At 35.1% G+C, this 122,361-nt stretch overlaps 9 protein-coding genes and 1 long non-coding RNA gene across 18 annotated transcripts; 4 read left to right on the forward strand and 6 right to left on the reverse strand.

Annotated features, from left to right (window-relative positions):
- The first annotated feature begins 3,054 nt into the window (after window positions 1-3,054).
- LOC123530040 (uncharacterized) lies at window positions 3,055-17,841 on the forward strand. The gene is made up of 6 exons (XM_045310727.2): window positions 3,055-3,304; window positions 5,084-5,206; window positions 6,562-6,646; window positions 7,318-7,479; window positions 9,306-9,397; window positions 17,705-17,841. Exons 1-6 carry the CDS (start codon window positions 3,152-3,154, stop codon window positions 17,726-17,728), a joined length of 639 nt encoding a protein of 212 aa, XP_045166662.2. The 5' UTR covers window positions 3,055-3,151; the 3' UTR covers window positions 17,729-17,841.
- A 3,762-nt stretch (window positions 17,842-21,603) lies between these two features.
- On the reverse strand, window positions 21,604-30,040 carry LOC123529735 (uncharacterized). Of its 4 annotated transcripts, none has more exons than XM_053521228.1 (4): window positions 29,938-30,040; window positions 25,216-25,312; window positions 24,217-24,530; window positions 21,604-23,924 (listed from the first exon to the last, which is right to left on the reverse strand). In XM_053521228.1, exons 3-4 carry the CDS (start codon window positions 24,476-24,478, stop codon window positions 22,105-22,107), a joined length of 2,082 nt encoding a protein of 693 aa, XP_053377203.1. In that variant the 5' UTR covers window positions 24,479-24,530; window positions 25,216-25,312; window positions 29,938-30,040; the 3' UTR covers window positions 21,604-22,104. The 4 variants fall into 4 exon arrangements, with proteins under 4 accessions (XP_053377203.1, XP_053377202.1, XP_045166179.2 ...); XM_053521227.1 differs by having other exon boundaries at window positions 25,202-25,312; XM_045310244.2 differs by lacking the exon at window positions 29,938-30,040 and having other exon boundaries at window positions 25,216-25,549.
- Window positions 30,041-31,752: 1,712 nt separating this feature from the next.
- On the reverse strand, window positions 31,753-47,756 carry LOC123529730 (uncharacterized). 3 transcript variants are annotated; one of them, XM_045310235.2, is made up of 7 exons: window positions 46,614-47,756; window positions 45,474-45,596; window positions 44,108-44,192; window positions 43,578-43,739; window positions 42,786-42,880; window positions 40,826-40,889; window positions 36,407-36,660 (listed from the first exon to the last, which is right to left on the reverse strand). In XM_045310235.2, the coding sequence occupies exons 1-6, from the start codon at window positions 46,770-46,772 to the stop codon at window positions 40,863-40,865; spliced, it is 651 nt and encodes a 216-aa protein (XP_045166170.2). In that variant the 5' UTR covers window positions 46,773-47,756; the 3' UTR covers window positions 36,407-36,660; window positions 40,826-40,862. The 3 variants fall into 3 exon arrangements, with proteins under 3 accessions (XP_045166166.2, XP_045166168.2, XP_045166170.2); XM_045310231.2 differs by lacking the exons at window positions 40,826-40,889; window positions 42,786-42,880; window positions 43,578-43,739; ... (1 more) ...; window positions 45,474-45,596; window positions 46,614-47,756 and adding exons at window positions 31,753-34,818; window positions 36,938-37,095; XM_045310233.2 differs by lacking the exons at window positions 40,826-40,889; window positions 42,786-42,880; window positions 43,578-43,739; ... (1 more) ...; window positions 45,474-45,596; window positions 46,614-47,756 and adding exons at window positions 31,753-34,818; window positions 36,790-36,926.
- A 683-nt stretch (window positions 47,757-48,439) lies between these two features.
- LOC123529734 (uncharacterized) lies at window positions 48,440-51,598 on the forward strand. Its single transcript, XM_045310238.2, has 6 exons — window positions 48,440-48,616; window positions 48,789-48,905; window positions 49,543-49,633; window positions 49,937-50,098; window positions 50,826-50,920; window positions 51,483-51,598. The coding sequence occupies exons 1-6, from the start codon at window positions 48,467-48,469 to the stop codon at window positions 51,504-51,506; spliced, it is 639 nt and encodes a 212-aa protein (XP_045166173.2). The 5' UTR covers window positions 48,440-48,466; the 3' UTR covers window positions 51,507-51,598.
- A 1,353-nt stretch (window positions 51,599-52,951) lies between these two features.
- LOC123529733 (retinaldehyde-binding protein 1-like) lies at window positions 52,952-65,081 on the reverse strand. 2 transcript variants are annotated; one of them, XM_045310237.2, is made up of 8 exons: window positions 64,900-65,081; window positions 63,489-63,638; window positions 61,546-61,705; window positions 57,539-57,600; window positions 56,740-56,945; window positions 54,942-55,052; window positions 54,559-54,682; window positions 52,952-53,888 (listed from the first exon to the last, which is right to left on the reverse strand). In XM_045310237.2, exons 1-8 carry the CDS (start codon window positions 64,913-64,915, stop codon window positions 53,743-53,745), a joined length of 975 nt encoding a protein of 324 aa, XP_045166172.2. In that variant the 5' UTR covers window positions 64,916-65,081; the 3' UTR covers window positions 52,952-53,742. The 2 variants fall into 2 exon arrangements, with proteins under 2 accessions (XP_045166172.2, XP_053377206.1); XM_053521231.1 differs by lacking the exon at window positions 64,900-65,081 and adding an exon at window positions 64,289-64,618.
- A 661-nt stretch (window positions 65,082-65,742) lies between these two features.
- LOC123529731 (actin, cytoplasmic-like) lies at window positions 65,743-67,413 on the forward strand. Its single transcript, XM_053521230.1, has 2 exons — window positions 65,743-65,949; window positions 66,182-67,413. The coding sequence occupies exon 2, from the start codon at window positions 66,186-66,188 to the stop codon at window positions 67,323-67,325; it is 1,140 nt and encodes a 379-aa protein (XP_053377205.1). The 5' UTR covers window positions 65,743-65,949; window positions 66,182-66,185; the 3' UTR covers window positions 67,326-67,413.
- Window positions 67,414-67,521: 108 nt separating this feature from the next.
- LOC123529732 (retinaldehyde-binding protein 1-like) lies at window positions 67,522-72,295 on the reverse strand. The gene is made up of 8 exons (XM_045310236.2): window positions 72,130-72,295; window positions 71,194-71,343; window positions 70,489-70,648; window positions 70,124-70,185; window positions 69,556-69,761; window positions 69,134-69,244; window positions 68,805-68,928; window positions 67,522-68,286 (listed from the first exon to the last, which is right to left on the reverse strand). The coding sequence occupies exons 1-8, from the start codon at window positions 72,143-72,145 to the stop codon at window positions 68,141-68,143; spliced, it is 975 nt and encodes a 324-aa protein (XP_045166171.2). The 5' UTR covers window positions 72,146-72,295; the 3' UTR covers window positions 67,522-68,140.
- Window positions 72,296-84,314: 12,019 nt separating this feature from the next.
- On the forward strand, window positions 84,315-86,730 carry LOC128547636 (uncharacterized). Of its 2 annotated transcripts, none has more exons than XR_008366606.1 (3): window positions 84,315-84,615; window positions 84,877-84,986; window positions 86,634-86,730. It is a non-coding gene; the product is annotated as an uncharacterized LOC128547636 (long non-coding RNA). The 2 variants fall into 2 exon arrangements; XR_008366607.1 differs by having other exon boundaries at window positions 84,397-84,415.
- A 12,392-nt stretch (window positions 86,731-99,122) lies between these two features.
- On the reverse strand, window positions 99,123-115,492 carry LOC123529726 (retinaldehyde-binding protein 1-like). Of its 2 annotated transcripts, none has more exons than XM_045310227.2 (8): window positions 115,288-115,492; window positions 108,227-108,376; window positions 106,263-106,422; window positions 104,199-104,260; window positions 102,635-102,840; window positions 102,297-102,407; window positions 101,579-101,702; window positions 99,123-101,435 (listed from the first exon to the last, which is right to left on the reverse strand). In XM_045310227.2, exons 1-8 carry the CDS (start codon window positions 115,301-115,303, stop codon window positions 101,290-101,292), a joined length of 975 nt encoding a protein of 324 aa, XP_045166162.2. In that variant the 5' UTR covers window positions 115,304-115,492; the 3' UTR covers window positions 99,123-101,289. The 2 variants fall into 2 exon arrangements, with proteins under 2 accessions (XP_045166162.2, XP_045166163.2); XM_045310228.2 differs by lacking the exon at window positions 115,288-115,492 and adding an exon at window positions 112,621-112,769.
- Window positions 115,493-119,006: 3,514 nt separating this feature from the next.
- LOC123529725 (actin, non-muscle 6.2-like) lies at window positions 119,007-122,039 on the reverse strand. Its single transcript, XM_053521232.1, has 2 exons — window positions 121,883-122,039; window positions 119,007-120,705 (listed from the first exon to the last, which is right to left on the reverse strand). Exon 2 carries the CDS (start codon window positions 120,659-120,661, stop codon window positions 119,504-119,506), a length of 1,158 nt encoding a protein of 385 aa, XP_053377207.1. The 5' UTR covers window positions 120,662-120,705; window positions 121,883-122,039; the 3' UTR covers window positions 119,007-119,503.
- Between the last annotated feature and the right edge of the window lie 322 nt (window positions 122,040-122,361).

Here is a 122,361-nt window from a genome sequence, read left to right on the forward strand (position 1 = left end):
GAAACCTGAAATATACAATGTAAGAAACTAGCCGAATAGAAATTTTATTATTGCTGAATCACTGAATACCGCGTTAAAAGCCACATCAAAATCATGGTGACTCTATGTAAGTTTGGTATAGACATATTTCTCTCAAATAACTGTGAAAACTGGACAATTGATTCAGAGTAGGACACTTTAGTGCTGATGCTTCTGACACGGAGACCTCAAATTTTACTCTATACTTATATGAGGAAGCCTACTCTGCCCCTGACGACAATGTTTGGTAACGTAGCAAACAACCTGAAGGTCACCAAAGAAACGTTGCTGTGAGATTATCTCAAAATCAGTCAAGCAGCTTCTGGAAAAGAAGATTCTAAAAATTCCTTATTTTAGATATAGACTATAAGTAAAACATATTTCGCTCCACCCCCTCCCTAACCTACCCCGCCACTCCTTGCGGTCACGTTTAACGTAGCGAAATGATCAGGATGATGTCTGTGTGATAGCCATACAAGAAGATTTTGGGAGATTCGATGATAGATATACAAGTCATTTTGGTGTCAGGATTTTCAATTTTACTGAAGGTTACCTAAGAAACAGGGTCAGTGAGGAGAAGAATTTTTAAGTTTTTCCTTTTGATTGCAATTGCAACCGGAACTCTGCATAGATGAACAAAATATCATGGATCGAAAAGAACACCTACCAAGATATTATTCTGTGAAATTTGGTCGAAATTGACGCTGTGATTAAAGAGAAGATGCTCATTTAAATAGTGAAGGGGACTGACGTACGGACAAATGGACATCCAGTAATTCTAAAAGCTCACCGTGAGCACGTCATGCTTAGGTGAGCTAAAATAGGCACGGGATTATCTATAAAAGAAACTAGAAAAATAACTATCAGACGTCTTATTGATATGCAAAAGCTTTCATTGAATATATTCAAATAAACCATTCTGAAAACTACGTCTACGACGTGGAAAATCCATAAAAATTTCGTTTTGCATCTCAAAGAGACGAAGGTAGTAGAAAAATAGGCAGCCACAAGTTCAAGCTCCAGAAGCCACTTACTATTTTGGTAACGTACAGCATGATGCCAGAAATAAAACGGTTGATGTACATTGTCTTCCCTTTGTGATTCTACAGCAGCATCAATATCAGACAGAGATTCCTCGGACAATAGGCCAGAGCGTTCGAAATGAACTCTAACCAGACAGAGATTCCTTGGACAATAGACCAGAGCGTTTGATATGGACTCTAACCAGACAGAGATTCCTCGGACAATAGGCCAAAGCGTTCGATACGGACTCTAACCAGACAGAGATTCCTCGGACAATAGGCCAGAGCGTTCGAAATGAACTCTAACCAGACAGAGATTCCTTGGACAATAGACCAGAGCGTTTGATATGGACTCTAACCAGACAGAGATTCCTCGGACAATAGGCCAGAGCGTTCGATACGGACTCTAACCAGACAGAGATTCCTCGGACAATAGACCAGAGCGTTCGATATGGACTCTAACCAGACAGAGATTCCTCGGACAATAGACCAGAGCGTTCGATATGGACACTAACCAGACAGAGATTCCTCGGACAATAGGCCAGAGCGTTCGATATGAACTCTAACCAGACAGAGATTCCTCGGACAATAGGCCAGAGCGTTCGATATGGACTCTAACCAGACAGAGATTCCTCGGACAATAGACCAGAGCGTTCGATATGGACTCTAACCAGACAGAGATTCCTCGGACAATAGGCCAGAGCGTTCGATATGGACTCGAACCAGACAGAGATTCCTCGGACAATAGGCCAAAGCCTTTGATATGGACTCTAACCAGCAGAGTAATATTAACTGAATTTCATCTTATAAAACGGTAATGACAAAATGTTTAGACTGAATTAGAAGAAACGAGTGATTAATCCTTACCCTGTTGAATTTCAATGATGAACTTGACCATCTTTCAATTTAGACAGTACCATTAACTTAAAGGGGTGCTTAACAAAAAGATACTGACTGAATGGCGAACAGTGTAGACCATGATCAGACTGCATGGATGTGCAGGCTGATCTTGGTCTGCACTGGTCGCAAGGGCAGCTTAAGCTACGCTTATGAAAAAAGACGTTTTTCTGCATTAACATTTCTTATAAAGAATAACTTGAAACAGTAAACCCATTATTTATGAAAGGTGATAACCCTAATTTAACAAGCAGTTTAATATAATTTGACAAAATGTTAAGTAGAACAACAGTGATCTTATCTGACATATTGTAAGCAAAATTATCCAAATATGTCGAGTGAGGTGAAATTAAATGGGGCTCTAAGAGCCTTGTTAGGAGTTCACAGAGGGGAATTTTCCAAAACGTTTTCAGACGATATCGGAAAAGTCGAGTTATGCAATCTGGTGGTACAGTTAAACAACTTATGCAAATAAGAGCCAGTATCATTTTCTGTTGATCAATCCACAGTATGATGGAGGTTCGGTTAGAAAATTCTACCTTAATTGAACCACTATATCACATAATACAATTCGGTTTACTGTTATATGAAAACATAAATCTGGAGGAAGGCATACCAAGCTTTTACCATACAGCTTCTAGTAAAACAAATGTTATCTGTATTTGAGCCGCGCCATGAGAAAACCAACGTAGTGCGTTTGCGACCAGCATGGATCCAGACCAGCCTGCGCATCCGCGCAGTCTGGTCAGGATCCATGCTGTTCGCTTTCAAAGCCTATTGCAATTAGAGAAACCGTTAGCGAACAGCATGGATCCTGACCAGACTGCGCGGATGCGTAGACTGGTCTGGATCCATGCTGGTTGCAAAGCCACTATGTTGGTTTTCTCATGGCACGGCTCATTTTTATTTCTACTTCTATGTCAGGCATCATCGCTATCTTTTTAGGCGTTGGTGCGGAGGTAGAAGACTGTTAAAAGTACAAAGTCGAGTGAGACGCAAGAAATAGATATCTGAAAGATAGGTGTGTCTTTATTAAGACACAGCCGTACTAGGTTTTGACCTAGTGTGTGGCACATAGAGCATTTACCTTTTGTTTACGAGATGTCAGCCGATAAAAGCACATTTTGAAATGACGATTCCGTGACGACCGATGACCCTATAAATACTGGAATAAGTTACAAGTACCATTATCTCGGAGGAACATTACACACAAAATGTCGCGTTTATATAAGCTCTTTGTTGTGAGTTTACTTGCCGGCTTGGTTGGAGCCATAAAGCCATGCTGTGTTAGCAAGAAATGGACAGGCAAGCTGAGAATTACGACAGCGTCAGTTGCGAGCGGAAGTACTATACCCGTTATTTCAGAGGTCAGTGCGACATATGAGCCGTGTCATGAGAAAACCAACATAGTGGGTGTGCGACCAGCATGGATCCAGACCAGCCTGCGCATCCGCGCAGTCTGGTCAGGATCCATGCTGTTCGCTAACAGTTTCTCCAATTCCAATAGGCTTTAAAAGCGAACAGCATGGAGCGGATGCGCAGTCTGGTCAGGCTCCATGCTGTTCGCAAACCCACTATGTTGATTTTTCTCATGGCACGGCTCATATGTTCTAACTATATTTATGTGCATTCGAATGTATAATTATGTTTGATTTTGTTTACATTTTCTTTCATTAATTTCTCTTTAAATATTGACGAAATGCATCTTTCTAAAGATTCAGAGGGTGGTTATAAGCTTCATAGATTTAACTTAACTTAATTACTTTTAATATCAAAACAGCTTATATTTTCTCAGTGAGATATAACTTCTGAATTTTACAATATCTCTCTGTTGCAAAAGATTTTAAGCATATAAATGTGGACATGTCTTTAAAAAGAAAGGTAATAATACTTAAAAAAAAAACAGTCACGAGTAATTATTTTTGTACACACCAGGGACTACTGATCAAAACATTTTCCATGCTCGAAATTGTAAAGAAAGTCTGAAGATAATATATTGATGATTTGTTTATAAAGACTAAACAAGGACAGAAGTCTAGCTGGAAAAGCTGCACTCATAGAACGCATCTGTCCTCCCAAAATAAGCTTTATATCAGCTGATGCTACTTACCAAATTTCTAAGTCACAGCTATTGTGGATGTATCATCTCTTTATATTGCCATAGCGTTGAACCAGAGTTCTGCATGTATTGCATTAACTGCAATTGAGGGTCATCTAAGTAACATATTCAGTATATCTGTAGTGCAAAAAGTGCAAGCTTCTTCTTGCTTTCGGTCCAGTATAGAGCTGATCACCACCTAAACGCACATCCTGGTTAATAAGTCGATAGTGACATGTATATCTTTCAACGAATTTGAATGATATTCTATAACTTTACTTATTTTATGACCTTAAAAAATCACTTTAGCACAAATTTTTATTAAGTATTTAAAGGTTCATTACTAAGGGAAAGTGAGTTGGCAATTTTTTTCATAGCCAGTGCATAGACTTCTGCAAGACACTAAATAATGAAGATTGGCAGGTCAAAATTTACAGAAGGTCTTTGGAACTCAAAGAAATGTATGTGTATTATGTTGAAATTTCAATGAATCGACAGAATGACCCCCCAGGTCTTTTTAACTTTCTTCATACTTCACAGAAAAATAATTGTACATATACTGCGATTTATTTCGAATTTCTACATACCAACTTCCATTTTCCAATAAAATGAAATAGTTTCTGTGCTTTTTAAAAGAAATTAAAATGTTCACTTTCCTTAGTATTGGACCTTTAAAGAGCGAATTGGATTCCATTCTAATGATACTATTTAGATTTTGTACGAGCACATTAACTTGTGGAAACTAAAATCTCGCTCGATGAAAATAGTGCAACACATTGGTGTGTACTCTTTTGTCGAATGAATAAAAGTGCAAGTTTGGTTAATTTTTTCTCGTTCAAATTTCGATATGTAAGAACAGCCATTCATTCAAAAAGTATGCCAAAATTTAAAGGTACTGGCAAAACGAATACCAAGTATTTCATAAGAACACTGCTAAAGTGGATTCATATACATGTATGTATTTTGGGAAACTAAAATTTCTGTAAACATTTGCACTAGATGGTACTCGCTTGCACATTCTTAAAACATTACATTTCGTCTGTTACAGAACGTTCTCATGTTCGATTACGATCATGACATGAAGATGGAGAAAGCCGTTGGAAGAATTGTTACTTATAACGGTTCCATGGAAACAACACAAGAATATACAGTTTATAACGACTACAGACATGTATGTTAATTATTTAACTTGAATTTCTGAAACAAGTAATACAATATTTACGTGCGCGAATTCTATGCGTGTTTTGATAGGCTGAGTAGCCCTTTTTGAACCAATAAATATGAAAATGGTGAAAAGTTTAATATATGCGGGGTAATCTAAAGTTAATGAGACTTTAACCATAATCAAAAACGAACATAGAAATTTTTATGTTTTTAGTAAACAAAGTGCGATATCACGATGGGGAAGCGCTAGATCACGATGGCGAAGCGCGAACTTAGTTCGCAGTCTCGCTATTGTGATTTTTCGCTTTGCCAGTGATCTCGCGTTTCACGAACGGCCAGTGTCAGAGAGTAGGCACTGGTCCTAACGGAGTACCGTTAAAATGTATTAGATGACGCACAGTACTTCAAACGTATTATGGCGTCTAAATTTCTGAATCCTTGATACTAGTACGTAGTGTTTGTAATTTCTAAGTACACAAACGTATGATATTCCATATGTGTTATCTGTATCTTCTGAAATATCCCATTTGTGTATTAACTTGTCAACATAAGAACAAAACTTATGCATTGGAATTCTCCAGAAAGTGAATATATATTGACCTGCTCTGCGTCAGCCTTTATTCGTGACTGTGGTAAAATATCCCTGTGATCAGCTGAAATATAATATGTAAAAGCAGTCTGCACAATATTCAATGCGCTTTTTATAACTAAATGAACTTACTTTGAAGAAAAATCTCATTAACTCTAGATTACGCCTCGTGTACATGTAACCGGCAGTATCCAGTTAGTTTACAATTCCTGAACATCTTCATTTACAGAAATGAATATAAAATGTATTCATTACATTTCTGACATCAAAGAAATAGTTTACAGTTCTTGAACACCTTTTCTGACATATTTTTATATAAAATGCACTTTTGATATTTCTGACATCGAGAAATAGTTTATAGTATACGTACACCTTCATTTAAGACTTTGATATAAAATATATTTCTGATATTGAAATAAAGCAAATGAAAACTGGTGTCAAATATTTGCAAAGTCCATTGTGTTTACCATTCTTCAAGCCTCTTGGACAGTTTAACTTCTTAAGAAACTCTTTCCATGTACGAATGTGTCTCTTTCCATGTACGAATGTGTACCTGAATGCTTTACAGAAAGTTGTATATAATTAATATATATTATCATATTCCATAGGTCATTTAACGAAACTATATTTTAACAATTTGTGTGAGGAGACTTCATATTTATTGAATGAGTCATTTTACAGTCATTATCTGATTATTTACAATCGTTTCACCATAGTTAATTATGCGCAAAGGTGATTCTGACCGGTATGATATGTATTTTGTATATACATAGATGAGAAAGTATGCTATGACACCCGATTCTAACGCATGTCATATTCAGCCGCTGTTGGGAGAACAAACAGAGCCGTGCGTACCAAGTAAGTTATTGCCATTTAGCCTGTTATAACTAAATACCTTACTAAAGTTTCAGTTTTGGGCATTATTTTTATTCATCGATTCATGCTCAATTGTTCTATATTTCTGTAGCGGCTACGTTTGACGTCATACGATTTTCACCGATTTATATTTCTCTGTGAAAGTTTTAGAAAGTTTTGAAATTATATTACATCGAACGGTATCAATCGATATCGTTGTTGATTGGCCCAAACATAATATGAAAGTAACCAGGATTTGCATGAATTGTATGCGAAATATTGCACTGGTTTGATACATCATTCATAGAATTTGCATCACATAATAATTGGTATACAAAAAAAAAAACAGGGATCTCCGTGATCGAGTTGTTATGGTCGCCGGCTTCGAAACATTTGCCTCTCGCCTACATAAGTTCGAAACCCCGCTTAGGGCATGGAATTCTTTATTATTATGTTTTGAGGAAATCAGCATGCTTACGGAAAGTCGATACTTCTAGCCAGATGCCTTCAAGCTGAAAAGTCGCCACATGACTGACAACTCTTAACAACGAAAAAATCCACATTATTTTAGGTCATATATTTTTGATTATTTTTTTATCATAACTTCCACTACTACAGACACCACTAAGTACTATATTTGTATTACGTTTACATTACTATACGATTATTACTAGGCACATTGAAGTGGGCTGGCAATTACACTCTCGGGTCAACAAGTGAAGGGGTACATGTAAATGCATGGTCCGGGGATTATGAAAATTCCCACTATGAGATGCTAACTACTGTTAATGACTGCACACCGGTAGAGATGACTGTGTTTGGCACAATGCCTGATGGTAAAGTATCTAATGTTGCCAGCTGATTTATACATTTTGTACATACAAGCATCTTAGTTTAATTATGTTTACATGTGTTTAGCTCATCTGATTTTTTGGGAAAAATTGATGAGTTATTGTCATCACTTGATCGGCGTCTGCGTCGGCGTCGGCGTCGGTGTCGGCGTCGGCATTGCCTGGTTAAGTTTTTTTTTAGGTCAGCTTTTCTCCTAAACTATCAAAGCTATTGCTTTAAAACTTGCAACACTTGTTCACCATCATTAGCTGACTCTGTACAGCAGGAAACTTAACTCCATCCTGCTCTTTGCAAGAATTATGACCCCTTTTGGACTTAGAAAATATCAGATTTCTTGGTTAAGTTTTATGTTTAGGTCAACTTTTCTCCTACACCATCAAACACTAACTCTGTACAGCAAGAAACATAACTCAATCTTGCTTTTTGCAAGAATTATATTTAGACTTAGAAAATTTCAGATTTCTTTGTTAAGTTTTGTGTTTAGGTAAATTTTTCTCCTTAATGGTCAAAGCTATAGCTTCAAAATTTGGAGCAGTTAATCGCCATTAAAAGCTGACTTTGCACAGCAAGTACTGTGACTCTACATTGCTTTTTGCAAGAATCATGGCCCCTTTTGGACATAGAAAATCATGGGTATGACAATATTTCTATTATACAGAGACAAAAAAATTAGATGAGCGTCTGCACCCGCAAGGTGCAAGGTGCTCTTGTTATATTCTTTGAAGCCAACAGGTAAAATATCTAACAGTGTAATTATTTATTATCAACATCATTATAAACATTTGTCTAAAGTTCTGCTGAAGTCACTTTTGTTGGTTAGTTTTGCTTGGACGGCACGGGCGGGAAATGCGATGCGGTCGGTGGCGTGTTGCGGGATATTCATCAACTGAAGAATTGTGTTTGATATTTCATCGAATTTCAATCCTTTTGTCTTCTTGTCTTTTTTTCTCTTTTATTACAATCAGAACATATGCTTTACACACAATCTTTTCATTTTGTGCCGTAATGTGGAGAGGACCATTTACTCTTCTTCTTCTTCTTCTTCTTCTTGGCGTTCGCAACCATTTACTGATGTTGTAGCTAACTCGAGCTCAAATTCATTTGCAAATGTTTTGTATTGCATCATTATATGTTGATTGTGTATGAATTTATATATAAAATAATATTAAACTTAAAACTGAACTAAATCTGTAAACAAACATAACCATGTCATCAAAGCATGTCAGTTTTGCAGAACGGTTGTGATTTAAATATGTCAGCCGTTCATTTCTGAGGTCGCGGGTTCAAAATTCCCGTGGTCATAACCTTCGTTAAAGACTGAGAGTTTTGTTTTCTCGATGAGGATGAGAAGTTCGCTTGCTTTTGAAGAGCTGTCGGAGGATGACTATTCAAAAGCCTTGTCAAATGAATGAATATACAAGTCGGAAAAGGGACATACTTTGGTATAAAGGCAAAAACAGAGTTATGGAACTTGTACAATGCATGTCAGTGCTTCATTCCAGTGATTCCTATTAGTGGGAACTGAGATACCAGCTTACATACAGAAACTTTATCACACATTTGCTACATAGAAAAAGGGCATAATTTCGTAAAAATTCAAAGTAGACTTATAAAACATGTGCACTGCTTGTCAGACCAGTGTGTAAAGTTTCAATCAGTTTCCATTAGTTGGTACTGAAAAACCAGCTTACACACACAAAATCTTTCTGTTGTGTAGATGTGTCTGTCGGTAGAATTGAAAGATATTTGTGTTCTTCATAAAATCGTTTTAAACTTGCTGTATATCATCGAGATTTTGCACTTGTTTTAGGAACACGAGTCTCGACACAAACCGTCTTCGTGGACGTTACTCAATATATGACCAGTCCTGGTGCCTTGAATATCCCAGACATGTGCAAAACCGTGAGTACAACATGAATATATTCATTTAATCGTACTAACATCCTTAAAAGATAAATGTTACTCTGTCTGCGTAAATTAGCCATTGATCACGACTTTCAAATGAAATTCCCCACCTTATTAGAGCGTTAAATTATGATTTTGTTCTGCAGTAAATTTTTGGTATATTTTGTGAAATTCTTTATTAATTTTGATTTTAATAAGTAAGGGGATGTAAATTGTTGTTATATTATATGATATTCTTTTAATGTATGTAGTTGGGAGTCTAAGCAATTCAACATGTACAGACATACAACATGTTAAGGTAGATCTAAACAAATAAAAGATAGATATACAATTGAATAACGGTATTTGCAAGGTGGAAATCTATTGCCTGAAGATGTCTAACGCTATATCCCTTTAATAATACATTACCTGCGATTACGCATAAGGACCTTTGAACAGAATATCTAACTGAGATGTCAAACACATTTTTCAATTAGGATACTAGTTACATGACTTTGATCAAACACATTTTTTACAATTAGCACACTAGTTACATGACTTTTTATCAGTAAATAGGGATTAGATTGTGTCATCAAAGATTTACTTAGACACCATTTTTTTGTATTACGGGCAGTTTTATGGCAGTTAATTTGCTTACTTGCCAAATCCTGTTTTAGGGTCCGAGACGAACCAGTTTTTATGTACGTATTTTTCATTGGTCAGTTGAATTTGTAATAAGATTTTTAATTGGATAATTGCGAAGAAATCAACCGTTTCCAAATCCTTTATAAGCACATCAGCTACCCCGAGAAAGCCAAAACTCTGGCTTCGTAGAAAAATAAATGTTATTGGGAGCTGACAAGATTTTTATTCTTTTTATAGGTAAGTCAAATTTTGTACTCTGTATTTTTTTCAACTTTGTAAAATCTGGATTGGTAACTTTTAAATTTTAACAGAGATCTTATCTTAATGCTAGGCACATGTGTATTGGAATTGTTTGTTTTATATCTATCCAGCTATTCAGATAGCTACTTAGTATTTTTGTCGTTCATGTGTAAGATTTGTACTTCTATAGTTTAGTTTTATACATATATTATGCATCTCAGAAAACTTCAAAGTATTTTTGTTTATGAGTAAGATTTAGTAGATTCTTTTTACTGTTGATTTATTACAGAAATTATGCTTTATAATGTAATCTGAACTAGTTATTATTCACATAGAGAAAAGAAACTTATTGAGGAGTACTCTAAATTCTTAATCACTTAGTGTACTTTCATTAAGAACTTGTCGCATAATTTGCGTCTTTCGGTCTATTTTAATAATATTCTAGGTCGTGAGTACTCTTTATAGGAAAACAAATTTAGACGTATTTAGGAAATCAAATAACTGAATAAAACCGAAAAATAACTTTTAGGCATTTCAATGTGTTTAAGAAACAAATCTAGAGTAGGCAGTATGTTGGTTGAGTGTCGATTTAATGTCAGAAACCAGAATGGTAGGATTTTTGTTTGTGTATATTAAAACTGTTTGTTGATAAACTTAGAGTATGATTTTCTGGTTCATTAAAGAGTTAGTCTCTAGGCTTGGTGAATTATTTATCATTTTCTTAAGTTTATTGATCATTGATTGAATGTATGCTTGATGTTATGTATGTGATTTATATGGATGTTTGTACAAAAAAAGAACAAAAAAACTCTGGCTTCGTAGAAAATAAATGTTATTGGGAGCTGACAAGATTTTTATTCTTTTTATAGATCTTAGTATCCCCGCAGCCTTAGCCATGAGGCGGAGAAAGAAAAGGAAGAAACGCTTGTAGCAAGGAGCCTATATCTAACGGCCATGATCACTATACAGTACAGGCCGAACGAAAGAATAACCATCCATTCAGACACACCAACAAAATAATTTAAGGCGTAACACAGAGAGAAACAACAACATAAATTTTATGCGTAACACAGTGTTCTGCAGTAAATTTTTGGTATATTTTGTGAAATTCTTTATTAATTTTGATTTTAATAAGTAAGGGGATGTAAATTGTTGTTATATTATATGATATTCTTTTAATGTATGTAGTTGGGAGTCTAAGCAATTCAACATGTACAGACATACAACATGTTAAGGTAGATCTAAACAAATAAAAGATAGATATACAATTGAATAACGGTATTTGCAAGGTGGAAATCTATTGCCTGAAGATGTCTAACGCTATATCCCTTTAATAATACATTACCTGCGATTACGCATAAGGACCTTTGAACAGAATATCTAACTGAGATGTCAAACACATTTTTCAATTAGGATACTAGTTACATGACTTTGATCAAACACATTTTTTACAATTAGCACACTAGTTACATGACTTTTTATCAGTAAATAGGGATTAGATTGTGTCATCAAAGATTTACTTAGACACCATTTTTTTGTATTACGGGCAGTTTTATGGCAGTTAATTTGCTTACTTGCCAAATCCTGTTTTAGGGTCCGAGACGAACAGTTTTTATGTACGTATTTTTCATTGGTCAGTTGAATTTGTAATAAGATTTTTAATTGGATAATTGCGAAGAAATCAACCGTTTCCAAATCCTTTATAAGCACATCAGCTACCCCGAGAAAGCCAAAACTCTGGCTTCGTAGAAAATAAATGTTATTGGGAGCTGACAAGATTTTTATTCTTTTTATAGGTAAGTCAAATTTTGTACTCTGTATTTTTTTCAACTTTGTAAAATCTGGATTGGTAACTTTTAAATTTTAACAGAGATCTTATCTTAATGCTAGGCACATGTGTATTGGAATTGTTTGTTTTATATCTATCCAGCTATTCAGATAGCTACTTAGTATTTTTGTCGTTCATGTGTAAGATTTGTACTTCTATAGTTTAGTTTTATACATATATTATGCATCTCAGAAAACTTCAAAGTATTTTTGTTTATGAGTAAGATTTAGTAGATTCTTTTTACTGTTGATTTATTACAGAAATTATGCTTTATAATGTAATCTGAACTAGTTATTATTCACATAGAGAAAAGAAACTTATTGAGGAGTACTCTAAATTCTTAATCACTTAGTGTACTTTCATTAAGAACTTGTCGCATAATTTGCGTCTTTCGGTCTATTTTAATAATATTCTAGGTCGTGAGTACTCTTTATAGGAAAACAAATTTAGACGTATTTAGGAAATCAAATAACTGAATAAAACCGAAAAAATAACTTTTAGGCATTTCAATGTGTTTAAGAAACAAATCTAGAGTAGGCAGTATGTTGGTTGAGTGTCGATTTAATGTCAGAAACCAGAATGGTAGGATTTTTGTTTGTGTATATTAAAACTGTTTGTTGATAAACTTAGAGTATGATTTTCTGGTTCATTAAAGAGTTAGTCTCTAGGCTTGGTGAATTATTTATCATTTTCTTAAGTTTATTGATCATTGATTGAATGTATGCTTGATGTTATGTATGTGATTTATATGGATGTTTGTACAAAAAAAGAACAAAAAAACTCTGGCTTCGTAGAAAATAAATGTTATTGGGAGCTGACAAGATTTTTATTCTTTTTATAGATCTTAGTATCCCCGCAGCCTTAGCCATGAGGCGGAGAAAGAAAAGGAAGAAACGCTTGTAGCAAGGAGCCTATATCTAACGGCCATGATCACTATACAGTACAGGCCGAACGAAAGAATAACCATCCATTCAGACACACCAACAAAATAATTTAAGGCGTAACACAGAGAGAAACAACAACATAAATTTTATGCGTAACACATGGTGCAGATCCGAATCGACCTGATCACCTTCACTGCCAAGCGAGAAATAAAGGAAGGATCAAACCCGGTATGAATGAGTTATCTTACTGAAATATGCTCTACCAGCTAAATTTCCCATAAAAGAATGATAAATAAGACCTGTGAAAATGTAACAGAAATCAAGTTATAGAACAATATGTGTTTATCAACAATAAAGAAGATGTATAAATCTTCAGTGAAATAGTATCAAGATTCCGAAGAATATGATTAACCTGATAGCCCGCTGAAGAAACATGCCGAGGTACAAGAAAGAATACGACATGATAGCCACTGGAGGAAATGTGCGGATGTGACGTCACGACAAAAAGATGCTACAAAAATTAAACTGACTTTCACAGATGGAATTCCTGGTTATAATGGTTCATGAAGGACTGCTTATGTGTTATTAAAACACTGACAATATTTTGAGTTAATACTTGTGTATGATATGCGTATTTATTGATTTTGCAATTTGTTGATGTTTTGTTTTACTTTTTGAGATAATTTTTTGTGTTGAATCAATAGTTAAGAATTTAAAATTCTGAGTTTAAGTGCTAGAATTATGGTGTAGGCCAACACCATTTTTCAAAATTCTTCGACGAAACACTATTTTCTCAAACATTAAAATATTATATCTTCAGTTTTGCATTGAGATGATACAATTTGCTCAAAATAGTTGTTAGGCTTTCTTCATGATTGCTAGGTTTATCCATTTAAGTTAGTTTTGATTCCAGATTCTAAAACCCAAGAGAGGTAAACCCAGGAGAGGTTTGTCTGGATGGTTAGTAATTAATGGTAGAAACAGGACAACAATAATATAAGGTACCGCAAACAAAAAAATGTAAGAGGTAAGGTCTTAAGAACCTTAACCGGATCCAGATGGGATAGTAGTAATTTAGAAAATGTTACCAAGAGCCCAGTTATATTAATTCTGAGGCAAATTTGGTTTATAATTCAAATATGTTAAGTATAAATTGCTTTAGTACTTAAGGCTGAATGTCATATAAATCAGGTACTGCAATGTACTTTACAAATTGAATAGGAACCAATGGAAATAGGGCATCATGATCAGAATACGAAGTGTAAGGGCAAAGAATAAATCAGACTGACATATAATTATATTAAATATCAAGCTTAACTGGTAAGGCAGGTAAATTACAAAATACAGTTAAAGAAATAAGTATGTAAAATTAATAACCAGTAAGAAAGGGTGTGCACATAGAATTATTACGAAAAGTTGACAAAAAATATCAAAGTGCAAATGTAAGTTCATAAAAATATACAGTATCAAAGAAGAGTTCAAATAAAGGAAATTATATACAGAAACTTTGCTTTCAAATGAGAATTTAAGATAAGATATGAATCTTTATAGATTAAGTTGTTGAGTATTTACCATATTTTGGCATACAAAATAAAATGTTAAAATACAATGACGGATGTCTGAATAAGGATGGTTGTAAATAGTTGTAAATAGTTTGTTCTGTTTAAATGCCAATTAAGGTATCTCATTCATTAAAGTTAAGATTGTAAGTTAGCTACAGTAACCTAACATGGCGTTAGTAACAAATGTGTAGTTAACTTAAAAAAAAATAATGTAATCAATATTCATAATATTGTATATTGAGTAGACTTTATAAGCAATTGTTATAGTAGTTACATTTTGATAGATGTTTATATTTTAGTAGCATAACTTAAGTTTCTTGTCCTAAGTTTATATTCTAAAGGTTTCTTTAAGGGTTGCATAACAGCAGAATGCTAGATTAGAGAATTTTACTTACTGGAAATAATGTCATGGTATTATTCCCACACTAACATCTAGGTAGGGTGTTGAACTGAATATTACTTGTAACAAAGTGGCTATACATGTATGGATAGTCATGGTAATATTTGAGTTAGGTGGCTTAAAGCACACAGGTTGGTGATATGGTATCATTGAATACTCAGAATGAAAACTCTGATGTAACTTTGTAAAACTTTTTACATATAAACTCTGACAAAAGTTAAACGATTCAAATATAAAATAAATTTGGCATATTACAGCTGATTTCAACATAGTGTTCATAATGTTTTACAAAATACAGCTGCTTTCAACATAGTGTTCTAAATTAAATGGTATGGTTGCTTTCAATTAAGTGTTGTAATTGTGCATTGTACAGTTGATTTTAACATAGTGTTCTATACAGCTGATGTCAACAAAATGTACTGCATTAAGTATTACAGCAGAGTTCAATAGACTGTTAAGATTATTACAACTTTATAGGAATAAAGTTATTTTAGGGGGAGAGGTAGTGTTCTGCAGTAAATTTTTGGTATATTTTGTGAAATTCTTTATTAATTTTGATTTTAATAAGTAAGGGGATGTAAATTGTTGTTATATTATATGATATTCTTTTAATGTATGTAGTTGGGAGTCTAAGCAATTCAACATGTACAGACATACAACATGTTAAGGTAGATCTAAACAAATAAAAGATAGATATACAATTGAATAACGGTATTTGCAAGGTGGAAATCTATTGCCTGAAGATGTCTAACGCTATATCCCTTTAATAATACATTACCTGCGATTACGCATAAGGACCTTTGAACAGAATATCTAACTGAGATGTCAAACACATTTTTCAATTAGGATACTAGTTACATGACTTTGATCAAACACATTTTTTACAATTAGCACACTAGTTACATGACTTTTTATCAGTAAATAGGGATTAGATTGTGTCATCAAAGATTTACTTAGACACCATTTTTTTGTATTACGGGCAGTTTTATGGCAGTTAATTTGCTTACTTGCCAAATCTGTTTTAGGGTCCGAGACGAACCAGTTTTTATGTACGTATTTTTCATTGGTCAGTTGAATTTGTAATAAGATTTTTAATTGGATAATTGCGAAGAAATCAACCGTTTCCAAATCCTTTATAAGCACATCAGCTACCCCGAGAAAGCCAAAACTCTGGCTTCGTAGAAAATAAATGTTATTGGGAGCTGACAAGATTTTTATTCTTTTTATAGGTAAGTCAAATTTTGTACTCTGTATTTTTTTCAACTTTGTAAATCTGGATTGGTAACTTTTAAATTTTAACAGAGATCTTATCTTAATGCTAGGCACATGTGTATTGGAATTGTTTGTTTTATATCTATCCAGCTATTCAGATAGCTACTTAGTATTTTTGTCGTTCATGTGTAAGATTTGTACTTCTATAGTTTAGTTTTATACATATATTATGCATCTCAGAAAACTTCAAAGTATTTTTGTTTATGAGTAAGATTTAGTAGATTCTTTTTACTGTTGATTTATTACAGAAATTATGCTTTATAATGTAATCTGAACTAGTTATTATTCACATAGAGAAAAGAAACTTATTGAGGAGTACTCTAAATTCTTAATCACTTAGTGTACTTTCATTAAGAACTTGTCGCATAATTTGCGTCTTTCGGTCTATTTTAATAATATTCTAGGTCGTGAGTACTCTTTATAGGAAAACAAATTTAGACGTATTTAGGAAATCAAATAACTGAATAAAACCGAAAAAATAACTTTTAGGCATTTCAATGTGTTTAAGAAACAAATCTAGAGTAGGCAGTATGTTGGTTGAGTGTCGATTTAATGTCAGAAACCAGAATGGTAGGATTTTTGTTTGTGTATATTAAAACTGTTTGTTGATAAACTTAGAGTATGATTTTCTGGTTCATTAAAGAGTTAGTCTCTAGGCTTGGTGAATTATTTATCATTTTCTTAAGTTTATTGATCATTGATTGAATGTATGCTTGATGTTATGTATGTGATTTATATGGATGTTTGTACAAAAAAAGAACAAAAAACTCTGGCTTCGTAGAAAATAAATGTTATTGGGAGCTGACAAGATTTTTATTCTTTTTATAGATCTTAGTATCCCCGCAGCCTTAGCCATGAGGCGGAGAAAGAAAAGGAAGAAACGCTTGTAGCAAGGAGCCTATATCTAACGGCCATGATCACTATACAGTACAGGCCGAACGAAAGAATAACCATCCATTCAGACACACCAACAAAATAATTTAAGGCGTAACACAGAGAGAAACAACAACATAAATTTTATGCGTAACAATTTCTTATGTAGGTAATGTTAAAATAATTTAGTATGAAGTTGGAAATACACACGTTTCAAAAACTTACTATACTGGAACGTTAATTTTTTTAGTAAATCTAGTCACATTGCATAGCTTTCAGGAAAACATAACGGCAAAGGGCATTTTCATGTCTATATTGTTCTTCTGTCGTTTTATTTCTGAAAGATATATGTGCCGCACCATGAGAAAACCAACATAGTGCGTTTGCGACCAGCATGGATCCAGACCAGACTGCGCATCCACACAGTCTGGTCAGTATCCATGCTGTTCGCTTTCAAAGCCTATTGCAATTATTGAAACCGTTAGCGATCAGCATGGATCCTGACCAGACTGCGCAGATGCGCAGGCTGGTCTGGATTCATGCTGGTCGCAAATGCACTATGTTTGTTTTCTCATGGCGCGGCTCATATATATTTTGTTATGATTTCATTGTGCTTTCCAGGGAGGAGCTCCAATTGGGAAATAAAGAAAAATACTGATGAGGGATTTATCACGCCCTGCGCGATTACGTCCTGTCTTGATATTATTCTAATATGACATTTTATTTGCTTATGTAATAAAAGATCAGAAATGTTCAAAAGAGTTGTGATCTGTGGTGCATACATGTCAAGATATCGTACGTAGTGGGTGGAATAATTTGATGTAATACAGCATTGTTGATAAAAATGCAGAATATACCTATAAAATAATTGCCGATGGAAAACGAGCGCAGTGTAGTGACGACGTGTCAGAGGGCAATTCGTGGAATTAACCCTTACCCCTGCTATATTTCTATAATGAACTAATGAACTTGTCCATCTTTCAATTTGGACGGTACCATTAACTGTTAAAAGGGGTTCTTACCAAAAATATACTGATTGAATGGCGAACAGTGCATATCATGATCAGACTGCACGGATGTTTTTTTTTTTTTTTTTTGTTTTTTTATTTAATGTCGCACCGACACACATATGTCATATAGCGACCATATCTATACTGGTCGCAAAGGCAGAACCAATCGTGTCCAGCATGATAAGGGTTACTATTGCTGAAGTAGCGTTAGATATACACTATTTTACACAAAATTTCAATATTTTCATATCCTTTCTAGGTGCAAAATATTTCATTTACAATCATTTAACATGTCCATTAACCAATTTTGAGTTAGCAGAAAAATACGTTTACAGATGTTGTTGCACAAGTTAATAAGCGAATTTAGGGAGAAAACGGCATCAAATCGTTTTTAAAAAATACGACTTTGACACCTGTGCAGATAGAAATAGACCCTAATGTAAAAAAAATGCGGCAACAAAAGAAAGGAAAGAAAATTTTAATCTAAAACCAATTCATTTCACTATTTTTACTAGTTTATAAGGGATTATAAAATATCTCAAATAATAAACCAAAACTTGAAGAAATTGATATCCAAATCGTCAACTCAACGCAAAAAGTGGATAACTGCACTGACTTAAAGAAGGGCATATTACTTTTTTGCGCTAAGGTGACGAAATTTATATGGCTCATTTCTTCTGTTCAATGTCACATTTTTATTACGTGACTACGAGTATTTCTGACTTGTACAGTGCTTTATAAATATTTTTTTTGTGGAAAATTAAAAAGAGTTCGAGTCCGTTTAACCTAAGATGAAAATATTTTGGCTCGAACCAATCGTTCCGGTGCAGAATACAGCCTTTTTTGGGCGTATGTCGCCAGTATCTAAAATCTAAAATGTACTATTTTTAACAATAATATACCTGCAATATACTGATTAACTTAGTGCATCCGTAAGCTTTCATGAACGTTATAATTTACACAGAAACAAGGGTTAGAGCAATTTTTCTCGATGTCCATCGATTCGGTGTAGAAATTATACTAGTATGTGCATCAATCACATAGCACTTTTGTGATGAGACTTTCGGCGCCATAAAAATCCTTCGGCAATATTATATGTACTATTTTTAACAATTACAAATATATCGACATGGTTCAATACCTTAAGCCTACCGTAACATTGCGAATTACAGCAGTAACAAGGCTTCGAGCCAGTTGTCTGACACAACACAGTTTAGACCGTTCTTCGTCGGCACATACTGCTTTAATTGATGAGACCGATGTTTCATACTTTCTCCGATGAAGACCTTAGGTGACCAAATATATACATTGATTATTAAAAGAACGCAACCAAACAAATGGGATAATTAGCATAGCAAGGAGCAATAGACTGTCAAGATGTGTGCAATAGAGTTGATAAAAACATTTTCCTACAGTAAAGGTAGAGCAATTTTAACTCATATTTTGAGTGCCCAGATATCATTTATTTGGAGGCAGGAAAAGACCAAGACATATAACAACAACCTGGTTGACCTTATTTTGGAGAATCCTAAATGCTCTTATACCTCTGAAGATGTAGGGTATGGGAGGGGTTATCTTCCTTCCTTCTACGGTGGTCAGGGAGTCCGCCTCTGGAAATTGTAGAACTAAAGGTATGAATAGTGGCCTTTAGTGCATTTTTGAGTATCCAAATTTCATTAAGCTAGACGCAGGAAGAGACTGAAACATGTGACAACCTCACTGCCGGTGTAATGAAGTATTTCGACCCCCATAGAATAATGACCCCCCGGTCATTATTCTATAGAAAAAGTGACCCCCCGGTCATAGTATTATGACCTCCAGATCATAGTACTATGACTCCCCCACGTGAAGTAAACTGAACTTCACGAAGAATATTGACTCCCATGAAAAAACAACCCCCGGTCATTTGGTCAAATTTAGTGATAACTCATGTATCTAAGGCCTAATTGCTGCATTTTATGCCCCCACTCGGGGGAGGGGGCATATAGATTTGCCCTTGTTCGTCCGTCCGTCCTTCCGTTTGACCATTAGCCCCAGATACCATAACTTGCCACAGAATTCAGAGCATTCCGCAACGGGAAAAGGGGTTCTATTTCTACACGCTGTATCTTGGTGTATACATTTCAGGAAAATCACAATTCACAATACGTTCACAAAACACACCAGTGTCAATAATCCCTGCAAACTTCGGTATGAAGTAATTCTTTAGAAGAAAACTTAGTATTAAAAGAAGTTGCAATACTTAGCAGTGGCAGTAAAGTGCGGTAGCGGCAACAATAGAAAGAAGAAGTAGTAGTAGTAGTAGTAGTAGTAGTAGTGGCAGTGGTAGTGGCAGTTGCAGTAGCAGCAGCAGCAGCAGAGCAGCAGCAGAGGAATAAGTGACAGCAACAACAGCAGCAGGAGAAGAAGAGGTAGATGTACAAGACGTATAAGTGGAAGCAGGTATAGTAGTATCAGTAACAGCAGTTGTAGTAGTAGTAGTCATGGTTGTAGAAGTAGTAGTAGTAGTAGTAGAAGAAGAAATACATGTAGTAATAGCAATAGAAGTAGCGGCACCAGTAGTAGTAGTACAATCAAAATGTTAACTATTGGCAATGGAGGGTATTAGAGTTGTTGATCTAGTAACATTGTCCGTTAGGTTTGGTGGGGATCACTTTTTAATAGATATTATCGTCGAAAGTCTTTTTAGGTGCCGGTGTTTTACACGGAAAGAGTAACCTTTTTAAATAGAATAATGTCCGGGAATCGATATTGTATGAGAGCTCGAATGTAGTAATTTCGGCAGTGAGTATTTTACATGGAAGGAGTCACTTTTTCTATAGAATAATAACCGGGGTCGTTATTCTATGAGATTCGAAGGGAGTCATCTTTAGGGAGTCAGTATTGTATTTGGAGGGGTCAGTTTTTCTATAGAATAATGACCGGGGGGTCTTTATTCTATAGAGTTTTCAAAGGAAGTCAGTTTTTTATAAGGGGAGTCAATATTTTACAGGAAAGGAGTCACATTTTCTATAGAATAATGACCGGGGGGTCGTTATTCTATGGGGGTCGAAATATTTCATTACACCTGCACCGTTTTAGTAAAACTCCAACAATTGTGTGTTATTAGGGAGAGGTTATCCCATCCTATAAGGGGGGTCATGGGGTTGCCGCCTAAAATTACAAATACATTATGAAATATGGACGCAAGAAGAACCCGAGGCATATTACAACCGCACTGCAGACATCATTATTGTAGAACCTCAAATGCTGTTCAACTTCTAGTGATAGATACAAGTGGGGGTTCGCCCTCGGTAAATGTTTAAAATTTAGGTACGAAATGATGGTCTTTGGTGTACTTTTGGGTCTAAACTTAGGTGAGTGTAGATTACTTTTATGCCCCCAATCTCCAATTGATCCGGGTCTATATAGATAATACATGTGGTGTTGTAACAATATCAGTCAAAGTGAGAGCTAATTTATGAAACTGCTTTCATTAAAAGGAGTCAGGTTTAACCCTTGATCTGCAAGTGAACTGGAGTATTCTTATTTATTTTGTGTTTTTTTGTACAAATATAAATAGCCTTTTCCACTGAACATGCAACAGATAAATGTATAAAGATATAGCTGTGATTTTCATAAGTGAGACAACTGCATTACAGGAACTCAAAAGAATTCATAAATACTACATGAAATATGACAAAACAAACATATCGTGAATACAATCAGAATGTTCAAAATTAGTCTTTCTGTCTCACGTCCGTTCGCATGGTTTGGGAGAAGAAGTCCGTTTCCTGTTCCTGTAACAGTGTCTTGATTTATGACTGATTCATTATCCATTGATTCTTTGTCGGTGGAACATGTTGCCACATCGCTTTGCATCGAGGAACAGGGTGAGAATCCACTATCATGGTCGTTTTCATACTCTGGAATCCCTATCTTTAAAAGAGCCATTTTTGGGCTATGTCGGTCTTTTTTTTCTTCTCGCAATCCTGTCTTGAATAGTTCAGACTGAGGTTGACTACTTTCACATTATGTTCTCGCAATAGGGAAGTCCATTGATGAGTTATTACTAACTCTATACATATCGTCGCTGAAACTATTCTGTTGTGGTGGCATCAAACAACCATGATCATTTTCCAACTCATTTTCAGCTTGCTCATGTAGATCAAATTTCAACAACTCCATTTGTACCGCAGATGGTTCAAAAATGGGAAAATCATCGTTGGACGTTGGCAGTACCTCTTTACGATCACTTTCACCTAGGCATTTGTCCCCTTTCGTTTCGTTATATAATTTCTTCGCCGATACCATTTCTTCAACGTTATCGTTATTCATAATTTCATCACGATTTCCAGTCCTTTGAGACACTGCTTTGGCATTATGATAATTGTTACATGTGTTTACTAGCTTGTCTTTTCGCTTGTAATTACTGCGATGATGTTCGGTATCTGAAGATGCCCTTTGATTTCTGGCATATCTAACAAGTTCTTGATTTATGACTGATTCATTATCCAATGGTTCTTTGTCGGTGGAATATGTTGCCACATCGCTTTGCATCGAGGAACAGGGTGAGAATCCACTATCATGGACGTTTTCATAATCCGGAATCCCTATCTTTAAAAGAGCCATTTCTGGGCTATTTCGGTCTTTTTCTTCTTCTGGCAATCCTGTCTTGAATGATTCAGACTGAGGTTGACTACTTTCACAATATGTTCTCGCAATAGGGAAGTCCATTGATGAGTTATTACTAACTCCATACATATCGTCGCTGAAACTATTCTGTTGTGGTGGCATCAAACAACCATGATCATTTTCCATCTCTTTTCCAGCTTGCTCATGTAGACCAACTTTCAACAACTCTGTTTCTATCGCAGATGTTTCAGAAATGGGAAAATCATCGTTGGACATTGGCAGTACCTCTTTACGATCACTTTCACCTTGGCATTCGTCCCCTTTCGATTCGTTATATAATTTCTTCGCCGATACCATTTCTTCAACGTTATCCTTATTCATAATTTCATCACGATTTCCAGTCTTTTGAGACACTGCCTTGGCATTATGATAATTGTTACATGTGTTCACTAGCTTGTCTTTTCGCTTGTAATTACTGCGATGCTGTTCGGTATAAGAAGATGCCCTTTGACTTCTGGCATATCTATTTTGTGGTGCTTGTAATGTCCGAGAATCTTCACCGATATCTCTAGAATTTTCGAAACAAAGTATTTCACCGCATCTACACATAAAACTATTTCTTTTCGTATGCCCGTCTTCTTGTAGCATAATAACAATGTCCGAATGAAACCCAGATGCTTTCAAGGCTTTCAGAACGATCCCAGATATGTTTTTATACGACTCGCCTGGTCTGACACGGCTTGAAAGTTCCCGCCAAAACTCTTTGTATGGTCCTATATGTTCCGTCTGACTTACTTTGTTATAAAAAGGCAACCATTCTTCATCATAAGAGAGTAGTTCGTCAATAATAAGGGACATGTCAACCCGACTTTCAAGATGGCACAATGTGCATTTTTGAGGTTTCCTGTAGTTATTTCGAACACAGTTGTCAAATTCTTTCAAAATCTTTACAACAACATGCGTATTTTGAATGAGCAAACTGTTTACGAAAGTCAGAAGTGTGTTGTAGTCACGAAACAGCATTAACGACAGGAGCCTTCTTGTTCGCTGCATGGTACCTATACTTTTGGCTTCTATGAAAGTTTTATCATCTCCGGAGATACAATTTTCGGATATCAGTAAATCTATTTCATAGCTGTCTATCACAGTGTTTTCTGTGATTTCCTTACATAAAACTGTCAGGGCCTTGGTCAAGCACTCTCTGTATTGTATTTCATCTGAAAATAAGTAAATTTCAAATATTAATAAATGCAAGTAGATAATATTTTAATTTGTATATCTTTATTCAAATGATATTTTAAGGTTTTAGTTATATCGGTAATTGTTCAGTAGGGACAGTTTGTGCCTTTCTATGCATCCAGGCACTCGCGGGTCCGTGTGTAAAACCGCAAAAAGTAAGCTCCTTACTTGAAAGAATTCTGTAATCTAAGAGAGGTGATTGAAAGTCAACGAACAGAGGCATTCGGTCACAGAAGCCCAATATAGTAAATAAAAAAGGTACTTTCTCACCTGAAAGGGACTTCGATTGTTTCTTCAAAACTTGTATCCATTTCTCACACTCTGTCTTGGATCCGAAACGCGATACTGTCCCAGTGCTATTTGTAGCGTATGGCTCATTTGAATTATTGTCTAGAAATCGTATGCCTGTACATGCAGTGTTGGAAACACCGACTGACTTTTCTTCGAATATACTGGTATTGATTCCGCCAGATTTTATATTGTCTGCAAATACTAGACCCTCAGATGTGCTGCCGTTAGGTTTATTCTCCATAGTTATTGTTCATTTATAGTTAAATGGAAACTCCAATTTCATGGCCAGGAATCTGTAATAATAATGAAAATAACAATGATACTCATAATAACAGTAATAATAACAACAACAACAATTCTAATATATATGATATTCAAATACAAAACTAAATCGAAAGTCTTTAAACACAATTACTAACCTAGTAATTAGGGGCAAATCTGATAAATACTATAATTTTGGTATAGCTGCCATATAGAATGAGTGTATATCGTGATCCCAAATTATCATTTTTAATGTAGAAAACACCATGTCGCACATCTTTTGTTAAACCGAAAGTTATTTATTTATCCGGAAATATGGAACAAATAAATCATGTCACGAACAGTTAACTTCTTGTGTAAAAAATTATTACGCTAGCACCGTTTCTGTCTTATAAAAGATTAAAATTTAATATGGGAGTCAAAAATGTTGACACGGCTACAAGTTTCAAATTGACGTCATGGTTCATAAACTAAATACAATGTATCTCTAAAATAAGGTCACGGATCAACATACTAATGTAGTGTATATTGTACTATATATGTATTGAAATGTATAGCATCAATAACATACCTCGTTGTAAATATTGGAGGAAAACGGACTTCGATAGAAAGTTGGTTAAAATTGTCAAAACAACAACAACAAAACGAGAAAAAACCTACCTATTACAATGACTTCTTGATATAAAATAAACAGCATACTCACCTTTACAAACATACCTACGAAACTGAACTCGAAAGTCGCTAACAGAAACCAATATCCAATGTTCCACCATCTAACACGGCACTTTCGAAATACAACAGCTCGTTCTGTTTTCTGAAAATTTTATTAGTTTACAGAAACAGAATGGTAATATTTAATACAATACTATTTAACAAGATATATAATTCTTATAGTATGTGGTAATATGTTGGGATCCCAAGTAGAAAACTATATTTGAATAAAAATTTCCTTGTAATTTATGTATATCATTGTAATTCATGTATATTATGAAGTCTGAAGGTAAACGATTTTCTCTAAGCATAATTGGCACCTTGTAAATATTAAACATTACATAAAAGTAAGACAAATTATAGATATAGCCCATTAATAAGCTTACTACATACGTAATACTGGTTTCCCAAAAATAAAGGTCAAGGTTTTCTTATGTTTCTTTATACCGTCTAGTCCACAGGCACTTGGTTGCACTGATAGTATTTTTCTTATATTGGCCTGTACCTACTGTTTGTTGGTTTTAATACGTGCACCAGTGCTCCCTGTATTCAAAAACATTATTTACTGTAAGTGAATCCCTTTTATTAAAAAAGTTAAAATTTTAGGTTTTGGTATATTATTACATATAAGGTATATATCTGACGAGGCAACGGAAGTGTTTGACCGGTGTATGACGGGTAATGAAAAGGTTTTGAACCACTAAATTATTTCCGGCTTTTGAGAGTTGATCAAGACTGTTGTCTTTTTTTTTTAAACTATGTAATAAAAATGTTACACAAGGTCAAAAACAAGCTCACAACATTAAATTATAGAAAAAGAACTTATTCACAATGCACATGTCAGATATTTAATTTATAAAAATTGAAAATGTATTTCTGTATGAAAGGTAGGTATATACTTCATAAGTGGCTGCAGGCAGGTATTAAAAATCTGTCTCTTCCCCCCCCCCCCCCTCTCTCTCTCTCTCTCTCATAATGTCAAGTCATCTTTCGACTGATAGAGACATGGGATACACGTCGACTTGCCAGTTATGTTGAAAAAGAGTTCTAAAAGACTGATGGGTCCGACATCAGCTAAAATGAAAAGGCTAAAGGAATGTTAGCATGGTAAATGTGATTCAAAAAGAACAAGCATTAAAAGATAAAAAAAAAACCCATAACACTCTGGTCTAGTACATGTACTTTATGGTTGCTACAACCACTTTGAAAGCTTCAAGGTCAGGGTGGTCAAGATTATTCCACAGTACATCTGAAACTTTGTGGTCAGGTTATTCTACAAGGTCAAGGTTATTCCATAGTATTACTTGGGTGCAAGATGGTATATGCATTTTCTAGCTGTGGACGGACAAGTATTTGTATGCTTATGTTTTGACGTTTTCGTTTGTTGTTGCGATGATTATGAAATTAAGGGTTTAATAGCATTTAAAGATATTTAAGTGATATTTTACATCTGTCACACTATTTTGCACTGACCATTAACTATAAAATATAGCCATGGAGTAAATATTTGGTTTTGATGACAGCTTTGATTTTTGTGGCATGTAGTGCCTAATTTAGAAGGATTAAACTCCATGTCCCACTTATTTTCCCATTGTTCTAGCTTGTTAAGATTTTCCTGGAGGATTTTGTTTCCATCCACAGAATTGATATCATAATAAGGTATATGTATACTACATTATCGTCGGCAAAGTGTCGGATTTGAGACTTGATTGAAAATGGGAGATCGCTAATATAAAATAGAAAATACTGAGGTCTAAGGATGGAACCTTGTGGAAACCCAGATGCCATTGGTACTTCTTTGGAATTTCGCCCTCAAAAACTACAAATTGACTTTCTATCAAGTAGAAATGCATAATACCACTTGATGACTTGTGGACAGACACCATGATCTTAACAAAAGTCTTACTGAAGTCGAGTACAATTAAGTCAGTTTGTTTACGACTGGAAATGCTGTTAATCAGCTCACCTATTAACTCAATTGGTTGAGTTTTACAATATCTCCTTCAGAAACGCCATGTTGCAGGTCATAAAGAATGTTACGTTTAGAAAGATGGACAGAGACATCGGATGCATAGATGTGTTCTAGTGTTTTACACAGTGAATGATATAACAGATAATTTGCCAAGTCATGCGGGTCCCCCTTCTTGAATAGAGGGCAAACAAAATCTTATCTCTATTTTGGGAACAGTGCCTGAGAAGAAAGACTATGGAAGATTACCAGTAGAACATCAACAATTTCATCATTAAGTTCCTGGAGGACAACTGGACAAAAATGGTCTGGTCCTGCAGCTTTGTCTGGTTTTAGGTTAGCTAGCAATTTGAGAATATCCATTTTATCGATGGAAATTTCAGATATTATGGAGGCAATGTTCAGAAGGCTATAGAATTTTAAGTTTTTGAAGTCAGTTTTGTCTAAGATAAAGTGGTGATTTGTTTAAATACGGATTGATAATTTTAAATTTGAAAATGAAATAGATTATTTTAGTGTTTGTGGTCTTAAACCAGTGAAATGTCAAAAAGGTTATTCCATAACCCTACATATTGCTGGTAAGTAAATATTTACACAGACTATCATCATAACTGAGGAGTTTCATTTACATGCTCTTCACCAGTGTGGATTATAAGTCCTGCTTTGGTGTAGAAATCTTTCGCTTGAAGAATTTATCCTGGTACATGGAAGGTTGGTGGTTCTACCCAGGTGTCTAATGAAGTTATACCTGCAGGTACACCTTATGTATGCCTCCAACAACATCAGATGTTTGAAAAATACCATGTCAAGAGACAAGAAAAAATAACTGTACAGCAATAGACCAAATCAGTTATTACCATTCATAATTTTATCATGTCCAAAACATTGCGCAATGATACTTATTTCCACTTTGGTGATTATTACATTTCACTCGGACTTTATCGTAGACCCCTTTGTAAAATCTCAAACTTTAAACTAAAATAAAGGTATTAAATCCATATAATATTTGAACAAAATTTCAAAGTTTTGTTGTTTGTAGCATCATCTGAAGCATGTGCAGTGAAAAATCTTAATTTGATATCTAAAATAGTGTGATATTTATTTCTAGTCACTTTATTTTCATTGTAAATATACTTCGTTATACCCAAGTGGAAACTGGCAGGTACTCGAAAATGCAGCTCTCTGATTGGTCAGTTAGAACCCCTAACGTACGGTGATGTCATGTTAAAATTATAAATTTCTGGAGGTCCATCATGAATTCTGTGAAAAATTGTAATGATAATTCTTGTACAATCTTTGTCGACGTGTCTGTGTTATGGTTCTGGCTCTGTAGGCAAAAAGCGACATGTACTCCAGTTCGTTTTACAGTCTGTTCCATTGATCTGTTTTAGTAATACAGACTTAATATGTAATATTAACGCATGAAATAAGTTAGGTAGTTCTAGTTACCACGCCACGATAAATTAGTGGCTTACTACCGTTCGCAAAACCAGTCGACCGTAGTTCCGTTGCCGATAATGGCCGATAATGGCGGAGTGCAATACCTTATCTTTATATCTATCCTGAGACCAAATTTTTAAGATTCTTTAAAAAGCGAATTTTCAACATACCATCAGTGCAACCAAGTGCCTGTGGTCTAGTCTCATAATGTCTCTTACATTATATTAAGAAGCGAGATCTTCAAGATAATCTAATAAGGATTTTTGTCCAAAGGTTGAATTTCTAGGAATTTGTATAATATGAATAAATAAACATAGACAGGTAATTGAAAATAAATGTCAGATATAAAAATAACTTTATATGGACAATGAATGCATCAAGCAGCGAATAGCCCTTGCTATTTTAGTTGATGACATTTATCTGCTCCGATATAGTTCAAAACTTAACTGGATAATGAACATGCTTTTTTTTTGCATTTGAATAAATTTTTCGTTATAATTCTTAAACTTCGCGATATGTCTTCCACTCAAGATCGTAAGTGTTTATGATACTTTTTCTAAAAATAGCATATTTTCCATAATAGCTAAAAATAAACTTTACCAATGGGCTAATGTTGTATCGTAAACAAATCTAGATAGCAGGGATACTTCTTCCTTAAATGACATGAGTCCGCTACTGGAATGTGCTTTGTACTAATGATGTCTGGGTGGGGTGTGTAGTGGGGAGGGAACAGTCGACATGTAGAGTAAAAACTTGTGCTTAGTATGCACATGTTGGAATTATATACACATGTTTGACGTTTACGCTGAAGACGGAGGGGGGCTGACATCGTGACGTTTAGTCGAACTAATCCGACGTATACCACGGGCACCAGTATCGGACCTGGGACAAAATATGTTTGTTTTCATCCTAAATGAATTCAAAATGGAAAATATGTAGTGAAGTATGAGCCCCCTTTAAAAGATACATATGTCTACTGAAGGCCAGAATCTCGAGAATCGAGCCTGCGAGCAATGGGTTCACTTCCCGGGCCGTTGTGAAATAAATTCTCTAGACAATTGAACAAACTACCTATCACTATTTCATGTGTACATTTAGCTACAAAATGAGACCAACCCCAAGTCTCTAGCCCTCCCCGTTCATGAAATATCTGTCAGAAAACGAGTGCCTTTCTGTTGCAAGTTCCAGGTAGACAGAAATGCGGCACAACGAAACGGTACGAAATCACGGACTAAAAGATGTTTGTCAGCCTAGCAAGGGTCAAATTCATTTGCCATTAATAACAAGTATTACTAAATATGTAAATTATGGCCACTCACCACCGTCAGTAGCATCTGCTGCACGTGATATTTACTTTTTTATTTTTCCGTCAGTCTTTCAAGTGTAATCTCCGCCATTGAAACCGATACGATAATATCCGAGTAATTTTGTTCGAAACGTTGCGATTCTGTCGGAGGTGTGTCGCTATTGGCCAATCAGAAATTGCGTTTAAAAATACCTAATGAATTCTGTTCAATGGCGTAGCATTCTATTGAAAGACCGTGGAAAAATTTGAAACGCCAATATCGCGTGTTTGAGATGCTACTGACGATTTTGAGTGTCCCTTGTTTATGTATTTATTTATACTATTTAGTATTTTTTATTGAATTTGAGCCGTACTCGTCGGACAACCATACTTTAGTCTATGTTTACGTACCGATTCTTTGTGCCGCATTTTTATCTACCTGGGACTTTCAGCAGGAAAGCACTCGTTTCCTGATAGATATTTCATGGATGGGAAGGGCTAGAGACTTGGGGTCGGTCTCATTTTGTAGCTAAATGTATACGGGAAAAAGTGATAGGTAGTTTGTTTAATTGTCTAGAGAAATTATTTCACAACGGTCCGGGAGTGAACCCATTGCTCGCAGGCTCGATTCTCGAGATTCTGGCCTTCAGTAGACATATGTATCTTTTGAAGGGGGCTCATATTTCATTACATATTTTTCATTTAGGATGAAAACAAGGCCATATTTTTTGTCCCAGGTCCGATACTGGTGCCTGTGACGTATACCGTTTGTTTTATATTGTGGCGGTCAAACTGTTACTGCAAAAGTCAGAAAGTAAAAAGCAGCCACTCAGCGACAGTGAGCTTGTCTACGTGACGTTGAGTGCAGTTTTCGTCAGATATTTCTGTGGTGTTGGCAAGTATAGCTTGTGTCAGTCTTGTGTTGTTCTCGAGAAGAAACACCTGTCAGTCCTGTGTTTTCCTCGAGAAGAAAGTCGTATCAGTCTTGTGTTGTCCTTTAAAAGAAAGGCTATTGCTGTGATGCATCCCAGAGTCCTGTATTTGCAGTAGTAACAGAAGAAGCAAGCCTGAAAAGCGGCCATCAATACCAAGTCCTTCGGTCACTTGTATTGACAATGAAGATTGCCGGCAGACACTTGCTGATCTTGAAGAGCAAGGTTAGGTGTAGCCAGGCGCCGGTCTTGATGTTGTTCTCAGCCGAGACTGCTTTCCAGCAGTCTCTCAGGGTGCACTGCCATAGGAAACCAAGTGACCAGGATGATGTAACTTGTGTAGCTTTGGTCGCTTAAATTTTCCGCTAAAGGACCTCGCTAAGGATAACACAGAAGTATACGGCGTCGACCACTTTAAGCTGCCACTTTTAACTCGTTGAAGTCGGGCCTCCATGTGGCCGAGTGGTTAATGTTGCTGACTTCAAATTACTCTCCCCTCATCGATGTGGGTTCGAACCTCACTCGGGGAGTAGAATTCTTCTTGCGACCTTCCGTAAGCCAGATGGATGGCTTCCTCACAAGAAGAATACCGATCGCAATAATACACGGATGGGCATCTAGGGTCTTCCTCCGTCATCAAAGCCATATCACCTATAATTGTGTCGAAGCGACGTTAAACCGAACAAAAATTAACTCAAAGTAAAAGATTGTCTCCCGCCGTACCCCTCTCAGTACGGAACAGACGTCTCCTGGTGGAAGCTCAAACACCAAGCCAAAGTCAAGACTGACAGGACAAAAAAGTTATTTTGTCTTGTTATGATCGTTTTGCCTTACAACTTTTAAATTATGCACATTTATGTATATTGTTAAAGCCTTTTGAAATGAGATCGTAAAAAAAAATGACACAGTAGCATTACTCGGTTTTGTTTAAATTTTAATATGTAATTAACAACATATTTTCCAAATGTGTCAGCACTTAAAAATGGACTATTAGTAATATGAAAATATGCACAATATACCATATATATACAGTTTTGTTGCCATAGTAACTGTTTCAGTCGAAACAATAAACTAAACTGACATGTGTATTCTGCTCTGCATCTCTGTCGTACCATGTCATGTACTTTAAAACTTACTGTAGGGTAAAACTGTATCACATTTTAATGTCTTGTTTCCATAGAAATAACATTTTTTTTTATTTAAACTCGATGAAAGGATTCTCAACTTTGCCAACTACCTAAAGAATAAAAACATATCTGGTGCTTTTAACATTACCTCAAGATCAACCTGTTGTATAAGAAGTGCATAATCTTCACTATGTTCTAGACTATATGACAAAATACCTTGTACGTTGAAAATATGGCAGGATCCATTTATGTGACTGACAGACGAATAGACGGACGGATAATAGAACAAAATAGAATAACACGCGTATTGTAAGTATTGTATTTTTATTCACAAACAAATTACAGGTAAATATTTCTTGTACTGTAACAGTTATCGTTTGATCAACTTTCTTTTAAAATATTTGTTGCCTTTCCAATATTTGAAGTGGCAACCGTATTTCCATAACACCATCTATCTGCAAAAGTATGTTAAGCACTTCGTTGAAATCACATGACTATTTTTGCGACGAACGAATATAGGCAAGCCAGAAGACCCTCTAGTAGGGGGGTGGGGGGGGGGGGGGGTTAAGAAGAAAATAGTATAAAAACGGTTTCTCGAAAAATAACTTCAACCTTAAAATTGTTTTAGGCTTCACAGATTGATTAAAATTACTGTGTAATGATTTGGCATAACTGTTCTCTATCTAGAATAAGTGTTTTATTCCTGAAGATATCGAGTTTTAGCCAAGCCCAGATAAATGTGACGAGCACCTTTCAATATGATTTTTTGATAATTCATGGAATGTCAAAAATGAAGTGATGAAATGCCTTTAAAGCATGATCAAGATATATCGCACATCGCAGCATAAACGAATCATGATCGTGACATTTTAAATAACTACATTTTTTTAACACATCCATTGTTTGATTATATCACTAACTTGCCTAAATATACATTTGCTATTACATACTGCTGCGTATGAGGGCGTGTTGTCCCTTAAAAGTCAACTAATTTTGGATTTATCGTCATAAATCGTCTTTAAAATATGCACTGTAGAGTTATTGTAGAAACAGTTTCCATTTTTAAGCGATATTAAAATGAAAAAGTGAAATATTCAATCAGTTTCTTTGTCAGTGATTATTCTTAATTTGTTTACTTAACATCTGTACTTAGAATGGATACTTAAAATAAGTTATAGAAGCTCTGTACAATATAATTAAAGAAACAAAGCACAAAAGTGAAAACAATCAAGAAATTCAAAATGTGTCCGTCTGTCTCTAGCTCTTTGTCATGGCTATGCTGACAAATGGTTGGTTTTTCTTTTACGGTTTCCTGATTCGCGGCTGATGCATTATCAAAGGATCTCTTTATTGAGTTACATGTTTCTTCAATACTTTTTAATGATTGACACGGAGAAAACCTGTTGTCCCCGTTTTCATATTCATGTATTCCAATCTTCAAAAGAGTCATTTGATGTTCACAACTCTCTCTGTCCTTTTCAACTTCCGGTAATCTCGTCTTGAACAGATCAAGCTGGTGTTGACACCAATCACAACTTGGCCTTTTATTAGGGTAACTTACTTGTGAGTTTTTGTTAGCTTCAGAAACGTCGCTGCTTTCACTAATCTGTAGTGCAGTCAACGAACAATCATGTTCTGATTCTGTCTGTTGTTCATCTATTTGAAAAATGTCAACTTTCAACAGATCCATTTGTATCGAAGATATCCCAGATACTGGCGGAGTGCAGGTGGTCCTTGTCCGAACTTCTAAATGAGCACTTTCTTCTGAAAAGCCGTCCCCTTTCAATTTCTCCATCTTGTGTTCTTGTCCATGTGCGTACAACTTTAACAATTCAGTTTGATGATCAGGACCATTAAAATGTGATGATGTAAACTCTGCTGTTTTTTCTTCCTCATCGATACCCTTCATTCTCCTTCGTACTAATTTGTCTTTGTCCGATGAATCTTGATTTCCTTTTAGCAATATACACAATTCTCTGCCTTTCGTTTCATAAAATAATTTCTTCTCCGATGTCCGTTTTTCTACGTTATCTTTATTTATATTCTCATCCTGATGTCCAGTCTTTCGAGACACTGTTTTGGCATTATAATCTTGGTTGTATGTCTGTCGTAACTTGTCCATTCTTTTCAACTGTTCGGCATGAAACGTTTGTCTTGAGGTAGTCCGAATTTGTGGTGATGATGAAGTCCGAGAATCTTTTCTTAAATTCCCAAAACGAAGTATTTCACTGCATCTGCAGACAAAACTATTTCTTTTCATCTGTCTGTCTTCTTGCAGCATAATAACAATGTCCGAATGAAATCCACACGCTTGTAAAGCTTTCAACACAATATTCGATACTAGTATCTGTCTAAATGTCTCATCTGCACCGACTCTACCAGTAAGTTCCCGCCAAATTTCTTTGCTTGGTCCTACATATTCTGTCTGGCAAACTTTATTGTAAAAAGGCAACCATTCTTCATCGTAGGACAGAAGCTCATCTACAATAAGGGACAAGTCAACCCGACTTTCAAGATGGCACAATGTGCACTTTTGAGGTTTTCTGTAATTATTTCGCAAACAAGTGTCTAATTCTTGTAAAACCTTTTCAACAACATGTTTATTTTGAATCAGCAAACTGGTTAAGTATGTCAGAAGTGTTCTGTAGTCACGTAATAACATCAAAGAAAGAAGCCTCCGAGATCGCTGCATTGTACCTATACTTTTGGTGTCTACGTACGTTTTGTCATCTCCGGCGATGCAATTTTCGGATATAAGAAAATCTAGTTCGTAACAATCAATTACAGTATTTTCTGTGATTTCCTTGCAAAATAATGTAAGAGCTTTCGTCAAGCAGTCTCTGTATTGCATTTTGTCTGAAAAATAAATAAGATAACAGTATGACGGAGTACATGAATGGCGTGTGTTACTTAGTAAATCAATCGTTTTTAGCATAAAATCTAATGATAGCACGTTTGACTATAAGAAAATATTCTACATAATTCTAGCATACATATGAAAAACTTCCACAAAAAGGGATTAATTTTCTAAAATGTATGAGAAGACTACGGACCTGGCACATCATGATAAAATTTGTCAAGGCCTTGAAAGCATTCGGGCTTCTTGCGAAAACATCTTGCTGCAAAACGTTTGCCAAAGTGTCTAAGGATAATTTAGATAAAATACTAGTTATGAAACCTGCCGTGCGAGATCATTCTATGATGACAAAACTTATGATGTGAGTGTTATGTATTCAGGGAATTTGTTTCTGAGAAACTTGCTTACAAGCAACCTTTCATAGAAAAGAGAGGTCTGACTGGCCAAAAGAAGGTCCTGCATTACTCGAAAAATGAGAATCTAAATATAAGCTAAAACTTGTAACAGAAAGCTAGAAGAAAGAAAGAAGTGAATTTTCATTTCTGTGTACTTTCTTATAATCGCCCCGAAAAGCATTATATAGATACCTTTTGTGTGACATGTTCGGGCAAAGCAAATGCTGAAAATAGGCCACATAATCTACGACAATGAAGTTTAATTTTCGATCCCTCTCCCAAAAGATTTTTTTCAACCTTATGAAATAAAGTAAAGTAAATTACCTTAAAAATTCAATTGAATGAGAGTCAAATCTTTATAAATGTTTGAAGCGTTCAATTTCAAATTATTCATATCAAATTTTCGCATAGTAGGCCCGCAACAAACAAGCTGCAACGGAAAATCTATTGCAGACAACCTGACAACAAGTACATTTTAATCATATACAAAATAAAAAAGGGGTTAAGGGGTAGAAAAAAGTGAGGGTGTTGGAAAAAGTGGAAAAAACAAGAATGAATATTCAACAGGAAAAACACTCGTTCCAAAAATGCAGTCTCCCTACACCAAAAACCACAGCACCCCAAATATGCACGCACACACATGCACCTCCCCCCCCCCCCACACACACACACAAACACACTCAAAGCAAACAAAGAGACAAACAGGAAAAGAAAACCAAGACAGTGAGGCTTTCATTTACAGTTAAAGATGTAGTCTAATGCTTTGCTCACATGTTTTGCTCTCTGGCGGATTTTCATTTCTTGTATTTGATTTATTTGATTTGGATTAGTTTTACCCAAAGTCACGCATCTGAATATACGCAAAACCTAATTATAAAAAAACCCTATAAGGTCATATCACGATCGATTTTAAAGACGTGTGAATAGCTTAAGCATTGTGTCAAGTAGTTTGTGAAGGATCTGATTACGTTTAACTCTTTCGCCAAAATGATCTCATCATTCCTGACCCTATAGTGTGGGGCTTGAAAAACATTCTGTCTGGTATCTGATGAAATATACTTTTACCAAAATATCCGAAACAAAAGAGACAGTTTGTTAGTTTGTTGCCATCACATGTAAAAATAGAAAAAGTGGAAAACCACAAGTGACATCTGCGGTTTCTCCGAGATGCAAGAGTGTCGCCGGTTCTCACCTGAAAGAGATTTTGGTTGCTGCATCAAATATTTGATCCAGTCGTCGCAGTTTTGCCCCATGAAACGTTTAAAAGACGGTTTATTCAGGTTATTGTCACTGGTATTTACCAAATCATCCGCGGAAATAGCTAATGTATTCATTCTTCTAGTCAAAACAGATGATCTGACAAAGTCTGAACAGACCAAATCTTCTTCTGCCCCGCAGTTCAATTCTTTCTCCATGTTCATTTCCTGGTACGAATGCTAGGTATGTCTATAAAAAAAGAGATTAGATCATGAAGACTATTACAGTCAAGGATAGAAAATATGTAAATGTTGGGATCCCAGGTAATTACAATAATCCAAGATTGATAAATATATGAAAAGTAAATAAACATCATACCCTTTACATTTTACAAAACATCAGCATTTCATATAAATGCAACAGAATTAATACTGAAAATGAAAATATGTGATATGTAAAAGAACTTAAAACAGAAAGAAAACATATGGCGACGACAAAAAATCCACTCCACCGAGAAATCTTTTACCTCCCTTCTTGTGTATTATAATGACGTGTCCAAATATGTGTATTTATCTTCAATAAAGAAAGGATACAGTAACAATCACTTCGTTTTAAATCGAAGGCAGACCCCGATGTAGAAAATACCAAGGGAAATTCCCCGTAATACTTCCTAGCTTGACCAAGGCCATGCCTACTGGACTGATACGGTCTATTTACTGATTTAACAAGCTTATGGTAAAGAGATTCATACAAGTATCTATAAATTATGGTTGTATGATATACAGTTTTGTGTGTCTATATTTAAATTTTGTCGTTCTACGAAAGGAAAAGGTATATATTTACCCTCTAATTGAAAATGTTTTTGAATGTCTTAAAAACAGGTTGACCTGGTTAAAATAACCTTAAATGAAGTATGCTTAACGTTAACTTAACGGCTTACAAAAATAATCTTTGTTAAAAACGAGTTTGCTATGTAAATATAGACATTATAAGGATATGAATTAGTAACAAAAACGTGGTAATAATAACTAAATACCGGTACCAAGCATACGAAGAAAATAATAATTCGCAGATAAAATATTTTTCCTATTGCTAAACAGTCTGTCTTAATAAGTGCAAATTCATTTTCATATGTAAAGAAAAATATTTATAAGTAAGTTACACATACAAAATATTATCAATATAAGATTTTAACAAATAAAACCACTTTGTAAAAGAGATCAAACATTACAAACATGATAAGAAATAATTACATCATATCAAAAATACATAACAATTATCGAATGTACAAATCAAATAAACACTATAAACATTTCCTGCGAGAAAAAAATACCGTGAGCATTTCAAACTGATTAGTATCAAATTTATAAATTGTATGTAATAAAACAGGACCCATTTGTTGCCTTAATGGCCCTTTGACACAAATGGAAGCGAATGTCCCTGATCATGCACTGTTTTCTCAAAGTTTCTCTTCTAGCTGAATTATGCTACTAAATGAACCATCATATTTTTACTTCTATTTCTTGCATTGGGCAGTCAGCGTTAAGATATTTTCTGCATTGTTTGATTCAACGCTGATATCTTACTCATGAAACGCATCGGAATTCTCGTTAAACCTGTCCTCAATACGGCAATGATTCGAAACTGTTTCCTGCCGATGCATTTCCTGAAGTACCACCATTTTTTATTCGTTATCATCTTCTAGTGCTCGCGTTTCGGTGTCTTGGTCCTTACTAATATGGAGTGCAAATGTGTTGACACCAATCGAACGGTTTCATCATCATATTCACGTTCGTGACACATTGTTGATTGTTCGTAATTTCCACTGTCACCGTAACTAGATGTACTTGGCAAAGATACTCCAACGGCAAATGGATTTTCTTGTCTAGCTTTTTTTTTTGGTTGGATTTAACGTCACACCGACACATGATAGGTCATATGGCGACTTTCCAGCTTTAATGGTGGAGGAAGACCCCAGGTGCCCCTCCGTGCATTATTTCAGCACGAGCGCGCACCTGGGTAGAACCACCGACCTTCCGTAAGCCAGCTGGATGGCTTCCACATAGCTATCTTCAACATCTCCATTTTTAAGTCGAGGTTTGCAAAGCTAGAAGGATCACTGTTTTCTTCGTCAGCGTTCGCTTCCTTTTCTCCTTAGTTTTATTTTCAATTTTCGTTTCATTCGTTTATTATTATAATATTATTTTCGTGTCGTTAGGGGTTTAGGGGTTTTCCTTTCCAGCATTTCATCCCCATTGCTTCCGTTCTGACCTTGTTTTCTGTTACTATTAGGATGTGGCATATAATGTTTTCTTTTATTTACATTCACTTTTGACGGCTTTATGCCTGTCGAACATCCTTTTGACGGCTTTATGCCCTTCGAATACCCAAAGGCGCCACTGTTTTGTGGATACACAACCACGTCATTACTAGCACCATCATATTTAACAACTGGTTGATTGGTTGGCAGGGAGTGCTAATTATAACGGTCCCATCTTTTCATATTATTCTCTGCTTTGAATCCACAATATCAGATTCACCAGGAGCCGAAAAGTGTAGTACAAGTATGTAGTGTCATAGTATAAAGTTCTTTGCATTACTTTTTACCTTCAATAGATCCAGTATAAGCTCCTTTAATCGTTTCTTTGAACCATAACTTGAAATCCCTGTTGTTCTCATACAACTCTTTAGGACAGCGTGATAACTTTTCTACTGGTCGCTTTTCTTAGAGGGACAGTAACGATAAAATACCAGATAACAAAATAAGCCATCCCGATAAGCCGAATGAGTTAGGCTATTCGTTCCTTTTATTGCCAACTTGGTTTGTAAAAATGCTCCTTTGCATTAAACTGGCTTCGATTGTTGCTTAAGGCCAAATAATAGGACATATAGTTTTGTTGATTTTATTTACTATTCTGAGTTTCAAGTATGGCGGTATTAACGGATAGGTTAAATTACCGTCATTACTTAACTGTAAACTAGCAATCTTAAGATGCTATAGAAAAATTAAGATAGCCCTAAACCACTACTTGAACAATCTTTAAAAAGGGTCAACAAGAAATGTTTGTGAGATATTACTTTAAAATTGGGTGATCATTTTCTGACAAAAGGATGTTCCCAACTATATATGTGTTTTGAAAGGTGACCACACTTAGAGGTAGCCCTGCTGTGTTTACACATTAGAATAATTTTAATAATCTTGACAGATGATTAAACAAGGGACATTTGTTATTTCAGTGGCAGATAAGCAGTTCAGGGAAAGGATGTTTTTTGAAGATGTTTCTATTTTAGCTCTGATAGCTATATTTTTGACGAATCGAAATATCTAAACAATCGAAATATTTTACAATCGGGCCAGTAGTTTTTTTTTCAAGACGGTTCTTGAAACTTCAACAATATACATGGAGAGAAAAGTGACAATGTGTAAACGACTGTAAAATGTCTCCGAAATCCCAATAACCCCATCCTTTCTCCATCAAGATAACTAGTTTCATGACTTCATGGCTATTTGTGAGATCGAAGTCAGAATGACAAAGTAATTGCCCCCTATACCTTAACAGTAGGAGGTTCTTCGGAGCCATAGCTGGTAATTTCATTAGTCGTGTTTCGTATTATTTGGGTTGACTGACAACACAAGAAGTCAACCTGTTTACAGTCATATTAAGCTGACGTAATTTCAATCAAACGTTTAATCAATAGAGGGATTGTCATCTGACGAACAAATGCTTTTACATTTTCTTTATTCCAAACTTTTTCAGATTAAGCTAGCAACATAATAAGTTTTCGTTAATATTAACAGGTCTAGCTTAGATTACCTGCTACATGTCGATCTTAGAAGAGAAGATGACTTATTAACAAGGATTACTTGTTTTCATAATCATCCTGACAGGCCCGTTTGTTGAGTTGCTTTATTGTAATTGTAATAAGCTCAAAAGTAACATAATATGCTTGAATATGTTAGTCAAACAAGTATGTTTTCTCAACATACAGTGCCATACTCTGCATAATGTCTTGCGATGGAATGTATATTGCCTTACTAGTATTTTATGACTATGAACTTTCTCGATAATATATGAGTCACGCCATGAGAAAACCAACATAGTGGCTTTGCGACCAGCATCGATCCAGACCAGCTTGCGCATCCGCGTAGTCTGATCAGGATCCATGCTGTTCGCTTTCAAAGCCTATTGCAATTACAGAAACTGTTAGCGAACAACATGGATCCTGACCAGACTGCGCGGATGAGCAGGCTGGTCTGGATCTATGCTGGCCGCAAAGCCACTATGTTGGTTTTCTCATGACATGGCTCATATATATTACATATCATTATTTTTAATACTAGTCAATACAGAAACGTAAAACATAAACAAATGAATAATGTATGGTAGTGATAAAGTATAATTTTATTAATTACATAGAAGTTCGAATACACGTTGCTGCATTGTTTGTTATCATTTCCCTACATTTGCAACGTCAGCCTGAAAATAAAACAAACAGTGTTAGTAGGAATTAATTTATGTTATGTTTTTTTTTGACCACGTTATAATTTTTATTGGGTTCTACATGCCGTCGGCGGTCTGTCATACTTTTCTTTTATATAGTCAATATAAATTCTAAAGAGTAAATACTAGTATAAGCGTCTAGCATTTACATTGGTGAGCTGTCACATATGAAAGTATCATCTCCATGAATGTTAAGGAGGTAGGTTACCTTCATATTTGTATGTGCGCATGTCCAACCGGAAGCTAACGTGACGATTTACGACGACGTTTACGACAAACTAAATGTGTTTGTATATTCATTCTTCTGAAAACAAATCATGAACTTGTCTTCGATCTGATGCTTTATGGTTTAATAATGCAGAAACAATGAATAAATTGCCGCAGAAACGCTTCAAAACAATGTTGCCTTAAAATGACATCATTGACGTCATGACGTTAGGTGTCAGTTACCGCGCAAAATTAATAGCTTTTATCTTGAAAGTACGTAATTCTGTACATTTTCTTTATTTTAACTATTTTCAAATAACCATTATTTGCTGAAATACTTTTTATGAGTCTTTTGCTCTGAATAATAATCAATATTTTGCTTCTTTTATGCAGTTATATTGAAATGTTATGCGGAATGTAAGAAAATGGATGATGGCAACCAATGTTATTTGGAATATAGTTGAGTGAAAGGTTACTTGTTACGGCCATTTTCAAATAAAAAGTCTAGCAGTTTGATTTGTAATACCTGTTTTTCAGGTTCCATTGATAATTTGTTACTTACATACTAAAACTAAGATCTAAAATTGTTCAAATTTCAGTAGAAAATTGTGGTTTCTTGAATTGAATTGATGTTACCATGGAAACTAAGCCCGTGACCTATGTATCTAAATGTAAAATTCAAAAGCGTTGACACTGGTCTATTTAAGAAACACAGCTTCGGCTTTTTATTTTCATTTCAAAAATATCCATGAGAATGATAGCAGCACGCTGAACGATTTTTCCATGAATAATGGCAGACGAGGGGTACTGCTGTAGGTATTCTAAGCTGTGAAATTTGTTTGAATAAATTCAAATAACACGAAAATGTAACCTACGTTAGAAATGATATGTTTTAAAGCTACATCAACTAGAAAGATAATCTTATTCAATATTTTTTTAAAGAAATTATGACAAACAGCAAGATATAAGCTATTTTAAACATCTCTGTTGTCATGGTTACTTTAAAATTTAAGAAAAATAGGGAACCATGTAAAGTGCTTGGTATTTTGCTAATAATATAACCCAAATATTTCATGTTGGTCATTAACAGAATGGCACTGAAGCCGTCAAAAACCCCTATTTTTATACATAGTTGTTTAAAAGTGAGAGAAAATGCGTTACCATGGAAACACGAGCCCCGTGACATATACATTTTAAGCTTATATTAGAAAGATAACGTGCATACCAGTAAAATTATCAATTATGCAGACTTCTACGGATATCGATGAAACTAAAATACACTGAAAAGTGTTAAATATCCGTATTTTCCTTCTTCTTTCAATATGAAATACCTTTGGAGGGTCATGTTCTTCAAACCTGGATAAAAATTGAACTTGAAGGGACAGAGATGAACGAAATTGAGATTGTAGCAGTTAAAACTTCATATTACACGAAATACAAAAACATGCTGCGGTTCAACTAATTTGAATTTACCCTTGTAACAAGGTATCCTACCTCCTTAAGAAAATCTTTCGATGATCTTGTAGTGATGTGGGACCCTTCAGATGTACAATACGAGCAGGAGTAACAGTGAGCAGCTAGAATTTATCATACTACTTCTGAGTTAAAACTGTAGGTAAAACTGATGTGTATCTAAGAATTCTATATGAAATCTATAATCATCACCGTCAAACATGCTTGTGGAATATCAAGCGCATCATCACTGCTCACTTTGTATTGAGTGACGTCGCTAAACAGTGTATTCTCCATTAAACGTGTTCCTGAAATTGCATGAGATAGTTCTAATTCACCTCTTCGCATAACATGAGTGTTGATGGCACCGAGTACGTCATCTGACCATGCCCTTTTAATCTTAAACAAAAGTCACGATACACTGTTTCATGGAAGGTAACAAGTACGTTAAATATGAAAACACTTCAACATGGCCGAGATAGGGAAAAATGACACACAAATTGACCTTTACATTTAAGATATGTCCTTAACAATCATGCATCCCTTCAGTAACACGAAAAGATTTAATTAGCACACTGACATAAATTAGATATTATTTAGTGATAAAGTAAATTCACATAATTGTATTTTGATTTTGTTAATTGATCAATTATTGTGTTTGTCCAAAAGCCATATAAAACTAAGATTATATCCTTGTTTCTGTACTTTTCGTGATAATCGCGAATTCATTATTTCGTGCATTGCTATTATGTGGTCCGATTGACGTGGCTACGTTCTTGGAGTATAATTTTTCCTGTTGGATATATATCTTTGATGTTGTTAGGTTGCTCATTGGCTTTAGAACGCTCACAAAGTCAACTTTAAAGGTCTGGACCAGGTAAAGTAAATGGACATGATCATGGTCCAGGACAATTGTGATTCTTATACAATAGAGCAACTATACCTCTTATTCCCGTTTTACTTGGCATGTGTATATACATGTATATCAAAAACGTATACACTCACCATCAGCAGTCTCCCCGTAACGAATGAAAGAAATGGGCGTGCAATTATCCACAGATGTTACATACGTGTACTGAAAATTGTCAGACGTTCCTTCCCAAGAGTTTACACGTACAGCGCCATTTTCAGATCCGATAATGTAGGTAGCTACTAGCCTCAGGGTATCTAAATTTATAATGGTTCTTTCTTTAAAGATCTCACCTACTGACAATTCGTTTATTTATATTCTGTTTGTTTTTCGCTCTTTTTGAAGCTAATGTCAATGGGTTTTATTGCTTTATTGTAATTAACGAAGAATGTGCATTAGTATTTAGCCATTTTAAGGAAATACTATGAAAGTTATATATTTTGATGAATAGTATGATAACCACGTTAGATTATTTTGTAAATAACACAGAGGCTCTGTACTCTGTCTTTATAAATTGATTTGCTTTTCCTTTTACTCATAGTTGTATATTTGTATTATTATATGTGACTTCACTGATTTGGAGGAAATAAAGTTGTATATATAACATTATTCTATTGTTCCTCACCTGGTACACAATGATCAAATTGGTCACGGTCCAGTGGACTTACACTACATGTCGGTGCATTGTTTGTATACCCGTATCTTTTGCCCTAAAACATACAGGATATACTCATAATAGACCTTTCTAACGTAAACGTAAATCGGAAACGGATTACTGAATCCGTAAATGTTATTTGCAAATAATGGTCTAAGGGAGATACTATTGCATTACTATTGGATGAAATTGTCTCCCCTAGACCACAAATTAGCCTAAAATTTTACGAATTCAGTATTCCGTTTCGTAATTACGTTTACGTTAGAAAGGTCTAATACTGTATTAGCAAACAACTCAGCTGTGAAATAAAAAGTTTTTAATATGTGATAATAAGTAATGTTCAGTATTATATTTGCTTGAAAATCAGTATGATAGATCAAGTGTTGTTTGTTTTTTTATAATGAATTCACATTTTGTGAAAAAGTAGGCATTTAATATTTTTAGCATATCAAGGTCTGAACTTCGCCATATTACCGACCACAGGGCTATGTTGCATAAACTGTATTCATATGTCCAAACTATGTACTAATTAAACAGATAAAACTTATTTCAGCTGAAATCACCTAATCCTCATATAAGGTCGCGAAAATATGCAATAAAACGTTCAATTAAACTTTTGACCAGTAAAAATAATTTTACCTTCCTGAGACAATGGGAAAATAAGCAAAAATAAAAAAGACACAATTTTCTATAGTAATTTGCATTTAATATACCTATTTGCGTACGTAGGACGTGATTCTACGTAAATTAGTCGTGATCATTTTGAAGCAAGCAATATAACGTCGCCTTATTTCCACAATGCCGTAACAAGCTTTTTTGATAGTTTTTGGAAACGATGTTTAAAGATTTGAGTGTCAATGACTTTACACTACTTACAGCCTAGTTGAAGTAAAATTTAGCCTGTTTATGTTAGTTCTACAAGGCCACAAATTCAACATCATACAGAGGACATAGAGACATACCTAATGATACTAAAATCTCAACTTTACCAAACATGGACTTATAGCAATGTGGAAATAAGGCGACGATAATGTCTGACTTGGTAAATCGGCACATAAGCAACAATTAAATGAGCAGCATCAATCAAGCCTCCTAGTTTAAAGACTGAATGGACTTCAAGGGAAACAACTGGAAGCAATTCATCTGAATGAACGCTATGACCATAAAAATATTACCAACACTAATTCCATGAATATTGCAAACATATGTCGTCTAAAAAAGCAAAAGTACGTTTATCTTAATTCTACATGTCCAATTAACGGTGAGAAAATAACATTGAAATAATAATGATTATAATATAAATACAATATAAACCAATATTTCTGCATTATCTTACACTCGTGTAGTCATTCCACACATTATACTTGATTTTTGTTTGATTCAATCCGGCACCTTCAATGATATAACCGTAAGTTCTTTCCCGCCTTCTATCTTTGTCGTAGTCTACATGAAGTCTGTTCTATAAATGTAAAAAAAAACATGCTCGTAACTATAGAAACATATATAAATCAAGTTCTCAAATGGTGTGATATGTATATGCATAAAATGATTCGAAATTGTTATATGACTCTGAAATGATAATTCTTTTAAACTTATTTGCTTATTATTAATATCTGAATAAGTAGGAATAGTTCATAAGATAAATAAAGGGCATTAGAATAAAAGTACAGCGGTCCAGAATATGTCCTGACAAAGCGCGTTTTCTCTGCGAAGACATTGCAGACTACAGAAAGGAACAGCGCGCCCGTTTACAAAAAGTCACAGTGTCTAAAAGTCGAATTTTTAAGAATTTCGTGACAAGTGCTATAGAAATGAGCTATCAGGCGTCAATCAGAAATATGGCAATTTTGACTTATTTTAGGGTCATAACACAATTGTTCTTTAAGCACACTTCCTCATTATCAAACTCATTCGATTCACGTGCTAGATATAGGTTCCACTAAAGGTAATGAAAAAAATATAGCCTCCAGTCTGTTAACAATTTGTGAACTGTGCAAAATTCTTAATAATTCAGTAGCTATAACTCTTGCAATACTGGAGTAAATTTCTTAAAGATTGGTTTGTTTATACGTATTTGTTTTAGCTCGATTGTGATGAAAGCTTCACGCTTATTGAAACCACTATCGAGTCCGTTTCTTGGAAAAACCAGTACTGGTGTCATATGAGAAGCCATGGTCGTGTTTGGTTGATACATGGTCTAATGAGCTAAAACGCAAAGTATGTGAATGTTGACTAATTGTCCATATACTTGAACATGAACGGGAGCTTACGGATATAAACGTCTTTCAGTTCAAATAAAGATTGCTCAAGAAATGTACTGTGTAATCTGACAGCAGTATAAGGATGGATGGTGGATCTACGACGACGACTACGGACAAAGGACGGTCACAAAAAGTTCATCATTGAGCCCTTCGTGCATATTTGAGCTGAACAGATGAAAGAAAACACAAACATTAAAAGAACAAACTATTAGTACCTCGGTAAATGTTGGATCACTGCTGCTTGTTCTTATTGTAGCCGTCACAATGGTCATATTAGCGATGAACCGTTTACTGAAACAGCAAGGTTTATCAACCGCATATACAAGACATATACTGGCTGTCAAGATAGCTAAGTACTCAAAAATCAATCCCATTTCACCTCAAGCAATGTATAAAGATTGTTTCATCAAACAAATAAACATGAAACAGTGATATTTAACTTTAAATTTGAAGAGTTTTATTTCACATAAGACAGATAAGAATTTTTCGCCTTCTATCAGACGTACTACATTTAAGACAGGAACGTTAACTTGTTATCAGACTTTTTCACAAGGGTTGGTCAAGACGTTTGTGGTCCCTGTTTTATACTTTTGCAAAACAAAGGAGTAATCAAATTGTTTAGTTAAAACAAGGCAGAAGAACTAAGTAGATTTAACAATCAAATACATAGTTTCTGATGCGTTTTATTTTATAAGTAGCAAAAGGTAACAAAAACACCGTTTAAACGGTATGTTTATTTTTTTTAACTTTTTCTAAAGACATTGTTGCGACAAAGAGTATCACATGGGTACGTATTTGCAAACCTCATAATATTTTGGCACATGGAAGTTTTCTTGTTGCATTAGGTAAAGTTATAAAAGATTCAGTTTAAAGATGTGTTCACCTGAAACAAACTTTATGCTTGGCCGCCATTATCACTTGATACAGCTGAAAACTATACCCGTGAGGCGACAGGAATGTATATTTCATTACATACAGTTGTAAGCTACCAAGGACTAAATTGCTATTATCGTTTCTTCAACCCTATTATAGATCTATATCATATGCCCTAACGGTTGATAGGGGCTATTTATCTAACAGAAATAACTTTTAGTTACACCGTCCTGTACCTTTGGGACATAGTGTTGATGTTTTCACCATTATTCGGTTTTAACTCCACACGATATGTTTTTGTACTGACCATTCCAATACGGTGCTCTACTGTATTGCTTTACTTGCTGTTTCGTCCTTTAAAAATGTTTTAATTTATCTCACACCTGGGTCAATACACATGCGAACAGGTCATACAGTTTGGCATACAGTAGTTCATTTACAAAATGCAAAAATACTTGTTAATGAATAATGTGAACTTGTGCACCATTAAACACGATATGTTTTTGTACTGACCATTCCAATGCGGTGCTCTGCTACATTGATTTACTTGCAGTTTCGTCCTTGTAAACATGTTTTAAAAATGTTTTACTTTATCTCGCACCTGGGTCAATGCACTTGCGAGCAGGCAGTTCGGAATGACCATCACCAGTATAACATACAGTAGTTCAATAACAAAATTTTCCTGTAAGTATAACAACCATACTTTAAGGGTAAGTACCTATTTGGAAATAACTTTGTTTCTTTTAAATTAATTGCTTATAATTTACATATATAAGTATTTTCTTTATAAATTATGATCTTCTACCTACAGGAAATAAATCTGAATTGGACTGACTGAATTGTGTGTTTGTGTGTGCGTATCCGTTGCGTACACACCAATCAATACACTCGGTTTCATCTTAAGCAGCTGTATTCATATATCTGTACCATTCCTTTGATCGTGTCTGTTCAAGACAGGTAATGCAATGAGTTACATCATCATGAGCCAAGCATCTTTTTAACTACAGCAACATCGAAAGAACCTCAAATAAAACAAAACCTGGAGAGCTTGTACAAAACAACATATGGCTGTTGATAGCTGACGTCCTCAATTTTGAAATAACCTATTTTTGTTGATCTTTCTGTAGATAAAAGTTTGCTATATATAATCTCATAAAATAGGCGTAGATACGGTGTGTGACAAGAATCTAGAACAATGATTCTACATGACACTCTTATTTTCATCACTGTCTTTTACAGCGTGACTACAGCCTCTGAAAAACCGTGCTGTACTAGCAAGAAATTCTTTGGACAAATAAAAGTTACAACTGGCTTGGTTAAAAATGGCATCCCAAGGTCGATGGAGGTACGGCACATTTCTAAATTGTCTTATTTCTAAACATCACGAGAAAACATTTGTTCCTGGTGTGCTTCTAATTTCACATGTTAATTATGTCTTGTTAATTTCGATCATAAAATTCGCATGAGATTAGAAAGATATAAATAAAGAAACGTACAAAAATATTTTTTTTTTACAGAACACGTTCCAGTTTGATTACAATGCAGACATGCACATGGAGAGGGCTATAGGCCATATCTACGATAGCTCTGACAGGTCATCTCAGCATTACAAAATCTTCAATGACTATAGACATGTGAGCAAAGTTTGATACTATTTTGACACAATAGTTGAACTTTTTGTTTCTCCTTTTTTTTGCATTTTATCCCGCTTTACGACCATATCGAGGGTTCAACGCAATAAGGGCGTATCTACATATAATAAGTATATGTTGATACGCCCTTATTGCGTTGAACCCTCGAATTATCTAATGAAAGAAAGCTTTGTCGCCCAAAAAAAACTCAAAAGCTGTATAAATTGTCTATGCCCACGAACAGACACAGTCAAGCTGAGTCTGCTATTATTTTGCTTGGTTGAGTTTTATGCTCCTAAAGGATCTTCTAATAGAGTTTACTGTTGATAAACTGGCATGTTATTAATTTCGCACTGTATGTTCTTTTTTAAATCTGACTAGAATTGCTTTGTTTGTTGCTCAACCCAAGTTTCATTTAATACGTCTTTATGGTTCTTTCCAATAGCACAACCACATTACTGATTTAGGTAACACAAAACATTTCAATTTGCTATTCCAAAAATATTGGCATATTTTGCTTGTGTAGTTTTCAAGCGAAACACTGTGTGCAAATGACTATTAACAAGTTAGGTAGTATGCAACAGCAAAAAACACACTTAAGCGCCATTGAAAAGAAATTTTCATTTCTATATCTAAACAGGGTAAACGATATGGATTCTACGGGAGTGACTCGACTACTTGTGTTGTCACACCTATCGATCCGGACGCACAACCCGTTAACTGTGTACCAGGTAAGAATTACCAAGATTTCAGTGTAAGATATTTATGTATATTTGCCTCTAATAAAAGCTCGTAACGTAGTAACGCAGCCTCAAGATTTACAGATAAATCTCTTCATGAATTAGATGAAATGAGTTTGTCAGCAGAGTATTGGGCCATGCTTTGTGTCATTCTAACATTTTACACATTATTTGCAAATTACTTTTAAAAGCAAATACAGTCATTAAGCTTGTTTTAAGGAAGACCTCACGTATATTTAAAATTTTTGTTAACGACTAGCTGTAACTGGTTCAGCACATAAATCTTTGCTACAGATGAGCTGAAACATGAAGGGACGCTGGCTGTCGGCTCCGGCAACATGACGATACAGGCGAACGCGTGGTCAGGATATGCTTCCAACATGCACTGGAGAATGCAAACTTCCGTCAGGGACTGTACTCCAATATCTCTCACCCGTTATGGGATTGATACAGACGGTACATCATATTTATAATAGTTAAAGAATGTTTGATCAACAGTTATTGTTAAGAAATGTAAAAACAATATTAACGGTTTATGTTCCTTCCTGTTGTAATAAGTAAGACGTGCATATACAAATGAATTAATAATTTGTTACAGGATATACGTACGCCACTGGTACATATGTTTTACCCAGTGCTAGTTCAAGAATATTTGTCCCCGTGCTTCATCAAACCTTAAGGACTTTGAGATTAGTATGGTTGTACATGTTGGATATGATATATATGTGAAAGAAAATTTCTAAATGTGTCCATGTATGCTATTTGTGGTGCTGAGGAGTAGGACCGTATCATCTGACACAACATTTAACGATTATATACTTAACCGTTTTAATTAAACTTTCATTTACATGATGTATCACTCAGCATCTAAAACATCAATAACTAAGTCATATAAATAGTTTATATAACAGTTTCCTGACAGTCATAGCAAGACCGCGGAATCCATATATCGAGTTGTTTTTTTAATTATATCACGTGATACGTTGGTTGAATGTGGTCCGATTCCGTGGATGGAGTCCGCGCTTACAGCGGACTTTCAGCGCGGTATCTATTTTCCATAAATGTGTTTACTTATACACTAGATATTTATAATATACTAGATAGCAGTCATAGTGAATAGTTAAAATGTGTAACCTTGAATGCAAGTTATATCTGACTGTAATACAATCGTGTGTTTTTGAAGGTATATATGCAATAGAGATAACGACGTATTCGAATATCACACAATATCGACTAAGCAGTGCAGATGCTTTAGTTATCCCTGACGAATGTAAACATGTAAGAATTACTAGTTTACTATATACGCATTTAATGATACTTGTTACATAGCAATCAATTTTAGAGAAAATATCATTTCGGTATTTTAAACTGATCAAGAGTAACATTTATACAAAGCAGGAGAAGGACACAACAATTGAAGGAATCGAAAATTAGCTTATTTGCAAGTTACATCGAATAGTTATGTCTACACTAAGCTTTTCAGAAAAAGCAGAGGAAGTATCAAATTGTATTATACAAAATATATTAGAAAAAACATGCATGAACCTCATCACAGTGTTGGATTTGCCTTTAGGGTAAATGATAAATATATATTATACGTCGTTGTTTTACTGTGGGGACTTATTATTTGTATAAGGAAAATGTTTTTGGAGTATAAAATTTACTTTTCAATCTCTGAACTATAATTATAACAGTTTTACTTGTGAAGATAGTTATTAGAACATGTTTTTTGAAACAGAACTGTTCTTCCAATCTTCCGTAGAACTGAAATTCTAAGCTAAATAGAAACTTTGACATGAAATAAAGTATAATTTTCATTGAAATATCTGTTTTGTTTCAGAGTGCAGTGGCAACTGGAAAGTGATGAACCTCTCCTGTGTATATATGCATATTTTTCGTCTGAATATATTAGATAAATATCTGTAAATCCATACTTATTACATCTTTGAAAGTGTTGATAGTATTAGGTTTGAATAAGCATACAAACTGTCCCATATTCAAAATAGTTAAGGTTTTGTTTTTAACGAAATAGATGTCTCTTATAATTAATTGTAAAATTGTTTTCTTATAAGAAAGTGGCATTGACCTTTATGTTCTCATGTGCAAGCCTAGTCTAGTTGTCACTATAAGCTACTGTAACTTCAGTATAAATTAATCATAGCCTACTCTGAATTATGTGGAAAGATTGATTGTCTTCACTCTAATTCATCTTCAAACCAAGTTTCATTGCAATGAATTTTAACTTATATTATTAAACGGACGCCGTTTTCGTCTACTCTTAGTAACAGTAACAATGGCCTTGATCCCTCTGGTAATATTTATAGCATCCTTGTTGGTATTAAAATCAGCATCGTTTCTATTCACTTTATCCTAACTTGCGTTATAGAAAGTGCACAGCTTATCTTTGTTTAGTAACAGTGACCCTAACCTTGATCCCATTAGAATATATGAATTTCCACCCGCAATATTATCTATCTACAGGCCAAGTTTATCTAAATATATCATAATTGACCGACAAGATTACATTTACCAGCATATCCGTCTATTCATCCACGACACGCCATTCGCCAACTTGCTAACCATGTTTTCGAGTTAGCACATGTTGAAACGACGAAGGAAATTCTTAAGACATCATGCTAACACTTGAAAGAAGTGAAACATCTTAAAACATTGACTTCATGCAATACAGTATTAAGATAGGGCGGTGGAAAAAAAACATCAAACAAAGGTGTACTTCTTTTTGTATTGTATACTAAATATGTGTAATATATAAGACAGAGAGCAGAATGAACGTACGTTGTTGTATTTGCACGATGATCATCGCACATGCTTTATATAGTAAAACAGATAGAAAAATACTTCACTACTTTACTAACATTTTGGGGACTAAAACCATAATATTAGAAATATTATCTACCTGGCATAATATTAGAAATATAATTTACCTGGCAAAGGTATGAAAAGGCATACAGTAACTAAGTACGTTAATTTGTTCACACCCGTTCACAGGTCAGTCTTTGATATAGATATGACACCATAAAATCAATGTAGAAAAAAAGGAAGCGTGTGTTGTCTTTAAGTTTGTAGTTCAATTTTGAATAGAAAATAAGTATGAATATGTCTGAAACTGCTAGTCATGATAAGGTCCAAATTAATTGCTACCGAAAATGACCAAATTCACTCTTTAGACCCCATCAAAATGTATTGAAAACATTTCTTTTTAATTTATTTTTACTCCATGTATATTAATGTTACCACCTGGTAAGATATAAAATATATCTACATCATGAACATGTAAGTAAAAAACAATACAATTCAAAATTTGTTTAAAGTCGGACACAGGTACAAAACATTAGTTGTATGTATATTACCCGACTTAAATGCGGAAGATGTCTGACTAAATGACATAAAAACATTCAAACTGTATGTAAATATTAACTTCTAAAACATTAAATGTATAAAAAAGGTTATACCATCAAGGACTTAATGAATTCAAAAAATCATATGGGATGAAAACATGCTTATATATTCTACGTAAAGTTTCACTAATACGCTTTGAAAGTTTCTGTCCTGCGTTTGCTGAAATGTTCGTGAAATGTTATTGAACTATTCCATGACAATGACGTCACAGCGTTCTAACATATGTTGCATGCACTCTCAAGGTTGAAATTCACATTGGACTAGACATATTATCAAAACAGTAAGTTTGTATAAAATGCGTTCATAAGTAAACAGGCCAATCTTCCTAAAATGAAACAAATGTTATGTTAAATGTGACAGTCTTAATTTGAATCATACAGACAGGATCTAAAGTTGTTAAGTTATTTTAAAATGACACCATAGGTCTAGATCTAGCTATGAACGGTAATTCCGGAAAGAATTCTTAAGTAAATTTTTAAAACTGAAATACTGGCAGTACTGACCTACCTTGTTGTTCAGTAAATCCGACACAGGAACAATTGAGAAGACACGCGTTTCTAACGCCATATTTAAGTACTATTAGTTAGATCTATACCTAAATAATCACATGCACAAAATGAACACTGACAAGTTTCAGTACAACATAAGCATAATAAAACAATCAAGCTTTGATTCTACTCTCAGTCGACGTTAAGTTTTCTAAAAGAAGCCTCTGGTGGCTTATCTGCCGTTTTCCTTTTCTCCAAATCTACTCCGTACTTCCCACTAGAACTGTCTATGATGAAGTTTCTGAACTCTGGTTTCATCATATCCTCAATCATTTCCTCTGCAATTAACGATGGTGTTTTATTATATGCTTTATCATATAAATCGTTGGTCAAACCTTTGTTTGACTGACCTGTCTATAGTTCGACATTAAACTTTTAAAACGCGAAGAAAACAAAGAAAATTTCTTTCTTTTGATAGGACATTATTTGCATGGCTCCCCGGTCAGTAGTGAAAACTGTTACCAACGGTCCTTCAGACCTCGTGCAATAGTTTAAACTAATGACTGGTACGCTATTCATTAAGCATTTTGTATGTCAATGTTACGGTTCTTACTGATACAAGTTTGAACATTGAAACTTTCTAGTTAGTGCAGGACTCCAAATAAGAATAATTCATTCATTACATGTATTCTAAAATTAGACTGACTTTTTAATATTTGAATGCCACAATAATGACAGTAAAATTTTCTTTACAATGGAGGCATAATCAATGTCATTGAAATTGTACAAATTTAGGTAATATTTTAATTCATAAAAATAATCAATAATCCTCTGCAAGATAGTAATGTAACAAGGCGTGGGACTGTCAACCCAAAGCGGATAAACAACATTCGTTAAATACAGATTAGTTTCATTTACCATCTTTGAATAATTATGTTAATACCTCGGAATAAGCTTTGGTAATTCATGCTAAAAAACAAGACAATGTAGCATCCGTATGTTACCAACCTGTGATTTGCTTCACAGACCCGGCAGACGGTCCATCGTAGTCATCTGGTAAATATTCGTCTGGTAAAGCCGCCATCCCGACCTCTTCATATATCTTTACTAGGCTTTTACCATGCAAATGCATCTAGAACATATATTATTATAGTATTGTAGAAGTTGCTCTTATGTCATACCATGTACATAGCATAGATATATATATAATGCATAATTTCTAAATAACCTACTATTTATAAAAGTTAGAAATTTCAAATTAGATGATAGGTTACTTTCAAACCTTTACAACCAAAGAAATATACTATTTGTAAGATTTTGCGACTTTAAACGTTTTAAATAAATAAGACACACGTTTAAATCACACCAAAAATGCGTTAAGATATGAATACCCTATCTTTAAATTTCTGACGCATGAACGGTGCAATAACAGCATACATGGCGTCGAAAAACACAGGTTGGTTGTACAGATAAAACCCTTTAAACCTCATGGGGAGAGATTTCTGAAAATAAAATATAGTTAAAACTTTTGTTATAGTATTTCAACTGAAATGTTTTAAACATAATTTCTGGCGAAATTAATCTTTTATGTGAACAAAATGCGATTGTGTTTAGTGTACTTGATTGAGTGTTCAATTCCTGGCACCAGTTAAACACTGTTCCCACAAGCAGTGTATATGCTTTATAGCGGCCAAGAAAATTATTCCGGAGCTGACTGCCATTATAATCTTCCTTTGCTATAATTCAATTAAAATATGTGTTCATTTTATCGGGTAAGGTTAGTGAAGTGATCAAAATAATCATAGGCATACGTTGTTCCTCCAACTCTTAAATAATTGAGTAAAGGAGATGCTGACAGGCAGCCAAAATATGAAAGATTTAAGGTTTCTTTACCAAATGGCAACAACACACCTGACATATAACCTTGCAGTATTCGTAGCATTTCTAACCGGCACTAACCATGCTCAGAGAAGGAATGCTTGTCTACAATGACAAAAACTGCATTAGCCAGTTTTGCTCAAAATATATTTATAACAAGAGCACCGCCTTGCGGGTGCTGACGCTCATCTGATTTTTTTTTGTATAATAGAAATATTGTTCTACCCATTATTTTCTTAGTCTAAAATGGGCCATCATTCTTGCAAAAAGCAGGATAGAGTTATGTTTCTTGACGTACAGTGTCCGCTTATGATGGTGAAAAACTCTTACAAGTTTTAAAGCAATAGCTTTGATAGTTTATGAGAAAAGCTGACATAAACATAATACTCAACCAAGACAACTGATTTTCTAAGTCCAAAAGGGGCAATAATTATTGCAAAAAGCAGGATGGAGTTATGTTTCTTGATGTACAGGGTCAGCTTATGATGGTGAACAAGTGTTGCAAGTTTCAAAGCTAAAGCTTTGATAGTTTAAGAGAAAAAGTTGACCTAAACTTAAACTTAACCAAGAAATCTGATATTTTTAAGTCCAAAAGGGGCCATAAATCTTGCAAAAAGCAGGACGGAGTTATGTTTCTTGCTGTACAGGGTCAGCTTATGATGGTGAACAACTGTTGCAGGTTTTAAAGCAATAGCTTTGATAGTTTAGGAGAAAAGCTGACCTAAACATAAAACTTAACCAAGAAAACTGATTTTCTAAGTCCAAAAGGGGCAATCATTCTTGCAAAAAGCAGGATGGAGTTATGTTTCTGGGTCAGCTTATGATGGTGAACAAGTGTTGCAAGTTTCAAAGCAATAGCTTTGACAGTTTAGGAGAAATTTGACCTAAACATAAAACTTAACCAAGAAATCTGATATTTTCTAAGTCCAAAAGGGGCCATAAATCTTGCAAAAAGCAGGATGGAGTAATGTTTCTTGCTGTACAGGGTCAGCTTATGGTGGTGAACAAGTGTTGCAAGTTTCAAAGCAATAGCTTTGATAGTTTAGGAGAAAAGCTGACCTAAACATAAAACTTAACCAGGCAACGCCGACGCCGACGCTGACGCCGACGCTGACGCCGACGCCGACGCTGACGCCGACGCCGACACCGACACCGACGACGCCGCCGACGCAGACGCCGATCATGTGATGGCAATAACTCATTATTTTTTTTCTCAAAATATCAGATGAGCTAAAAACGTTTCCGTGCCAGAATTGTTTTAGATGAAGTCAAAGACGACTCATTGTATTAAGCAAACGTTTGTCAACAAACCTGAAAATATCCCATGAGCTTCTTTTTGTTCTCTGGATTCCAGACCTTTAAGAAATCCATGGATATGCCGGTGTAGTCTGATATAGCTACCAATCCATGTACCTGTACATTCTCGTCACATGACAGATAATCATACATCATTATACTTGCTCTATATAAAGTGTCTATTCCTTCTTTTGATAGTAACATCTTAATGTCAAGGCCACCTATAATAATTTCAATACAGAATGTCATGGAATACATAAATGATTTGCCTATTCTAAAATGTCATTCTCCCAAAATTTCTGTCTTTCTATAAGCGCTTTGACATGAGACTGTGATATCGAATCCATACTCAGTTTCCATCCCGTCATTAGACCAGTTACGGCTGGGCATATACATTTTACTTTATTATGATGAGAAAATCACAAAAAAGCATTGTCTGTACTGTATTAACAAGGGCTAAACGATCATAATAGAACAAAACGTAATTATTAGGATAATGACCATATAAAAACCTGCGTAACTATCTACTATCTCCAGACTTTTTTCCAATGTTACTGTATGAAATCTGTATGCATTTGGTTCATACTCTAGTTTAGTTATAAGGATTGAGTTAGTGCGTCTTTAACCCAAGCATATATAACAAAGTTAAAAATTATATCCAAACTGACCCCTATTTATAATTATTTAGTTGTGCAGTTGTGACTGAATACGGTCATACAGAACTGTACGCCCAAAATTCATGTATATATTAAAAATGAAAAATGCCCTTTTATAGAATGCCTTTGTTCACAGTAAATACAGGGGTAATACTCACTAAGTCTACCGATGATAACTCTGCGCCCATGTTTGTCATATACTCTCGGACAGAGCATCAAACTGTAACAAAGAAACATGGCTCAGTAGCACACTTCTTTACCAGTTATGGCTATCGGCAATTTCCGTGCAATTACGTATGCGATTTCGGCATACTCCGGTCAGTTGCTCGTACCAACTACATTGACAGCCAGATAATGCCGAACTCATACACGTTGAAAACGTAACCGCCGGTTAACCTTATCTAAAATTAATCATGATTTATTGACTATTAAGTTTAACTTTTGAAAAGTTTGTGTTTTATGAGAATGAACATTTATGATTAAAAAATATGCATGTTAAGAAATGACCATAATAACGTAAAGTAAAATGTCTGTCTGAATTCGATAAATGTGAAAATTTTGAATTTGTCATCATATTGGAAACATTCAATTATGTTTTATAATTTCAAGTTTTATCAGTTATCACATTTTATTGTAGACCGGAAAAGACATTAAACCTTAGCCTGCTAAATTTCTAAAATGGACTGGGCCATCATTCAATATGGGCAATACTATTTATTATTCGAAGGGGTTTTCACTACAAATTTACTGACTGAATAGCGAACAGTGCAGACCATGATCAGACTGCACGGATGTGCAGGCTGATCTTGGTCCGCACTGGTCGCATAGGCAGAATCAGTTGCCGCCAGCAGGCTAAAGGTTAAGGAAGAAATTTATCGACTAACTAAACATAATTTTTATCGCAGCTATATATGTCTGTTGAAGTGGTTTGAAACAACCATAATCAAATTTTATCAATACGATAACAACTCGTATATTAAATTAGTCACGACGACTGGTTAGAAAGTAGTTGTATAAATGTTTTAGAACAGTATCTATTTAAATGTAATCGCGGATGCCATTCTTAATATGAAGGTGATTTAATAAATTCTGTGATTGGTCTTAGTTTGCCTAAATTATCAATCAGATCATGGCAATTTTCATGTCAACTGAAATTGTTTTCCATGCACAGAAAAAAACAACACTTCCATGTCTTAAATGCTGCAAAGTAGACTGGTAAGACACTGAAAAATAGCAGAACCATTGGCATTTATAGTGACTTAGCGTTTTTCAAGCACTTTCCTTTGGCAAGAGAAATATGAGAGTCACAGGGACTTAAGGCAGGAGAAATAGGTGGATGTTCAACGAAAAAAGCATTTTCTTGTTCAAAGAAAGACTATTCAATCTGCTTTTTGTGGGCGGACGCATTGTCATCAATAAGCTGTATGCCTTTCGTACCTATACTTGGGCGTTTATTTCTATAGGATACTTTGATACGCTCTAAGTTCTTTATTTTTGTAAACCTTGTCTGTGATGGTTTTACCCTCTTTGCAAAAAGTTTATGCATACATCGAGTATGGCTTCGTGTGGGGATTGCAAACGGATGGAAGAGAGTAGCCGCTGGTATCTCTACGAGGCCATGAATGATGCGATACATCATGACAGTCTTGGTGCCAGTTCTACTCTAAGAGGCCTGTACTGGTTCTTCCCAGGAAAGACACCATCATAAGCGGACGGATATCAGTGCTATACACCTGGCACGTTAAAGAACCAGACTGTCTATTCGCAAAGAGCTAGGCTAAGTTAGCCGGACAGGCCTGCATCTAAAATGATTTCTCTCTATCTGTTATAGCATTATCTCACTCGGTCCCTTTGTGGCTGCGTTTGCTGTATGTAAAGCGCATTTGAACGTGTTTATCATGAAAAGGGCGCTATAGAAATCTGGTATAATAATAAATATTATTAATAATAATGATAACAATAATAATACTCCGTTGTAGAGGTTCCCAGTCCAAGTCAGCCATCATTCTACTGGCAGTCTTGTAATCCTCCATGACAAGCTGTACTGCCCTACACTGTATCGCTTTCAGCTTTTGTATGAGGGTCCCATGTGGTTGATCTGTATGCAAGGACCGGTCTTACAAGGCTTGTGTAGCACTGGGCTTTCGTTGGGTTTGGACATCTGGCAAAGTTACGCTGGAAGAAGCCTGGACTATTATTGGCTTTTTGCAGGTTGTGTCAATGTAATGGGTCCAACTCAGGTTGTCTGCAATGTTGACACCATGGTATCTTCCATGTTTTACAAAAACTAGGCGGTGCTCATGGATGGTGTATGATGGTAGGATTGGATTCTGCTTACGAGTTATTCTAATTACTTCGCATGTTGATAGATTAGATAACATTTGTCCAATTCATTCTGTATTATGGCGGAATCATCGTGTTCCGTATTTTCCGGTATATTAGGCTGTCGTCTGCAAACAGGCCTGTTGCAGAGGAAATCTTCTCTGGGAAGTCGTTGATGTAGAGAAGGAATAACAGAGGTTTTAAACAGAGACTTGGGGAACAAATGAGGTCACTGGAGAGGAATAAGAAGAATGATTTCTGGCTTCGGTTGAACAAAAAATTCTCGATCCATTTTAAGGTGCTGCCATGAATGCCGTAGTGTGGAGCTTCAGTAAGTAGCGTCTATTTGTTCACCTTCATCAAGTCCACCCGAGAGATTCTAAAGTGTGATATATATATATATATATCAACTGCGAGTTGCATGAGCGCTTCTTGCGGGGGCCGTGTTGCTTATCGGATAGAATGTTGAAAGAGTCTACGTGCCTCATAATCTGGCTCTGAACAATATGCTCAGGTGTCTTGGAACATACTTAGATAAAAGATATTGGCCTGTAGTTTGCATGAGAGCTTCTGTCACTTGTTTTGAGCAAGAGGTGATAAGCGCTTGCTTCCAGTCATCTGGGAAAAACAAGCGTGAGAGCTGGGGAGATCTCTTCGGCAAACAACCGGACTGTTTCCCAGCCATTGTTATTCATGCGTCGTTAGGGCTCAAAATAATAAACCCCAGTTTAATTCCCAGTGTGCAAGTCAGCAATGTTCTTGGGATTACAGTTTTATATATATTTTAGCAGTAGTTTTTCTGACGTAGTCTAAACACTTGAACTCTTGGTCTGGTGTCAACAAATGGGATACCCATCTAGCACGAACTTTTTGAACTATATGGGAAATCGGCCATCTTCTACTATACCCTTAACGGCACTCAATGCTTTTCTTTGTTTCTGCCTGGAAGGTTACTGTCTTGAATACATTTTAGACCCCTGATTTTTTAACCCATCAAAATACTGTTAATGTCGCTACCATAATATGACACAATTCAGAAAATATCTCTTAGATATACCGGCAAAGAAACACGGGCTCTAATGTAAGCCCTGATTTCTATTTTGTCTTCTCGTAGCCGCCTCAGCAGCCTAGTGGTAAAGCGCCCGCTTCCAGTTCGGGAGTTGGTAGGTTCGCTCCCTTGCCGCGTCATACCAAATACGTGAAAATGGTACTAGTAGCTTCTCACTTGACGCCCAGTATTAAGGGACAGAAATGAGACTGGTCAGACCGATGCTAGTATAATGTGACTGGGTAGGGTATCATGCCACGTGTCTGCGTAACGGCGTAATATTCGAGTGAGGCAGAACTATAAAGCTCGGCTACAAGTAGACACCGTCGTTCATATGACTGAAACATTGTTGAAAAGAAGCTAAAATTGTCTTCACGTTTCGCTATAGCGTTGAATATGAGTGTATATAATTCAGCACTGGATAATTTTGTCAATTGATATCGATATTTTACAGGTTTGTTGAATAAACATCTGTTACTTCCGTGTTGTTATTCACAATGATTTCTATGGAAGACTATTAGTGATATAATTTAATGATTTTCCCTTGTACAAACCATACTCTAGAAACGGGAACTTCAATCCATTTTAAAAGGCTTCGATTCTCACAATATGTTACCGAAGCAGGACTAGAACCGATCAGAAGCGAATTAATATTAAAATATGACACAGGTACCAGTTGCATAGTAACACAATAACCAGAAATCAACATAACTGCTTATTACTGGTCTTTTGTAATATTAATTTTGTTAAAATATGTTCCTGTGTAAAAGAAAACTTGTTTAAAAGAAAACTTACCCGCTTTTTATAACTTCCTGTATTTTTTTGTCTGCAGGATCAATGTGTTTGAACCACTCGGGAAATTTTGATTTGTTTGTCCAATAGTTTTCCAGCGTCTCTCTTGCCCCTAATTGACTATACTTTCTTACTCTGATAAACCGTAAAAGGAAATCAAAATCTGTTGAAGAGATAAAAAATAAGATAAAACTACATAGACACGAAAGGAGATGTGCACGCACCTGCATCAAAAACGGAAATGTTTAGCTCGAGCTTCATGTTTTTCGCTACGTACTTTGTAACAAACAGTTGATGTTTCGGATGCATTGGACGGAAAATTACGGCATTAAACTATGTTTGATTATTAAAACATGTCTGGTCATATTTTGATGGGTTGAACAAGGCTTTATTTCAAACTGTAGTTTAGTTTTATCATCAATGTATTTACAAAGTAGAACAAAGTGACTTGGCTGGCAAAGCACATAAAGTAGGGAAAAAATACGAATTAGAATTAACACTTTTATTGCTTAACTATAGCGTTTTTAAATGCTGGTGCCAGTTTGCACAATGATATGGAACAAAAATTCCTAGTCTGTGTTCAGACTCCGTGTTTTATTCACAGGAGATAATTCCTGAGGTTATTCAAATTTTGTATAATTGTGAACCTTTTCTTCTCAAAACTCTAGATAATCAGACCCAAGAAAGATCGGCCAGAATATATAAGAAAAATTTAAAAATTATTTTAAAAAGATTATCTAGTCGGTAGCCAGACTGAAAATTTCGAAATGTAAGGGCCAATCAAGTGAGAAGTGTTATCAAAACAAACGCACTGTTTGGACTCGTATTCTTCTTCTTTTTTTTAACTCAGAGGGTAAATACGCATAGCCGTTCTAAACAGGCTGTGCGTTGTTCCGACAAAAAAAAGAGAAAAAAATATGCTCAGAGTCTTTGCATAATGCTCCGCAAAGACATTAAATTTCACTTAAATGACTAAATAACAAGATAAAGAAAGATAAATGGTTGGATAGTTTCCCATATTACATAATGAAGATGAAATCTGAGATTTACATTTAGAAATACCTCCTAATAATTGTTATTTTAAATTCCAAGTTCAATATTGTTCAAAAAGGAAATGGAAGATGATGGAATGAATGCATATGAGTGCTGCTAATGTGACACAAGCATCGTTATTTCTAAGACTGCATCCTACATTGTGTGTGATAATGTTAATATACAACTTTATTTGTTAATCCGTTCATATTGCACCGTGTCCTGAAGTAAAAAGATTGTGTTTGATTAAAGTGATATCAATATTTTTTCAAAACCATCTTATAATGGAGATTTATAATACTTTAACCTTTAGCATGCTAGATAAATTGTCGTCTGCTGGAAATGTCGTCTGCTAAAATTGTAAAGTTCATTCAATTTGCTCCAAAATTGGAAGAAATATTGTCAGAGTAGCAAACAGCTTGGAAGCTGATCAGACACCGATTTAATCGGCGTCTGATCTGGTTCCAAGCTGTTTGCAAAGGCCGTTAAATTCTCCTGCAGCAGGCTAAGGGTTAATAATCTATTCAACCATCCAAAACGACAGTGGCGTATCCAAATTATATCTCATAAACAGATAAATTCTTTGAGTCATTCAAATACAGTTTTAATTTTATAAAGGAATCAAATTTAAAGAATACGATAACACAATCATTTGGATTAAACTGGACAAACCTTTGTTCTCCGAGTTACAGCCACAGTGTTACTTGGCGAAGCTATAAGTTAATCAGTGTTAATGGAAGACATTTTGGAACTTTTTGACATAAAATTTCTTAGATTTTGTGCAATATTATAATTTGCATAGATTAAAAAAGTAAGGGACGTAGCATCGATCTTTATTTCTATGTAATTTGCTACATATACCATAGTACGATATCATATTTCAATGGAAGTCTGGAAATGACTCCCTAAATTACCTGTTGGGGTTTTTAGCCAGTCCTGCTCTATCGCCCATTTTCGAAGTGTTTGTACAGCGATTTCTCTGTCTTTCTCATTCAGTTCATTCAATTCTTCTTTCGCTTTTTTCTTCCCATCTTCATTCAACTTACTGACAAATTTGGCGTCTCCTGAAGTAACAAGTGCTCTTATATACCCATCAAGATAACAAAATAAAATAAATATCAGGGAGAAACTGATTGAGGTTAAGATGTGAGAGGAAATATGCTGCAAATATGCTGCAAAGGCTTTATATAAGAACAACAGTTTAAATTATGGCGAACAAGTGATAGATTTCATTACAGCTAAAATGTATCATGAAATAAGATAACGTTTACACGAAAAACAAGCAACTAATATTTACAAGTAAAAAAAAATATCATGAAAAGTTTCTACTTCCATGAAATGTTAGCTGGTATCAAAAACATTTAATTGGTATGTTATGGCAGTTTAAAACACTTACTAGCACATCTTTATGTTTAGATTTTCATCTTGCTGTCATAAAAAAAATATATCTGTTTTTAATGATGTTTTATGAAACATCATTTTCATGAAAATTTCCATTAATTTTTTCCGAACGTTTTCATGAAAATCGATAATTAAGTGGTGGCAATTTTATGCCACCATAATAAAGAAATACGGCTATCTTAACATGTAAACATAGGTTCATTTTTGAGCACATCGAGCTAGAGATAACCTTTAAAGTACTTTTAAAAATGTAGTAATATTTGACGGACAATGTATAAGATAGCGTAGACACAATTCCGGTCTTACAATATACCACAGATGCATTGAGCTGAACAAATATTTGGTAATATATGTGTGTATTTCTGGGGTTGCTTAAATCTAGGCATCTTTGTATGGAATTCTTTGAGGTTAGAATGCCATCCATCTGACTTGCTTCCGAGTATCCAGGTGCTCACTTGACCAAGGTCATCACCAGGAAGTAGCCAGACCTATTCTGTGTCGTAGTGACAAAAGTTTGAGTAAACATAAATTGCCTAATACGTAATAAAAGTATAATATATAACAATCGAACGTAAATCGAACTTTCTTGACGTTTATAGTCACAACAGTCTACAAAGGATCTCGGGTCGGGAACGCAGATCTTTCGGCCTTGTTCGACCCTTTATGTATTGCCTTATGAAGTTGATCCAAAGATTCCATAATCTAAAGTTTTTAAAAATTACTCACAGACTTAAGTAGAATAAAAAAAGAACAACTGTTTTCAGTCAATCTAAGTGTGAGTTATGTTTACAAGTTTACATTAAATATTCGTATCCGTCAATATATAACGAAAGACCCAGAGCTCCCATGCTGTCTATGTGTATAGTATATTTTTTCAAGATATAACAGTATCAGTGCACTCAGGCTATTTCAATTATTACATACCTGGCTCCACAGCCATTCAAACGTCTGATAAAAATCGATAAGTCCGATATTAATATAAAGAAAATAGAAATGTAAACAACTTCATTCAAATACAGTATAAATGCAACATATGTAATAGATAAACACTCCAAGGCTGATCAAATCAATTGCGTTGGTTGTGTGTCAAGGTAGATTACACAGTGTTATCTAAGATTGTTTGTTGTTGTTTCATAAAATTTATAAATTATGATATTCAAAATGTGTCAAAACTTTTTAAGATATTAAGGATGTACTTCAGCATTTACATTAACATTTTTTTCAATTATAAGTAAAAATTAACTATAAGGAAAAGAAGTTGATAGATCTATGTAGTTTAATAATACAGCTGGACCAGTAGATGTATTATACTTGCAGAGCTGTTTAAACGGACTCCATATAAGGCAAATTGCAGAACTGTACATTTAAGGCAATCTAAGGCATTTAAGTATCATCTAATTATAGATTTCCGAATGTCAAAAGTATGCAGCTATATTTAGACTTTTACAGTCGGTTAATCACAGGTAACTATACCGTTTATCATTAAAAAGTCACAGCATTTTATAAACATATAGAATTTACTGTATCATGTGAGTCAACTAGAATGATATAAATAACGCACACGTACGCGTTTTTGTTCGACTGTCCTGTAGAGAAAGAAACTTATATATATATAAACATATAATTAAATTATTTACCCGGTATTATGTTTGCTATGGGTATTAAATACTAACAGTATACTATCATAGATATATTTAGTAACACGGCCTAAATAATGATTAACTATGACCATGACTAAACGAAATGAAAAGTATATCATAGGTAAAATAAGGGTATGAACAATACAGTATACCATATAGGGTAATAATTCGTGGACAGGCTCTGTGATCGACCCTTTAGCATGACACATGCCCTAGTAGTAAACAAAAGTCTCTGCCTATAAATATGAACCCTTTTGCATTGGCTGGCATACATCAACAAGCAAATCAGAGAAAACATTAGCAGAAATAGGTTTATATTTCAACAAAATCTTATGTAAGTAGATTAAATTTGTTTTCAATTCTTTATTTAGTGTTTTTCTATTCATTTGTATAGTTAAGTTTATTTCAAACTTTCCATATACGCCTTCCTGTCTTCCAATCTTTCTATAAAAGGTTCAACAAAATATTCGAGCAAGCAAATAAGAACAAACTGACTTAATTGTCTATTGAAGTTGTCTGCTACTTTATGCTTACATTTTGAAGTTTGATATGTTTGTTTATTTCAGAAAAATGTCTTTTGGCTATGATGACGATATTGCCGGCGTTGTAATTGACAACGGTTCCGGTATGTGTAAGGCCGGTTTCGCAGGTGACGATGCGCCAAGAGCCGTGTTCCCAGCAGTGACAGGTCGACCAAAGTACGACATGTGGATGGCAGGCATGGGTGGTAAGGATACATACGTTGGAGATGAAGCACAGAATAAGAGGGGAGTTTTGTCCCTGAAATATCCGGTTGAACACGGAATTGTCACTAACTGGGACGATATGGAGAGTATCTGGCATCACACTTTCTACAATGAACTCCGCGTGGCTCCAGAACAACACCCAGTGTTATTGACTGAGGCCCCATTAAACCCGAAAGCTAACCGAGAGAAAATGACCCAAATCATGTTCGAAACTTTCAACACACCAGCGTTCTATGTGTCTATACAAGCAGTGCTTTCATTGTATGCTTCCGGGCGTACCACAGGTGTAGTGTTCGACTCCGGTGATGGAGTTTCACATGTGGTTCCTATCTACGAAGGATATGCTTTACCGCATGCTATCGAACGAGTAAATTTAGCAGGGCGAGATCTGACGAACTATTTATCCAGAATATTAAACGAACGAGGGTATAGCTTCACGTCTTCCTCCGAGATGGAAATAGTTCGTGATATCAAAGAGAAACTATGTTATGCTGCTCTGGACTTCGAAGAGGAAATGAATGTTGCTGTAGGCTCGTCTCAAATAGAGAAAAGTTACGAACTTCCAGATGGAGAAATTGTTACTATTGGCAACGAACGATTTCGATGTGTTGAGTCACTGTTCCAGCCATCATTCATTGGCATGGAAAGTGCAGGTGCGCACGAACAACTATACAACAGTATAATGAAATCTGATATAGACATAAGAAAAGATCTGCTATCAAATGTCGTACTCTCAGGGGGTTCAACAATGTTTCCCGGCCTTGCAGACAGAATGAAAGTTGAATTAGACAATTTGGTTCCCAGTACCATGAAGGTGAAGGTTCTTGCTCCACCAGAGAGAAAGTACTCAGTGTGGATTGGTGGCTCTATCTTATCATCTCTATCTACGTTTGGTCAGATGTGGATCTCTAAACAGGAATACGACGAGTGCGGCCCAAGCATTGTACACAGAAAATGCTTCTAAGATAGAGCAGAACTCGAACTATTTGGTGCAATTGTCTTCTAATCACTTTTGTAAATAGTTCTATATTATTTAAATGAACATGTAGCACTTGAAGGAACTGTGGTATACATTGCCGCTTTTGCTTTATGATGTTATCTTTTTGTTTGTTTTTCATAAATCATTGATTTATATGCGCAGAGAAAGATCTGACACACTGTTGAAATATATCATTGTTTTTATTTTCGATATATACATGTTTGCCCTCGTCATATAACTATTGCAACTAATGATTTGTCAAAATAAAGTAAGAAAATGAGAAAAGTCGTTCAAATTTCTGTTAACACCAAATTAATATGCACCGAAAAACAACATTGAAGCATATAGTGCAATGACAGAGGAGGTAATTAACAAATTTAAATCACATTTTTTGTTTCTTTTTTGTTCATAACGACAGCACATTCAAATATTGCCATCAAACTAAGCTCAAGACGTTCTCATGTGTATTGTTATCATTATACTCATGAGTCCGGGTATGAAAAAGATGAGCTGATTAGACGAAGTTTGAGTTATTCATAGAAAGATATAGTAACCTTAAACCCTATCAAAGTTTATATATTCAAGTCAGCGTGGCCAGAAGTGTAATTTGAGACACAATATTAACTTGTGTTGAAAAAAACAACAACAATTTATCAAAGAATATCCCTCGAAAATACGCTAAAACACATCAGAGGAATGCCATGTCATTGCAAACTGTTTTGCCTCCTATCCATTAAAAGTATATATAAAGTTCTCTGGCAGAACTAAAACTTAACGAAATAAGCACACAGGACATACAATTAGTCCACATTCAGTTTTCTGAAAGAAGCTTCCGGTGGATTGTCAGTCGGTTTCCTCTTCTTCAAATCCACTTTGTATTTCTCGCTTGATATCTCAGTGATATGTTCTCTGAAGTCTGGTTTCACCATGTCCTCTATCATTTGTTCTGAAAAATGTAAACGACTGATTAGTATTGTAAAACATTTTATGTTCAGTTATTGTTTTTTATGTTACTCTGTATTAGTGCTTATTCAGTAGATTTTACTGGTGTATAAACTGCGTGCAAGTATTTTAGAAGGTCGAAATCACATATAAATAAAGAAGAAACATGCTTTCTTCTGGCGCTAAGCCCTAAGTGATATTTTTATACTGCATTTATTAGGAGCTTACTGAATGTCTGTATTATTGTGTGTTCATGTATTAAGTATATATCATTCTTAAGAAATGGTACATTATATAATCTAAAATATATCAGTTTTAAGAATTTTCTCTGTAATTTCTATTTTTCGATCAACCTAGGTACTGCTTATGTATAACAGGATACAAGATGACAACAGCTCTCTTTTTTCCTCTGAAATGTGTACAAAAGCCTAAAGTTGTGTTGTTGTTTTTGGCTGTTTCAGTTAATAAAGTTAAAGTGTACTTCCCTAATGCTTCAGTTTAAAGTAATAATTATAACTCTACCTATAATATCTTTCATTGGGCCGGCCGATGGGCCTTTATAATCATCCGGCAGATACTCATCTGGAAAAATCTCCATACCAACTTCCTCATATATTTTCACCAAACTTTTCCCGTGCAGATGCATCTGAAAAATCACGCAGAGTATTTAAGAATCAATTCCGTTGTTAGTAACAGTAATATTACTGTCAGTACAGATAGTCTGTGTGGTCAATATGCAATGATGAAATAAAACAAGACTACTATGAGTACTCAAAACAACCGGGATTATGTAGTCCAAAGAAATCAAAACTTCTATCATGTGATCGCATCTCAAAAAATATTCAGTTTACCCTGTCTTTGAATTTCTGTCGCATGAAAGGTGCTAAGAGAGTATACATAGCATCAAAAAAAGCCGGCTCCTTGTACATGTGAAACGCTTTGAATCTCATCGGAAGGGATTTCTGGAAGAACAATGTTTAGCACGTCAAAACATGCATAAAGTACATATACTGAAGTTTCCTTTTTGCACGAATGTGTATAATAACCACTGATCTATGTAAGAAGAGTATATGTTTATGGTTAGTTATCAGATCTCAGATTGTTTATCAGAGAAGGCATAGTTACACTTTCCAAACAATTAGGTACTCTGATTTGATTATTAAACACATAATCATGAAATGGCATATTTGATTGTGAACATTACTTTTTAATTTTTTTTTCAGAATAATCAATTAATCCTTCATTATTTCAATTCCTTATTATAATAAAATACCTGAAAGTATCCCAACATCTTCTTTTCGTATTCTGGACTCCAGAGTTTAAGGAAATCGATTGAGACGCCGGAAAAGTCTGACACGAAAACCACACCATTAACCTGTGCGTTTTCATCACACGCCAGCCAGTCACAGACCAAGCAACATGTTTTATACAGAAGATCCTGTCCTTCTTTCGATTTCATCAGACTAAAGTCGAATCCCTCTAAAAGTATACAAAATACAAATAAAAGCATATCACAATAATATCTAGATCAATCATATTTTAAATGAACAAATTTCAGGAAGAGCTTTACGGCAAATCTCACTGAAATATGCCAGTCGTTTTTGTAGAACCTGCTTAAACAGACTCTCTGAAATGAATAATATGTGTATTTATTTAATATACATTTAATCTCATTTACCAGTATTTGTCTAGTGGATCGAGGAATGTACTAGTTGTGTCTCTAGCGGTTCCTCTCATATTCTTTTCCTTATTAATGTTGATACATAGGTAGGAACATTCTGCATTTAACATGTTACTTACTAGCATTAGTTTTCAACATTTTGCATGCAAACGGCACCTACCCATTGAGCTGAATATAACTCGACGCCCATGTTTGTCGTACCCTTTAGGGCAATATATCATCCTTGAAAGATAAAATATACACGTATATCTACATGATTCGTTTTTTTTATATAATGGAAGTTCAATTTATATTTCTTTAAGGAAAACGTTTAAGGAAAAAGCATTGCTGTCGAGTCTGTATGGAATTACAGGTCCATTAAAATGTTGATAAAATATCCTTAATCTGACTAAATGTCTCAGTACACATAAAGTAGACGTCATGGTGATAGTTTCCATTAACTGTAACTGTATATGTTTAAACAAAGATAAGCCTAATATGATCAACTGCCTGAAACTAAATTAATTACACTCGTTTTCCTCTCACCCAGTTCTTAAGACTTTCTTTATTTTATCATCTGCTGGGTCTACATTTTTGAACCATTCCATTATCTTTGTCCTGTTTGTCCAATAATTTTCCAGTGTCTCTCTAGCCCCCAATTGACTGTACTTTCTCACCCTTATAAACCGTAGTAGAAACTGGAAATCTGTTTAACAGACAAGCAGAATTAGACAAGCAGAATTATTATTAAAATGGTGCTTTTAGATATATACTTAAGTTGAAAGTCTCCGCACCGTGTGATTTCACAACATTGTGAATACGAAAAGAAATACATATAAGTCTTTTTCCGATGCAGACCACAGAAGTACTATGGACTGTATGCACAGTTTACCATCAATCGAAACAAAATCAAAAGACCATGCCTTTACTAAACAGATGCAGCATCAAAATTTAATTGTGTGGTCGGTATATTAAAGTGATAACCAATGAGATAAACAGTTAAGTGCCCAAAATAGAAATATCAAATATTCACAAGTGTTTATGACTCAAAACTAATATCATTTTAATATATCTCACTTCCTGAACTGCCTACCGAAGAAAGTTACATAAATTATGAAGTACCGGTACTCATTCAAAATACGTTAAAATTTCAATTGTATCTAGCTTACCAACCGCTTGTCAATGTGATATAAATTTTGGTACTATTTAAATAATAATTTATGTCCCTAAAACGTTATGAAAAGGCAGTACCAGTTGGAGACTTGAGCCAGTCCTGTTCCAGTACCCATTTCCTCAGTGCCTGTACAGCACTCTCTCTGTCTTTGTCATTTAATTCGTGTAATTCATCTTTTGCCTTCTTCTTCCCGGCCTCGTCCAATTTACTTACAAATTTAGCATCTCCTGTAACAGAATAAATACACTAAAACAAATACAAAATGTAGATACATAAAATGATATAATATAATTTACTCTTATGGTCAGTCCTCCAGTCTTTATCAGTTTGCACATTACCGTTTTTAGACACGTTCTCGGGTGTTTTAAGAATGCCTAGCTATATACTTTTCAATATGTTAATTAATACATTGTCACACGGTACCATGCATAATAGAATTCTGGCATTCATTCATTCTACTTTCCTGAAAATGATAGAATACAAATAATGCGAGTTTGCATTTCTTATATCATCTATGCACAAGTATATATTAGAATATAAATGAATTATCTATAATGTACTTTTAAAGACATTTAAATGTTGTTTTTATTTTGTTATTTATCTTTAATGTCTGCTTTATTCGATAGAAGACATAACAGTTTGATTTTAGCTTGATTTGCAGTAAAACAGAATGTCAGCAGTGACCAATAATTGACCACCTAGTCACTCAAGCTGGACTTTCATATATATTGCCTGTTGCAAAAGTTAAAAAGGGGTAAATGCGTTACAGACAAGACATAACATGGTTGACAGCTGTTTATAATCAGGAAGTTCAATACAGGAAAGATGACTCAAAACAAAATCTACAACTCAGCATGGTAATTACTGTGCGAATACTATAATAAATTACAAGATATTTGAGCACACAAAAACATTTGTTGATATGTATGCATATCCGTATTATGTAATGTACTTTTCTGATATTTATAAAGTATTATAAAGTATTTCTAATGATACTATTGAAACAAACATACCTGGATCAACAGCCATTTTGTGTGCGCGCGAGATAACGTTCGATAAATTTAAAGCCGCTCGCTCGAATATGAATCAAAACAAACAAAGTTTTAGCTCACAAAAAATCAACTTTCATCAAGAGAGAACACTCTTTTTGGGTAGTGGACCCGGAATAACAGTCGACATTTTCCGTTCAATTACGTATTTATCCGTGTGCGATTTCGGCATTCTCCGGTTATTTTGAAAAAAGGATTGTCTGTTATGACCGAAGGATGCCGAAATCAGATACGGAGAATAGGTAGTCGCACGGAAGTTACCTAAAGAACAACATAGCATTTCAGAAAGGTACTAGTGGTAGGTAGTAGTATAGGGTGGTAATCTCCTATACTACTGTAGGTACAAGTACTGAAAATAAAGATGTACCTTCCTTGAAATAGGCAACGATACATTTTTAATGTAATTATAGACGGATTTACAATGCTGTTGGTTCCTATGATGTTTACCGGATGTTTTGATTTTAATGGGCATGTGCTCTTTACGTGTGGCAAAAAGACTGTTTAACATTAAGTAAACCTACACAAAATCATCCTTATATTATGAATTATTTTGCCACAATAAAGAAACTTTTGACCACACAATTTATTGTACAGAATTTTTGATTAAAAATTACCTAAGAGGCCGTTTTTTTCTTATTTTTGTGAGAAAAAAAAAAACATTTCCATTAGGCTAGATCAACCCACGAAATAAATATTAAATTTGTTCCTTACATCTGAAAATGTCATATTTTCTTTCATTTTATCTGTCAAATGATTTTTCAAATAGCTGTTGTATGTATTTTTCTCCGATTTGAATGATATTTAACATAAATTCTTAGGGGACGCGGATCTTTGTCACTCATGTTGCTGTGTTAAGTGATATACGGGAAATTATAACATTACTGAATCATTATGCAACTGGCATGATAAAACATAGGTCACCTTGGTGATCAAAACCATAACATTGGACTTCTTTTCAACAAGGATGTCACCTAATTAGACCGGATCATAAAAGTTACTAAAGCATATAAGATGTCTTCTTCGATGTAACTTACTTTAATGCTCTTCGGCCTAGTACGCTCTCGGATTAATATATCACGTAGCGGACGTTACAGATGTGCGCGAGATGATGGGACAGGTGGTGGTGGTGGGGGCTGGGGGTGGTGGTGGTGGTGGTGGTGTGTGTGTGGGGGGGGGGGGGGGGGGGGAGGTGCGGCCTGGGTACATCAGTTGTAATAAATCTATAACCCGTTCAAAATTTTTAGTTTTTGAATTTTTAAAACACATTCTTCGATTTCTCTCAATACAACTTTTAACTTCGACTTTCAATGATATTATTATGTAAGCTTATTGTGGCAGGTTGTATGTTCTGTCAGATTAAGAAAAAGAGATCTGTTAAGAAATGTCCATATAAACAGCAGCTTTTTAAATTGGTGTAAAATAACAATTTCTCAATTTTCTTTAACTTAAACTTGTCGAGATGAAAGATCAATATTGCTGAAAATAGTTTGTTGCCTGTTCATTACGAATCCTTAATCATCAGTTAAAATATGCATTAGTCGAAACAAAAAAGTATAAAGTACTTCTATTATTATATATTATATTATTTTTATAGCTCTTTGGTTGAAGTATCTTATTTTGAGCGAGGCAGTCGTGGATATGCAAAGATTTACATATATTTTTCTTTGTCCTGCAGTGGTAATTTATTACAACATGTTATAATACAGATTCATATTGATCGAATAGATTGAAATGTGATATAACTTTTACGTTGTTTAAATTGTACAGTCATGCCTTTTTGCCCTACGTAGAGTTGCGCATGCGCGAAATTTTGCTTTCGTTGCTAAGGATCTCCCCAAGTGTAAATCCAATCCTCTATACTAATTTCATATTTTTTTTTCATTATTATTTTCACGTACAAGTAAGTGTCATTTTAATGGAAAATACAATTCATAAGCTTCATCAGCGAGATTCTCTAGCTGTGTCAATAGATTCCTGGGGCAATCATTAAATACATTTTACAACACAGAAATGGAACACGCACCCATAAAATTTAAATAATACCGTTAGTGCTTTTAAAATATTTACCTACACTATCACGACTATTAGATGTAAGGCGATACACGCACCACCACACCCACTCCTCAGACCCCAGTTTCATTTTTGTTGGTTATTCAGATTTACCCTTGTGTGCATGTCAGTCCATCCGTCCTAATTTGTGTCGTGCATATCTCAAATATTTTATTACCTCCTCTAACGTGACCAATTGGCGAATTTAGTGTGTCACTTACCTATATTTCATAACTTGGTTGTGTGCATATATTTATATGCAAATCTGTTTTGGTAAATTGAAATAAGCACATACTTCCGCTGTAATTCATATAACGATAGAGAAATAACGAAATCTATACGAGAAACCTGTGCAGGTAATAACAACTTTATGGAGAACGATGGTGTCCTCCTATAAGTATTACGATACGAACTATTTTGTAAATTATCAAATATTTTGAAGTGTTTACACGCGCATTTACATGTTTCGCTATTGAACAAATTAAACAATATTTACTTGCAACCAGTTTAAACATTATCTACTCGCAAATTCAGTATTATCAACCTCGTCCCGGATGTTTTAATCACATAGATATTTGTAAACTAGCATCATTAAAATGCCAATTAAAGTGAAAGTTATCACTACATGTATTTATCATTATTTAAGGCTTTGATTGGGGAAAGTCACTGATGAGAGAATACTTGTAGCTTACACTAGTAAACTTTTGATGGGGGAAAATATTAAGTCTTTTTGTACACTGACCATACTTGACAGCTTCTGGGTGTCACAGAAAGTTTGAATGATTAACTTCCATCTGCATAACTTGCATATAATAACAATAACAACAACAACAACAACAACAATAATAATAATAATTATAATAATATTAATATCAATAATAATAATAGATAGGTAGGTAGGTAGGTAGAGAGGCAGGAGAGCAGGCAGACAGACAGATAGATAGATAGATAGATAGATATCTGGTCCAACCCAGAGTTTTCAAATCAGATATATTGTCAACGATCAGGGGTAGTGCTAGAAAAATGACGTGTATTTTTTTATACGTGTGTACATCTAAAAAAAAGATTTGTTCTCCTCATCAGTAAGTGAATCAATTCCGTGAAGTTATTTGTGAGTACTAAGTGGATGGAATCTACGAGTATTGATAAATAACAAGCGACGAGCATTGAAAAAATGGCGACTTTAGGAGCGCAATATTCTTCCGCTGAAGAACGAGTGCATATTTCCCGATGCAAAGATAATAACCTTTTTATTACACACGCATGTACATGTATAAATATAATGTAAATATCATAAATTTGTTCAATAGCCTGAATATGACAATACCGAACTAAATAGAAAAAATAGTGCAACAACCCACACTGAATTACGTCACGCACCCGATATGAAATTCAGGCGTCAGTGTATGGAAAAATATTGACTTTTCCGGTACCAGTGAAACTAAACGGGGAATAGAAACGAGTATGTAATAAAATAGTTTAGTGATTCCGTACGCATTTTTGTATCTTTTCGGGTCAATCTCCACAGGTCGTTGAAAGTAACTGGAAATTTGCTTTGCCAACAAATACGAAATACATAACAAGTTGAGGAATAAACCAAAATAATAGACTTAACTGCCGAATTATGTCTTAAAACGGAATTAATAGAAAACCAGAATCTGTATAGCGTAAAATGAGATGAATCGAAGAACGTTACAGACCGACAATTAGATTTACATATGTTTAAATTCATTGTGACCATCCTCTCATACAGTTATGCAATGCATTCCATTTTGCAGAAAATAAACTTTGGGCCATACCAAATTGATTTGTCGTTCGTCGGAACTACCGCATCAATGATTTCATTCCCGAGAAAAAGAAAAAAAATTCACCCGCCCGCACGTACTTAAAAATCGCCGAAAAAAATCATTTTTTTTTTCTGATTACGCGGTCCGGAATGATAACGGTAAACAGGTTTTATCGCTGTTTTAATGCGTCAAAGTGATATTGATCGGAATCCATGCGTTCGTAATACATGTAGCTGATGACACAAACTCAAAAAGTCAGGAATTATGGTATTGTTCATCATTTGTTTTAAATCTGGAGTGTCTGTGCTAGTGCCACACATGGCCTTCGATGTGCCGGTAGGTGATGAAGTAGGCACGTTCTACGATTGTTCAAATTATACAGTGAAAGGAACAAAGCCCGACTTGTAAGACGTGCACGGCCACGGGGATTCAAATTGAAAATATTTGGATTAAACATAGAAATATTGTTCAGATAAAGTTTTCAAACCATTTGTTATCAGTTGTTAGTCAGTCAAAGCACAAAAAATAACACTTTTAAAGAGTGGCCATATTTGGATCATTTTTTGTCCGTCTGTTATCAATTTTGACTGAAATGAACCTCTACCACAAAATCTTAAGCTATATTGTAACCTTGCCTGTTAAGAAATTATTCCAATGGATTCGAGCAATGTCGAAGCATTTGTGTGCCCAACTCCGTTTGGTCTCATTGGTCAAGTGATTTATTACTTTCCCCTCACCTCTACCGTTTGGAATTTCACTAGGGGCACAAAGTTGCTCATGTGTCGAAGCCATCTAACTGGGTTTCAGAAGATATGTTATTCCACTCGAGTGCCCGTTTTGTCTTAAATATTCCTCATCCTCTGCCGTTAAATAGGCACGCCTTCAGATTAATGTAGAAAAATCAAAATTAAAAATAAGACATTCATCCCTCAGTAATTATAAATCCAAAATAAAAACAAAGTGATTCAGTGAGTTTTAGCAAGAATTTATTTGCAAAACCATTCATGTAGTCTTTAAAACATACAGAAAAGCTATCTACTGTCTTTGTCACACTGTAAATGTTTAAGTTCTGTGTTATTCTTAAAGAAATGTTAACTTAATATTTAATCATAACTGCAAAAAAAAAAAAAAAAAAAAAAAAAAAAGACCCGCTCGCTCCATGTAAAAGCTACCCGCCTCTGAAAAAATCAAAATTGAGAAAAAAAAATTTCGCTCGCTCGCTCCCATTTTTTTTGAAAATTTTCCGAAGAACTATTAATCAATTTGGTATGGCCTTATCATTAAAAAGCTTGTTTATATATCAGCCAAAGTCATTTTGAAAAGAAAAGGTAAAATGCAACAAAATATTCTTGGTGATTTTTATTAAAAGTCTATAAAAAAGATTGCAAAAATGGGGGGCCTACGGACACTTAAGGACAAATCTAATGTGCTCACAACTTTAGTGAGCCAAACCTTAGGAACCTGGGGTTCTTCATGTATACTTCTGTGAGGCAGCTGAAAGTAAGAAACAGTTTACACTTCTTTTTCATTTGTGTTTAACAAAAATATTCATTCTTGAAATATGGGGCTACAGAAATTACAGAAATTTATTGGTGCATCATGCACCGATCGGTGTATCATGAACCAATTGGTGTATTCAGCAATTCACCAATCGGTGAATCAACACGTAGGATGCCACTTTAAAACGAAATATTTCGAGAACCGGAAATAACCGCATTCCGATACCTTCGCATGTTGTTGATGACATCGGCCATTTTCAGTCGCCATTACATTTTTTTCCGACAGACTGCTGCGTTTTTTGCGTTTTTCACATTGAATGCTCTGTCACATAATTATAATTCTGATATACAGGAAAATAATAATTATGTTTCTTAAATGGAATTCAGGGAAAGTTTGTCGACTATTTTATATCCCAAATCCCTGTAGAAATACGCAGGATGTAAATTCTTAAAATGCGTGAAATAATTAAATAAGCTGCTCCATGGGAAAACCAACATAGTGGCTTTGCGACCAGCATGGATCAGTCTGGTCAGGATCTATACTGTTTGCTTTCAAAGCCTATTGCAATTAGAGAAACTGTTAGCGAACAGCATGGATCCTGATCAGACTGCGCGGATGCGCAGGCTGGTCTGGATCCATGCTGGTCACAAAGCCACTATGTTGGTTTTCCCATGGCGCGGCTCAAATGTCAACGAACGCAACTTAACCAATCCAGCGATAGAATACAGAATATCAGGAAAATCAGGATCACAAGTACACAGTGTTTAGGGGACTTGTTTGTTTAAGTTTGTTTGCTTTGTTTTGATTTGAGGAATGGTGGCAGAGCCCATCAGCCTGATCAGGAGGGAAAATCACGATATAACATCAAAACGTTCGGAAAATTTGTGTCGTGAAACAAATAGTATCTTTCATAGGTATGTTACACACTTTCTAGATGAAAATGACAAACACATTTTTCATAAACATGCATTTTTAGTTTTGACTTTTAGCAGTTTCGGATCGCTTTTCGATTTAGAATGTGCATTATTTAATATTATTCATTATTTCCTTCAAGTCATCGCTAGAGGTGTTAAGGGTGTTCTACGTTTCATTACCACTAATGAGCAAACATGATCAACCGAGTCTGTAATTGTTTTAATTGGTTGTGTTCTGTTTCGAAAGGATCTTCTTATAGATTTGTTCAACCTGCATGTAGTTTCCTAAGGAACAACGTTAATATTGAAGCAAAATGTAAAGAAAAGTTGGCATCATGTTTAGAGAGCAACATATACGTCTTAGTCGTACAAACAAGGCCCCCCAGTTGTAATGAATATAGTAAAGTGTGACCTTTATTTTCATTATAAGTGATATTGTGAAGTGCAGTTATCCTACGATAAAATGCTAGTCAAACGTCAAACATATGCTTGTGATGTAATGTTAGCAAGAATTGGGAAAGAAATATCCGAGAGATATGTCTATCCGCCGCTGTGTGATTATACTTAATTTGGCTATTTTGTGTTTGTATAACTTTACACAACAAGCTTTTGACTTTTGTTATTTCTATACTAAGTAATAAGTTCACTCCCGTAAACAAATTCCATTCATTTATAGTTCATTAGTAATTTTAGACCAGTTCAATAATGATCCTTGCCGGCATCATCAAGAATACGAACACGTTAATTTTGCAATACAGGTAAGCTAAAGTTTACTGGAATTTTACATCCATTTATTTAAACCTATGACAATATTTTGTCCACAGACACTTGGGGTTCGGACCTCCACACACCCCATTCTCCTACGCCCCTGGTTAAGTTTAGCCAATATATTTTAGCATTTTACCATGTATTGAGCATAGGTGACGATCATAAAAAGCATTCTGTAACATTTCAGCGTGTTTTTAAAAAATGCATTTTTACCATCAATGCTCTCAATACTAGAAGATATGCAACTTCTCACGAACACTAGAGAAACAATAGCCAGTTAAACGTTTAAATGAACCCCTACCAATGAATCACTGGTATCAATCGTCAGATCTGTTACCATTCTGTTAAATGACACCGGTCCCGACAACTGTCGTTTGTATTCCGACGAGAAATCAATAAAAAATATAAATCAATCTATCTAAATTCTATGGAACACATCCTTGTGAATAGATCCCTGCTTTGAACTGCGCATATCATTGCCGGGTACCAAAATCACACCCTGGTACCGGCGCTCCCAAGTACAGGTGGCACTCACACATACAGCGCTCGATAAGCGATTTTAGAAGAGCGGTGGTGTAAGTATTTCTTATTGTATCTCCGGTAATTCAAAACTTTTCTTAAAATGAAAGATATCTGCGCCCTGATGAATAATTGGTGACTATGTTCTGTGAGTGTCACAACATTTCATCTTGAAATAAACAAAATACGGCGAGTTAAACGTGAACGTTTGACTCAAAAATGTCAAATGTCAAAACAACACGTAAAATACTCGGTAAATACTCCAAATGTATTCATTTTTGATACAGTATCGTATAGCCATGTCTTCCTACAATATACCAGTTCAAATTCCAAGACTTAGTTTGTTATATTTAAAGAATGACTCGTGTTTAAAGATGGTATGGGGTTTCAAAACGGCACTCACATCGTACAGGTGTTAATTTTTTTGGCGCTCAACAAGTACAGCTGGAGAAAAGTCTTCAGAAACGTAGACCTTGTTGTTGTTTACTCTCAGTGTGGTGCCTGTATGATCATAAATCATTATATTGTTAAAAAACTGACTGTAGAAGTCGACCTTTCTATGTTAAAACTTACGGCGACAATATTTTAACATTATATTTTATTAAAAAGCTTCTTGAAAACTGATTAATGCTAAATTTTGATATGTCCTAGGATTTCGTTGAAAAATAAAAAACGTGCTTCAAAACATTCATATGACTCAGTGGGATCAGTGGACGGTAAGGTTTGCAAGAAGATATGTGTGTGCTTGCGTGCCATGCCGTGAATTCCCGGTCAAAATTACCACTTTAGATTTTCGCAGTAGAGAACTGTGGCAAGTCTATATCTGCATGTAGTTTTCGTGTGGCTATCGGTGTGTAACATTAACGTATTCGCATTGACCGTTAATTATAGGCTATAGCATTTATTTTTATCCATCGGTATTTAACAAGTTAGAAGAGTTAAAGACCCACCAATACCTAGTGGTCTACTTTTTCCTCCCACATGAACTTTGTGCAAATAATTCTGGTAATACTGGTATCATACAACTATTCTACAAGATGACAGGTGGACAAGCTCAGTCAGGTTTTCATAACTTCATTGCAAACTTACTCAGTCATTCTCTTCTCAGTATAGTTTTATAAAAAAATAGAATAATAACTATCTTACACTGTATATAGAAACAAAGTGTGATCTAAACTCACCTTAATACATGAAGTACCATGCATACTACTACATTAATTGAATAATATATTTAGTAATACATTGCCTTAGCCTTATATCTGTTACTGTCAAACTGTAATTAGACACTTGTTATTTCTCATTTCCCCATACAAAAATGTATAATTACAATTATGGAACAATCTGACTGAAGTACTTGATCTTCTAAACGAAGATCCGAGAACGACCCATTCTTAATCGTCGTCTGTATATACATTTGTATTTGATTTCCAGAATTTCTATTTTTATCTTCGCAATTCTATTTTTTATTTTAACCAATCAGACGACTTGTTCGAATGTCAAAAATTAAGAAAAAGGGACTAGAATCCGGGACCAGTCGCTTACAGAGCAAGTGCTCTACCGACAGAGCTAACGCTTTACCGACAGAGCTAACCGGCTGATATTTTACGTCATAAAAAATGTAACTATCAAAAACCCAGTCTAAATATAGGTTTTTTATTCTTACAAAATGTTGTAAGTAAGTAAAAATGTGTAGGCTGTCAGGGACTCGAATCCGGGACCAGTCGCTTACAGATTTTTTATTCTTACAAAATGTTGTAAGTAAGCCTTTTGCCTGGCTAACGGAATGGTCGTCAGAACGAGGATATCAATAGCACGTCTTCAGATCCTAAGTATAGCGTAATAGGAGATGTACTTTAGTCAGACAGCATTATGGAAATACAAAAGGTTACAGTTAGTTAGTGGTGTGTCTTTAAGGTAACTTGACTATAGCCACTACTGACCTTGACAATTTAAAGGGATAAGTACAAATATATATATAACTCTCAAAGTTAGAACTGAAGCTCAAACAAGAGATGGCACTATTAGTGACAAACGCCCCCGAGGTTTGTCCAAGAATGATACAGTTCGATGCGCAAAATATGCCAGAATAGTGTAAGGTATGACTAATATTTCGACAAGAGAAAACATTCTCTGAAGGTAACCTTGACCTTAGAGCTAGGGTCTGGGTCTTGAGTATGACACACTACCTCATCATAGGGAAAATTGTGACAAATAATGTTTGATGATGGCAGAGTTATTGACTAGACAAGAAACATAAATGTTAGCTTTTTAATCTAAGTTTGACTTTGAAACTAGAGATTTTGGACTTGCGTCTGACACGTCATTTTAATATAGGGAACGTTTATGCTATGTAATTTTAAAATGTCTTCATCGACGGAATAGGTATGGAACTGACAAGAAACACACCATGAAAACCGTTAACCTCTAAATGTGACATCGATCGTGGAGCTAGTGGTCTGGTTGTTATGCACGACACGTTTTCTCGTTATCGGGGAATATTTCTGCTAATTAATTTCAAAATTTCTTGATTAATGACAGAGTTACGAACCGGATATAAAAAAAAAAAACCCTTTTAACCTTTCACTTGACTTCTAAGTGTAAACTTGATCTTGGAGCTAGGGGTCTGGGTCTTGCGCGTAATCATTTTGTGAGGTCGAATCTACGTGAGTTTTTTTCACGTTTTTTCTTTGTGTGTGTGTGTGTGTGTGTGTGTGTGTGTGTTTTCTTTTCGTTTTCATTTTCATTCCCATATTTTTGTTTCTTTCTCTGATGGTTTGTATTTGTGTGTATGCCTTTATATAAAACAACAGTATGTTTATTATTTGCATGGCTTAAATGCATGCATTTAGTCAATATCATCTTTGATATAATGGTAAACTTTTCTGATCTGCCATATCGGCTTATGATACTTCTCTGTTGTGTTGTCACATAGTTCATGAAGGAATCTAAATGTTTACGAGAAAAAAAATAATGTCGATGGTGAGTTTCGAACCCACACGGTAAAAGATCTGTTTAACATGGACTGTATGCTTTACCACTGAGCTAATTTGCAATTGGTACAAACTCTTAAAATATTTAGATTGTAACATGATTAATACAGAGTTACGAATCGGATATGAAACAGACCCTTTTAACCTTTCACTTGACTTCTAAGTGTAAACTTGATCTTGGAGCTAGGGGCCTGGGTCTTGCGCGTAACACATTGCCTCCTTATGGTAAACATTTATGCCAAGTTGTTTCAAAACCCCCTCATGGATAACAGAGTTATATATCGGACACGTAAAGATCTATTATGATATGACTTCTAAATAAGACACTGACCTTGGAGCAAGGGATCTGGGTCTTGCGCGTGACACATTATCTGATTATAGTTACCGTTTAAGCCAAGATATTTCAAAATCCCTCCATGGATAGCAGAAATATGGATCGGACACAAAAATAACCCTGTTAACACCTTGAACTTGGAGCTAGGGTTCTCATTTTGATAAACGTTTATGCTAAGTACTTTTAAAACCTCTTGATGAATGCACAGGTGCCAGACACATATAATGTCTATTATATACATATATAGGTCTATTAAGTAAAATACTTGGTTATGTGTCTGGCACCTGTGGATGAATGGCAAAGTTACGATCCGGACTGTTGACTTCTAAGTGTGACCTTAACCTTGTAGAAAGGGGTCTGAGTGTTACACATGAAACGTCGTCTCATTCAGGTTAATATATTTATGCCAAACTATTTCAAAATTCCTTCATGGATGACAGAATTACAGCCCGGACAAGAATTTACAAAGTTACGGTCGGCATTAAAATCAAAGAACAAACTGTAGTGTAAATAAAAAGTTATTTGCTGAAATATCTTAAATGATGTAAGGATGTTATCATTAAAAATCCTAAAATTATCTAATGTCTTTTTTTTTCTTGAAATAGATATTGATATATACTTAATCACTTAATAACAACAAAATATATTAGGCCCTAACAAAATCTGAAAAATAGATCCCTCAGAAGCAACGAGGACTAAACAAATAGTAAATATTGCACACTCGATTTGACTGATAGTTGGTTTAATTTGTACGCTAGTCAGCAGTGTACATGTGTTTAGATAATTTACAACCATGCTTTGCACGGAATGAATTTGCAACCATGCTTTGCACGGAATGTCATGGATCAGAGGGATAGACCGGCTATATTCATCACATAAACCCGGCAAACTGTATGAAATCTAAAGTGGTAGAATATTCATGGCATGGTTTGTGCGTGCGTATGCGTTTGGTTAAACGCCGTTACTAAACAATATTTCAGGTCAATCTCAACGTTTTTGAATACCAGTATAATGCAGTGAGCATCCGTATGATATATATAGAGCCAGGTCGATACTTTTTTCGTTGGGGTGTGGAATAAATGTTTAATGATAGTTAATTAGAGTTAGTAAAACTCATTTATAACGGACTGGCAAGTTTTCTATTCTTTTCTTTAATTTTAACAACTTACCATACGCCTACATTGAATGTATAATTAATGTTGAACGAAAATATTTTACTTGTTTCATTAGATTTAAGATTCAGTAAACACTCATAACAGAAAAATAGAAGGTTTTTGGTAGCAGTTGGTAGTTTCCAGCCACAGATTCGAATTGGCCAGGGTCAAAATCTGTCATTAGAGATAAAACCTTGAAGTGAAGGCAGTTTTGATGTTTGAAATATTTGTTGATGTGAGTTTGTGATTAACAAGTTTAAGAATGGTATGTTGCAGAAATTCTGGCAGATGCGAATGTAAGCTTGATGGCATCATTTTCATATAACTGCTTGAAATGCATATATGCCACTATCAGCATTGAGCGTCTCGTGAACTGTCAAATGTCATATAGGCCTCACACAGTTGAAAATAGTGAAAAAAGTAATCGGTTGACAGGTATTTTTGTCCAGCTCTGCAAGTAATACTTGAAACTGAGTACAGAATGCAAGTGGCCATTTGTCTCTATCCATTCCCCTAACATTTTAAGGCCAGTTGGAGATATGGCTAATTTGGGCTGAAATGTCATGTATTTTCGCGGGCTGAAATTATCTTTCAGGTGGCTTGTGGATTTAAAAAATCTATGCTTTGTATGAAGTTTACTATGTATTTTAAATTTCTTCTTCAAGTAAGATGTAAACGGTATCTTTTTATTTTCAGGTCTGCATCTCGTAAGATATCGGAAGCCGTGTGACTTGGCCACATCGCTCGGAAGTCTGAAGTACTAGAAAAAACCGCCATCTGCTACCTTAAGACATTTGTCAATTTTTGTAAGTACTATTTCATGCTTTCTTTTGTGTTGTTCAAGCTCTCCAGTATGTGTTATTTAAAAATCCGAGCTGAATGGATTCATAACATAGACAGATGTTGTTTGATATGGTAGAAGTTAAGGGGAGGTAACTCTGATTTTACCGGGTAAGTAAATCTTATTTTTGTTTGTAGTGTAGGGTTTTCTTAAAATTTCTAGCGGGAAACACATTTCTTTTGTAGTTTATATCAAATTTAAAGGAAGGACTATTTAAAGGAAATATAGGTGCAACTTTTTGGCATTTTGTAAACACATGGCTGTTTCACAAGGCTCGGAACTGGATTCTGTGGTGATATTTCTTTCGAAGATATTTCTCGAGTGGCAGGTATGATTTTAGTTCTTACAAATTTCTATTGTGGCTTTATCGGTGTCAGGACATGACGACAGAAGAAAAGTGTAGAGAGTGGATACATCTTGGGTGCATTTAAGGTCCTGGAGTGAGGGAACATTTGCAGATATTTGTTTTTAATTAAGAGAAGATACGGTTTCTCGGAGATGTACTGGGAGATTGCTCGAATTCGTTAAAATAGGTAAGTTTGGCAACAACAAAACAACAACACAACAACAACAAAAAAAACAACAACAACAACAACAACAACAAAAGTGCATTGTAAAATATTTATTTAAAGCTATTTTATACTTACTGTATGTAAGGTAATATGAAAAAGTACTTGTAACAGGGGCGGCTTTTCCTGAGCTTGCGGATTTGAAGTACAGTAGTCTTGGGTAAGTAAGCTGTGCTGCTTTTAATTCTGTTCCTCAAGTATGCAGGGCTGTGCACAATGCTAATACAGTACATTTATGGCCATCATGTAATAGTAGGTAAGTCTTTTTTTAATGTCAGAAAGATAGATGCAGTAAGAAATATGTGTGTAAAATGGGGCCAAATCCACAATATTGTAGACATTGTTTGGACTTGTGCAATTTGCAAGAAGAACAAAGCATTGTTTAAATATTGGTAAGATTTTATTTGTCATAGATCATTTTCTTAGAATCAGGTGCCAGACAGTCCATGGAGATGCATGTCTTGGTCCTTAAGGTAGCAGTTGGTAGTTTCCAGCCACAGATTCGAATTGGCCAGGGTCAAAATCTGTCATTAGAGATAAAACCTTGAAGTGAAGGCAGTTTTGATGTTTGAAATATTTGTTGATGTGAGTTTGTGATTAACAAGTTTAAGAATGGTATGTTGCAGAAATTCTGGCAGATGCGAATGTAAGCTTGATGGCATCATTTTCAATATACTGCTTGAAATGCATATATGCCACTATCAGCATTTAGCGTCTCGTGAACTGTCAAATGTCATATAGGCCTCACACAGTTGAAAATAGTGAAAAAGTAATCGGTTGACAGGTATTTTTGTCCAGCTCTGCAAGTAATACTTGAAACTGAGTACAGAATGCAAGTGGCCATTTGTCTCTATCCATTCCCCTAACATTTTAAGGCCAGTTGGAGTTATGGCTAATTTGGGCTGAAATGTCATGTATTTTCGCGGGCTGAAATTATCTTTCAGGTGGCTTGTGGATTTAAAAATCTATGCTTTGTATGAAGTTTACTATGTATTTTATTTCTTCTTCAAGTAAGATGTAAACCGGTATCTTTTTATTTTCAGGTCTGCATCTCGTAAGATATCGGAAGCCGTCTGACTTGGCCACATCGCTCGGAAGTCTGAAGTACTAGAAAAAACCGCCATCTGCTACCTTTACGGTGGGTGATTTATACCATTTCATCAATTCGCCACGCGACCCCGTCGAGCGAAAACACGAGAATTAAAAAAAGTTAAACGCGCAGTGGTTAGCGGGCAAAAATTCGATAACATACGGCGACGCGGAGCGAAAACACGATTATGGGGATGGGGGGGGGGGGGGGGGGGGGGTGCTGGCGTTGAGTGAGATTCAAGATGTAAAGCGGCTGGGTGCCCGGGTGCCCACCAATGTTATGCCTTTCAAACCTCAACTTCTTGCTCGGAGCCCGCTGATCAGCCAGTTTTCGCTCGACTGCCCCCGACGATTTACATATTAAATCTAAATTTTTTGTCTGCGATTCTCCATACAGAAAATACTAGGAATAAGAAAGGGCGAGAGCGTGGATTGAAAACATGATAATTAGTGGGGCGCTGAGCGAAAAGTCGATATTTACGTTATAAATCGGCGCCTAAAATTAGCGGAAAGACGGAATGGCATATATCAGCCACCAAAGAATTTTGTTAAAATGTCTGTTCGGTACAAAAGACGCTCATATTTTAATATCTTATTAATTCAAGGAATTTATCAATTAATGAGTTCTTGTTTGGCTCTCTCAGCAATCGATGCGAGTCATTCCGATTTAATAGCAGACATGAGACGTAATGACTAGTTCCATTAACTACTGTTTAATCCAACATCAAACTGTTCTTGGTGGTGTAATCTCTACCATACATAACTAACCAGTCCGATTCATCTCTTTTCCGTTGTAGTTGCCTTAGAGCTGACGATTTCTCCACATTTCTGAAGACCTTTCTCTAGCTGTACTTGGTGAGCGTCAAAAAAAATGCACACCTGTGCGATGTGAGTGCCGTTTTGAAACCACTTACCTTCTTTCAACACGAGTCATTCTTTAAATATAACAAATTAAGTCTTGGAATTTGAACTGGTTATTGTAGGAAGATATGACTATACGAACCTGTATCAAAAATGAATACATCTGTAGTATTTACTGAGTATTTTACGTGATTTTTTTTACATTTGACATTTTTGAGTCAAACGTTCACGTTTAACTCGCCGTATTTTGTTTATTTCAAGATGAAATGTTGTGACACTCACGGAACATAGCCATCAATTATTCACCAGGGCTCAGATATCTTTCATTTTACAAAACGTTTTGAATTACCGGAGATACAATAAGAAATACTTACACCACCGCTCCTCCAAAATTGCTTATCGAGCGCTGTATGTGTGAGTGCCACCTGTACTTGGGGGCGCCGGTACCAGGGGGTGAAAATTGATACAGCTTCGACTGCATTATAAACCGGATTATCGCTTCACCACGTGTTACACGAGGTTTGTTTACATAAAGAAGTGATGATCTGGTTTAACATAGCCGTAAGAGTAACAATTTTGGTTCCCGGTTTATGACATGCACTACACAAAGCGAGGGTCCAGCGCAAGCAAGTGTTCCCATGTTCGTGAGAAGTTGCATATCTTCTAGTATTGAGAGCATTGATGGTAAAAATGCATTTTTTAAAAACACGCTGAAATGTTACAGAATGCTTTTTATGATCGTCACCTATGCTCAATACATGGTAAAATGCTAAAATATATTGGCTAAACTTAACCAGGGGCGTAGGAGAATGGGGTGTGTGGAGGTCCGAACCCCAAGTGTCTGTGATTTTGTCCCTGTTGAAGTAGCCCAGTAATCAATATTGAAAACAGGAAATAAAATCTTGTCTTTTCCCTGGCCAATTTTAACGTTCTCTGTGTTTTATCTCTCTGAAAATAAATGAACGCTACACCAGGAATATGAATGAAAATATGTACAAACCACAGACACTTGGGGTTCGGACCTCCACACACCCCATTCTCCTACGCCCCTGGTTAAGTTTAGCCAATATATTTTAGCATTTTACCATGTATTGAGCATAGGTGACGATCATAAAAAGCATTCTGTAACATTTCAGCGTGTTTTTAAAAAATGCATTTTTACCATCAATGCTCTCAATACTAGAAGATATGCAACTTCTCACGAACAATGGGAACACTTGCTTGCGCTGGACCCTCGCTTTGTGTAGTGCATGTCATAAACCGGGAACCAAAATTGTTACTCTTACGGCTATGTTAAACCAGATCATCACTTCTTTATGTAAACAAACCTCGTGTAACACGTGGTGAAGCGATAATCCGGTTATAATGCAGTCGAAGCTGTATCAATTTTCACCCCCTGGTACCGGCGCCCCCAAGTACAGGTGGCACTCACACATACAGCGCTCGATAAGCAATTTTGGAGGAGCGGTGGTGTAAGTATTTCTTATTGTATCTCCGGTAATTCAAAACGTTTTGTAAAATGAAAGATATCTGAGCCCTGGTGAATAATTGATGGCTATGTTCCGTGAGTGTCACAACATTTCATCTTGAAATAAACAAAATACGGCGAGTTAAACGTGAACGTTTGACTCAAAAATGTCAAATGTAAAAAAAATCACGTAAAATACTCAGTAAATACTACAGATGTATTCATTTTTGATACAGGTTCGTATAGTCATATCTTCCTACAATAACCAGTTCAAATTCCAAGACTTAATTTGTTATATTTAAAGAATGACTCGTGTTGAAAGAAGGTAAGTGGTTTCAAAACGGCACTCACATCGCACAGGTGTGCATTTTTTTTGACGCTCACCAAGTACAGCTAGAGAAAGGTCTTCAGAAATGTGGAGAAATCGTCAGCTCTAAGGCAACTACAACGGAAAAAGAGATGAATCGGACTGGTTAGTATGTATGGTAGAGATTACACCACCAAGAACAGTTTGATGTTGGATTAAACAGTAGTTAATGGAACTAGTCATTACGTCTCATGTCTGCTATTAAATCGGAATGACTCGCATCGATTGCTGAGAGAGCCAAACAAGAACTCATTAATTGATAAATTCCTTGAATTAATAAGATATTAAAATATGAGCGTCTTTTGTACCGAACAGACATTTTAACAAAATTCTTTGGTGGCTGATATATGCCATTCCGTCTTTCCGCTAATTTTAGGCGCCGATTTATACGTAAATATCGACTTTTCGCTCAGCGCCCCACTAATTATCATGTTTTCAATCCACGCTCTCGCCCTTTCTTATTCCTAGTATTTTCTGTATGGAGAATCGCAGACAAAAAATTTAGATTTAATATGTAAATCGTCGGGGGCAGTCGAGCGAAAAACTGGCTGATTCAGCGGGCTCCGAGCAAGAAGTTGAGGTTTGAAATGGCATAACATTGGTGGGCACCCGGGCACCCAGCCGCTTTACATCTTGAATCTCACTCAACGCCAGCACCCCTCACCACCCCCCCCCCCCCCCATCCCCATAATCGTGTTTTCGCTCCGCGTCGCCGTATGTTATCGAATTTTTGCCCGCTAACCACTGCGCGTTTAACTTTTTTTAATTCTCGTGTTTTCGCTCGACGGGGTCGCGTGGCGAATTGATGAAATGGTATAAATCATCCACCGTAAAAACCTTCTATTTTTCTGTTATGAGTGTTTACTGAATCTTAAATCTAATGAAACAAGTAAAATTTTTCGTTCAACATTAATTATACATTCAATGTAGGCGTATGGTAAGTTGTTAAAATTAAAGAAAAGAATAGAAAACTTGCCAGTCCGTTATAAATGAGTTTTACTAACTCTAATTAACTATCATTAAACATTTATTCCACACCCCAACGAAAAAAGTATCGACCTGGCTCTATATATATCATACGGATGCTCACTGCATTATACTGGTATTCAAAAACGTTGAGATTGACCTGAAATATTGTTTAGTAACGGCGTTTAACCAAACGCATACGCACGCACAAACGCACGCAAGCACACACATATCTTCTTGCAAACCTTACCGTCCACTGATCCCACTGAGTCATATGAATGTTTTGAAGCACGTTTTTTATTTTTCAACGAAATCCTAGGACATATCAAAATTTAGCATTAATCAGTTTTCAAGAAGCTTTTTAATAAAATATAATGTTAAAATATTGTCGCCGTAAGTTTTAACATAGAAAGGTCGACTTCTACAGTCAGTTTTTTAACAATATAATGATTTATGATCATACAGGCACCACACTGAGAGTAAACAACAACAAGGTCTACGTTTCTGAAGACTTTTCTCCAGCTGTACTTGTTGAGCGCCAAAAAAATTAACACCTGTACGATGTGAGTGCCGTTTTGAAACCCCATACCATCTTTAAACACGAGTCATTCTTTAAATATAACAAACTAAGTCTTGGAATTTGAACTGGTTATTGTAGGAAGACATGGCTATACGATACTGTATCAAAAATGAATACATTTGGAGTATTTACCGAGTATTTTACGTGTTGTTTTGACATTTGACATTTTTGAGTCAAACGTTCACGTTTAACTCGCCGTATTTTGTTTATTTCAAGATGAAATGTTGTGACACTCACAGAACATAGTCACCAATTATTCATCAGGGCGCAGATATCTTTCATTTTAAGAAAAGTTTTGAATTACCGGAGATACAATAAGAAATACTTACACCACCGCTCTTCTAAAATCGCTTATCGAGCGCTGTATGTGTGAGTGCCACCTGTACTTGGGAGCGCCGGTACCAGGGTGTGATTTTGGTACCCGGCAATGATATGCGCAGTTCAAAGCAGGGATCTATTCGCAAGGATGTGTTCCATAGAATTTAGATAGATTGATTTATATTATTTATTGATTTCTCGTCGGAATACAAACGACAGTTGTCGGGACCGGTGTCATTTAACAGAATGGTAACAGATCTGACGATTGATACCAGTGATTCATTGGTAGGGGTTCATTTAAACGTTTAACTGGCTATTGTTTCTCTAGTGTTCGTGAGAAGTTGCATATCTTCTAGTATTGAGAGCATTGATGGTAAAAATGCATTTTTTAAAAACACGCTGAAATGTTACAGAATGCTTTTTATGATCGTCACCTATGCTCAATACATGGTAAAATGCTAAAATATATTGGCTAAACTTAACCAGGGGCGTAGGAGAATGGGGTGTGTGGAGGTCCGAACCCCAAGTGTCTGTGGTACAAACAACTGATCAATACTTTTATCTTGGACCAAATTTTATTTATCTTGTATTAAATGCGCAACAAATCAGTAATGAAATCGCAATGTATTGGTTTTAAGGGACTAAAAAGTAACCAACTGTAACTATACTGATTTAGAGTCAACCCGCTTTTGGTATACTGTTCAGTACCATTCATCCGTGAACTGGTTCTTGTTTTTACGAACTATTATTATTATTTAATGATATTGTTCGACGTTCATCCTTGCTGTATGTTTTTGTGTTGACGTTTTTGACAATGTCCGCAAAAACATGTTAAATGTTAAGCGAGCATAAAAATGTAAAAATACAATATATTAGAAATGGCGGGACCATTATATTAATATAAAACTCTCTAAATTTATTCATTAGTAGGCTTTAATGATTGTTTAAGACGGATAAGACTTCGCAAGTAAGACACAGAACGGTATTCACTTGACTGCGTTCCATAGCGACCCACTCGAAACGGCGTTGCATTAGGTTTTCGGCCGATTTTTCAGAAACAACGCTGAATAATTATAAGAAAATACACACGCTTTGTTTAAAGAGGTTGTCCTTTACATAAGAAGTGTTTTAATAGTTACTTGTTCCCGATAAACACTATTATTATTCAACTTTACAATATTACACACTGTATTAGATCAATTGCAAACATCATATGAAACAGACAGAGCTAATACAAAACATAACTGAGCCAATATGAGAAAAACAGGGCCAATACGAGAAAAACAGGGCCAATACGGAATTCAAGCATTTTGATTGGTTCAAAAGAGAGGGCCAATACGGAGAAGCCACCTCCGTTAGATTTTTAAATGACGCCATTTTGTTTTACATCAGAGTTATAGATTACATTTTTTTTCACATTTTGACAAAAAAATCATCCAACATATTCATTTAATAACCAAGTATGACTGAGCGGGATGTACGTCTTCAGAGATTACAACGGTACTTTCGCTTATTCGGTATTGTGTAAAATGCAAGTGTTTCCTGTCAGAAATTCTGGCAGTTGTCAAGGAAAATAATAAGAAACTATGGAAACTTAGATTAATTAAAAGGATGAGACTTATCTTTAACAGACATTTTGATAGTGTGGACTATTTGTGCAATGATAAATAGCGATTCAAGTGCTGGAAAGTGGATAAATAAATTGGCGAACAAGAGTGTCAGTTGTGAACTGCAAACAATTTCGGATAAGAATTAAACGAGGCATAGGACTATATAATATGTGTTTGGTTGGTTGTATTATCTTGATCAACACATATGTGTATAATTTTGTGTCTCGTTGCTTGCAGCCTAAAACGGCTAAAACAAGATCAGATAGGGAAAATGAAATGGGCCCATGTTATGGTGATGGCATTCCTTACTGTTGACAGATAGGGAATAAGTACTTTGTGCATGTAAATGTACAGGTTTCGGGCTTTCTTAAGATGTATAACATTACATACTTTCCTGCGATTTCTTACACGCTGTAATAGATAATATGGTCGAAAAATGGTGTTTTTTCATCGTTATGGTGTTGCAAATAAAAAATGGCAAATTTTAGCAAGCAAGTGATCAAAGCAGTATTACATTAATGTGAATTGGCAATAACAGACTTAAATGTGGCATTTCAATTAAAGAAAGTCAAATTATTTCTTTATCAGTGAAGGAATTAAGTTTTAATAAAAAAATACGAAAAACAGGCCTTCGTTATGTTTTTTTGGTTTTTGAAGGTCTGTCTCTATCACCCTATTACAAAGGCAAACAGTGATATGCCAGATACAGTATGGTAGTGTGTGCTGTTGCTGATAATCATATACCACTCTGAATATAAAGATTTTGCTTCAGGTCCAAATGAAAAAAATTGAGTCATAATTTGGTAACATGACTTTTTCGTAGTGTCCGTAGATCAATGTTTGCAATATGTAAATTGTAAGACCCACAAATAATATTTACTATTTTGTATTATTTTCTATTTGAGACTGTCTCAGAGAATTAGCAGAACTAAACATCTTTCTGCTTCTGCGACTGGTTATTTGTTGGGAAGCAACAGAAATTTGTCCGTAGACCGTAGTGTCCGTAGATCAATAATTTAACTGTAGATAATTTTCTTAAAACCAGTACATAATCAATGAGCTTGGGATATTATTGATGTTTTTATAAGGATATACTGATTCCAAAGAGATAAAACTTTCATCTTTCAGAGTATTTTAGAAAAATATGTTTTTGTCTATCTTTTCAAGTGAAAATGAACTTTAGCAAGCTATAAAACGAGTTTCACTAAGTGTACTTTAGCCAGATTGCATTATTTACATACAGTATAACTATCCAATATGAATCAGCAAACTATAATGTACATTTAACCAGACTTGATCTCTTAACAGGGCAATTTTTTATATTGCCACTGGATCTACGGACACTACAAGAATGCAATTGATATGTACACAATCTCTAATATACTTAGTGTTTCACAGCTTTTTGAAAAATTAACATTATAAAAGGGAAATTATAACAAAATGAGACCAAAAAGAAACATTACAAAAGATAACAATGAAGAGAATGAAAAGAATTATGTGCTTGAGAGTAAGAAGGCCAAAATTGTGCGTAGATACAGGGCAAAAGTTAAAAGTGACAGTGCAAAATACGAAAAGATGAAACTTAAGGACAGAGAGAGGAAAAAAAGGGAAAGGGAAATGCAGAGAATAGCAAAACAGACTGATCCAGTACTGTGCAATGAAATAAGACGTCAAAAAAGAGAACAACAGAGAAGATTTAGGAATAAACAGAAGTTAGATAAAGCCTTGATAGATATTTTCCTCTAGTATAGTTCTTGATTCAAATAAAAAATACGGAACAGACATAACATTGCGCAAGAAATATTCTCATATGCTATTCTCTGTTAAAACACTAAAAGCTAGAATAACGTCATGTTATCGTGCGGTGACGTTAATGTTTTTGTTGCAAACAAGAAAGAGTGCTACTATATTTTATCTACTATTTTAGATTAAAGGCAAATTAGAATCGAAATAATTCGGGCGGTAATATGTCGTACAAATAATTGCACTAGGACTGCGCCCTCGTTAAATTATTACGCCCGACGTATAACCGCCCATCGTGCATAGTGCTAAAAAACTCTTTTAATATAAATTATTTCTTAAACAAGAGCAGTCGGAGGACAGCAACGCTCGACTATTCAACAGCCTTGTCGCTTGAATGAATACGAAAGTCGAAAAAGGGGCATAATTTAGTAAAAAAGTAAAATAGGGTTATGGAACCTGCATAGTGCTTATCAGCTCATGACAGTGGACAAGTGTATGAAGTTTCAATCCATTTCCGTTAGTGGGTACTGACATACCAGCTTACATATAAGAATTTAACCCAAAACTCCTATGTAGAAAAAGGGGCATAATTTTGTAAAATGCGAAGTTGAGTTATTGACCCTTTGCACTGCATGTCATATCATGACAGTGAACCAGTGTGTGAAGTTTCAATCCTTTCCCATTAGCGGATACTGAGATACCAGCTTACATACAAAAACTTAACCAAAAATTTCTATGTTGAAAAAGGGGCATAATTTTGTAAAAAAGCAAAATAAAGTTCTTGGACCTGCTTTGTGCATGTCCGATCATGACAGTGAACAAGTGTGTGAAGTTTCAATCCATTCCCATTAGTGAGTACTGAGATACCAGCTTACATACAAAACCTTAACCAAAAAATTCTAAGTCGAAAAAGGGGCATAATTTTGTAAAAATGCAAAATAGAGTTATGGAACCTGTGCAATGTAAGTCAGTTTATCACAGTAAATAAGTGTGTGAAGTTTCAATCCATACCCACAAGTGGTTACTGAGATACCAGCTTACATCAGTGGTTAAAGAGGGTAAACACCCACTGGTTTATGCTCTATTTTGGCAGTGACTGACCCTAACAAAAATTGACCAGGAAATACTACCGGTCGATTTTCTGAATAAAATTGATTGTGTTTTAAGGCATTTATATTTTACTGGTTAGATATGATTATTACCTTTCTTAAAAATCTCGTAAGCTATCAATTCTGAGTAAACTGCTATGCCTAAAAAGTGTCGAATTCGGGACAAAAACTGTTAAGACTTATTTTAGCCCTGTATGTACCTGTGTTTCTTTCTCTCTGTCTGTCTTTCTGTCTGTATATCTACGTGTGTGACTGTGTGATATTGTGTGTGTTTGTAGGTAACCAGCAAAACCACATTGGAATACAATTTTGTATCAAATTTTGTGTATTTTTTTTCAAATTTTCCTATTAAAAGATTTTGTTTCTAAGTGTATTCAAAACATATCATAGTTCACTGGAAGCTTAAACTTGTGTTACTGTTATTACAGTCTGGTAAATACTCATGCACTAGTATGTAGTGTCCGTAGAATGCACCACTATACTGGTTCATCGAACTGTCACATGTGTTATTCCTTTTCAAATTGTTTGCTGTTTGTTCAAGGTTGATTGAGTTAGGTTTTTTGTTGTGTTGATGAGTTAATTTGTTAGTACAAACTGTTTGGAATACAAGTTTTATTTTTAATGGACATTTTCAACAAAAGATTTCATAGCTGTGAATAATTCAATAGTTTTCTACAATTATTTTCGAAGTATGGCTGTTTGAAAGTCCATTTTCTAAACTAAATTGTAACAAAAAGGTTAAAATGATGGTGAAACTAAGGTTTAGACACAGTATGAATTTCTGTAGTGTCCGTAGATGTTATAACAGTGATTCTTAAAGACAAGTTAATGATATTTAAAATGTTTAAAATGTTAAGCATTTGTTTGTGGCTACAAGATTGTGCTTTTTATGCAAAGGATAGAGGTTAGATATACATTTTCTACTTAAGAAACACCATGAGAAAAAAATTTTGACTCAGGTTTTGGAAATATGTAACCATAAAAAAAGAAACATTCACATCAGTTGTATTTTTATGATTGTGTAAACCTTGCTTTAGTTAGTCATTACATAACTTTCTCTGTACATTGCAACAGCATTGTTGGAATCATCATCAAATCATGTAACATGTTTTGTAGTGTCCGTAGACATTTTAAAACGTCTTAATGAACCAATTTATTTTCAAAACTCATAAACTTTTAGTCCTGAGCATCTGTTTTGCATAAAAGCACAATGTCTTGTTAGTGAACTGAAGTAGTTTTCCTATCATTGTCAGCTGTTCTGTTAAAATAAAAGAATTTGAAAAGTTTAATAAACAATTTGTGTTATTATAATCATACTTCTTATGCAAATATTAACACAATGATGTCTTCTATCGAGTGGTTTTCGAGTGAAACTTGCTAAATTATACTTGTTTAAGCAAGTTACAGTCAAAATGAATCTTTACTTTAGTGTTTTCCATAAATTACACATTGTTATGCCTTGTGTTTGTAGTGTCCGTGACTCTGCTACCCTCATAAAATTGCTGCCTTGTAAATTTTACAGCAGACAGTCCTAGTCAAAAAGGTTTCGGTATTTGGTCCCTGGTATATTAGACCATGACATGGGCTGAAAAAATGAGGATTTGAAAAACTTTATTTTTTTGGCAAAATTGCAACATAAATTCCCTATCTGATCTTGTTTTAGCCGAAAAGGAAATGACTTTTAAAGCAGTTTTTATCACAGTTCAAATGATAAGAACCTCGCTAAAGAAAATAAATAGGAATTCCAAAAAATAAGGTAAGTTTTAGTTACTCTTGATTTTGTCGCATTAAAAATATCTCTCAAAATTATTTTCAAGTACCTACATACAACTCATTCTGTTTTACTGGCGAAAATGATCATGATTTCTAAAATACGTCTAAACAACTTGTCAAGATTTTTCACCTGAACGTGCATAGCTGTCATAAGGTAACTCACAGAGTTCTTATACTGTTGAAAGTTGAATAACAGTTGAAAGTTGAATAATAATATTATCATTAATCAAGCGATTTCATATTGGCCTAGTTATTTGTCCTCGGGCAGTCGTATTGGCCCTCGGCCTACGGCCTCGGGCCAATACGACAACCCTTGGACAAATAACAAGGCCAATATGAAATTGCTTGATTAATAACATTATATTATTTGAGGCGATATTGTCAAAAATCTCCCCCGCCGGACTGTACAGAAGTGTTCGAATAAACGGCATAAATCTAAGCTAAAAGGACACGTGTGCTAACACATGGACACATTTGCACTCCAGGTGCACCCATTTTTTTCATTTGATTCGTTATTTAGTAGAAATTCTTTAAATCATACTTACAAGACCGGAAATTTGTAGTATCGGCCATATTCCTCCATCTGATCGGCGTAAAATTCACCGCTCAAACAACGTTGGAACCACTTGATCTGATAAAGCTATGGCCACTGTGGTATTTGGTGCTATTTAATAATCCTATTGACAGACAGCAAGTAGCAATTTTGGCGAGGAGAATTTACCCTTCCTCAAGTAACATCTTTATGAAACGGTTTGAACAAGTGACAAGACCACACGGCTATTTGGTAATGGACCTAAAGTCGAGCACACCGGAACAATACCGTTTACGCGATAATATTTTTGAGGCAAAAAAGAGAAAACTAACTGACGACGAATATAAACCAGACGACTATTTCAATGGCGAAGGAAAGTGTCCAAAAAGAAGGATGACGTAGAAAGGTTGAGATTAAAGACGAGCGATCACGCCGTGAGATATGAGATAAGCGTTTTCAGGATCCTCTCAGACAGGCTATTAAAGAACAATTTAAAGCTTTAAAGCTAAAGTTAACGTCTATACAGAATAAGGGCTCTCTTTCGCTATGCAAATGACGACCTGCCTAAACTAAGAAAGAAATTGAGACAAAATTTAAATATGTGTTTCATAACAGGTAAAGTATTTTTAATATGTTCATTCAGTATATGATTGACGCCACATACTTTACCAGTTTTTCTAAATTTAAGCAGGACTTTCATTTCCGTCCATCGTAATAACAGAATTTAACTCAGTATTATCAGGAATATCCGTATCAATGTATCCAATAACATGTCTAATGACAGAGCATCAAGAAGCACGACAACAAGTTGCAATACTAAAAAGGAACTCCGTCCATTTCTTTTCTAAGATTTAGGAGAAACACATCAGGGAAATAGAAACTTTAGTAATCATCGCACCATCAAATATGAAAACATAGTGACCCTTTAGTCTAAAACCAAAACTAAAAAGATGTGTTCATTCTGAAACGGATTTCTTTTAGGAATGCGCCAAATTTGATAGAAATCTGAAATAAAACTGTGCCAAAAATCCGCATTGAAAGCCGCCAACTTTCCGTGCCGCAAAAAAATAAATGTTTTACAGTATCTACAAAAAATAAAATCAATAAAAACTGAAGATGAGTGGAAAACGGTTATTTATTGAATCCATAGTGTTACGTGAATGTTACAATTTGTCTTTTGCCTCAAAAACTTGTGTTGACGCAAATTCATGTCATGGATTTCAATTTGATGGATAGTGTTCAATTAATATCTAAGGTCAGTTTCATTGTCTTGACAAACCAGCAAAGCATTTTATATGTCTAAATGGCACCACCTGTCTGGTATAAGCCAATTTTGTTTGTTTGTTTGTTTGTTTTGGGTTTATAACGCCGTTTTCAACCGTATTTCAGTTATGTAACGGCGGGCCGTTATCATAAGTATAGGATAGTTGTCTATCCAACGCTACTGTTGTATATCAAATATAGACGTCACGGGCAGAAGACTGCTTTGCGATTGGCTATTTACGGATTATCGTGGTCTAACCAGTGTTCCTGGATTTTGTACCAGTACAAACCTGTTCTCCGTAAGTAACTGCCAACTCCTCCGCATGAATTCAGCGACGGAGGACGAATGATTTGATAGTTTCTTTTATCAAATCGTCACGGAGAACATAGCCTCGTCCAGGGCTTGAACTCGCGACCCCGTGTTCCGAATATCTGCGCTCTCCCTATTGAGCCAAGCGGCGGGCTGATATAAGCAATATTAAGTACTCTGATACAGTAATCAATCAGAACATGAAATTTTGATTCCAATGAAACTAGTATTTCGTAATCGTAACATTTTCTTTTTGGTGCTATTGTACTTTAACAGACAAAAGCTAATAGGAACAAACATTCGTTTAGAATGGAAGATAATATGTACACTGCGCGTTGTGTATAACTATGTCAGATTCTATAACAAAGATAATTTAATGTTCATTTAAACCAAATATTGACAACAGTGAATATTGAGCACACTCCACATATTCTTGAAATCAGCATTGAGTTTCCTAGAGATATGATATTATAACTAAATTTATAAGAAGATCATTTATAAGCATAGAATGCAATCATACGAAATAATAGCTGGCTTAGTTTTATCGGGTCTGTTCATGAAAGGTAATGGAAAATACAGCACCCATCACACTGGCACCAGATCAGAAAGAAAATGCCTCCGTACGTGTTATACCCTACCCCTAGGTATTCTATAAGAACCATGGTCATGAACGGGAAAGTGCACTAACCCGTTTCAATCGTACATTTCTCAACTTAAACGCGCAGTTCGGTGAATGGGTACCTAGTATATTAAACAAGCGATAATTTATCTTCCATCGTGCACCAGTCACATTGTCTCAATATTCCATATTGCCGAGATTATAAACATATTTTATGCTTTCGTCAACGTTACAGAAAAAACTTGCTTGAACTTCCCTAATGAACATCCGGTCTAGAGGTCACGGCAGTGCGCACATGTTTGGCGAAACGTAAACAAACAAAAACAGATTTTTCAAAAATCACAATTTTACACTAAAACTCGAAATGATGAATGAAATTCATCTTGTATATGATCTTTAATTTGAAATCGTACATTGGTCTGCATCTGTTCTGTATATTTTATTCATTTTGCACATTTTGCTGCATTTTCACATTTTAGCGAAACACGTGTAATAAAACGACGATTGACATACATTTTTACAACAGCCAATCAGAATCGTTTTATAATCTAGAACGGAACTTCAACAGGGAAGTTCAAGCAGGTTTTTTGTGTAATGTTGAAATTACAATAAACAACGCGTTGTTTTTCTAAGATAAAATGTATTGAAAAAATGTGACCGGTACACAATGGAAGATAAATTACCACTTGTTTGATATCCATAGTACACATTTACCCCACTGCGTGTTTAAGGTATGAAATGCGCGATTGAAACGGGTTAGTATATTTTTCCGTTCACGACCATGGTTCTTATAGAATACCTAGTGGTAGGGTATAACACGTACGGAGGCATTTTCTTTCTGATCTGGTGCCAGTGACCCATCACGCCGCCAAGCACCGGCACTCAACAATTTTTTTCCACAGATCGATTGCAAGATATTATACAAGAGGTATTTCTAAGAGATATGTCATGGTCAGTCAACATTCAATTTCCTAAGATATAAGGATTATGTAACATCCATCACGCCGCCAAGCACCGGCACTCAACTTTCATTTTCCACAGATTGTTTACACAATATTATACAAGAGATATTTCCACAAGATATGTCACGATCAGTCAACATTCAATTTCCTAAACGAAGCCTCTGGAGGTTTGTCTGCTGCTTTCCTCTTCGCTATATCTACTTTGTATTTACCACTCGACATATCTAGCATGTACTTCCTGAACTCTGGCTGATTCATGTCCCGTATATTTTGTTCTGAAATATTGAAAAAAGAGGTGAATAACGAAAGATTTACTCAGATACTTAACATATGTGCGAGATAAAATGTTGAAACCTATCAGAGGAAGATACGAGAAGACGAATGGCAATTGTTTAAACGATATTAACGAGTACGTTACCTATGATATCTTCCCTTTTCCCGGCTGAAGGACCATTATAGTCGTCTGGTAGGTACTCATCTGGAAACACCTCCATACCAAGGTCCTCATATATCTTCACCAAACTTTGTCCGTGCGAATGCATCTAAAATCGCTTTCAGGTATTAATCATAACATTAAGTTGGTCATTAACTATATAACATGTAGACACTGGACGTGGTCTGCCCAGGGTATGTTTTGTCAATGGATGGGCAATGTCCATTGCATGAGCTGTCACTTGACATGCCCTGTCCAGCGTAAGTGCTGTCAATGGATGGACATTGCCCGGCTTACCTGATGGGCTCTATCTAGCGTACAAGCTTACGTGCTCTCGCTGGAGGGACACTGTCAAGCGTTCGTGTTATCACTGGATGGGCACTATACGGCGTGCGTGTTATCACTGAACGGGCATTGTATACAATTAGTGTTGTCAATGGATAAGTAACTGCCATCAATGGACAGGAGTGTTTAGCGTACGTGTTATCATCGAACGAATATGCTCAGTGCACGTGTTTTCTTTGAACAGACTCTTCACTGTGCAGCAAAGTTGTACCTGAGCTATTTTTTACAATAATAAATATACTAAAAAGTGAAAAGTGTAGAGTCTCTAACACGAAGTTTAAAGCGTTAACAAAATTATCTAAGTCTTACAGTGACTCTTCTTGTGTAGAAGTTATACACGATAAATGTCCAATCTTACCCGGTCTTTAAATTTCTGACTCATGAATGGCGATATGATGGCAAAAAGAGCGTCGACAAACACCGGCATCTTGTACATGTGGAATGCCTTGAATCTCATTGGTAAAGATTTCTGTAGAAATGAAATTTCAAAGTACTTTTTGAGGGTTCCTTTAAATATGTTAACAGATATCTACTACTATAACAACCATAAAAGATTTAGGATCATTCTATATACAAAAAAAAAAAAAATAAAAAAATAATAACAATTTCACTTTCAAAGTAACTGTTATCTACGAAATTTAAATTTCTTCAAACTGTTGCTACAAAATATCAAAAAAATGATAGAAAGCCTGATACCTGAAAGTATGCTAACAGCTTTTTTTCTGCCTCTGGATTCCAGACTTTCATAAATTCCATCGATAATCCAGTGTAGTCAGAAACGAACACCACACCATTGACCTGTGCGTTCTCGTCATATGCCAGCCAGTCACAGATAAGACAACACGTTTTATACATCAAATCCTGTCCTTCCTTTGTTTTCAACAGACTAATGTCAAAATTGTCTGCAGTATATATGAATATAGCACCATATTTTGAAGCAACTGATAGCAACTTATAAAAGCTGACATATTTTAAATGAACAAACACTGATATGATGAATGCATAGACTAATGCGTTTAAAGAATCAAAGTTCCCAAAATGAGGGAGGGTTGGGGGCACAAAAAGTAAAATGTAAATAAAGATGACTTAAACTTTATACTCTCTTTAATGAAAAATTTGTTCTTTAAATTATTCCCTTAGAATATATAACCTTTTATTTGGGTAAACACGGCGCAAAACGCTCATGAAACATACTTCTGTTTACGACTGAGATTCATTTTCTCTATCCCCACCGGCATGCAGGATATTTAGCGTTTAAATCATAAACTTTTTCCTGGGCAAAACTCCCGTACCCGCATTTTTACACGGGGTGTTATTCTCACTTTTACTATTCCCTCCCCTGGTCTCGCAACATGCCTTAAAATTTAAATAATTTTACACGAACATCTGATGTAATAAATGTATAAACTCTACTTAAATATTTCCTCATTCTCACTTTCTTTACAAATCCGTTGTCTTATAAGAGATTAATTGTACATTGCATAAGGTCTAGGTAGATGTATGCTGAAGCAGTTCATATTGTTTGTTTTATTGCTGAAATTTTATAGGTGAACTTATATCAACATGTTTGTTTTAATTTATTTTAGATTGGCCATTCCCGTTTGTACAGGTGTGTATATGGTAGTCATTAGTATGATTACTTATTGAGACCCAGAGGCGCGGGCCTGCGCATGATATTCACAAACAGAATGTTTAAAAAGGGGGAGGTTATCTCTAAAAATAAACGTCAAATGAACAGGAGCTGTTCTACAATTCCTTTTTCCCGGGCGATCATGCCCCAACCCCGCCCCCTCCCCCACCCCCCTCCGATTACTACTTATTTGTCCCTGAACATTAATTTGTAGCTTGTTACGCCTATCGTAGCTCATTTAATTCTTATGAGTATTACTTACAAAATTTCTAACATTATATTATTTGTACATTTATGTTTTACTATTTGTTTATTGTATATAATAGTGGTCAAAATCAAATTCTGTTCCTTTGGGCAAACTGCTTCTGATCAAAGAGAAGCACAAGAGAAAAATATTTCATGTACTTTAAGCAAAATTCACAACATAGAATTTTATCTTTATTAAAATTATTCGTTTTTGAATATCAAATATATGATAAAAATGCTTTAAAAAGAAGAAAATGTCTTTGGTTTACTCCAAAAAATAATATTATGTGACTTTCATACCAAGCAACAAAAGACTGGCTGCAGACATCGATATACCGAAGAAAATTTTAAATAGTCCAGCCGAAATGGGACCGTTACACTTACCCATATATCCAAAGATAACCCTACGTCCATGTCTGTCGTATCCTTTTGGGCAATACATCATTCTAAAATTAAAAATAAGTACATACAGTCAAACGTGTGTAACCGGTCACCTCTATTAAGCAGCAATGTATCGCAAGCAGCCATATTTACTATTTCCTATTCTATAAATCAGAGCAAATAAGCCTGTATTAAGCAACAATCCGTCTTGAAGGACCTCAATGTTCCTTCCTTTGCCTGCCTGCTAAGACAATTTTGACTGTATTCCCATTAGCAGTGTGCACATGTCTCACCTGTAGCGAAGTTTATTTAAGATATACGTACAGCTGGAAGACACATGACTGCAGCATGAGTAATATTTATCTGTAATATAAGTAATTTAGTTTGCTGAAATCAGAGTGGTTTACATATATTTTCCTTTGTCCTGCAGATTAATAATGACCGGATAGATTATTGTGCGGTCATGCTTTTTGCCCTACGTAGAGTACGCATACGCAAAATTTTACTTCTGTTGCTAAGGATGTCGCCAAGTGTAAATCCCTTTATAGTAACTACTGAAATCAAGCAATACTTATCACTTGTACACACTAATGCAATTTAAGGTATGTATTTGCCATCGGTATGACTGACACTATCTCTCTATTTCTGATTATCTTTCTTTCCGATTTTTACATACTGTTATAATACATGTATACATCTTTTATAAATATGCGTTATGGAAAACCGAACGCGACCGATGGCAACATTAGAATCAAAGAAGGCTCCTTATCTGGAGAGTGTACATGTCAGGATACGAGTTATATGACGCAGGGAAGTGCCTACATACGTTTTGTGTATCTTGAACAATGAAATGGGTCCAATCGTTAAGGTGACTATGTCTTAGACTAGCTGACAAACGATATAGAAGGTCCTTTGTTAAAACGTATAGCTGGTGAGACCAAATATCTCATACATAAATTTCCCTCTGGCCACATTGCCTAATTGATTCGTGTACCAATGATTTGTAAATCATTTCAATTATGAGCTAAATAATTTCAGGGATCAGGCTAATCACTAAATGTTTCAAACTAACAATCTTCAGTTAATAGTAATAAGCTCAAACTCCTATAGACTGGAGACTCTATACTTGACTGGTCTTTTTGTTGAAGTTCCCGTCAGACAATATCTTTGAATCAACAACATACGAGTCCTATCGCATAGATGCTCGGCCTCTGTCCTCTTTAACTGGTTACAACTCTATATGATTGCCCTGACTCCTGGATGCTCAGCGCCTATATGCTATCACATGTGGCATTCAACTACCATATACTGAGGTATATCCCCGATACTTTGGCTGTACTTCGCCAATAACGCTGAACTGGAACTCTCCTACTATCTCAGTAGATAACCAAACTCTGGGTCTCTGTGTCAGGTTTCCGATACTCAGTCTATATTTTCTATCGTCTATAGCATTCAACTACCGTTAAGGTAAAACTCCTATGCGCTGGCCCTATAACTCGAAACCTTGAAATTCTGCAACTCTTCTTTAGTCTATGAACTTCAAACGTCTTCTTTTTAATAATATATCCGCCCTGACAGTGTAGTTGCAATAACTTCCTTATCAAGGTACTGGGATAAATTATTAGCTGAATCATCGATGCGTCTTCTTCTATCGCTGGATACAGAATGATCTCACTGGCGTCCATCTACCTATTTATACTTTAGTAGTGGCGAGCTTTGATTGGTGCTATTTATAGAACTTGCTTTTGATTGGTTCAAATTTGTACGTAATATTTTACAACGAGTACTTGCTGTAACAAATGTTTGGTTCCCTTTAACTATTGTATATAACATAATGTGTGAAGCTGGGACCCAGCTATCAATATAATGTACCCTAATCAGCCATAAATGACCCAACTTCTAATTTTAACAGCAATTCAACAATAATAAAAGCAATGGTAGCATAAAAAATGAGTCAATCACTATCTGTGCTTATGTGTAACGTTATCAATATATCAAATATTCAAATTATTCTGACAGTACAAAGGGTGCGCATTTTTCTAACAATAAAATAATCACATGCTTTACCCCGTTCTAATCATTTTGCATATCTTTTCATCTGCCGGGTCCACGTTTTCAAACCATTCCGGTACATTAGTTCTGTTTGTCCAATAGTTTTCGAGTGTCTCTCTTGCTCCCAACTGACTGTACTTCCTTGTTCTGATAAATCGTAACAGGAACTCGAAGTCTGCCAAATCAAAGACAAGTAACAATCTGTTATAAAATTACTAACGTCAGAACTGTTTTAATATAAATGGTTATATTTACTGGCGGTCTGTCTAACCATTCAGCCGTTCCATACAAGTAGCAATCAATCTTCCTTCGCTCACTTACATATACTGTATTATTGTACTGCAACTGTTTCAAATGACTTTAAAAGTTTAGTTTAACTTTAGCAGTATCGCTGCCTAAATTTTATTTTACTCAGATTTTATAACCATATATTACTACGGAATACTGTTTTGTCCATATCCTACCATCGGCCGTTGCCTAATTATCAAAGCGCGATAGTAGGATTATAGGATGATATACTGACATCCTATAAACGCTATCCTACTAGGCTTCCACTGCCATCCCACTAGCCTACCATGCTACCACTGCCATGCCACTATCCTACCATCCTATTGCCTTACCATCGCTATTCTACCATCGCATTTCGTCTTTTTCTTTCCACGTTATTAAATTTAGTGGAATTTTAACGATATTAAACTGGTGTCAAATTCTGTACGTTCAATATGCTCCCAGCGACGTTTCTTTCGTATTTTTTTTTTATATAAGTTGCCTATTATTCACAATAAATCCCAAACAAAGTGCAATCAACTTTAATAGCATGTATAGTAAATATATATTAATATGCGAAAGGCCATGGTAGGGCAGTAGAATGGTACGTTAGCAGGAAATATGGTAATAGGATAGCAATATATCATACAGTCGAACTTCGATGGCTCGAACTCGAGGGTCCAGTGGAAATTAGTTCGAGTTTTCCGTTGTTCGAGCCATCCAAATGGCGGCCATTTTGAATTCGGGAATTCGAGGGCATGGTGTGTTACAAACCTTCCATCGTAATATATTGTCATATTGTACCTAAATGTGTGTATTATATGATGATGAATAAAAAACGAACGCTGCAATATGCTTTATTATTTATTTTCAAACATGACATAGATACGAAAATAAAACACAGATAAAACACTAATATAATTATAAGAATTTTGGTGAAGACAGCATCAAATAGAAAGACATGAATAGCAAACATTTATGAATCATAGTTCAGTACAAGTATTATCAAATATATTGCTTTCCAGTAGCCGACTTAGCTATCCACCCGTTTCCGGGTCCTTTACTAAGTTGTTCAGCCATGCTAAAGCAGTATGAAAGTTGACATCAGATCTCCAGATTTTATGCAAAAAAAAAGTAAAGACAGACATTGCTCAAATATTTTAGATAATTTTATTCGTATAAATCAAAGCCCATTAAAGCATTGCAATGAACGAAAGTCACTTTGTTTAATTTGTTTGTCGTATACCGACGCTAATTACATAAGCGTGTGAAAATTACGCACGCGCCGGTTAAAGGGGAAGCTTGGCGAATGTCAGGCAGAGGTGTGAAAAACTTTGTAAATACAAGCCATTCCGGCGACAAATTGTCTGTTCGACAGAATAGGTGTAATTATCACTGTAATTAAGCCAAGGGGACCACCAAATGTGTTCGAGAGTTCGAATTTTCGAAGTTCGAGCGATCCGAGGTAGAACTATATAGAATAAAGAAGGAATAAATTCGGGACCGGGCGAAGAGTTCGAGCGATCCCGGGTGTTCGAAAGATCCGAGTTCGAGCCATCGAAGTTTAACTGTATTTCCATTGCTATTTTACTATCCTACAAACGCGCATCTTACCATCCTACTATCCTTTGAACAAAACAGTATTCCGTATATAACAGATATTGTTGATGTCTGTTTTGAAAACATAAATGAATCTTAATATAAATGTTTACCTGTAATGGATTTAAGCCACTTCTGTTCCAGTAACCATTTCCTCAGTGCCTGTACAGCACTCTCTCTGTCTTTGTCATTTAATTCGTGTAATTCATCTTTTGCATTCTTCTTCCCGGCTTCATCTAGTTTACTTACAAATTTAGCATCACCTGTAATGTGATACATATCACTGTTGCAGTGCTATTTCAGTTTCATATTTAGAGATGTTAAGTCAACACGGCATGCATAGTGTGCTGGGGTTCAGTCTAAAGATACTGCATGTGGGAATCAATTTGTTGTTGTTAATGCTGTATTCATTCTTTTAAAGTATCGTAACGGGGCTTTTAAGCATCATGTTGAAATAATTGCTACTCCGACTATCTGAACGATTCCCTTTTTAGTAGCCGATAAAAGGCATTATCACGATATCTTGAACATTCAAAATACAATAACTTTATGGTCTATTAAGACGCGCCACAGAATAGCTGTAATCTTTTGTATTTCCATGACGGTGATTTGCATAAAAAAGAGAAATGAGCCGTGCCATGGGAAAACCAACATAGTGGGTATGCGACCAGCATGGATCCAGACCAGCCTGCGCATCCGCGCAGTCTGGTCAGGATCCATGCTGTTCGCTAATAGTTTCTCCAATTCCAATAGGCTTTAAAAGCGAACAGCATGGAGCCTGACCAGACTGCGCGGATGCGCAGGCTGGTCTGGATCCATGCTGGTCGCATACCCACTATGTTGGTTTTCTCATGGCACGGCTCAAATATACGTATCTACTAGCAAACTGACTTTGATATGTATTAGGCCAATACAGTATATAATGTCTATACATTTTATTGAATGACTGAATGAATGTAGCACTATGCACAAAATTTAATGTTTTACGCTGAGTTAGATCATACATTGTTTCTGCATGGTAAGAGTTGTTATCTACGTTTTTAAAACTTAAAAGTTCAAATTTTATTGGCAAATCAGCAAAGTACTTGCCTTTGGCCATATACATTGTAACGGAAATATGGCAAAGACACAATTGTACAAAATCATAACAATATATACATGTACTAATCCCCAATGATAACGTGATTCCCGCCGAAACGCGAGGACGAGTCTAATTCATGATAACTGATGAAATAACCATTCATAATGCTTGCACATTACTTGACAAGCATATATTAGTATTTGTTTCATTTCAAATATCCAGTAAAAGTATATGGCAACATAGCTCAGTGGAATAAAATGCAGACAATGATTGGGTGTAAGCGGATCGTTTTGTGGGTTCGAATCCTCACGAGGGTTTGTTTTTGTTTTGTTTTTTTTCAGATTTTTGTTTTTGTTTTTCCTATTCGTTTTCATTTTTGCTTCCGTATTTTTGTTTCTTTCTTTGATGGTTTATTGTCGAGCACGCTTGCGGTGAGCTCGATATAGTCGCCACTTTCTGTGTATGTGCGTGCGTGCGTCTGTCCGATTTTGTCCGGACCATAACTTTGACATGCATGGACCAATCTTGTTTAGAGTTCGCAATAATATTTAACTCAATGAGAAGGCGTGTCATGCGCAAACTCCATGTTCCTATCTCAAAGGTCAAATTGAAGTTTGTCCGGAGCATTTCTCCTTCAGGCATGGTAGGATTTTGATGTTACTTGGCATGAATGTTCACCATTATAAGACGGAGTGTCATGCGTAAGAAGCAGGTCCTTAGGTCAAAGGTCCAGGTCGCACTTAGAGGTCAAATGTGCTGGTGGGCTCGACATTCTGCCCGTGGGCATACTTGTATTTGTATATATGTCTTTATATAACACACTAGTATGTTCATTATTTGCATGGCTACGTGCATGCATTTAATCAATATCATCTTTGTTGTGTAATAAACTCAAAAACTATTCTCATCTGCAATATCGCCTTTCGATACCTCTCTGTCGTGTTGTCACAGAGCTCATGAAGGAATCTTAATTTTTATGCAAAAGTGAAATAAAATTTAAAAAGAAATAAATGTTGATGCTGAGTTTCGAACCCACACGGCAAAAGATCTGTTGAATATGGACTGTATGCTTTACCACTGAGCTAATTCGTAACTGGTACAAAAACCTGGAAATATTTAGATTGTAACATTTTAGATAAATGTTGAATTCCCTATGTTCCATTTTAATCTATTTATAGTCATGTTTGTAAATATCAAGTTATCGTTGGGGCATAGTATAGTGGACGCAACTTGACCCCGATGGTTGACCTTTGCATTATAATACATGATAAGGCACAACCTATTATTGAAAAGGAGTGTACGTAAAACACGAGCTGCACGAGAAAAAGGAAATAAAAATTTGCGTAAATATAAATTAGTGTATTGGAAAGTTTTAACGGATAAAATGTAAGTAAATATACTTTGATACTGCACTGTATACAAACTAATTCAATATAAATATACACGGCTACCCTAAGCACCCTTGATTTCTACAATGAAATAATCGATATGAATAATCAGCCTAAGGTCAACCATCGCGGTCAAGTTGCGACTACTATACACATAGATAAATATAGTTTTCTGAGTTTGAGTTTACGAATTAAAAGAAAACTATTTTCCCTTATGTGTAAGATAGTCACGGACAGTTGATTATGCGCTATAATACATAGCGCATTGATTAACGGTAATAATTTATGAAAAGTGGTCATTCAGCTTTGCGAGGCGTAACTGTTCACACGTTAAATTTTATATTTAAGTAATGTTTTGACGTTATTGGCAGTGTGAAGTAAGGATAGATGAACTAGTGATTAGTAAATCGATATATACAAGTTACATTATGAGAGAAATAAGCTTTCATGTTGTTATTAGGCATATGTTTAATGCCAAACATATATTTATATGTATAAATGTATTGAATATTATGAATTGTTGTAATAATATGGTTAAAATTGTGTATTTTTCATGTTGCGCCTCGCAAATGCTTCGTATATGACGATTATCAAATAATAATCTGAAATGTTATTTGTAGTTAGAGTTATTATTTTTGGTAAGGTTCGTAATGTACGTGACGTTATGGTCACGTTAGGGAACAATAATTTTACTAGAAAACAGTAATATTTGAAAGGGTATTTTACGTTGAAGCATAGCTTCTTTTATGAATTCACAATGTTTAAGAGATGTTTCTTTTTCATACCTGACATAACAGATAAGAATTTATTTAAAGAGGGCCAAGAAATATTGCCCAGATAATTACGTCTTATGTCTCTATATTTGTCACAACAGATGAAATATTGGTGCCAGAGTTTTGGCCCTTGTGTCATAATGATGTGGGTGATGATGTGCTGCAATTATTTTAAGTTTGAATCAAATCTGTTTGGTAATAACAGATAGAGAGTGATGTGCATCAAAACTTTAACCTGAAATTCTATGTACAAAGGGGACATAATTCATGAAAAATTGGTGCCAGAATTATGGACCTTGAGTCATATGATGTGGGTGATGATGTGGAACAACTGTTGTAAGTTTGAATCAAATCCATTTAGTTATAACTGAGATTGAGTGAAAGTGCACCAAAACTTTAACCTGAAATTTCAAGTAAAAAGGGTGCATAATTCATGAAAAATTGGTGCCAGAGTTATGGACCTTGTGTCATATGATGTGGGTGATGATGTGGAACAACTTTTTAAAATTTGAATAAAATCCATGTAGTACTAACTGAGATAGAGTGAAAATGCACCAAAACTTTAACCTGAAATTCTATGTAAAAAGGGGGAATAAATTATAAAATATTGATGTGAGAGTTATGGCCTTTAAGCCAGATGATGTGGGTGATGAGGAATAACTATTTTAAGTTAAAAGCAAATCCGTCAAGTAATTACAGAGATAAGGAGAAAAAAGAGAAGGTGCATAGAAACTTTAACCAAGGTGTGGACGAGGAAAGACGCCGACGCCGACGCCGACGCCGTGGTGAGTAGGATAGCTCTCCACGTACTTCGTACAGTCGAGCTAAAAACGTATTCAGCGGCACTTTTTATGTGTTTTTTTTATATCATAATCAAGTAAAGGCATAAATTTCATAAAGCTATGCTACGCAAAAACCTTAATGGTTTTCACTCTTCCGCTGGCTGTTTTACCTGTATCTGTGTCGTAATTAAGGTCAAATTATAGCACACACTATATATACATGAAGGCAGTATATATAATGTAACAGGATGCGGCTATGTCAAATACCATCGGTAATACTGAAGTCATATGTTTAAGTAACTATGTATATATAAACGTATCTACAGGTTAAAAAATCTTTTATCTGCCATGGTTCGTGTTTATTGTACCTTATTTAAACATAAACATTCTAACTATCATAGTTTTATTCAAGACTATTTATTACGTGTTTAAAACAAATAAAAAGTTTTATCAAAATACAATTGATCTGTTAAATTAACTCACCAGGTTCAACAGCCATTTCGTGCCGAATAATTAAAATCCGTGTATTCTATATAAATTAGTGTCTAGATAATGTTTCCTAATAAGGTCACACACAGCGGTCAATAATTCATCACAATTTTCTATAGCATTGCATATGGAACACAGGTAGATCTATAGCTGATCAATACGAAAGAAAAAGTGCTTTCAACCATCATGTTGAAATAATTTCTACGCTGACTATCAGAACTGTTTCTGTTTTAGTACATGATAAAAGAATTATCAAGATATCTTGAACATTCAAAATACAGTTTATGGTCTTGAAAGGTTTGCGTTATCTGATGTGTTCCTCTTATTTTATGATTAGTTTAATGCACTTAACAATTTTTAACACACTAGAAATTTTTTAACCTTTTTTGAAATTTTGTTGACAATCAAATACGACATTGTCTTGTATAAGTAGTTCAAGTAAAGACTTACCTTCTCACACCTATTTCAAAAGATGTATTCTTTCAGTCTCCGGCTGAAATTTGGATTTTATTCCGCTCCATTAGAGATGTTTATATTTTCCTAATGAATGAAACTATACGTTGATGACATTGTTATATTTTGTCAGAATACCAATATTTCATTAATAACATATTTCAAAGTTTTAAAGGAAAACGTTAGGTATTTCAGTGTCTTTTTAAGATAAAGACTTTTCATTTAAAAAATGATGCAGATGTGTTAATTAACATTATATCTTTCATAATAATACAGTGTTTTACCATATAAATTGTTTTACAAAACTACAGCACTTTCAACTTTCGCCTCCCATATTTTGTAGGTCACTATTTTTCATAAAAAATGTTGTAACTAATTAATTTCAGCGAAAAATATTATAATTCTTGTATTTTTCCTCTATTTATGTGCTTAGGTATTGAGCATGACATGGTTTACCATTCCAAGAGTTAGCAGTTTCTCAGAAATTTTCATATAGATGAAGAAGGAATTATTGGAAGTGGCCACATTTTTCTAATTTTTAACTTATTTTGGATAAAAAGAATTTCTGCAAAGTTGTATCACCCAATCACGGGTGGTAAACGCGCAATCCAATTCCCACTGGGAATACGCTAAAAATGGGTTGCGCGACTTCCGGTGCTGGTGTTGCGCATCAATATATACAAAATCGAGGTAGGTGGGTTTTTGTTTTTGTAAATAATTACACATTTACGAGTGCTTTCGGAAAAAGCAAAATGCTATTCGACACAAAAATGAATAAGGATCATATATGTGAAATACCAACTTATTAATTTAAGAATCAGCTCTGTTATCACGAAAACTCTGATGGCTCGGGCTGTCAAAAAAGCATGGAATCATGAAAAATGCAAATTTTCTAACTCTTGTGCCTTCTTTCTGGAAATGTGACGCTTCGAATGATCAAACACGTGTAAAACAGTCATGAATATTACATACACTTGAATGAAATGTTGCTTTTGGGAGAAAGATTGGCAAAAAAATAATCGGGAATGGGGTTGCGCCCCGGGAATGGAGTTGCGCGTATACATTATACACATTATGATGTATATGAGCAACTCCATTCTCGGTGCGCAACCCCATTCCCGATGATTATTTTGTCAATTATGTCCCCGTAAGCAGGATTTGAAACAAATAATTTTGATATTCGTTACTTTATAACAGTTGAGTTATCATAAAAAGCATCAGATGTCCTCAGATTAGGCATATGAGGTCAAAAACTTCCATTTTTGTTGATTTCATACTTTTTTTCACGTTTCGTGTCGCCAGAGTTTTTTGTGATAATAGAGCCGAATCATAACTTACAAACCAGATATTTTACACATATGATGTATTATCATATTTGTGTCGAATAGCATTTTGCTTTTTTCGAGAAAATTTATTCTTGTCTCATACTAAGCAAAATCATAACTTCACATACCTCAATTTCGTCTTTTTTTACGCGCAACACCAGCACCGGACGTTGCGCAACCCATTTTAAGCGTATTCCCGGCGGGAATTGGATTGCGCGTTTACCACCCGTGCCAATACAGAATATTATTAAGATTAATAAGCAAAGTGTTTTGGATGAATTTATTGATTCCTGACTAAGCTAAAGACACTTTCCACTTTAAAAAGCTTTGTTGACAATAGGGGTCAAGGTCACTGAAATACCTAAATACGTTCTCCATACTGCAGTTAGAAAATAAATATACTTAGTACCCGTTCAACAGTCGAAGGGAGATAATTAAGCTGTCATGACTTAATTTATTTACAGTTTTATAAAAAAAAGTATTCAGCGGCACTTTTTATATATTTTTTTATATCACAATCAAGTAAAGGCATACATTTCATAAAGCTATGCTCCGCAAAACCTTATCACTCTTCCGCTGACTGTTTTACCTGTATATCTGTACGCGTGTCGTAAGGTCAAATTATAGTACACACTATATCTATACATGAACAGATGGAGGCAGTATATATACATGTAACAGGATGTGGCTATGTCAATTACCATCGGTAATACTGACTATGTCTTATGTTTAAGTAACTTAAAGTATCTACAGGTTAAAAGAGAACTTTCATGTTAAGTCAGAAGTGTTCATTATACCTTATTTCAAATATAAACATTCTAACTACATTTTGTATTATGTTTATAAAAGTTTCATCAAAATACAAACTGTTAAATTAACTCACCAGGTTCAACAGCCATTTCGTGCAGAATAATTAAAATCCGTATATTCTCTACAATTAAAATTTAAGTCTAGATAGTGTTTCCTTAACGGTCACTTGTCAATAATTCGTCATACTTTTTTATAGTATTGCATATCGGATACATTATAGCTAATCAATATACGAAAGAGTAGGTAGTCTAAACGAAAAGCCCTATGGGTAAATTATGTAGTATCTCTTGAATGCACAGCGCAGTACTGTGGTTTTTGTTGAGCTTTTGAACCGACTGAAGATAACATATGCATATACTAAAATAAACGTATTAAAGCGGATATTATGCAATTGAAAAGGGTATTGACTATGAAAAGTTCCTGTGTAGAATGTCACATACATAAAGAGGAAAAGAAATCTTTGGAGAATTTTGTTTTTCAACTTTTTAACAAAAAGTTGCAAAACTGCGCTTTTTATGCTTTAAACATGGTCACTGATGTTAGAAATCAACTTACAGATGCTCTAAAGGCATAACACTCTTATTTGTATTCATTTCCGAAAAGTCTCGCTTAATAAAAAATATCCACGCCCCCCCCCCCCCACCCCACAAAAAAAATTCCGACCTACCTACCCTAAGTTTTTGAGCATGTTACCGGAAACACAGAATATTTTTAGGCCTTACAAGTGGTTGCATGGGTTGAAAGGAGGAAAGAAGCATACGTACAGAAAAGACTGGCAGATATCGTAGTTCACAGCACAACTAAAACGCAGAAAAAAGTACATAAGCAAGTGCAACAAAGCAAAATAAAAACAAATCTAAACTTACTCCATTAACTGCGAGTAAAATAGAAATTTTACAAAATCATACACAGCACACTGGTATTGGCTAAATCTAGAGATTACACACAAGTTTAACCCACATGCCGAGGTTCAAAGAAGAGGGGCACAGGCACACACGAATTAATCCACCGATAGTTATTCGAGTTACGTGACTTCGTATATTACATTTGTTTTCTTGGAAAAGACGGTGTAGACCTTGATAGGCTGAACCAAGTGTGTCAGTCTTCATTAGTTATAGGTATTTTTATCATTTTTTAAAAAAATTATGTGTGATAGGATTAAGCTGTTTTTCAATGTAAGTCAAGAACACACTCTAATTTACATTAACTGTACATGTATATATACTCGTGTATAAAACAGGTATTAATGCTCAAATAGTTAATATTTAATCTACTAATGATCTAAACCAAATATAAAAATACAAAAATAGAATTATTTCACTGACATTGCATTTTGCTGACTCTTTCGATCTAGATGATTCCTTTGTCTTTCGGGTCAAGCACTGTTTCAGAGACGCTGATGGCGCGATTCAAGGAGCATACCACTTTCTTCATAACCAGTTTGTCCGAGGATCCGTTTTTGATGAAAGTTTGGCGAGGTCATGTGTGTTGAAGAACGCCATCAGTCAAAGACGATCTTCTTTGCTTTCTTTGAGAAGACGGTGTAGACCTTGATAGGCTACGACGCGAGTTCTGGACATTGTTGGTTCACCAAGTGTGTCTGATAAGTCTTCGTTAGTTATAGGTATCTTTATCATTTTTAAATTTATGTGTGATAGGATTAACATTTCTTCAATGTAAGTAAAGAACGCACTCTAATTTACTTATTAAAACTGAACATGCATATATACTCGCATATGTAACAGGTATCAGTGCTCAAACAGTTAATATTTAATTTACCAATGATCCAAAACAAAATTACATGCATGGTCAACCTGTGTTATGTCATTATGTCTTTCTAATAAACTAAAATTTAGACTGATATGCGAATACAGTTTATATAAAGTGTTTCTCCCTTTTAACATTTTAGGTGACCTCGATCAACTTATGTATCAGAAGAATTTCGTTGATCGGAGCCTGTGATTTTTTTCCCTAGGACAGTTGGTAGCCTTATCAGTTGTACAAGAAGAGTCCGGTCTTCCCGTGTTTGCCGATGGCGTGGTTTACAAAATCCTTGTACGGTCGCAAATAGGAATTAAGCCGAATGACCTTCGTCAAGATATAAGAGATCTGATCGACAACGCAACTACTGGCTGAAATAACAATACAGTTATGGTCTCATCAATGTACTCTATGCGTTCAATAAAGACATCTGATATTAATACATATACAGTTATGTATTAAAAGTGCGATGACCGCCAAAATTTCATTTGCTAATTATCGTACCTAGTTCTTTTCACATAACTACTTTTGCATCATTTAAGCATCTTTTTGTAATCCTTTGCTGGTTTCTATTATTGTTTTACATGACAAAATATTTGCATTCTTGTGTAAAATGTGCAACATTTGTAAGGAGCAAGTATACAGCGGTAATGGGTGGGTTCTGGGTACAATTACACTGACAAAACATAAGAGGCAATAAACAGTGCATGTTGAGTACAATACTGAATTCATCAGGAGCGTCGGAAGTGGGGCCGCAGGGGCCGCGGTCGCGGCCCCAATAATTTGCCCAAAAACGATTTTTTGTAAACAATACACGCTGTCCAGAGCAATGTGTTACCGTGGTGACGGTGACACATCGGGGGGTGTTAATTGGAGTCATACAACACGTGTCCGTGATTGGACTTAATTACGCATGAAAAAATCAGCATGTTTTTAATTGGCATGTCTTTAGATAATGTTACGTTTAAGCTATACCCGCCGCAAAGATCTAAAGTATTAACTATTAAAATTCAGAAAAATAATTATCATGTTTTTATTTAATGAAAGAGGTAAATGTTAAGATTTATCACACCGCTAAGATGTAAGGAATTAATACATAAATGTTTTTTACCCGAAAAATTATTGTCAGTACATTAAATACAAAAAAAAACATACATGCATTCCTTGTATTGCGTTATACATATTAATTCTGATAAGATTCATTAAACTTTATTTGCTTATAGTCCATGTAAATAGTAAGGAAAATACTGAAGACTCAGGGGCGTCGGCATTGTGGGGCCGCAGGGGCCGCGACCGCGGCCCCAATAATTTGCCCAAAAAACGATTTTTGTAAATTCATAAGTGGAGTCGCAGGTCCGCGGACCCAATATTTTGTATAGTATATTAAATTTTGCTTCGCGTTAAACAATACACGCTGTGCCAGATTTTAAAGGGAATAATTACAAAATTGTTGTTTAAAAAAAAATGATATTTCAACAAAAATAACAATGAATGTAACATGAATGATTATTGTTCAATACATTAAATACAAAGAAAAAAAAAAAAAAAAAACATACATGCATTCTTTGTATATGCGTATACATTATTAATCTGATAAGATTTATTAAACTTTATATTGCTTATACGTCATTAAATAGTAAGAAAATACTGGAACTGAGATGCGATTCAGTACCCTTAAAATGCACCAGAACTCGCCATTTATGATCCTGTTTTAAAAAAAATTTCAGGGGGAGGTCCCCCTTACCCCCCTTACGGGAGGGGGATGCCCCCTCCCGTACCTACCCCCCTCGCGGCCCCAATATCAAACACCTTCCGACGCCTCGCAGTTCTTGAATCATTCTAGCTACTCTATCAGTAAAGTCGTAGTTGTTACAGACATATCTAGCAGCAGCTCGATCTCTGGACACTCTCAATTTTACTGGTATGGTGTTTTTGCAAGGGGTGTCAGACAATAGAGCAATATTCTAACTGGGATCTTATACAGGCATAATTGATATTGAGGCAAAATACAGAAGCTTGAGAAACAATCAATAATGACATAATGACATAATATTATTGTAATATTAACAAACATACTAAATATAATTGCTGTGAGACCAAACAACAGTCTAAAATACAGGAGTATACATGTCACGTATCTTCAGATAACAAAAGAGTAAGCTTTGCAGTGCCAAATGTTGTTTTTCCTTTGCAATGAGTGTTTGTATGATCGATATAGATAATATACTGAATTATTACAGAACAAAATAACTACGTATATATAGAACAACGAAAGACATCGGATACATGCTGTTAAATTATTTACATTGCAATGTAAGATATATGTGGGTAAAAAAAAAATAATGGACAAACTGAATATAAACACACTGAGTTGCTATCACTTAGACCGGTCGTTTTTGAAGTTGGATTATTTCCAAAGTATATACGCATGTTGTCCTCTTCTTTTTCTTTTCTATTTGTGTGCTACGTGTCTGCTTTTATTACAGTAGTTTTGCAATACATTACGCCGTATATAACTTTCACATCGCTTATATACATTTCGCATGCACTATTCTTGGGCCATTTTCTTCATATTCCTGTTTAGAAATCAAACACTTTTGGAAAGTAGATAACGAGGCTAAAATAGAACCTCCTATCCAAACACTTAGCTTTCTTTCCGGCGGGGCAATGACCTTGACCTTCATAGTTTTTGGGATTAAATTTCTTAATTCCTTCTGCATTCTTTCAGCAAACCCAGGAAACATTGTACAGCCGCCTGATAAAATCATATTACACATTAAGTCTTTTCTGGCGTCAATATCACTTTTCATAAGGCAGGAATAAAACAAATCATGAATACCTGCAATATCTTTGCCGAGCAAATTCGGTTGAAAAAGGGACTCAACACATCGAAATCTTTCACTTCCGACCGTAATCCTACGTCCGTCGGGTAGTTCATATGTTCTTTCAACATCAATAGTGTCATTAGTATTGACAGTTTTCATTTCTTTGTCAAAGTCAAGCACTGCGTATCCTAACTTTTCTTTAATATTTCGAACTATTTCTTTATCAGATTCGAAAGCAAACGTATTGCAGCGTTCGCTGTTTAGCATTCTTAACAAATATTCAGTCAAATCATTTCCACCCAAATCAATCCGATCGATAGCGTGCTTGAACGTGTATCCTTCATAGACAGCAAGAACGTGTGAGACCGCATGGCCGATATCGAGCATGATTGCAGAACCGCGCCCAGATGCATAAATCGCCAGTATTGCTGATAACGACACATAAAATGCTGGTGTGTTGAATGTCTCAAACATACATTCAACCATCTTTTCTCTGTTTAACTTTGGGTTTAATGGCGGTTCTGTCAGCAATACAGGATGTTTCTCCGGTGCGGCGTGGAGCTCGTCATAAAACGCGTGATGCCAGATTTTCTCCATATCATCCCAGCTGGTAACAATGCCCTTTTCAATGGGATATTTTATGGACAGTACGTCCCTTTTCTTCTGTATCTGGTCCCCTACGAACGTATCTTTACTGTCCATCCCAACCATCCAGTTTTCATACATGTACCTCGGTCGCCCGGTGAGCGCCGGAAATATCGATCTCGGTGCATCGTCACCCGCAAACCCGGCTTTACAAAGGCTTGAACCGTTGTCGATGACAATAGCGGGGATTTCATCATCGAACGAGTCGTAACTCATGATTCTGTAAATGGGCAAAATATATCCCAACTGTGAACCAACGGCTGCAAATCAGACAAAAACTAATCATTTATAAAGAAAATATATATATCATTGATCATATCATATATATCATAGTGAAATCTTAGTTTTTTCACAGCTTTCTTTGATTTTTTTTCTCCTAGACAGACACTTGTTATAATACGTTTGAAGTGTGTTAATTTCGATTTATTCGCGTAATATTTTTTTTTTTTCATATCACTTCAGTTTAAGTACATAACCGTATAATAAGTCTCTTCATTGCCATTGCAACATTTATACATTTCATTTCTTTTTTCTATAGTATATGATTCAGAAGCTAAAAAGAGCTTGTGTTGTACTTTTTATAGTGTCGACTTTTATCGTTTATCCAGCTTTTTTCTTATAAAATTATCTTATCTTGTCTTGAAATTATAAGGTATTTCGTTATCTATTCAGGAGAGAAATTATCCATTCACACGCTTACTGCAATATGTGTTAATGCCTTTTTCTACAATGTTTTATATCATCCAACAATCTATATTTGAAGAAGAATCACTGAAACAAAATTTGCTAAACTACATCAGAAGTTTGTTTAAACCTTATATGGTAAATTGATAAAAGGCACAAGTTCGTTCAGACCTTATATGGCAAACTGATAACTATCACAAATCACTGCAAGTTAATAATATAAATGATGAGCACCAAGTAAGACCTTTTATCATGTATGCAATATTGATGTTTGATATACTTAGCTCATTTTCACTTTAACATAATGTAAAAACACTCATCCGTAGAGTTTTGCATTGCTAAATATAGAACTTCACTATCATTTATGATTGTAGTTACATTCGCAATTAAACAGTCATTTGTTATGTTAAACAAAACAAAATCAAGAGAGAGAAAAAACAGCGGTGTTTTATTTGACACATTTGTCAAGTGCTTGCTATTTTAACACAGAACACAACTTTACATAGATACTTTGTACTTGTATTTTCAAATATACTGTATAAAATTTTGACATAACAGAACTTTGACATTTATACACACATGAATATGTATAATTCATTTAATACAAACAGGATTAAAGGTATGTAAATAATGAGAGACTTTAAACTGTATATTAATAATGCTAAGATGTTTGGTAGTAAGATTTTCTGCTGCTACATAGAAGATATAGCTAAGTAATCAACATTCGGTGTAAAATGATATAGTACACAATACCTTTGCCATTTATTCGCAGATCATACGTCCAGGAATGAAACAATTACAAGAATCTGTACATACATATCCAGCGCGATGTACATGGCTAATGCATGTATAAATTTGTAAAATAACTAGCAGTAACCAGACCATGAAAAGTAGATCTAAATATAGAATGTAAACAACGCTGGTTTCCGATTATTGCGAAACGTTAAGCCAGAAACCAAGTATCCCATACTGTTTAAAAATACATATAGTATCATATTCAAAATGCTCAAATATGTAATTTACGACTTTTTACGAATAAATATAGTACAAAACAATTGATATAAAAATTGTTGTCAATATGGTTAGCAACTTAGCAACGAAGCAGCAATGGTCACAACAATACCCTGGGGATATAGTATATACTTTTGATGCAATATATGTTTCTTCTTACCAAGCAAAGAGTTTTATTTGTACTTTAATATATTCTAACGTATCTATTACAGATTTTAAGT

The sequence above is a fragment of the Mercenaria mercenaria genome, chromosome 13, assembly GCF_021730395.1.
Source record: "Mercenaria mercenaria strain notata chromosome 13, MADL_Memer_1, whole genome shotgun sequence".
In the NCBI taxonomy this organism is placed as follows: domain Eukaryota; kingdom Metazoa; phylum Mollusca; class Bivalvia; order Venerida; family Veneridae; genus Mercenaria; species Mercenaria mercenaria.

What these genes read in the sequence shown, in the direction of transcription:
- LOC123530040 (XM_045310727.2), top strand. Translation starts at nt 3,152, where the DNA reads ATGTCGCGTTTATATAAGCTCTTTGTTGTGAGTTTACTTGCCGGCTTG. An exon ending in CTATACCCGTTATTTCAGAG is followed by an intron (nt 3,305 to 5,083) that starts GTCAGTGCGACA and finishes CGTCTGTTACAG; the next exon opens with AACGTTCTCATGTTCGATTA. An exon ending in GTTTGGCACAATGCCTGATG is followed by an intron (nt 7,480 to 9,305) that starts GTAAAGTATCTA and finishes CACTTGTTTTAG; the next exon opens with GAACACGAGTCTCGACACAA.
- LOC123529735 (XM_053521228.1), bottom strand. Translation starts at nt 24,478, where the DNA reads ATGGAGAATAAACCTAACGGCAGCACATCTGAGGGTCTAGTATTTGCA. An exon ending in ACAATCGAAGTCCCTTTCAG is followed by an intron (nt 23,925 to 24,216) that starts GTGAGAAAGTAC and finishes ACTTATTTTCAG; the next exon opens with ATGAAATACAATACAGAGAG.
- LOC123529730 (XM_045310231.2), bottom strand. Translation starts at nt 36,635, where the DNA reads ATGAACATGGAGAAAGAATTGAACTGCGGGGCAGAAGAAGATTTGGTC. An exon ending in GCAACCAAAATCTCTTTCAG is followed by an intron (nt 34,819 to 36,406) that starts GTGAGAACCGGC and finishes TTTATTTTTCAG; the next exon opens with ACAAAATGCAATACAGAGAC.
- LOC123529734 (XM_045310238.2), top strand. Translation starts at nt 48,467, where the DNA reads ATGATTCTACATGACACTCTTATTTTCATCACTGTCTTTTACAGCGTG. An exon ending in TTATGGGATTGATACAGACG is followed by an intron (nt 50,099 to 50,825) that starts GTACATCATATT and finishes GTGTTTTTGAAG; the next exon opens with GTATATATGCAATAGAGATA. An exon ending in TCCCTGACGAATGTAAACAT is followed by an intron (nt 50,921 to 51,482) that starts GTAAGAATTACT and finishes GTTTTGTTTCAG; the next exon opens with AGTGCAGTGGCAACTGGAAA.
- LOC123529733 (XM_053521231.1), bottom strand. Translation starts at nt 64,361, where the DNA reads ATGCCTAGATTTAAGCAACCCCAGAAATACACACATATATTACCAAAT. An exon ending in CAGGAAGTTATAAAAAGCGG is followed by an intron (nt 57,601 to 61,545) that starts GTAAGTTTTCTT and finishes TCTTTGTTACAG; the next exon opens with TTTGATGCTCTGTCCGAGAG. An exon ending in GTCTGTGAAGCAAATCACAG is followed by an intron (nt 53,889 to 54,558) that starts GTTGGTAACATA and finishes CGTTAATTGCAG; the next exon opens with AGGAAATGATTGAGGATATG.
- LOC123529731 (XM_053521230.1), top strand. Translation starts at nt 66,186, where the DNA reads ATGTCTTTTGGCTATGATGACGATATTGCCGGCGTTGTAATTGACAAC.
- LOC123529732 (XM_045310236.2), bottom strand. An exon ending in CTGGCTCAAGTCTCCAACTG is followed by an intron (nt 70,649 to 71,193) that starts GTACTGCCTTTT and finishes TCTGTTAAACAG; the next exon opens with ATTTCCAGTTTCTACTACGG. An exon ending in AAGAAAGTCTTAAGAACTGG is followed by an intron (nt 70,186 to 70,488) that starts GTGAGAGGAAAA and finishes TTATCTTTCAAG; the next exon opens with GATGATATATTGCCCTAAAG.
- LOC123529726 (XM_045310227.2), bottom strand. An exon ending in GGTTATCTTTGGATATATGG is followed by an intron (nt 102,841 to 104,198) that starts GTAAGTGTAACG and finishes TATATACTGCAG; the next exon opens with ACAATTTTGACATTAGTCTG. An exon ending in GTCAGAAATTTAAAGACCGG is followed by an intron (nt 101,703 to 102,296) that starts GTAAGATTGGAC and finishes AAGCGATTTTAG; the next exon opens with ATGCATTCGCACGGACAAAG.
- LOC123529725 (XM_053521232.1), bottom strand. Translation starts at nt 120,661, where the DNA reads ATGAGTTACGACTCGTTCGATGATGAAATCCCCGCTATTGTCATCGAC.